Source organism: Podarcis pityusensis, assembly GCF_964106645.2.
Source record: "Podarcis pityusensis genome assembly, chromosome: 9".
Lineage (NCBI taxonomy): Eukaryota > Metazoa > Chordata > Lepidosauria > Squamata > Lacertidae > Podarcis > Podarcis pityusensis.
Genome location: NC_138034.1, coordinates 19,405,984 through 19,548,769, shown reverse-complemented (window position 1 = coordinate 19,548,769; position 142,786 = coordinate 19,405,984). Strand labels below are relative to the sequence as shown.

The following is a 142,786-nucleotide window of genomic DNA, read 5'->3' as shown; positions in this document are numbered from 1 at the left end:
GGAGTCAGACTAGGTATCTGATTCCGAGCCTGATGCTGATGACCCACTAAATCCAAGGCTGGCAGGGACCCCCTGGACTAAATCACTCAGCACCAGAGCTCTCGGTGCCAGAAGCAGAAGCCTCATAGACACCTTTCCCTGGACCTGAGGAACTCAGCTCCTTGGTGATCCAGTGGTGCAGGGAGTGTACCAAGACAGGAGGCTAGGGAGCCCAGAAGAAGCACCCATTTGAAGGCCAGGGGGCTAACCCCTTAAGGATAGCAATTCTCACAATAGGAGTTGAGCCCTGGAGAAGTGGACTTGAGTGAGCAACTCAAAAGGCTTCAGTCTACCTCCATCCTTTTTTGGAGCAAGTGGCTGACTCGGAGCTCTCCATGGTGCTGCCTCCGCCAGACCAGACTGGACTCGACCAGACAAGAGATGCTGCTGGACTATATGGGCCTTGGCTCTCATCCAACAAGGCTGTTTTTACATTCTAATTTCTGAGCAAGCATCTTCTTACTAAACCGATTAAAGCTTGTAAGCCGCGTCATCGTAATTTAAATTAAATGTTTAATCACCAGCATTTCCTGAACACTGCTGCACACATGTTCTAAAACGCACGTAGGAAAATGCAGCCGTCAGTTTACTCAACTCAAATGGTTGACCTCAAAGGAAGTTCAACCAAATCAAAAGTCATACTGCTGGAGTGGTGGGTTGTGTTACTTATCAAATTTGTTAGTTGCTTTATCTTGCACAGGGCAACCCAAAGTGACAAAATCGTAATCAGGAGAGATCTATTGTAACCAAGTTAGCCAAGTCCATTGCTTTTAATTAGTCTTCTCCAAATAAGTTGAATACAGTACAACTCAATTCTCTACTCACCAATATGGGTCAAGATTCAACACTGTTGAAGTCATACTCTGAGATGGTGGGGGGTGTGGCAAACCCACAAATATTCTGCCTTGAATCAAATCGATATCTAAGACTACATTCCTGTGCACCTGCACCTGGGAGTAAGCCCCAATGCAGTGAAATTTACTTCTGAATTAACATGTATAAAATACTCCTTGTTGATTGACAGTGTTGTACACCTTAAGTCCAGGTTTATTGCAACCAAAATGAAACTAGCTTCCAGGGCTGGATTGAAGCGAGGCAACTGAAGCAACTTCACCCCATAGTGCAAAGTGGCATAGTCCATACTTCTACTGCAGGCTTCCTCAGCCTCGGCCCTCCAGATGTTTTGAGACTACAATTCCCATCATCCCTGAAACAAAAACATCTGGAGGGTTGAGGTTGAGGAAGCCTGTTCTGCTGCCTCAGTGTGCTATCAGTGCATAAAGTCTGAAAGCCACCAGCTATTTACTTCAATTAGTCTTCATCTGAGGCTACTGTAACCTTCTATATCACCTGCCAGGTTGCAAATTTGCAGCCGGGATCCTAACTGCCCTTAAGGGGTCAAGCAGGGTATGGGCACGGCAGCGCTTGCATAGGACTGGGATGAAAAACTATTCTTGGACTGGTCTGATCTCCTCCATAATGGCTGGAAGGGAAAGAGAGATTTGGGGTGGCATGGAAATAGCCACGACTGGACCTAATGGTCAGGGGTCCCTTTACCTATGACAAAGGTGCAGAAGGAGGCTTGACCTGGAAGAGAAGGGGTTCCATTGGTCCTGGAACGCTCTCGCGTGGGAGGCGCCGCGCTGCGGCCGAGCGCCAGCGTTCCATTGGCACTTTCACTTTCTTTTCCTTTCTCTTCCCCTGCCAGTCTCGCTCGGCTCCCCGGAGCGACGGCGCTCGCCCCATGCTGGGTTCTCAGGCAGGCAGCTGCATGGGCCGAGCTCAGCCCTTGAGCGGAGCTGAGAGAGAAGCTCAGGGGACGGTGGGGGAGAGAGGCAGGCGGCGGCGACGGGCCCTGTGTTTGTGTTTGTGTGTGTGTTGGGGCTGATCTGCCTCCCCTTTCCACCCGCTCCACTTCCTCTGCCGCGCCGCGCGCCTCCGGGCGGCTGGTGGCTCAGCGCATAAACTGATTAGGTAACAACAGAGCACCTTCCCTCCCTGTTTTCCTTCAATGCGCTTGGGCCACGGCTTTTGAAGCGGCCCGGCCCTGCCACTACCCGGCCATTATGCCTGGATGTATGGAGCTTTATCCGGAAAAAGCTCCGCTTTGCCCCCGGCTTCATCAATCATTTAGACCGGTTCAAATCCCCTTCATAGCCTTCCGCCTCATTTAACCTATCGAGGGGCGAAAGTGAAGAGAGGTTTGTAAAGCTCCGGGAAAAAATGCCTGCACACACCGCTTTTATTTTATTTATTTTTTTCCTCGCTCGCTGGTGTTTCCGAGATTCGGGGGGGAACGGGCGGGGGGAGGGAGAGAAAAATAAAAGAGGGAGAAAAGGCCCCAGAGAAAAGCATAAAAGCAAAAGGGCCTTTATGAAAGAAAGGACGCTTCGCTGTCGACATCGCAGGGGCGGAGAGGGCCCTCCCCAAACATTTAGGGAGAGAGCCCCCAGGCCAACAGCTTTACACCTCAGCCAGCGAAGGGTGAAGGGTTGAAGAAAGTTAATCCCGGAGAAGCATTGAAAACCGGGCGTTACTGATTATGAGCTGGAGCTAATCTTGGAGTAAATGAACGGGAAAGGGTAAAAGGCGGATCCAGCTGATTTTAAACGGATCCTCGTGGATTCATATGATTTTTTCATTCAAATTAAATAAAACCACCATGATACTGTAGACCATGTCTTACTCTGTAGTAAAGGTAAAGGTACCCCTGCCCGTACGGGCCAGTCGTGTCCGACTCTGGGGTTGCGCACCCATCTCGCTTAAGAGGCCGGGGGCCAGCGCTGTCCGAAGACACTTCCGGGTCACGTGGCCAGCATGACGAAGCTGCATCTGGCGAGCCAGCGCAGCACACGGAAACGCCGTTTACCTTCCCGCTAGTAAGCGGTCCCTATTTATCTACTTGCACCCGGGGGTGCTTTCGAACTGCTAGGTTGGCAGGCGCTGGGACCAAGCAACGGGAGCGCACCCCACCGCGGGGATTCGAACCGCCGACCTGACGATCGGCAAGTCCTAGGCACTGAGGTTTTACCCACAGCGCCACCTGCGTCCCATCTTACTCTGTAGGCAGCATCAAAAAAATCAAGCATTCACTGTTTCGTGGCGCAAAAACATGCTTAAAAAAACACGGATCCTCATGATTTTTGCACTAGGCATGCCTTCCGGATGTGATTTGACACTGGATTTGTTGGAGTTATTTTTTAAAAGTGGAGGATCCGTGTAGATCCGCCTTTAATCTAGACCCTAAATAAACAAACTGTCCCTTTGAAGGAAGAAGGCGTCATTCCAAATGCAAGATTACAGTGATAGTCAGTAGAGCATGAGACTCTTAATCTCACTAGTTCGAAATATTCTTGCCTTGGTCCTTGTGGTCCCTTCCAACTCTAGGATTCTAATGAGAAACACACACACACACCTCTCAATGTGGAATCCAAAATGTCCAATACCACAGCATCCTGTGTGGCATGACAAAGGAAGGAGCAGACTTTTCACACAGCCCATTATAGACCCAAACATTCAGGTGGGGCCGGCCCTATCCTTAGGCAGCTGCCTCAGGCGGCAGATGCCGAGTGGCAGCCGCATGGTGTTGGAGTGTCGTGCACAGCCTTGCCCTTGTGCCCTAAACTAACCTCTCATCCTCAGATATGGTGGGAAACCGTGTTAAAGCTGGAGAATCAGCTACCCTTCTGGCTAGCTTCTGTACATGGGGTTCATGTATTTATCTCAGTTCAAGGTGGCCTGTATGGTTCTCTCCCTCCAATTGTCCTACCTGGGAGGTAGGTTAGGCTGAGAGGCAAAGACTGTCCCAAGGTCATCCAGTGAGCTTCAGTTTTAATCGGACTTTTAAAGATCTGAAGGAATCAAGCCATGACAAAGACTTGCTCATGGTGGCAAGCAGCAAGGGCAGGATTCAGGGTGCAAATGTGGATGTGTAGAAGACTACAAAGCTCTTGTAGGAGTGAAAAGAGAAGGAAGGGGCACGCAGAGAATTAATTATCCAATGGTGGAACTTTTAAGGAGGGCATTGACGTGGCAGAAAATCACAGAGATGTCCCTTGTAAAGTCACAGAGAACGCTGCAAAGCTGGAGAGGATGGAGGAAATTTTGGGTGCTGGTTTGAGGTGAGCATTCTCCAGTTTAAACTGTAAAGGCCTGCTTTGAGGATATACAGTGGTGCCTCAGGTTAAGAACTTAATTCGTTCTGGAGGTCCGTTCTTAATCTGAAACTGTTCTTAACCTGAGGTACCACTTTAGCTAATGCCGCACGATTTCTGTTCTCACCCTGAAGCAAAGTTCTTAACCCGAGGTACTATTTCTGGGTTAGCAGAGTCTGTAACCTGAGGCATCTGTAACCTGAAGTGTCTGTAACCCGAGGTACCACTGTATTTGGAAAACACCATCACACAATACTTTTTTTTAATGGCCAAACAAATGTCACCAAATAATGAGAAATTTTGACTTGAGTTCTTCAGAACTGTGGTAGATTACATTGCAAAAAACCATTCAAAACATCCAATGGATTTTAAGTTGTGGCTTTTTTGTGTGATCTCATAATGTTATCAAAGATGCCAAACAAACTCTGCACCCCCTCCTTTAAAAAAGTCTTTGTACCCTATCATAGATAGGCCCATTCAGGATACAAACCCTAAACACATTCACATGGCAGTAAACTGCTCCGTTCGATGCAATCAAATGTATTGCCGATCGTGGATTGGGAAGTTCAATTGTTTGTAACAATAATGGTTACTCCGGATAACCAGCCTGAGAAGTAATCACATCCGCCCTGCTCCACAAGCCTGGTGCTAGGTTGTGACTCCCTGGGATCCAGAGATTTGGGTCCCAACATGTTCAGTGACATTGCAAAGATTCTAGGTTACCTCTCCAGTCATGACACACAATCACAGCATTTCCTGTAGGCATTTTCTTGGTTTATTATCTTTTTAAACCTCGTCACACTAATAATAGATTGGGGGGGGGGGGGTCCTGAACTAAAGGCTTATTCTTGAACGACTGCAAAGAAACATCAATAGGGGCTGAAAACATTAATCTTTCCAGGAGTGTCATTAATCGTGAATTTGGATTGGGAGTTTTAAACTGGATTTTAATCACATCTGATCATTGCTGCAGGGCTTGCAGGCAATCTGTGTGTGTGTGTGTAATTCAGGCAGATCACTGTAGCCACCTCAACATTTACCTCAAACATATTAGCAAACTGATTAAAAGTCAAATGGTTAATTGACAAACATTTGGGTCAGTTCATATCAATGGATATTTTTTCATGGAAAGGCACCAGTACACAAGCAAGCTATTTCAGGCATGGGTATTTTAGAAAATCTGATTTCAATAAAATGCATGTCAGATTATATTGGATATTAGTGTCAAGAATGGCTTTATAGTTCTTTACATTCCCCGTAGGACCCAAAGCTGTATGGAGAGTGGGAGTGTACCATTTTGGAGGTATACTCACAGGCAAGCATACAAGAAATACCAAGAAAAATGTAGCTCTGAAACTGCTCTGCCCCATGGACTTATTTCATTTCAATAAGCCTTGTAACAATGCAGCTTTTGAAGGATTAGACAGGGGATTTACCTGGCTGATTTAAAAAATGAAAAATGTTATGCACTTGATACAGTAGACTGAATTTCTTCTAGCGAAGCTTCATTCATCAATAAATCCCCGTGTGGCACCCCTTAATCAAAGCAGATTAAATACTGTGATCTGGATTCTAAACACAATATAGTGCAGTTCCAAAGGAACATGAAAAGAATCGGGTTTACACCCATGTTCGTCAAACACAATAGCAGAAAAAACATCACCTTGCCCCCAGGCAATGCTTGCCAATGGAAGCAGGTCACACATTCTAGTTATCAAGCGTTGAGCAATCAAGTTAAACTGCTCACCTTCCCAGGGTGGCGGAGTTGCAGGCTGGTCACAAAATCAGGTAAGCCACACCCACATCCTTGGGAGTCCTGGCCGCATCACGCCCCACGGCCGACCAATCTGGTTGACCAGGGGGCATGGCTTACCTGATTTAAACATCCCCGGGGGTTCAGTCTCCTTTTCTCCTTCTGCGTCGGACCTCCCGCCCTCCCGCCCTGTTTTCATGCATTCGCCATCTTGGCCTTGCTATGAATTACGGTTGGTCGCCTGTTGAGGGGACCAGGTAGGAATTTTCCCACCTGGCAAATTGGCACCAGCCATGTGGTTTTCGCCCGCCTTGTAACAATCGTCACAACTTTGTAAGGTTAGGTGGTTAGGCACTGGTAAACCTGGTTGATGGGAGGGGAGGTTGGGGCCTTCACCTGCCTCTCCTCTTTAAGGGTATTCCATTAAAGGGATCTGGGGGTGTGGATCCTATCAGAAGCCCGGGTATGGGCTAGGGCTGTGCCATGACCCCATCGGTGACCCTGGGGGAACTCACAGTTGAAGTACATCAGGGGTGGCCAACTCCCAAGAGACTGCGATCTACTCACAGAGTTAAAAACTGGCAGTGATCTACCCCCTTTTTGGGGATTCGGGTCAAAGTTGTTGAGTTTTTTCAGGGAGGAGGTAAAATGTTGAGCTTTTTTTAGGGGAGCCACAGTTGTTCAGCTTTTTTGGGGGGAGCCAATGATCTACCAGTGATCTACCGCAGACATCCAGTGATCTACCAGTTGATCACGAGCTACCTGTTGGACATGCCTGGTGTACATCAACAGGGCTCTCCCTACTGGTAGTTGACCCTTATGAAACTACCTGCATGACGGGCAGGAGTCAGATATAGTCAGTTCAATTCCAATGTTCACATCTGTAACCAATAATAAAGTTGTGGCCTTATATACCCCATTAACCCAAAATATTGGTGTCCGTGTGTTTCATTATCTAACAAATGGGGTGGGGCTCGGGGCCTCGCCATGCAATTTACATTCATGTGTGAACATGGCATTCTTGTAAATAAACCAGTCAGCAAGGGAGGGTGCGGGTGGTGCTGTGGGTTAAACCACAGAGCCTAGAGCTTGCCGATCAGCAGGTCAGCGGTTCAAATCCCTGAGATGGGGTGAGCTCCTGTTGCTTAGCCCCTGCTCCTGCCAACCTAGCAGTTCAAAAGCACGTCAAAGTGCAAGTAGATAAATAGGTACCGCTCCAGTGGGAAGGTAAATGGCGTTTCCATGCGCTGCTCTGGTTTGCCAGAAGTGGCTTAGTCATGCTGGCCACATGACCCGGAAGCTGTACGCTGGCTCCATCGGCCAGTAAAGCTAGATGAGCGCCGCAACCCCAGAGTCGGTCACGACTGGACCTAATGGTCAGGGGTCCCTTTACCCTATACCTTTTATGGGAGGGTGAAATACTGTTCTGTTAAAATCATAAAGTGTTTTGCAGTGGGAGTAGGGCATATTAAGACAGGGCTTCAAACCTGGAAGCTGTTCCCATGCTACAACTCAGAACCAAAACCTGCACAGTAGTGATACATGAGCATGTGCAGAGTGCATCTCGCGTTTGGAATAAGAAATACAGGATCTGCGATTAATGGTTTCCGGACCGACTTAAGCCCCTGCATCTCTCTTTCCTTCAGTCTTTTTAGAAGAGTACAAGCTTTCACTCAAATATTCCTGTGCGCAGTACAATGTAAATCCTATCAAGGTTACTTACTTCCAAGTAAATGCTTTTAGGATGGAGGTGGAAAACATGGTAACATATATGAATAAAATCTGAATTCACATCTAAATGCTATATTTAGAATAAAGGGTATTTTTTTGATCCTGCATTCAGAATTATTATTGTTAATGTACAGTCCTATAGAATAGAATGCAATTGACTAAGAGCTGTCTTGACCTACAGCTGCCAGAATGAGTTCCTCAGCGGGAGAAATGGTAAGGAATAGCGTGATGAGGTTTATCATACCGAATGAAGCATCTGCGCTGATGAGGAGGGGGGGGCAGTCTTAGGAGTGATGGAAAGAATCCAGCTTGCAAGCATCTTTAGGTGATGCAATTCAGTAAAAAAAAACCACCAACAACAACACTTGACAATCCTATTTGAAAAGAAAGAGGTGGGCCAGGTATTATTGTCACTGATCTGAACCCCCACCCGAGTTTGCAATATTAATAATCATAAAGAGGGAATGACTGCAAAAAGAGAAAGTGTTAAAATGTCAAAAAGGCCTCCCCACCCCCCACCCCTACCCCCATCCCTTGAAGCATGCAAAGGTTCTGGGATTCGAGCCTGGTGCTTTAACTTTTTTAATAACGATTTTTTTCCTGGGCTGTGAGCTTGCACTGAATCCTGGAGGAATTGCTCAATCAGATTAAGGTTTATATTTTGCAACAGACTGGATGGAGCAATAAAGGAGAGAGTGCGGAAATGGGACTTCACCCATCAATTAGATCTCTATTAGCAGCCAATGCAGGCTTCACCACAGGAAATGTCATATCCCGGCAAGCAGAGCTTGGTCGCTTCCCTCCCCCATTTTCAACCTCCCACCCCCCCCACTTCAGAAATTAGCCAATTCTTCTTGCTCAGAGAGAGCCAAATTTAAACAAGCCTTTTGTTATTTGGCTGTGTGCGCGTTTTTGTTTTTTTTAAAAAAACAACAACACAGCACCTGCTTAGTTAGCCAAGAGCAGAAGAAACATCAGGAGATCTCAGTGTGAACAGGTTGCTTAGAAGGACACCTGCACAGCCAGAGCAGAAAATGGAGGCTTTGTTTATTAATATTAAAGGATTTATTATAGTCATAAAGCGGGCCTGAGTTAAGGGCGATTAACAACACAATGGGTAATATTTTGAATACTAGCCCAGCTCATCTGCCCCCATATATCATATCTGCCAAAGCCTTTTCTTTCTTTCTGGTTGGGGGGGGGGGCGGGTTTAAAATATGACAATGCACTGTAATGCCAAAACACACAGGCGTTTTGCCTGTTTTTATTCTCCTGTTTGCAGAGTCGAGACTAAGATGCTTGACGTATTTCTCTGCATCCCAGTTATAAACCCTTAGGAATGAAATATTTTGAAAACAATAGGGTCAACACTAGCTACATGTATTCATGATGTGGGAATACCAATCCCCTTGAATCGAAGAGGCGCCAGGCCCTTCAATTTCATTAGGTTTGGGCTGCTAATTTCAGCTTACGTTTTTCGAAGTTCAATGGCAATTTAAACAACAACAACAACAAATTAACGAAGGGCTCGTTCACGCATTTGGCTACCGTACTTGATTTCTGATCAGTTGACTGTTTGCCCTTTATGACTGGATGCTGCTCAGCGTTTGAACTGTTGTTATTTTGAAACTTTGGTTTTTGAGGTGCCAGCAAGTGAGAAGACCATAATGTCATTTGGTGGACTAATTCCATAGTTTAACTCTTAGTGAGTCGTTGCTGAATGGGTGGCTCATACTAGAATAAGTCCTATCATTAGGCCTGCCTCAAACGGCAGCTGAGATTCTTCACATTATGAATTGCCTCGCAAACCTTGCTTCTCCTCCTAGTGGAGACAGCTTACTAACCCTGAGATTCTAGGGCAGTGTGGTCCAACCTGCGAGAGGCCTTTTTTGGTGGCCACTGGCAATATTATTATTTTTTATTAAAAAAACCTGTGTCATGGGTTGTTAATGGAAGCACATACATGTGTAATATGGCAATTTAATTCAGTGTGTGACCCACAGGTTCTGTGTTAAAGTACTACAGCGGCCCACTTGGTGTGGAAAGTTGCACCACCCTGTAAGCTAGGACAACCTGCCAAACCGAACAGGCTTACAAATGTTACAAGGGGAGCAGGTGGCACTGTGGTCTAAACTACTGAGCCTCTTGGGCTTACTGATTGGAAGGTTGGTGGTTCGAATCCCCGCAACGGAGTGAGCTCCCATTGCTCTGTCCCAGCTTCTGCCAGTTCGAAAGCACACCAGTGCAAGTACAGTCATGCCTCTGGTTGTGAACGTGATCCGTGCGGGAGGCACATTCGCAACCTGCAGCGTTCGCAACCTGAAGCACTACACGCGTGATGCAATTCGGCGTTTCTGTGCATGCGCATGATGTCATTTTGTGTTTCTGCGCATGCGTGAGCACCGAAACGCGGAAGTAACCCATTATGGTACTTCCGGGTTTGGCATGGTCTGCAACCCGAAAAGGCACAACCTGCAGCGTTCGTAACCCGAGGTATGACTGTAGATAAATAGGTACCACTGTGGCAGGAAGGTAAACGGCATTTCCGTGCACTCTGGTTTCCATCACGGTGTTCTGTTGTGCCAGAAGCGGTTTAGTCATGCTGGCCACATGACCGGGAAAGCTGTCTGTGAAGCAAGATGAGCGTCGCAACCATAGTCGTCTTTGACTGGATTTAACCATCCAGGGGTCCTTCATCTTTTTTTAGAAAGGTGACAAAGACACCCTTCACTGGCCAGCTTTCCTTTCCTTTCCACCGCCCAAGACCCCCAAAGGCCCAGCCTGCCTTCACCTACGCCCCTTCTAACTGGGGGCAGGCGGCTTGCGCCACCGCTTCTCAGCTCATACACTGGATTTTTTTTTACACGTGAGGAGGGCTCGTTTCGCGAGAGAAAGGCCCGAGCAGCACGACGACGCCTCCTCTCCCGTCCCAGCCGTCTGAAGTGGGGCAGCCCGACCCAGGGACCCTGCTGGAGGGAGGCGTTGCTTGGGCGCGCCAGGTCTCCGGCGCTGCTCCCAGCCGGCTCTCCCTTCCCCCTCGCCAAGGTGCGAGTGAGCGAGGTGCTGCTGCTGCCAGGCGCATAAAGAGCCTCTCTGTTGCGCCTTCCCGAATTCAAGCGGCCCAGCTGAAGCTGCCGCCGCTTGCTGCTCCTTCTTCTCCTGCATAAAGCGCCTTTATGTGGCTCCAGACTCCTCCGGAGAGCAGCCCGCGGCGCGGCTGAAAGGCGCTTTGAGAGGCCGGCGAGCGGCGGCGCGGAGAGCCGAGCGCCCCCCTGCCGGCCTGAGTGGCACCGAGTGCCCCGCCAGGGCTGCGCGGGGCGGCGGGGCGGCCATTAGCATGCGCGCGGAGTAGCCGGAGGGAGGGAAGCGAGGAAGGCCGCCTCCGGGGCTCAGCCACCTGGACGGCCCCGACGGCCCCGCTGTCTCCTTCTCCCGGGCGCCATCCTTTCCGCCGTGGCGCGATCCTGCGCGCTCTGCGCTGGGAAGGAAGTCTCGCTGAGTTCCGTAGGACCTGCTGCTTAGTCGCCCGCAGCTTCTCTGTGGCTGCAGCAAACCTTGTATCACTTGATTCTCAAAGCGCCAACTTCATGCACGTCAAGTTGCTTTTGTTCATTTTTAGCCTTAAGGTGGATAAAACCTGGTCTTACATTCAGTAGTGTGATGGTTTTGGAGCCAAGCCTATCCTTTTCTGGCTAGCCCAACGCCGCTGTGCTTGTCATTACCCTTGTGCCAGAGGGGTGGGGTTGTAAGGGGGAAAGTAAATGGAATAATTGATATTTCTAATTCCAGAACTTCTCAGAGATGGAGAAACTTGTTTCAGCTCGGGTTACAAAATTCAATTAATAGTAAGAGCAGCTTTCACTAGATCCTCCAGAGGAAGCTGTATTCTGCAGGTCACGGGTTACTGTACTATCCATTAACTGATAGCGTTTAGCACTTAACATTGTTGGATTACTGATAGCAGGCTAAAGAAGAAGAACATTTCTGTCTTTCTTGTTACATGGTAGGGGACATTTTATTGAAATCGTTGGGACCAGCTTTTAAGTAAATGTATTTAGAATACGACAAGATATGTTCAGGATATGATCTCACCATAACTAACCAGAATGGGAGCCAACAGCAAAAGTCTACCCATCTACTGTCAGTCTGTAAGTAATTTTGTCCCTGCAGTCTGTACTTCTCCATCTTAGTTTTTTAAACATTATGAACATTCTGTGGATGCGTGTGCATGAAAGGAGCAAGCAAGAGTGAAACATAACACCAGCCTCGATCCAGGTTAGCTGGAAACAGAAACTGTTCTGCAGTCTAATCCTATGCGTGCATACTCAAATGTAAGCCCTTCTGCGTAAAACTTTAAGCCAAAACATGTAATAGTTGTCACAGGTAAAGCACTTGCTTGTGTAAGAGATACACATACTTTCCATTACATTATTATTATTATTATTATTATTACTACTACTACTACTACCACCACATGAATCAATCTACAGTCGTACCTTGGATCCCAAACGCCTTGCGAGTCAAACATTTTGGCTCCCGAATGCCACAACCCCGGGAGTGTTCCGGTTTGCGAACATTCTTTGGAACCTGAACGTCCAGTGTGACTTCTGCGACTTCTGATTGGCTGCAGGAGCTTCCTGCAGCCAGTTGGAAGCTGTGCCTTGGTTTTCGGATGTTTTGGAAGTTGAATGGACTTCCAGAACAGATTCCATTCGGCTGTATTTGATTATAGAGTTAGCATGTCAGGAGCTCACCTGGCCAAAGCACAGTTTGCTGATATGCTAATTCTAAACATGGACAAGCCTTCTCCTACAATGAATGTTTGTGTGTATATATAGCATGTGGAACTCTTATAATGGGGGTGCCTTTTACCTCTGGCCACCTCTGTTTTGACCTTGTGCATGTATATAAGTGGATATATAAATTTTCATACATTTATTTGGAAGTGAGATTAATCTCAAGAAAAGTAAATGCATTTTCAGAATGGATTCTCTCTGTGCCTGTGGTTTAACAGGGTTTTGTTTATGTCGAGTGGAGGAACTCCTTTAAGGCAGCAACTAATAGCAGCGGCACTGGGAAGAGAGAAGGAAACAAGGGGAGAAGACTATTAAACACTTGAAACCCCCCCATCTCCTGAAATCCTTGCAGGCCATGCTAACTGGATCATCTACATCAGAGGAATGAACAAGGGAGTTCCAGAATGCAGAGCAGATCTGGGACCCTGACTTCTAAGGAGAGTTGTCAGGGTACGGTGCCTCTATAGCAGTGATTACAGGCAGTGGAAAATAAGGATGAGTCATCTACAAAAAGGAGAATATAGATGCTTGCAGGCCATCTCCTCCTTTGCCCATCTATCTGTCCTTCAAGATTCTGATTGTTATGTCACCAAGCCCACTAGCCTAGTGGTACTGTTATTTAATGCCAGATGGGTTCATAAGATCACATTCATACACAACTAGACAATAAACAATGGCTCCAATTTGGCATGTATTAGACCTAGTTGGACATAAATGGTCTGCCTCAGCTATGGCTATCTGGGTACTTGGTGGAATTGCTGTGGTCCATAAAGTTTTCATCTCATCAAAAGTCTTCTTCACCCTGGAATGGATTTTGAGGTCCTACATTTGATGTTGGGCCAAAGAGACAAACTAGGGAGGCTGATGGTATACAGACTGGCCTGCTACCCAGTGGGCTTCCTGACTGACTGAACTGGCGAATGTTTCGAGCACGGTTTTGAAGAACTCTGAAGGCAGTTGTCCTGGGTGACATTTGCACCGAAGCTACATTAGATGGGCCAGCTCAGGACATGGCCTCCATGACAACTATGGGGTTGTCTCAGTTTGTCATCATCACAACACACTGAGCAGGACACACCCTTTGTCTCAATGTAGGAGGGATGGCTTTGAGTTGTGGCGTGAGGCGGAATAATTGAGATAACTCCATTGTCCCCACCCTTAAGATGGTCTGTCCCTGGGGGATTTTCTGGCTGACAGAGCGGGTGATTTTTTGTCAAGCCTTTCGTTTCACCATGGAATGGTGAAATGTGACAGGTATTTGACACGATCAGTCCTGAGTGCCCTCACCAGCACTACAGAATCCACAGGGCTCCTTGGTATTCCAGAGAGCTGCAGACAACAAAACAGGTCAGATCATGGCTGGAGCACAAACAGCATAGAACTCACTATAAGATAAGTTAGAGCACATTGACCCTGCCTATTGCTTGGTAGTGGTGGCAGAAAATAAAGTATGTTTTGCTGCCTCCGCTAACATTCTCAACTAGCCACCTGGCAGAGCTATTGGTGCAAGTCTTATTAGCATCTACCCTGGCGAATGGAGTGCTGGACCCCTTGGAAGCCTGCTGTGACATGTTTGCTAGGAGTGAAATTGCTCTCCTCAACACTGTTGTTGTAACAGATCCAGGGGTAGCATGCAATGCATGGTCTGCCCTAATTTTGTGGGATCAATTTCAGCTTCTGAAGCCTGAGAAGGTGGACAGCAGCTGAGATCAGGAATGCTTCAGACACAGTAAGGTATTTATAATGCCTCAAGAGAGGTCTTAGGATGTCGGATGGAAGTCCCATGCAACTTAATTCCAGCTAAGCATGCTTAAAGAACTGCATCTTTTGTGACACACACGGTGACAATGGTAAGTGAGCTCCAGCCATGAAGAATCCAAGAAGAACACTAAATGAAAATGCTATGCTAGTGTTCTGACAATCCTACATTTTATTAAGTGCATTCATATATATACATGTTACTTAGTGGAACATATTGTCATCAGTGGTCATATACATGCCAATCCATAATTCCTTGAAGTAGACATATGTGCTAACTTGATGAGTCACACAGCTGAGTCATAGGTAGGTCTAGTAACCATACTGTAAAAAATCTCGGGCATTCAACCACAGGAAGCTGAAGGACATTGATTAGAATACATCCTTATGAAAGGTGGTTTAGGTTTCAGTGTAACGGGCAAAGAGATATTGGTAGGGGCAGACATGGTTCTCTACGTGGTCTAAAGAAAGGTTGGAGAACCTGCAGCTCTTCAAATGTTGTTGGACTCCAACTCCAGTCTGGCCAATGATGATGGGAGTTGGAGTTCAATAACATATAGAGACCACAGCTTTCCCATCCGTGGTCTAAAGCTCACTGTTGGATATGTTTGAAGTTTAATTGTAAAAAATAAATTTAAAAAAGCAGCACATTTTAAGTGTATGTTCACGGTTGTTTTAATATTCAAGTCTTAAGAACATTATTAGTTCAGGTTAAATAGTCACTTTTTAAAGCAAAGGGAACTGGACCCAACAGTTTTCATACCAAATAGTTCGTCTGCATACAGAACCAGTGAGTTGGCTAGAAATTTGGGTCCTCCTGAGAATTGGGGGAAAAACCAAAACCCAGGTACCCCTCCTGAAAACTTTTTGCCCTTCCATTTTAGAAGTCCAGATGAATGATTGTGAATTTTCTCAGTGTGACGCCTTTGATATTACTAAATTAAGAGAACAGTTGCTTTTCTGGAAACAACAACAACAACATCTGTGCTTCTTTTTTTCATTCCAACTGTACAAACCTTTTAGTTAGGATTATTAATAGGAAAGCAGGGAGAGGTGAGGGATTGCCAACTGACCAGAACACACACAGCTCTTGTCTCTTTAGTAGCAGTTTGATGTGTCGATACTAGGGGGTAACATGGGAATAACTAAGCATTACTGGCTGCTGCTGCACATGTGGCAAGCTCCAGAGAAAGGCAGAATTACATGGGTCCACTTCAGAAGATAGGGACACGGGTGGCGCTGTGGGTTAAACCACAGAGCCTAGGACTTGCCGATCAGAAGGTCGGCAGTTCGAATCCCCGTGACGGGGTGAGCTCCTGTTACTCGGACCCTGCTCCTGCCAACCTAGCCGTTCGAAAGCATGTCAAAGTGCAAGTAGATAAATAGGTACCACTCCGGCAGGAAGGTAAATGGCGTTTCCGTGAGCTGCTCTGGTTTGCCAGAAGCAGCTTGGTCATGCTGGCCACATGACCCGGAAGCTGTACGCTGGCTCCCTCGGCCAAAAAAGTGAGATGAGCGCCGCAACCCCACAGTCAGTCATGACTGGACCTAATAGTCAGGGGTCCCTTTAACTTCACCTTTTACTTCAGAAGATGACAACCCTGTACTACAAGGATTCATTCTGGGATTTACAAATGGATCCATCCTGCAATATATCCAAAGTACACTGGCGTACATCCCAATCCTATATATCTTTGTTTGCGGGGTGGGGGGGCAGGGGGAGCTTCAGTCCTAAGTGCACGTGCCTAAGATCCACACTCCACTTTTCAGCATCTAAAAGCTTCAGCCCTTTTTAATTGTTGCTGCACATTGGGCTGTGGGTAGAGCTATGGCTTACCTTTCAGGTTTGCCTTATTTAAAAGGCTGTTTGTCAAGTTCAAGAGCAAGTCCAGCCGTTTCCTATTGCTTTAAAACTCAGCACAGCAAGCTCAGGCAGCAGTCATTAATGCAAACTATCATTGGTACCTAGAATAGGTTTTTGTTTTTGTTTTACATTCCAGCTACCTACAATCTCTTTATTCCTAAGATAAGGAAAAATGTTCTATTATTTGTTTTTGTTCCCGAAGGGAGGGGGGAAAGACTTTTTTGTATTCTGGAAAAAAAACTTAGTTAACTCTGTAGGGGGGGAAAGAGGTCAAGCTACTATTGACAAGTCTGTGAAGACATCTTCTAAACCATGGGAAAACATGGAGAAATTGTTTAGACTCACTGCATTCAAGCCCATTGGGGGTGAATTAGCAAAACGGGGAAAAAATGCATTCTCTTGCATTGTTGGCCTGAAAGCCTATCTATTTATCATCTCATAAGACAGCTCCAATGATCTTTATCTGCTTTGCCCACTTTCTGACCCAAATTCAGGGTTTTTTATGGAAAATTGCAGTCAGTTTGATTGATGAAATCCAAAGATGTCTAAAATGGCACCAAAGATCTCCAACTGTGCAGACTCCAACCGAGGGCTTCAATGTTGGCATTGTTCCTGCAGAGTGGAAAAAAAGTGGAGAAAATGAGCAAAAGTTAGGGAATTTCTGTTTAAGAAAACTTCAAATTTCAATGAGGATCCCGAAAACCATTATCCTTATTCACACAGGGGCGAAGTGGGTGAACGTCCCAGGGATTTCCCACACATGGGGACAACAAAACCCAGCTTTTCAACCATGCTGGCTTTGTAAAAAGCTAAATAGCCATCGCAGGAAAGAAAGGGAAGTGACTCTCATGTTAAAATCAAATATTAAACAGAGGGTTGGAAACCAAATCTAGGTCCAAAAAGAAGGGAGGGGGCCTTGGGATTGATTCAATCAAATTTAAGCTTAGATCCCATTAATTTCCATAGCAGACTTAAGCACATGCTGTACAGCCCAATCCTATGTTGGTTTACCTGAAAGTAAATCACTGGGAGAATTAAGCATGTGCTCAACTTCCTCTGACTGAAATCGAGAAGCAGGCTTACTTAGCTAGGTGATGCCTATGTGTTTGTTTTAAGTCACTAATTTCTTATTGAAGTTACTATGTGAGTCACATATCCTTTCATTTCCTGATTCTCCTTTCCGTTAGTACATGAAACTATAGCCTTAATGAAAGCACAAAGGCAATTTTCCGTATAAATAATGTTCCACTCCCCCCTGAAAGCAATAAGGTCTAGACCTTTGTTTCTTCATTGGGGCCATTTAACAACACTCCCTCCCACCAGTGGTCAGGCCCCTAGCAACTAGGAAGTAATAGATCATAAAAATGTATAACAGATCTTAAGAGAGCAGGTGGCGCTGTGGCCTAAACCACTGAGCCTCTCGGGCTTGCTGATCGGAAGGTCGGTGGTTTGAATGCGATGGGGTGAGCTCCCGTTGCTCTGTCCCATTGCTCTGTCCCAGCTCCTGCCAACCTACCAGTTCAAAAGCACACCAGTGCAAGCAGATAAATAGGTACCACTGCAGCAGGAAGGTAAACGGCATTTCTGTGCACTCTGGTTTCCGTCACGGTGCCCCTTTGCACCAGAAGCTGTTTAGTCATGCTGGCCACATGACTCGGAAGGCTGTGGACAGGCATCAGCTCCCTTGGTTGCAAGTGAGATGAGCACTGCAACCCCATAGTTGCCTTTAACTGGACGTAACTGTCCAGGGGTTCTTTACCTTTTACCTAGGTCATGAAGAAAAGTGCCTCTGAGCATGTACCATGTGCCTTTGAGCAACTGCAGCTTGTTGGAATTTGGGAGCTGGTCTTTCAGGAGAAATGGAGGCCAAAGCCTGGGCAGGGCTCATCCGAACACTTGGAGAACTGCTCATACCTCCCTGGAGGACATTATGAGAACACAGCTCAGGATTTTCTTTGTGGGAATGCTAAACCGCTGACCACTTATGCTGGTGCTGCTGCCTGCGAAATCTTACAGCTCTGCTGCATTCCCAACCATACCTGTTTGCTACCATCGTTCCCCGAAAGTAAGACATCCGCCGAAAAGAAGACCTACTTCCAGTTTTGCCTCTCGCTGTAATATAAGGCATCCCCCGAAAATAAGGCCTCCCCGATAATAAGGCCTCCCCTGAACATAAGGCCTCCCTGGAATATAAGGCCCCCAAAGCTACTGTAAGGTGTCTGACTCCTCTGGAACCATAGCAGTGGGTGCCGCCACGCAGCTCACTGATTGGCCGCAGCGCAGCCGGAGCTGTTCAGGCAGTGCAAGGTCTCTTTAAATCAGAGAGCCGCCGCCACCGCCAGAACAAGCTGCCGCCTGCTGCTCGCTCTGCCCTGAGTCTGGCTGACTCACAATTAGACAATAAATGTGTGCCATATTCTTCTTCATGGAAAAATAAGACATCCCCTGAAAATAAGACCCAGAGCATCTTTGGGAGCAAAAATTAATATAAGACACTGTCTTATTTTCGGGGAAACAGGGTATCACCACGGACTAGGGAAGTGAGGGCAGAGTTGTTCAGCAACAGATCCATGTTTGGGGAAGGAGGCTCGCTCGAGACCGCAGCAACCTTGTGGAAGATGCTTGCCTGCCTGATGGCTGGAGATTCCAGCTCCTCTTCTTTATAGTGGCCAGAATGAGGCTCCTGGATGTGTAGCCAAGACTTCGTATTTGATGAATGAAATCTCTCTCTCTCTCTCTCTTAAGGAAAAGCGGGGCAGGGAGGCATATTGGGAGCTGTCTCCTGTCATGTTCCCCAAAGGGGCCGACTATAAATCTTTCTTCATTTTAACCACGATTAACCCTCCCTTTCTCCCCTCCTCCTCCTCCAGGCGAAGCAAGGCTGCTGTGTTAAGCGGGCCCTGATGTGCCAATGCTTTGGACCAGCTGCTCCTAACTAGAGACAAGCCCTTGTCAATTAAGCCATTGAAGAGCAGGCCCTGGGAGCCCCGGGGCGATTGCAGCAGCCAAGCAGTGTGCAGCCCCTGCAATTAGTATCCATTTGGAAGGGGACCTCTAGGCCGCCAATGCACAGGGAGGCAGGCGGGCGAGCGCAGGGCGGAATCGAAAAGACCATCAAGCAGCTCTGGTGGCAGAGAGAGAGGACAAAATGGACTGCCGTGATATTAAACAGACCCCCAAGACATATGAGAGAGCCAATTTTTCCGGAGATAGGGGGCTATTGCTTCCTATTCTCCTGCATGCAGCAATTTAAAAGGGGGCAAGGGGGGAAAGAAATAAACAAGCATCACTGGTGGCAGGGAAGATCAATGGGCACATTCATTGGCCTGGGAGCAGAGGGTTTTCTCCCTTTGTGACTGGGGTGTCACCTCCAGGCAGCTGGTGGCATGCAAGGCTCCCACGGCGTTGGCCTTTGGCCCGGGGGAACTGGACAAGGCAAGGGGAGAGCGGCTGATGACTCAGGTCAGAGAGGCCAAGGCATCCGAAGGCCAAGGCAGCCCCGCAGCTGAACAAAACCGCCCAAAGAGCGCAGGGGAGCCCGGGGGATCATTAGTGGAGGGGAAGGTGTTTGTTTAAGTCATTAGGAAGTTGGTAGCTAGGGATCGGGGCGAGGCAGGCAGGCAGAGGGTAACCCGGGCCTAGACTCCGTGACCCCCACCAAGTTCAAGAACAGAGCAAACATGCAAAGGCCATTAAGAACAGCAGTCGACTCAGAGGCCACAATGGCAAAGGAGGGGAGAAGACGAGATCGGGCCTCCATGCTGGGAGAAAAGGAGGAGGCGGGAAGGGGGAGCGGAGGGCAGCGGGTCAATGAAAGTCAACAGGAGAGCAGGCTTAATGATGGCAAGGATTTAATATCAAAAATCCATAAATCTGCCGGCTCCCAATGGGCAGACAAGGAGACAGCGTCCGAGTCAACATTCCCCCAGCAATAGACACCCAAGGAGGTCAGCCGCAGAAGCCCCCCGGGCCGCACTGCTTGGAAGGCGAACGGGAAGGGCAGAAGAAAAGGCGACCCCCCTCGGAGGGAGCAAGGCACGGATGGGGCCTGGTGGCGCTGAGCCAGGGCCATTTCCGAATGGCTTTTGGATCAGTAGAGGGGAGGCTGCTGTGATAGGATGCCCAGCATGAGGGCTCCATCCAGGAACCTGGCTTTGCAGAGGGGGAGATGCACGTCTTTGGCTCCAAGGTAGATGGGAGCTCAGGTGCATGAATGCTGAGAAAGTGAATATGCAGGGCTGCTTCCAGGTCATGTTGTTGACTGGCATTTGTTGTGGAAATGTTCAGGGATGCAGGAGAGGATATATTGTTTTATTATAGCCTTTCCAACTTGTGTTAACAAGTTCACAATTTAGCAGAGTAACATTCCCCTTTTTAAACTCACAGCGGATGCGTTTGCTCAGGCTCGCTGAAGCCTCTATAATAACTGTCCTGGTATTTCCCCCTTATTCCCTCATAAAAGATAAGACATGACACAGTCTTCTATAAAAGTATAAAAAGAGTTTACTCACTCACATTCTGTTCACAATCGGATCCCAGCAAGCAGACTTCGCTTAGAAAAGTAACATACACCTGGAAACTATCCCATAAAGAGACAGCCCCTTTGTCCTCTCTTGGCTGGAGGCCAAGGGAGCATCTTTGGCTAAGCAGATGTTGCTTCTTCGATGAAAGTAGTCATAGAGAGAGAGATGGTGGGCAGTCCTATGCTTTTGTTACCTGCGCAGGTGAGGCCATGCCCACCTCTGGTCACATGTAGAGGAAGTCTGTCCCAGGCAGGAGAAATAGGAAGTTCCGACTGGCTGGTCCAGACATCCCCTTTTATGCCCACTCTAGGGATGTTGTACTTGACTGCTCTTGTGTTTCACATCCCACATTTGTCTGTCTGAAACTGCTGCATTAGCAGCACCAAAGCGATCTCCTCAGGGCACAAGCCTGGGTTCTGTATATGGAGATCCTGGGCTGCCCAGAGGACAAGACCCACCCACCCCAGCCCCCTTGGGCTCGCTGATGTGGTCCAAAGGAAAGCCACATGTATTGCTCTGGCACCAGCTGGGCTGCAGGAGTTGCCAGAAAGAGGAGTAGAAAGCGCCACTCAACCATCTTAGGGACTAAGTTATCCCTCTTGTTTTCAGATTCACCTGATTTCTAGAGCATCTTTCATAGCAGAATTTGTTTTTTATTTCTTACATTTACATATGCCACCTTTATCTTCCAAGGATCTCGAGGTGGTGTACATGTTGCCCCTTCAAGATGAGGTACAACATCCCAACATCAAACCCAATTGCTTGAAACTCACCTTCCCTGATCTAAAGAATCCATGCTTCAGTCCATGCTCCCATTAAGCTGAAGTCTTTGGTAACTGACCAGTTCAGACCCATTCAATTCACATAGGACTAACTGCAATACTAAACACACTTACTTTCTTGTAAGTCCCACTGAGCTTAAAGGTAAAGGTAAAGGGACCCCTGACCATTAAGTCCAGTCGTGGACGACTCTGGGGTTGCATGCTCATCTCACTCTATAGGCCGAGGGAGCCGGCGTTTGTCCGCAGACAGCTTCTGGGTCATGTGACCAGCATGATTAAGCTGCTTCTGGCGAACCAGAGCAGCACACGGAAACGCCGTTTACCTTCCCGCCGGAGCGGTACCTATTTATCTACTTGCACTGACGTGCTTTCCAACTGCTAGGTTGGCAGGAGCAGGGACCGAGCAACGGGAGCTCACCCTGTCGCAGGGATTCGAACCGCCAACCTTCTGATCGGCGAGGCCTAGGCTCTGTGGTTTAACCCACAGCGCCACCCACGTCCCACTCTCATAAGTCTCACTGAACTTACTTCTGAGTAAATAGGCTTCAGATACTGAAATGCACACCACTTTTAGGGTTCCTTCTTCAGTTTAACTGGGCAATGAAACGGATTGGGCTATAACCATATTAATTTTTTTTTTTTAAGTGCGTTGTTGGTTGTTATTGATGACAATGTTTCTGTTTAATTTGTTTTTAGCCACTTTTGAGGAGGTCTGTGAAGAAAACGTTCAGTGATTTGTGAGACAGATATCAGCATTGATGATGGGAGCTTGAAAACTACTTATAGCAACTGCCTTTACTCCCTAGTGCTATGGCTATTAGTACTGTGTCTTAGGGCCATTCTTTTGGTGTCCCATGTCTCAGATTGCATGTCATTGTTCCCGCAAAGCACCTCTATTTCTGACTAACTCACTGGTTTTGCACAAAGCTAGACCCTTCCATTACTGCAGCTTTTGGAGGACTGGCTGGGGCTGATCTGTTGTATTATAACATATTGGGAAAGCACCAGGGAGGTGAAGGTTGCATTAAGCAATACTGTATTGACTCCACAAGATGAATTGGGCAGGAGCATTGACTGGTGTAAATTATCAGCCATGCCATACTGCATGTAGCCCATCATTTCTGAGCATGGGCCATTCTCGCTAGGGCTGATGGACAATGGACTCCAACATCTGGAGGGCCACAGGCTCCCCATCCATGATGTAGTCCATAATGAGCCGAAAGACTACATCTGTTCATCATGGCTCAGGAGATGCTCGTGATGAAGGCTCAAAGTACCACCAGGACCCAGTGGTGGATGAGGCCCAGTGGGATGGCAGAAGGTGGGGAGACCACCAGCAGGTGGAGCCAATGGCAGGCAGAGCCTCCTCCTGACTGGTTGTAAGGAAGAAGGCAGGCAGGTGGAGGCTGATGGCCATCTGCCCAAAGGAGCCAACCTCCACTGCCAGCATCTGCAACAGGACAGGCAGTCTGAGGTGCCTTCAACAGCATCATTTGATGAAAAGGACCGCTGGTCCACAGAGACAGCAGCAGACATGTTCAGCATGCTGTAAGCTGGGCATGTCCATTTTGAAATGGTGTCATCAAAACTGGGTTGAGCACCATTTGTGTGGTCTTCTTTGGGCCACATCACCTGTGGAGGCCTGGGGCTGGCTGAGGAGTTGTTGCAGCAAGGCAGGGTTTCTAAGATGGGCTTCTCTGGCCATTTCAGTGATAGAAGCTCCCATCTGGTGGTGACAGAAGTCTGGTTCTCATCATGGCTAATCTATGGCTTCATATAGAATCTTAAGAGTTGGAAGGGACCCCAAACCCCTGCAATGCAGGAATCCCAGCTAAAGCATCCATGAAAAGATGAACATCCAACCTCTGCTTAGAAACCTCCAGGATCCTGCCACTATTGTGCAAAGTGAAGAAAGGTAGTGACAATTGGCCTTAATTCCTTATGCATTTGCTTGCAGTAAGGATCTCCTGTGACATAATAGCAGCGCTCTCTCTCTTTCTCTCTCTCTCTCTCTCTCTCTGTGTGTGTGTGTGTGTAGATCAGGGGTCAGCAAACTTTTTCAGCGGGGGGCCAGTCCACTGTGCCTCAGACCTTGTGGGGGGCCAGACTATATTTTTTGGGGGGAAATGAACGAATTCCTATGCCCCACAAATAACCCAGAGATGCATTTAAAATAAAAGTACACATTTTACTCATGTAAAAACACTGATTCCAAGACCGTCCGTGGGCTGGATTTAGAAGGTGATTGGGCTGGATCCGGCCCCTGGGCCTTAGTTTGCCTACTCATGATGACGTGGATAGGATAGGTAATAGATAGATGATAGATAGATAGATGATGATAGATAGATAGATAGATAGATAGATAGATAGATGATAGGTGAGATAGATGATAGATAGATAGATAGATAGATAGATAGATAGATAGATAGATGATAGGTGAGATAGATGATAGATAGATAGATAGATAGATAGATAGATGATGGACAGAAGCTCCAGTGAGCTCTGTGCCTGTGGACGTGAGAGGCAGAAGATTCTCTGCCCCAGTTCAGGAGGTCACACAAGCGTAGACACAGCATGAGAGTTATTTGTGTCAAATCGGCTTATTGTAAGAGCAAGCCGGCAATTTGCAGGGGAGAAACTCCTCGGGGCTGCCAGTGGGCCAGCGTACCGAGGTCAGTGGCAGTCCAGGCTGTCCAGCAGTATTCAGGAGACAGTAATTGTCCCAGGCCTGACGCCACGTTGCGGGACTGGAGTGGCTCCATCCATCTCCATCCACTTAGTGCTTGTGCTCCCAGCAGGGCTCGGCCTGGCCTGGCCTAGGCAGGAGAGGAAGGAAAAAATCCCCCTTGACAGTTTATTCATCCGTTGCACAGGAAATGAAGAAAAGTGTGCAGGAGCGAGGAGCTGGCAATAGTAGTATATTTGGCTCCTTGGTCTAGTGGCTAAACACAGTGCAGTCTCTGACTGTGTTTGGGGCCGAATACAGTGGTACTTCAGGTTAAGAACTTAATTTGTTCTGGAGGTCCGTTCTTAACCTGAAACATGAGGTACCACTTTAGCTGATGGGGCCTCCTGCTGTTGCTGCACCACTGCTGCACAATTTCTGTTCTTAACCTGAAGCAAAGTTCTTAACCTGAGGTACTATTTCTGGGTTAGCAGAGTGCATAACCTGAAGCATCTGTAACCTGAAGCATCTGTAACTCGAGGTACCACTGTACTCAGAAAAGGGAGAGAACTATTTGAGAAGTCTAGTGTAATACTTTGTGCCAGAACTGAGCCTTTGCATATGTTTTAAATACTGGCACACCTGGTAGAGCATGAGACTCTTAATCTCATGGTTATGGAGTTGAGCCCCACATTGGGCAAAAGATTCCTGCATTGCTGGGGGTTGGACTACATGACCCTGGTGGTTCCCTTCCAACTCTACAATTCTGTCATTCTATGAAAGGGCAATTATTCATTGCAAAACAATAAACCTTCACAATCTGTAAGCGCAACAAATCCTTGGGCTCCCAAGATGCTTTGCAGATCAGAGCTTAGTGTTTCTTGATAGACAGAAGCCCTGACTTCTCTCTTCCCCATATTTTTTTAGGGATCTGAGTGTCGGATTGTGTGGGACTAAGGAGATGTTAGCTCAGATCCTCGCTCACCGCAAAGCTCACTGAGTGACCTTGGGCCATTCGTTACTTCTCAACCTAGCCTACCTCTCAGGACTGTTGTAAAAATAAGAGGGAGCAGAACCATATAACCACCTTGAGCTCCTTCTAGGAAAAACAGGATATAGATGTGACAAATGTAGAAAGAGAAATTAAGGATTTTAAAATGGTATTTCACAAAGTTACATGGGGAGGGGGACAGCTTCCTGTCTGTAGGAGTTCATAGTCTAGCCTCTCCAAAGTTATCCATTCCCAGCCTTTGTAATCATCGGGGTGGAGGAAGAGTTTCAAAAAAATGTCAAATACAGTGGTACCTCGGGTTAAGAACTTAATTTGTTCTGGAGGTCCGTTCTTAACCTGAAACTGTTCTTAACCTGAGGTACCACTTTAGCTAATGGGGCCTCCCACTGCCGCCACGCCGCCAGAGCACGATTTCTGTTCTCATCCTGAAGCAAAGTTCTTAACCCAAGGTATTATTTCTGGGTTAGCAGAGTCTGTAACCTGAAGCGTCTGTAACCTGAAGCATCTGTAACCCGAGGTACCACTATACAGTGGTACCTCGGGTTAAGTACTTAATTCGTTCCGGAGGTCCGCACATAACCTGAAACTGTTCTTAACCTGAAGCACCACTTTAGCAAATGGGGCCTCCTGCTCCTGCCGCACTGCCGGAGCACGATTTCTGTTCTTATCGTGAAGCAAAGTTCTTAACCTGAAGCACTATTTCTGGCTTAGTGGAGTGTGTAACCTGAAGCATATGTAACCCGAGGTACCACTGTATTTTGAAATGCAGTCAGACATTGTAACAGAGCAAGCAGCAAAGGGTAGAGCATTGAGTTCTTTTAGTAGCTTTGGTTTCTGTTTTTATGTATAGACTTTATCCCGGAGTACACAAACTATCACACAGATACACTTTTAAGTCAATGTGTTGAGCTTCTGTTGAGGACCTGGCCAGCTACAATCCCCAAAGAGTAAGCTTGCCTTTTAAATAGCTGGACATGAACCAAATGAAGTGCAGCACATTGAGTAGTGCATGCCTATACGAACCTGCTCAGAATTGCAGCCTCCGGCCCCACTGAATTTAGTAGAGCTTCCTTCTGAGTGACATGTGTATTCAGCTCCTTCCCATTGAATTCAATGTGACTAAAAGGTGACAGTCAGTATATAGCAGGACGGACAGTCAATGGGATTCAACTGTCTATAGTGTGTGTGTGTGTGTGTGTGTGTGTGTCTCTACACATCAGTTGTATATAGCTACTGAAACCCTGCCAGTCAAGTATAGATTTGGGGCTTCTCCAGGCATCCTTCTTATTGACGATTTGTGCTTAGGATGGTATCAAGGTGGTTCTTACATTAAAAGGTAAAGGGACCCGTGACCATTAGGTCCAGTCATGACCGACTCTGGGGTTGCGGCGCTCATCTCGCTTTACTGGCCGAGGGAGCCGGTGTACAGCTTCCGGGTCATGTGGCCAGCATGACTAAGCCGCTTCTGGTGAACCAGAGCAGCGCACGGAAACGCCGTTTACCTTCCCGCCGGAGTGGTACCTATTTATCTACTTGCACTTTGATGTGCTTTCGAACTGCTAAGTGGGCAGGAGCAAGGACCAAGCAACGGGAGCTCACCCCGTCGCAGGGATTCGAACCGCCAACCTTCTGATCAGCAAGTCCTAGGCTCTGTGGTTTAACCCACAGTGCCACCCGCGTCCCAGTTCTTACATTATCACACTTTTAATACTGTCTGCACCTGTAAACGTTTTGCCACGGCCACACTGCTTTCAGTTCCAACCAGAGAGATGCCCTGTCATTTCCTGCTGATATTAAGCTAACTCTCTCATGCCGCAAATGTGCCTCCAGACAGCCAACATGTGATGGTAGCAGCATTGGGGAAGCACCACAGAACCACTAACAAAGCAGAATAAATCCGCCACATTACGTCGCAGAGCACACACTGAATAAATCCCCAGTTGGAGGGGGTCTCAATACTGAGCTGGGTGGCCGTGATCTTAGAATCGTCCAGTCAGAAGGGACCCTAAGGATCAGCCTTTCTTAACCTGTGGGTCCCCAGATGTTGTTGAACTACAACTCCCATCACCCCTAGCTAGCAAGGCCAGAACTCAGGGATGATGGGAGTTGTAGTCCAACAACATCTGGGGACCCACAGGTTAAGAACAGCTGATTCTAGTCCAATCCCCTTCAATGCAGGGATCTGCAGCTAAGGGGACTGAACCTGCAACATTGGCGTTATCAGCACCAGGCTCTAACCATCCAACAGAGCAGTGTTCACAATTTCCATAAGCTACTTCTTCGCCCAAACTTTTTCCCATTCGTCTTTCCACTAATTCTGACGCCTGTTCCTCAGCCACCAGGCCTGGAGCTCCTTCCAGCCTGCACAGCTATTCCCAGTCGCTGTCTCTCCTAGTTCAGCCTCTCTGGCTAGCTCATCCCAGTTTCCCCAGTCTCCTCCTCCCTTAAAGGTAAAGGGTAAAGGGACCCCTGACCATTAGGTCCAGTCGTGGCCTACTCTGGGGTTGCGGCGCTCATCTCACTTTACTGGGCAACGGAGCTTCCGGGTCATGTGGCCACCATGACTAAGCCGCTTCTGGCAAACCAGAGCAGCACATGGAAACGCCGTTTACCTTCCCACTGGAGTGGTACCTATTTATCTACTTGCACTCTGATTCGAACCGCTGACCTTCTGATCGGCAAGTCCTAGGCTCTGTGGTTTAACCCACAACGCCACCCGCGTCCCATACCGTGTCTCCTCCCTTAGACATCCTCATTAATCCTCTTCGACTTGCCCCTCTCTCCGCCCTCCTGTTAGTCTTCAAACTGTCCCCTTGCTCGCCCCCCCTGCCCCAGCCCCGGGAACCGATCTGTCTCCTCTGGAAGAAAACTCTATAATTCTCCATGTTATTATTATTGTGATGATTATGAGATATATTCTTCCTTTTGGACAATGTACTAGGCCAAAGTCATCATCTGGGGAGACACTGGCCATCCATCTTCCCTAAAGGGGAAACAAAGCGGCGGACAGAGGGTGGGGGGAGAAAGGAAAGAAGGTCCTTTCTTGAACCTCTCCAAATTTCTTTTCTATTTTGAGAAGAGGCGGCCACAATGGACTCCTTTATGAACCATAATGGTTATGTTTATGAAGCCGGCGATCCCAGTGTATGAAGGCAATTTTATGCCTAATTAGAAAATGATGCATCCCACAAAGGGAGACAAAGGGAACCTGGTATTTATCCCTGGCTGGCTAGGCTGCCCAGCCACCCCTTCCTGGGGGGGAATAATCCCCCCCTTTGTACACCTCCTTACGCCCACGGTGCTTCTCAGACCCTCCTTTTTCAACTTGATCATTTTCCTGGGGTCGCTTAGCAAAGCAGCTCAGTGTCACTGCAGATCCAATGCATTTTCAAGTCCTTCACATTTATTTCTTGGGGGGGGTGGCGGTAAGAGAAAGCCCCCCCCCCCGCCACTTCCTCCCAAATTCTATCCAAGGGAGACCTCACCTCTGGGAAGACTCCAATAACTGCCTAACTGCCCCCCCCCCCGTTTCCCCCGCTCGATTAAGGGATAATTTTTAATATATATGCAATAAATGTTCACTTTGTTAGATTGAATGACAGACAATAATATCGGCGGAGCATCCTCTCCATCCATTATGGGCAAATGAGGCTCGCCCAGGACATATTTGCTTTTGATTAATTTATTTGCAGGCTCGGCTTGATAAAGCAATAACTATTTGGTTAAACTTGACATTTGGTCTTTGGGGGGTTATCAGGCGAAATTCCCTCTGGTTCGTGCAGGGGGGGGGGAGAAGAGGAGGAGGGGAGGAGGAGGGAGGAGAAGATAATAAAGCTGTTTAAAAAGGGATTAATTATTAATTGCTTGCAATTAATTTCCCTCTTTCCCCCTCGCTGACAAACAGCACCCACCAGGATCCCAAGGTAGACAAGAGGACTATATCACATTTTATGTTGTTATGCCCAAACTACCATCAGCACCGCCATCATTGCAAAGAGAGGTCCCTGCCCCAAGAAGCTTGCAGCCAAGATGACCAAAGCTCTGACGCTCTTCCCCTTCCTAAATAGGACCGCCTACGCACCGCACATTTAAACCGCATGACACCCTCCCCCCAATAATCTTGGAAACTGTAGTTTACCCCTTACTTTCCCCCAGCACCCTTAACAAACTACAGTTCCCAGAATTCTCGGGAGAAGTAGTGTGCTTTGAATCTATGCCGTCTCCAGATTGTTTGGATGGCTATGGCTCTCAGGTTTCAGAGCGATCCTCCCCCAGGTTTTGATTGTATTATTATTATTATTATTATTATTATTATTATTATTATTATACCACCCTTAATCCTAAAATCTCAGGGTGGTTCATAGAATAAAATGCAGGGGGAAAACATGAAAATAAGTAAAACAAAACAGCAAAACAAGAATGCCCCCTTCCCAGAGACACATTTAAAAGGCTGTAGAATATTAAAAATTAATTTAAATTGGTGGAGAACCCCCCTGGACTATGGGGTCCCGTCATTCCTGGCCATTGGACGTACTACCTGGGGGGTGAGGTCAGGTTGGGGGTCCAGCAATAGTCTCTCCCTCCCTGGTTTGGAGTCCGGTTTCCTTTTTCACTAGTGATGTTTAAACCGTTTTTTTCGCGAGTGTAGGTGTCATTCCTCTTCTTTGCAATCATTTCGAATACATAAAGCCAGCATTGATTAGAAAGTGTATACATTCGATTTTCTTTTTGAAGCGATGCCTTGTTTTTCAGCAGCCATTAGCAACAGCATCGCAAGTGGAGCGGCCAAGCCTTAAAGGCGCAGCCGCAATGTACCCGATTTAAACCAGTTTGGCTGTATTAGGCGGGGTGCCAATGGGACTCTCGCGCACGACAGTGAAGTCACTTACAGACCATGTTTTCCGGAGGGTTTCCACTTCGAGCCAAGTGGACTAAGCCGGGTTAACGACCTGGAGGATCGCTCCCCCATCCTAAACAACAGAAAATCTATTACATATTTACCTCCACCCAGTGATTTTTTTTCTGAGGGGAGGCAGGGGGACGCGGACCCCTAAACATTTTGTGAATTTAAGTTTGGCCTCATTGAGGGGCAGTATTTCAATATGAGTAGGAAAATGAGAGCACTGTACCCCTAAATATTTGTTTAAAAAAGCACTGCCTCCACCTAACACGGTTTTAGAAACGGGGGGCGTGTCGCAACACAATTCTCGATGTACTGACTTTCAAAGGACCGCTTGCTTAGGATCGCCGCCCCAAGCTGCAAAGTTATACCCCTAAGGCGCAAATCTGTGGATACCGATGCCGAGGTATGTTCCAGCCAGGGGAAAGGTTTGCAATCTAAGTCTCAAAAAGATCAGGGGATGCTGCTCTGCCCTGTAGAGAAACCTTTCTCTAAGCACATGGTTCCCCTCCCGATCCTGAGAACTATAGTTTGCTCAGGGTGCTTGGAATTGTAGGTCCATGGGTTAAACTACGTCTTTGAGGGGACGTTTTGTGCTTTTAATTTACACAGGATGTGCTTTTTTCCATGTATGGTGTGGGTCTGCCCTCTATGTCTCTTAAAAAACCCTCGTCCGTTAACCCCACTTGGATTAACGATTTCATTGTAACAATTCTAGAGTTACCAAAACTTCACTACAGTACAGTGGTACCTCAGGTTAAGTACTTAATTCGTTCTGGAGGTCCATTGTTAACCTGAAACTGTTCTTAACCTGAAGCACCACTTTAGCTAATGGGGCCTCCTGCTGCCGCAGCGCCGCCGGAGCACGATTTCTGTTCTCATCCTGAAGCAAAATACTTAACCTGAAGCACTATTTCTGGGTTAGCGGAGTCTGTAACCTGAAGCGTATGTAACCCAAGGTACCACTGTATAGGCGTTTTTTGGAGGCTTGGTCAGCGGGGAGAGGCTGTGTGGTACGCGACGATTTCACCAAGGAACAAACGCTGCTGGAGAAGACCGTCATTACCATTTTGCCTTCCTTTACAATAGCAATAGCATCTCTGAAGGAAAATGAAGAAATGTGCCCATAGCTCTCCTTCTGCCAGCAATAAAATCCCTTCGCAGATTGATGATCCCCCACAGTTTTCCTTAATCGACCAACCTAATTTTCAGATGTATTGAAATTGGTGGTGATCTTTCCCTAAAACAAAGCGTTTCTTAAGAGCTGGGGGGAAATTTCGGGTTTATTTCTTTTCCGGTTAGGGGTCACTTTACTGCTTGTGTCTAAACCATTTTTGCTTCAAAATCCAAAAATAGTCAATGCCTCCGAGGTGCGCAGTGAGATCTCTCCGCGAAACAAAGAAGTTAAGAGAGGAATCTTGGGGGATCTCCGTAAACAAGAAATTAAGAGAGGAATCTTGGGGAGATGCGAAATGTTTGGAAGAAGAAAGCCTGCGAACGGTTACCTCTCTCTAGTCTAGAGAATCCGAAGTGACCTCGCTCGTGTTTATTATTCTCGAGCCATTCATTCGAATTCACAGCGCAATCCTGCACGGATCGAGAAGTAGGGAGCTCGACAGGGCTTAAGCCCAGGTAAAGGGGCGCAGGGGCGCATCCTATAGTTATGGATAAAAGAATCAACCCAGAAGAAACGCGTTCCTTTGTCGTGCGCTCCCATGCGCAAAGCAAAAGTCCTCTTTAGCATGCCTGCGCGCAATCCTACAACTTTGAAGTCGGCAGCACATTCAAAACACATGTCCCCTCTCAAAAAATTCGGGGAACTGCCGTTTTCTGAGCGTTGCTGAGAATTGCAAAGGGTGAAACTGCCGCAGAGCGAACAAATGCGCATGAAAGGTAGAGTACGTACCCAAGTTAATACCGTTTTAAGTACCCTGCGACCGGAGCTTCGAAAAGCCCCCCGCATAAACGTTCCTGGCCTGCGTGTTTCACACAAGCTCCCCCGAGGTTTTCACCTCCATGTTTCTTCTTGGAAGTGAACAACAACACCCCCCAGGCCGATTTCTATGGGGTTTCCAGACTAAGAATGAAGGAACAGCACCAAAAAGAAACGACAGAAGAAGCAAGGGAGATGATGGTCAGGGCTACTGAGACTTGCGATTTACAGTGTTTGTTTTTGTTTTTATTACGTATTTTGTTTTGTTTTTTATATGGCGATTTTATGTTGTAACCGCCCTGAGACCTTTGGGTATAGGGCGGTATCTATCTATCTATCTATCTATCTATCTATCTATCTTTGTTGTTGTTTAGTCGTGTCCGACTCTTCGTGACCCCATGGACCGGAGCAAGCCAGGCACTCCTGTCTTCCACTGCCTCCCGCAGTTTGGTCAAACTCATGCTGGTAGCTTCGACAACACTGTCCAATCATCTCGTCCTCTGTCATCCCCTTCTCCTTGTGCCCTCCATCAGGGTCTTTTCCAGGGAGTCTTCTCTTCTCATGAGGTGGCCAAAGTATTGGAGCCTCAGCTTCACGATCTGTCCTTCCAGTGAGCACTCAGGGCTGATTTCCTTCAGAATGGAGAGGTTTGATCTCCTTGCCGTCCATGGGACTCTCCAGAGTCTCCTCCAGCACCATAATTCAAAAGCATCCATTCTTCGGCAATCAGCCTTCTTTATGGTCCAGCTCTCACTTCCATACATCACTACTGGGAAAACCATGGCTTTAACTATACGGACCTTTGTTGGCAAGGTGATGCCTCTGCTTTTTAAGATGCTGTCTAGGTTTGTCATTGCTTTTCTCCCAAGAAGTAGGCGTCTTTTAATTTCGTGACTGCTATATATATATATGGAGGTCGCCACGTTGGCTAAGCTTGGGTTCGCTTGCAAAGATTTCGGGCCATGACTCTGGTTTCGCTATCGGGAGGTGGTGGACTCTCCTCCCTTGGGTGCTGGATGGCCATCTGTCATGGATGCTTTAGTGGAGATCCCGGTATTGCAGGAGTTGGACTAGATGACCGTGGATGTCCATTCCAATTATGTGATGCTATGATTCTACGCAGCCTGAGCTCTTTTCTACGGCGAGCTTTAGATGGCATTGAGTGTTTGCGGCATGCAGTTCAATCTTCCCTTCACTGGAGATATTAGTCGGGGAACACGTGTCCGCACACAGAGATATACGTCATGGTTATCTATATTCCCACGCGGGTGTGTCATTCCTTAGAAAGATGAAAGATGTAACCTTTCTGACCACTTCGTACAAAAGCAGCCTCCCGAGCATCCTTCACACGTGATGGTGTACACGGGTGTCCGGAAAACGTCACGTGTGAAATCAGTTACGCACACGTGATCTTTATTTCACGTTAACAGGGTGGCATTTAAATCGCCCCTCGGAGTGATGATGGCTCTTTTCTGAGCTAAGCACGCGGAGAGGTGGCTAGGAAAGCGGAATTTGGCTGAAAGCACAGGAAAAAAAGCTTTCTCAATTCAGCCTGCGGTGATGAATCGCTTTGGAGGAAAGGCGTTTCCCCGCGGCTGGCTTGGGGTTTTTTTGCTTCTGTCTTTGCTCCTCGCGATGAATGAAGGAGGCCGCAGGATGGATGGTCCAGAGTGTGTTAGATCTCCATCAAACTGTGAATCCCCTCCCTTGACTAATAATCTGTCACAACTTTACAGAACACACACTGAGAGCAAAGAGGAGCCTCTGCCCTGGAAAACGGCCTTCCCCTCCCTTGCCGAGGGGGCTTGATCCGGCCAAGGGGCGGCGGAGGGAAAACCGGGAGGAGGGAGACAAGGAGCGGACTCGTTCCCAGAAACTGCAGCGCATCCCGAAAAGGTGCCCAGAGGCCTTCTTGGATCCAAGAAGCGCCCGATCCCGCCAACCCCATTCAAAATCCAGTCATCACCTCACTAAAATAAAATAAAAATAAAATAAAATAAAATAAAATAGCGATTTTATGGTCCCTAAAAATATGCCCCAGCTTTTCGTCGGCTTAATAAAAGGTATTGCCCTGAGATCGATTTTGTTTTTGTTTTTCCCCGTTTCCCTTTTTCTTCGAGGCCAGCTACCTTTATTTTTTCTGCAGGATTTATTTGATGGGCATTTTTGCTCCTTTGACTCCGGGATCGTGACCATCCGCGCAGATTCGTTCCTCGATCTAGACTGGATGGGCTTAAAATCCAACGATTCCGGCTGCTTGGCTTGAACGGAATCAACCCAGACAATACACAAAAACGAAATGACCGAAATAAAATAAAATGCCAACCAATGCGCTGGCCAGAAATTAGTTTTTACACGACCCAATTCTTTTGCATGTAAGTTTAGGGAACTGAAGAGAAGCCGCAGTCTGTTTAAGGACCGCGATGGCTGGCAAGGGAATGCGATCCGGGAGGTTTTCCTCTGTTTGAACGGAAGAAATAAATCCAGTTTTCCGAAGAGGCTGGATTCAGAAACCTCTCTTCCGACGTCAGTACCAACAATCAGCCCGATCCTCAACTAGAAGGTTCCGCTGCAGCGCTGCGCTTGGCTATAAACCTCACTTGGGACTAGCTACTTGGAATCCTAGTTATTTCCGCGTAAACGCAGAGAGAACTCGCGCAACGGGCCGAAACGCAGATCGCCAAGCGCCTGGTGGAAACCCGCCTCCTAACAGCTGTTGACGTGGCATTTCGAGGAATTGTTTCGTTCAAGTCCCCTCTCCCGTGTTGAAATGAACGTGTGAAGCCAGAACGCGCGCAAGATCCGCGGGGACGCCTTCTGCGACTCAAAGGCGGCGGTAGGCCTGGTGGAAGGAAGATATTGCAGTCCATTCCAGTCAATGAGCAGCCTTCCTTCCTTAGGGGGGCGGGGAAGACTTAGGTTCACCCCAAAAGAAAGTTGCCAGAGTTGTTCGTCTGCCGGGAAATGCGCCGGCCCCGATCCAACAATACATTTGCACAATCCGAATGAGATTTTTAAAAACGGGACCTTTGCAACGGAGGATATTTCAATGAGACAAACGGACGGCATATAAATAATAAAATTATTATTGCAATTACTCGGAAGCAAGTTCAAGTAACGGTGCCGAAGAGGAGTGCAGCGTCGGAGTCACAACGCTTTAAAAAGCGTTTGCACGCTGCCTCGAATCTACAGGAAACTTTAATCGCTTTTTTTTTTTTTTTTACAGAGTGTGTGACCTGCACACGCTTCTCCAAAGTGGGGTTAATTTTTGGTTTATTTGTCTGCTCCTCGCAGACCCGCTATAGTGAATACCAAAAGACCAGCGCCCCGATGGATTTAATTTATTATATTTTGAATAAAAGCCGAGCCTTGCACGTTTTAATCCCGGATCCTCAATGGACTCCCCCGCCCATGAAACGGATGTAAACGTACTCAGATTCACTTTAAAATGCGGGCCAGTTAATATATTTTAAAATTTATTATTATTATGATTATTATTATTAATTAAAATCGGCAAACCACTGCGTCAAGGGGTTCTGTTCTAGCTTATCAAGAGAAACCCACGCTGCCAGAAAGGTTAGACTAGATTACTCTCTAGTCCCTTCCAACTCTCTAATTCTATGATTTTATAAAAGACCCGGGAAGCTGCGGGTCCTATCGCCTTGCAGTTCGTCTCCTTTAAAACAGCTTCTTTCTCCCTTTTCTTTTATATTCACCTTTCTCACCACCACACGCACACACAAAAAAACCCTTGTTCTTTTTTCGACTTGTTTGTTTTAGGAGTTTTCATCATTTTTTTTAAAGACGAAAATAAATCAGGTTCTGTTATGTATTTCACACGCACGCCCCACACGCCCGCCCGTTTGAACCCGGATTCCTCCTTTAGCGCCTTTGACTTCTCGTGTGAATGGCAGCCTTTTGTTTCCCTTTCACAGTCCCTTAGAGAAAGAAAAGTGGTGAAAATAAAAATTCTCCTTCAGATGCCCGGTCCCCGCTGACGGATCGGTTTCCGAAGGGGCCGGAAGCGAGAAAGCGAAAGTAGGCTCCACGGGGATCCGCGTTTCCTAAGCAGTTGCTCTAGTTTGAGTGGAAAATGCAGATCTCTTTCCTCTCATGGGGAAAGAGGTTTTTAAAAGAGCGAAGCGCCCAATTCTTCCATATGTCGGAGGTGAGGAGAGAATGCGCGGAAGAGAAGTTCAGCCAAAGGGATTTTTCAGGGAGCTTAAAATAAACGAATAAAGCCATGCGCGCGCTTCGCTATAATGCGCTTAGGATCTGGCCGCAGGAAGGCGAAAATAAAATAAAATAAAATAAAATAAAATAAAATAAAATAAAATAAAATAAAATAAAATAAAATAAAATCTAGGCCGGCATGTCTGCATTGTTAAAAAAAAAAAACCCAAAACCTTTTTCTTAAACACGGAGCCGGGTCAACTTCGGGGGGGGGGGGAGGGAGAGAAACACAGGGCGATCTGTCAGGAATTTCCCTCCCTAATGATCACGCCGCGTTTGTTTGCGGACGTAACAATCGGATGGAATGTCTTTTGTCTTTTGTCTGCGGGGGAGGCGGGAGTCTGGCCGCCGCTAACGCGCTTTGGTTATCCTTCGCTACCTCGCATTCCGCGGGGCAAAAAGTGGTGGAGGTACAATGGATCTCCGGACAATTTCCCTGGAAAACGAAACCTGCTGCCAACTCCCGCTTCAATTATCCTTGCAAACCCCTCTTTCAAAAATAACTAAGTAAGTAAGTAAGTAACTATCCAGGTCCCCTTCTATTCTCCCACACCCCCAGATTATTATTTTTTTACAAAATATCAAGCGGGCTGCCTATCCGTTACTGGGCTTTTTAGGGGAACGAATCTCTTTTCGGTTGCTCGGGATCTTGGTTATGGAATTTTAAAAGAGATCTAATTTTTTTTGGGGGGGAGACCCCTCCCTAAAGTACTGAACTCATCAGGTTGGATAGACTTGAGGCGGCTTGAAAAGATACAGGGTGTTTTTTTTGTTTTTAAAAAGCTCAGTGTCTCACATCGAATGTAACTGATCTGTAGAGAATACGACCTGAAAATACAGACCATGCACCTACTTTTGTAACCCCAGAAAATATTTAATAAATATTATGGTTGTTGTTATCTTAAAAAAAGAAAGCTCGCTGTTGCCAGTCGCTGGGAACTGGAAAGCTAAATTCCCCAAAGCACGACAGCTTACTCTTTAGCAAGCCCCGCCGACTCCCCTGAAACTAAAGGATCGCAGCCTTAAAAACTCTGGATCGCTGCAGCTTTGCGCCGATCAGAGGAGAGGGCAATGAATTCTAGTCTTGGCGCTGGGTGGGGTGCAGGGCAGAGAGATGGAGATGCGCATCATTTAGTCCCCTTTCCAGGGGGGAAAACAACCTCGAAGAGAAACCGCTCTAATTCTCCAAGGTATCGCCTTTTACTCTCTGCAGGGAAACAGCAACCACGACCCAAAGACCCGACAGCGGTTCCTGGCAGGATATCTGGAGATAACTTCTCCCGGAGCAGAGACAACATTTCTATTTTGACTGCGATAAGAGCAGAGGATGCGAGGAGGAGAAGACGACTACTTACATTTGAGGCGTGTGCCTGCCTGCCTTCCATCGCGCCCCGGCCTGCCTCCTGCGCTTATACATTTCTCCCCACAAACAAGTGGAAAATTTTGCATCCTACAGCACCATTTTATACATGATGAGCCGTCAGTAATAGGATTATTAAACAAAAACCGTCTCAGGCGCTGGCGTTAACCTTCTCTCTCTCTTTTTTTTAATGGCTAATTAGGTTTTGCACAGGAAAAAATTAGATTTAACATTTGCTTACATTGCCTGCATTTTCAGTGGATGCTACAATAATTTGGGGGGCCAGGGCTGGTAAAACAATTCGGAGAGATAATAAAAAAATTAACCGTTTTAACATATATTACAGGCTCCCTATCCTAGGATAAGGCAAAGAATATTTCCATGATCGAATATTTTATACCTAAAACTAATTATCTGGGGCTTCTGCCTTGATCAAGTCACAGCCCGGAAGAGAGGCGAGCGGTGCCCTCTAGCGGCTGAGCGGAGACATGCAGCAACCTGCAGGAGCAGGATCCGTTCTGCAAAATGTTCATAAGCAAATAACATGTAAAATGGACGTGAGTCTGATTATCGGCGCGCAGGAGTTGGAAAGCGATCGGAAACTCGGACGACCTGACTGTTATTCAAAATCGAGATGCGCTATAAATATAGAAATATACCATAAGAGTGCGAGGCTCTGGTACCAGTGGTTAGATCCTATAACAATACCACCTCCATTTTGATTTGTTGCAGGGGCGCCGCACGGAGCTAAATAGATGGGCAATTGTTGTCGAGAAGATCTTTGAGGTTCATAGGAAGGGAAAGGAAGCCCCACAAAAGCGGGTGGGTGGGTAGTTATAGGAAAATCTGAGAGAAATGGCATTTAATAAGGTGATCCTCTGAAGGTCTACTAAGAAGTAAGTCCCACTGAGCTCACCGGGATTTACTCTCAGGGAACTTTGTGCAGGAATGCAGCCTAAATGTAAATACTGGAGCAAACCAGAGCAACCGAACGTCTTTGAAACCACTAATAAAATTGCCATTTTTTCCCCTCTTCGGTGATTATTCTCTATCCCTCTCCACTTTTAAGCCCGTTGAAGCTATTGAAATCATGGAAATTTACGTTCAGGTATATATGATGTAAACCTGAGCTGAGAATAAGGTCACATTGACCGCTGTGGGATTTTCATCTGAATAAACACTACATTTGTAAGCTTGCTGCCCAATCTATTGTGTGCTTCCTCCGAAGTAAACCCAGTTGATTTTTAAGGGACTTCTTATTCCCACATCAGCGCGTATAGGATTGCAAGCACATACGATCTTTTCATTTGCTCGCGATTTTGCTCTATAGCTAGCTGTACACAAAGTGACGGTATAATTTCTCTGATCTGTAGAGAAAATGGAAAGAGATGAAAATTAGGATACAGGGTTTTATCATTTCCTTTCATCATCGGGCATGCGAGTAGATCAATACCACCTCTCAGAAAAGGCGGACGTCTGCTTTGGTATAAACACCAAATCCTACTGACATTCGTCCCAATTGCGCATTGATCCTCTTCAAGTCTTTGGCTGTTCCTTTGAGATCTGACCCGGATCTCCTTAAGAAGTCGCTATCCCCAACAACACATCTCCCTCTTTATGTGGGATGAAGGAATGGATCGATTAATCAGCGCGGGAGCCTCCCTTGATGCGATGCAGATTCAAAAGGCGCGTGTTTTAAATTCGATTTATAATCAGCGCTGAGCCCCAGATTTATTCTGTTCTGTCCATGGCGATAGTAGCAAGAAGCAAGGGTAACTAAGGAGCTATTTATTTCCCGAGCTGGGAAATGCCTCTTCAAGAAATGGAGGGCCACTAGCATTAGGTCCACATTTTTATTTTCTCTGCCCAAAAGTGATGAACTAAAAAATTGCAGTGGAAGCACAAATAAAGCATACAGTGGTACCTCGGGTTACATATGCTTCAGGTTACATACGCTTCAGGTTACAGACTCCACTAACCCAGAAATAGTACCTTGGGTTAAGAACTTTGCTTCATGATAAGAACAGAAATTGTGCTCCGGTGGCGTGGCAGCAGCAGGAGGCCCCATTAGATAAAGTGGTGCTTCAGGTTAAGAACAGTTTCTGGTTAAGTTTGGACCTCCTGAATGAATTAAGTACTTAACCTAAGGTACCACTGTATACCAATGGTGGAATCCAGCTGCCTTGTGTTTGCTTTTTTTTATTATTGTAAAATTTATAAATGGGACGTGGGTGATGCTGTGGGTTAAACCACAGAGCCTAGGACTTGCCGATCAGAAGGTTGGCGGTTCGAATCCCCGCGACAGGGTGAGCTCCCATTGCTCGGTCCCTGCTCCTGCCAACCTAGCAGTTCGAAAGCACCTCAAAGTGCAAGTAGATAAATAGGTACCACTCGGGCAGTAAGGTAAACGGCGTTTCCGTGTGCTGCTCTGGTTCGCCAGAAGTGGCTTAGTCATGCTGGCCACATGACCCGGAAGCTGTATGCCGGCTCCCTCGGCCAGTAAAGCAAGATGAGCGCCGCAACCCCAGAGTCGGCCACGACTGGACCTAATGGTCAGGGGTCCCTTTACCTTTACCTAACATTTCTAAGTCACATTTCTTCCAGGCAGCTCAAGGTGGCAAACATGGTTCTCTTCCCTCTCCATATTATCTTCCCATTGGGGTAGATTAGGCTGGGAGACAGTGACTGGTTTAAGCCCACCCAGTGAGCTGAGTTGGGGTTCAAACCATGCCCCTGGAGCAGAAACTGGGAGCCTGTGGCTCTCCAGATCCATGTGTCTCGAGGAACAATGGAGTGCGCGTCTGGGGGTGAAGTCAAACCGCTACATTAGCATCACTAAAGTGACCTCCCTCAGGGTGCAAACCTGGGCAGTGTGTATGGAGGTCCTGGGCTGCCCAGATGACAAGACCCCCCCCCCCCAGCCTCGCCAATGTGGTCCAAAGGAAAGCAGAACGATACGTTCGGCACCAACTTGGGCGCAGGAGTTGCCGGAAGGAGGCCTACAAAGTATCGTCCAACTGTCTTAGGGACTTCATTCCAGATTTGTGTAGGATGTACAGTGGTACCTCAGGTTACATATGCATCAGGTTACATACGCTTCAGGTTACAGACTCCGCTAACCCAGAAATAGCACCTCAGGTTAAGAACTTTGCTTCAGGATGAGAACAGAAATCGTGCTCCGGCGGCGCGGTGGCAGCAGGAGGCCCCATTAGCTAAAGTGGTGCTTCAGGTGAAGAACAGTTCCAGGTTAAGAACGGACCTCCGGAGCGAATTAAGTACTTAGCCCAAGTTATCACTGTACTCCTTAGCCTTTTCTTCTCCTAAATGTATCCCACAAGGTAGCAGAGGTTTAAGGTCAGAGTTTCTCTTCTCCTAGATGGGCTACCTTCCAAGGTTGATGAGCCCCATCTCCTGCCCCCTCTACAGCACGTGCAGAAACCGCCTTCCAAACAATTGGACCCACTATTGGTCTCATCTGCTCAATCCTTCGGATTTTGTCTTTGCTTGCAGGAGTCCCTAACTCATTGAAGGCTTGAGACCCTACCCTCACCAGATTGAGCCAACCAGTCAAAGCTGTTTCCTGGCGTGTGGCCGCTGTCACATGCTGACAGCTTCTAGGAGCCACAGGTGAGAGCTGAGTGCAGGGTGGGGACCAAAGGTGGACAAACTACCCCAGAAGGAGCAGGACAGGTCCCCCACTACCCCCCTCCTAACACCCCATACACCCGTTGGTGACTATGGCAGTCCAATAATATCTGGAGAGTCCAAGGTTGTCATCCATAACATCTGGAGGACCCTTGTGTATATGTCAATGGTCCATCATGCTCAATATTGTCATCAGGGACACCATCCGGACAGAGTTTGGGGCCACTCCTCATCAGCATAAGCAGGATGACCCTCAGGCACATGAGAGCTTCCCTGTCTTCTCGACCTGGCAGGGTCTCTCCAAGACCTCAAGCAGAGAGGCCTCTTGCCTTCATCTTCTACCTGCTCCTCTCAAGTGGCGATGCTCCTTAGCTGCCTTCCATCACATCTGCTCCTTAGCTGCCCTCCATCACATCTAATCTGCACACAGAACAATTATTTTTACCAGGAATATCTTCTCCTGAGTCCTGACTCTCCCACTGTCCCTTGGAGAGTCATACAGTCATACCTCGGGTTGAATGTGCTTCAGGTTGAGCGCTTTCAGGTTGCGCTCCGCGGCAACCCGGAAGTAATGGAGCATGTTACTTCTGGGTTTTGCTGCTCGCGCATGCGCAGATGCTCAAAATGACATAATGCGCGGAAGCGGCAAAACACGACCTGCACAGACGCACCATTGCGTCTTACGTTCTAGTCAGGATGTGAACGGGGCTCCGGAACAGATCCCATTCACATCCTGAGGTACCACTGTACTTCTGTGGCATTTTCTTTCATGCGCCAAACCATCGTTTCTTGAAAGTGAATCTGAATCATCTCCATGGGACTTCTTTCTGAGGAAGGGTACATAGAAATGTAGCCTCACCACTTTCAATAATAATAATAATAATAATAATAATAATAATAATGCAGTTAAAACCAAGGTGTGTGGGGGGGGTCAGGATGGGGGAAAGTGTCTTAATAGCTATGTTTTTGACTGCAATTGTAAAGTGTTTTTTAAGATGAGGACATTATTTTGCTAAACAACATGAACTGGGAACCCATTTTCAGGAGTGTCTGTTGTTAATTAATCATATCTTTAAATGGGAGGGAGGGAGAGACCAGGGTATGCTGGTGGTTGCGTCTAATGCAATTTCACCCCAAGGCTATAATTATCTTCTAGAGCTCATATCTCTGCAAAGCCATCCTGGATTCTTTATCTAATCAATCATTTCCTTCCTTCAACGAAGGGTGAAAATCTACAACTGCCAAGGGAAGCGGCATGTGCCAAGGGAACCGGGAGCTGCTCCCTTTACCTTGGAAGCTGACTTACACCAGGTTGTAGAGAGGCAGGGGAGGTGCCCGTGTAGTGTAGTGTTGGACTAGGACAGGGGTTGGCGAGGTTTACCTCGCCTGGGCCGGTTCACTCCAGCGGAGATTGCTCCCTGGGTTGGAGCACGTCTGTGCAGATGCAATTTTTGGCGTCTGTGCAGATGTGATTTCTGGTGCTGCGGAAGCAAGTCCCGGCTCCGCGCTGTGCCGGTTTAGCACAGCGCGCGGGGACTCACCAAGTGGGCGGCTCAGTTGGGGGGCAGCTTGTGGGCCGTTTAAACGACCCATGGACCGCAGGTTGCTGACCCCTGGACTAGGACCTAGGAGATAAAGGTAAAGGTAAAGGGACCCCTGACCATTAGGTCCAGTCGTGAATGACTCTGGGGTTGCGGCGCTCATCTCGCTTTATTGGCAGAGGGAGCCAGCGTACATCTTCCGGGTCATGTGGCCAGCATGACTAAGCCATTTCTGGTGAACCAGAGCAGCGCATGGAAACGCCGTTTACCTTCCTGCCAGAGTGGTACCTATTTATCTACTTGCACTTTGATGTGCTTTGGAACTGCTAGGTTGGCAGGAGCAGGGACCGAGCAACGGGAGCTCACCCCGTCGTGGGGATTTGAACCGCCGACCTTCTGATCGGCAAGTCCTAGGCTCTTGGTTTAGACCACAGTGCCACCCGCGCCCCTTCAGAACTCAGGAGACCAGGGTTCAAATCCCCACTCAGCCATGAAGCATGCTGAAGCCAGTCCCTCCCTCTCAGGCTAACCTACCTCACAGGGTTGTTGAAAGGATAAAATGGAGAGGGAGGAGAGCCATGTTCGCCACCTGGAGATACTTGGATAAAAGGTGTGATATAGCTGCATAGTCACAAGTGTGGATAGCAATGGCCGCTTTTCGTATGGGCTCTGTTTGCGATCAAGGGAGGGCCGCATGCACCCAGAGCTTTAGCTGCACAAATCAACGTCCGACCCCTTTGTGCTGCTTGTTCCTGGCCCTTTTCTTTCGGCGTTTCATCTCTTCTGGCAGAGGAGACATCAGCTTCAGCTTCACCTAGTCTAATTGACAGGCAGCTTTGTCCGTTTCTTCACACTTCCCCCCTCGCTTGTCTTCTTGGCCTTTTTCTGTCAGGGGTTTGACACTAACATCTGAACGTTTTCTTAAAGTTGCTTCCCCATCCCTTTTGTCTCCCTTGCAACCTCAAACAGCCACATCGGAATATTTGCGGAGCAGGCCGCCAATGCAGAAATGTAAGTTCCTGACCCGGCGTGGTGGAACAAGGGGAATAAATACGGAGAACAGATGCCATGGAAAACAGCGGCCTGTTAACTTGAGTGGCGATGCAGGTGCAAATTTCACCAGGTGCAGCTTTTCTTATCCTGCGGCACAACAAGTTGCACAGGCCAAAATTCATTCTTCAATACAACTATGAATGAAAACGGTCCTTTTCTTTCGTGTGCAGTTGTCCCATCAGGCAAAACTTTGGGGCTGCTGTCCAGGGTTCAGCTCAGAAGAATAAGTAGCAGAGCCCCCAAACATAGCTGGATTGGCACACTACGTTTTGAGGGAGGTGAAATAACACACATTAAATCAGAGGCCCGGATTTTTTGGGAGGGGAACAGTTAGGGCCAGAGATGCTAGCTTGAGAGGGCGATGGGGTGGGAGGGCAATATTGTGACGTCCTGACGCCGTGCATGAGCATCTCACCTCCCTCCCTAAGGAGGGCAGAAGCTTTCCAGGCTTTGGGATGGAGGCGCAAGACTTTAATACTTTAATACAGTCATGTTGTTGTTGTTTAGTCGTTTAGTCGTGTCCAACTCTTCGTGACCCCATGGACCAGAGCACGCCAGGCACACCTGTCTTTCACTGCCTCCCGCAGTTTTGTCAAACTCATGCTGGTAGCTTCGAGAACACTGTCCAACCATCTTGTCCTCTGTCGTCCCCTTCTCCTTGTGCCCTCCATCTTTCCCAACATCAGGGTCTTTTCCAGGGAGTCTTCTCTTCTCATGAGGTGGCCAAAGTATTGGAGTCTCAGCTTCAGGATCTGTCCTTCCAGGGAGCACTCAGGGCTGATTTCCTTAAGAATGGAGAGGTTTGATCTTCTTGCTGACCATGGGACTCTCAAGAGTCTCCTCCAGCACCAGAATTCAAAAGCATCCATTCTTCGGCGATCAGCCTTCTTGATGGTCCAGCTCTCACTTCCATACATCACTACTGGGAAAACCATAGCTTTAACTATACGGACCTTTGTTGGCAAGGTGATGTCTCTGCTTTTTAAGATGCTGTCTAGGATTGTCATTGCTCAGGTTAAATATGCTTCAGGCTGAGCGTTTTCAGGTTATGCTCCGCAGAGACCCGGAAGTAACGGAACGTGTTACTTCCGGGTTTCGCTGCTTGCGCAGGCGCAGGCGCTCAAAATGACGTCACGTGCATGCGCAGAAGTGGCAAAACGTGACCCGCTCATGCGCAGGTTGTATTCTACTCAGGATGCGAACACAGCTCCGGAACGGATCTCATTCGCATCCAGAGGTACCACTGCACTCTAATTTACCAGGAACATTTAGGAGACTAACCTAGTCCCCGAGTCCACTGACCGCAAGCCATTGATTAGCATCTAAAGTCTCTCGCCGTGTGTCTGAATGTTTGTGTTAAGACCATTAAGTCCTTAAAAAATAAATAAATGCATACCCTCCAACATTTCTCCGATGAAAATAGGGATGTTCCCATTCCATAATAATAACTTTACTATTTATACCCCACACATCTTATGGGGTTGCCTCAGCACTCTGGGCAGCTTCCAAAATATATAAAAACATAATAGAACATTTTAAAAAACCTTCCCTATACAGGGTTGCCTTCAGACAGCTTGGGAGTCGAATAACTCCATACAGTCCAGTATTTCTGCAATGAAAATAGGGATGTCCTAAGGAAAAGTGGGACATTTCGGGATCAAATCAGAAACCAGGACGGCTTCTCTAAATCAGAGACCTCCCTAGAAAATAGGGACACTTGGAGGATCTGAAAATGCCTGACGACACCACTGTGCACTATGATTGAACGAAGTTGAATATCATTCTCTCTCACCCACATCTTTGTGTGTGTTTATGCAAGATCAGTGTTGGTTGACTGTGATCAACTGCTCCACAGATTCTTGGATTTTAACTCACATCTGTAACCCGCCCACTACATTGTAAGGGGCATGTACGCTGGTCACTGCATTGAAAGGGGAGTGAAGAACACACACACACAAAAAGGTAACTTGTTAATTTAACGTTTATTTCTATGAGGAGGAGTAATTCTGAGGGGTCAAACAAAGAAATAATAAAAAAGTGACAAAAAAGTTATTTTTATAATGATGAGTTTTGCGGCTCCCAGTTTTTTTTTTCTTCGGAAACGGGTCCAAGTGGCTCTTTTTGTCTTAAAGGTTGCAGACCCCTGCCATAGGCGCTAGGGCTGCGGGGCACCCGGGCGCCAGGCTCTCAGGGGCACCAGACCAAGAATCTGGGGCTGAGATTTGGAGTCCAGGGATTGAAGAGCCAGGCCAGCCGACAGCCGCTGCCTAGCGGAGCAGAGCCCGTCAGAGTGTCAAAGGCTTTTCTGCTGCAGGCGCTGAGTTGTTTATTTAAATTGTATGCCCGCTGTTACCTTAAAATGGAAACTTAAACTGATGGAACATCAGAATAACCAGATGGGTGGGGTATAAATAAATAATAATTATTATTATTAGCGCAGCTTGCGGATTTAACATATAGAATAAGAGAACAAGAAGAATATACGTTTCAAGAAGACTGGAAAATGTTTATTGAATATATGGAGGAAAATTGTGTACGCTTGAAAACGTTGGCAGCATTAAGATAAATTCAACAGTGTAAACAAGTTTGATGTAAAAATGGAATACTGAATGGCTTAGTTTATGTAAAATATGCAGGGATTTATGATATGTAAAATGAACCACGGAAAGAGAAGAAGGGAAGTCACTGACATTTTAAGGTTGTTTCAATGAATATTCTAAATTGTAAAACATAAGATTTAATAAAAATTATATATATAAAATAAAAATTATATATATAAAATAAACATTATTTATATATATATATATACACACACACACACACACACACACACACATATATATATATATATATATATATATATATATATATATATATATATGTAAATGAGAGGGGAAAATAAATGCATGAAAAGCACCCTGCCCGGTTCCAAAACTAAATATCAAAGCGACCTTGTCCCGAAATAAGGCAGCTGCGCCTCGAAGACTACATTACCCAGCATGCTCCACCGGATGACGGCCCCCCTACCCGAGCGACCCGGAAGCCGCCCCTCTGCGCCTGCGCGACGCGGGCTGCTCAGCGGCGGGGTTGCCTTGAGGAGTGTCCCTCGTTCGCTCGCCTCCTTCCGCGCACCTGCTGCCGCCGCCGCCGCCGGCAACCGCCGCCTCTTCCTTCCCCGCTTCCGGCCTGCCAGATACGGCCCTCGCGCGGCACGAGCAGGCCCCGCTCTCCGCTTAACCCTCTCGTCGCCGAGCCTCTCCTTTCCTTCCTCCTCCTCCTCTTCCTCGCGCCCCGAGCGGAGCCGGTGGGCGGCGCGGCCATGGCGGACACGGCGCAGAACGGGCCCATGCAGGGAGGCGCGGGCGGCGGAGCCGTGGTGAGTTGAGTCCGGCGGGGGCGGCCTAGCGCGGCCTTCGCGGCCCTGCTGCGACCCACGGCGGGGCGGCATCCCAACGCTCCGCCTGAGAGGATTATATTTTATTTTATTCGAAACCGGCCTCACGCCTCTTCAGCCCCCGGCGTAGCTCAGTCGGTAGAGCCGGGGACTGTTAACCTCAGGGTCGTGGGTTCGAGTTCCACACGGAGGGCAAAAAGGCATAGCTGTCAACTTTTCCCTTTCCTTGCGAGGAATCCTATTTGGAATAAGGGGATTTCCCTTAAAAAAAGGGAAACGTTGACAGCTATGAAAAGGATTCCTGCATGTCGCAGGGGGTTGGACTAGATGACCCTGCGGAGGGGTCCCTTCCAACTCTGTGAACTGCCCTGAGACCCCCTGGTATAGGGCGGGATATAAATTCAATTAATAATAATAATGATAATAATTCTGTCCTTCTGTGAGTCTATAAATACGCTCCTATGTGGTTTTCTTTGTAGGGAGAGTTCTGATTTCAGGTCGTTTCAAATCTGTGGGGTGACTCCAGTATTGTACCCTCTTCTTGTATCAGGGCAAATCTGCTCAAATTCTGAGATTGGGGGTGTCGTAGCTCACACCCCCCCCAAGCCCAGTTTTCAGGGCTATGAATGAGGCAGTGTTAATTGATTAAGTTATACACCGCCTTTATCTTCCAAGTGGCTTAAGGTGGTGGTTGTCCTCCACATTTTCATCCTTCACAGCAACCCTGTGAGGCAAGTTAGGCTGAGAGATGGAGGCTGGCCCAAGGTCACCCAGTGAGCTTCACGACTGAGCAGCGATTCAAACTGTGGCCTCCCAGGTCATAGTCCCAACGCTTTAACTGTTCATGTATCAATGGGCACATGTGGGAGCAGATCGCCACAACTGCACACCTCCCCCCTACTCCATTGAGGGGTTATTCTGAATCTCTGATAGTTGTGTAGAGGAGGGAATTTTGATGTCGGCAGTGGCAGTTTTGTCACTGTGACAGTGTCCCCTGTTTCACATCTCCATTAGAAGTTGCCCTCTCTTGCCTCTTAATTGCCCTTGAGAAGTTTCAGTTCCTCTTAACTTTTTTAATCTAAAGCTTCCAGGCTTGGCCTTTTCCTCTCCACTGCTGCCTTTGGCAAAGGTTTGTGGAACAGGCTGGAGGAGCCAACTCAGTGTCAAGAGTCCTAAGTTGTTCTGGCTGTTTTCTGAAACATGGTCTATGCAACAGATGTTTAGGTTACTGCACTAGTACGTAGGTATTTAGGAAGTTGTTTGATGCTAAGACCATTGGTTTCTTTAGTTCTGTATTACCTATACAGTGGTACCTCGGGTTACATACGCTTCAGGTTACAGACTCCGCTATCCCAGAAATAGTACCTTGGGTTAAGAACTTTGCTTCAGGATGAGAACAGAAATCGTTCTCCGGCGGCGCGGTGGCAGCGGGAGGCCCCATTAGCTAAAGTGGTGCTTCAGGTTAAGAACAGTTTCAGGTTAAGAACAGACCTCCGGAACAAATTAAGTACTTAACCCGAGGTACCACTGTACCACGGATGGGGAGCCCCTGGCTTGTGAGCCAAAGTTGGCTTGCCAAGCCATTTTCCCCAAACCACAGACACCTGTCTCATGCCTAACACCATATGTGATGTTGGGTATATGGGAACGGGTGGCGATGTGGTCTAAACCACTGAGCCTCTTGGGCTTGTTGATCGGAAGGTCAGCAGTTCTAATCCGTGCAACGGGGTGAGCTCCTGTTGCTCTGTCCCAGCTTCTGCCAACCTAGCAGTTCGAAAGCATCCAAGTGCAAGTAGATAAATAGGTACCGCTGCGACGGGAAGGTAAATGGTGTTTCCATGATCTCTGGTTTCCGTCATGGTGTTCTGTTGCACCAGAAGCAGGTTAGTCATGCTGGCCACATGACCTGAAAAGCTGTTTGTGGACAAACGCCGGCTCCCTAGACCTGAAGTGAGATGAGCACCACAACCCCATAGTTGCTTTTGACTGGACTTAATCGTCCAGGAGTCCTTTACCTGTGGGGCAAGTAGAAATGTGTTTGGATCCTTTTAGAAATCATGAATAAACTCCCTGTGCATCAGTTTAATCCTGCTTGCTTTTGGTGCAGAAAACAGGCTTGAGCATCAGCTGACATATAGGGAGTTAAATCCTGCTGGGTCACTATCTCCTTCCACTCCCGTGGGCAAATTTTGACAACTGGGTGGCCCAGCACACTGTCAAAAGTGGTCTGCAGTGTATGCGGAGGTAAAAATCTGACTCACTGGGCCAAAATTATTCCCCTCCCTTTGCACACTGACTGGTAAAGAGGCTAAAAAATGTTACCTACAGCACAAGCTATTGTGGGTTAGAGCCCAGGTCATCAGCTGTTTCCTCAGTTGTCAGGTGTATATGCACGTTAGATCTAAAAGAAAAAAAGTGTAAAGGTTGGAATGAAGTGGCAGTATGATACCAAAACCATGTAGTAAATTCTTTTATGGGCTGAATCTGAATGCATTTGGAAATTTGCAAACCCATGAACTAAAAGCATATTTTGGAAAAGGGCAGGGAACTGGCAACAGTCAAGTTCTGGGCAATTTGATTCATTTCTTGTCTATGTAGGATGGGTGTGGCTGCCTCCCTGGAAACCAGATTTACCTTTCCCCATTTAGTTTATAGGCAGGCAGGGCCACTGGCAAAATGTTCAGGCTAGCTGATATTTCCACATACACATAACAACTTGCAACACCATATTAGTCATGGTGAAATGCACAAGCAGTTTCATGCTACCGGTGGTAGTTCATGCTGGGCCTGCTTAACTTGTGATCCACTAAGCCAGATGCAGACCACCAGCTGTTTATTTGGACCCACAAAATACTTGACAGCCTGTTTGTTTTTGCAATCCTGAGCAGAAACCAACAACAAAAGCTTTTTATGAGCTGCTGTTTCTGGCTGATGGGGCTGCATTTGTCTTGATAGGTTTGCACAACATGTGGCCCTTCAACAGGTGCTTTGCCTTGATAGAATGTAGTTGTAGTACACTTTGCAGTATTGCATTGGTGAAACTATTAGCAGGCTGTGTCATAGCTACTTCTATCCTCTTTCAGGAAGTGTTTGAATTGGACCTTTAGATAGGAGTCATACCTGGTGCTAGATGGACTTCTGGGGAAAACACGAAACACTGAGTTCTGATAGCTTCCTTATCTTCCATAAAAACACAGCCTAAAAGTTTTATCTGCTAGCAGTTTAACAGAAGAAACCTTCTTTGGTTTTTTTTAAATGACTGTCCCACAGTATGGTGGTGACTTCATTTTCTACAGAGTACTCCTCCCAGGGCATTTTATATGGTAAATGCCTGCACTACTAAAAATGTCCTGAGAGTTCTTAAAGGTGACTGCAGCCACTGCTGTTGCCCTGACTGCTCAGATATGGGAGGGATTGCTAGTTCAGTTAGTCACCACCTGTCCTAGCCATGGGGCAAAGTAGATATCTTCATTCTGTGAGCAATGGAGGGCTATACAAGGCTTCCTTGGAGCCTAGACCGAGTAGGGATTGGTTTTGGGATGTCCTGTTCCATTCCAGAAGGTGGTGAAGTTCACCAGAACTGCTTCCTAGCCATTATCTGCCATGGGTGCTAGCAGAGAGCAGCTGAGTTAGCCTTGTGGTTCTCAAAGAGCAGATATTCAAAGTTAACCCTCTTAATTATTTTAATTTTAATTTTAATTTATTGCCTGACCTCTTCACCCTATGATCCCTGGGTGGGTTACAGCAGTTTAAACTGTGACATTAAAAACCGTTTTTAAAATTTACAGTTACAAAAATGCAATCATGAAACATAGGTCTTTAGAAATCTCATAATTATGTCTTCCAAATTTAAGAGCGACTGTGTGGAGATTGCTTTTTCATTTATTATTTACGCTTGCTTTTATGAGAAAGCCAAAGTTTTGCGTTCTTCGTATTGTCTGTTATCTATGTTGGTTCTGGATCTGGTCAGTTTGGTGGGTAATTGTTCTTTAACAGTGGGTAAAACAGTGGGTTGCTTTGGGAGGATGGATGGGATAGAAATTTAATAAATAAAAAGAATAAATAAATATTTATTCACTAACTACTTTCCCTTTCATTACAGCAATTTCTGATTACTAATAAGTTGGATACAGCAATGTGGATTTCCCGTATATTCACAGTTTACTGTTCGGCTTTATTTGTCCTGCCTCTTCTAGGGTATGTATAATAATGTTCTTTAAAGCAGTAGTGCCCCTGATATCCTTAGAAAGGACACTGCTTTTTTTAGCGACAGAATGAAACAGAAAACATACATTATGCTTAAAAGCTCTGTATCACATTTTATATGCATATACAGTTGTTCTAATCCAGTTAAGGTTAAGCTTTTATTACTTCCCGTCCATTTTAATATGAGATATCAATCTATATTCTTAGCTGTCCATTGGAAATCAGTGTAGTGTGTAGATGCGAAATATCAGTCAGTGATATGGGGCAGAAGATTTTCCAGTGCTTTATTTTTATGTGGGAGTTTTAACTTTCGTTAAGTTCATTAGTGACAACAAAAGGATGCCCATTTCAACTACAGTATTAGGCAAGCTTAGCAATTTCAAAGTTTGTAGCTTTGCTTACTGAATACTCAACTAGATCACTCTCTAGGCCATCAGAAAGTGTTTAAATGCTGACTGAAAGATTTCCAATGCAAATTAGCCTAAATTTGCACAGGAAAAAATTCAGGAAACCTATATCACTGACTTTGGTTAGACTTTGACCAATATTTAGCAAATATCAGTGCTTGATATTTGGTTCTGTTTAAGAACCAACTTTACACCTGTCCAGTAATCTGTACATTATACACCTTCAGATCAAGTGAGTGTCATTTATTGTTTAGGTTTTGATATTGTCATTTAACTAGATTCCAGTTACTATGTTATTATTTATCTGCCATTTTTCTCTCCAAAGAAACGTCAAATAGATAACTGCATTGAAAAACTTTTAAATGGCATTCTTCCCTCCCCCCACTCCCCCAAACTTGGCACACCTGTAGAGTTCAGTGCCAAGCGCCAGGAATGCTTCTCAGACTGAGTAACAGTTACATCTTGGCAGAGCTTAGCAGGGCGGGCTTCAGAGACTGAAATGATGATGCAATTCTCTTGGGAGGAAGACTTGAAGCCGCAACTCGGTTTGTATGGTAACCTCTCCTTTGATAATTCTCAAGGTTGCATGAAGCAGCTAGCTTTTATCAACGTGCCTTGCTGGCAAATGCTCTCACCAGCGCCCTTCGACTTCACCAAAGGCTACCACATTTTCAGCTAAGCAGGGCGTTCCTGGCTCAAGCCTTGCTGGAGGACAGCTGCCACTACCTTTTGTATTCCCTCATCTTTGTCAATTCCTACCCTGTTACAAGTATCCTTTCTACGAGTCTTGTAATACTTCCAATTCTGTAATAGTTTGATTGGGCTTTTGCTGTCGTAGAGGGCTAGACTTAAATCAGGGATTACTCCAGCTTGTACCTTTGCTCAGCCACAAAGCCTAAAGGGTCATGATGGGCCAGATTCATGTTCTTGCCTAGCTGTGTTGTTTTATACTTTCAGGGTGTCCCATGATCATAATATTAAGTAGTTGTGTTATTTGCTATAAATCAAGCACCACTAGGAGTTCTTTCTTTTAATAATAATAATAATAATAATTCATTATTTATACCCCACCCATCTGGCTGGGTTTCCCCAGCCACTCTGGGCGGCTTCCACCAAAACACTAAAATACCTATTAAACATTGAAAGCTTTCCTAAACAAGGCTGCCTTCAGATGTCTTCTAAAAGTTTGGTAGTTATTTTTCTCTTTGATATCTGGTGGGAGGGCGTTCCACAGGGCGGGTGCCACTACTGAGAAGGCCCTCTGCCTCGTTCCCTGTAACTCCACTTCTTGCAGTGAGGGAACCGCCAGAAGGCCCTCGGTGCTGGACCTCAGCGTCCGGGCAGAATGATGGTGGTGGAGACGCTCCTTCAGGTATACTGGGCCGAGGCCATTTAGGGCTTTAAAGGAAAGCACCAACACTTTGAATTGCTTGGAAACGTACTGGGAGCCAGTGTAGGTCTTTCATGACAGGTGTTATGTGGTCTCAGCGGCCACCCCCAGTCACCAGTCTAGCTGCCGCATTCTGGATTAGTTGTAGTTTCCGGGACACCTTCAAAGATAGCCCCACATTGTTTTCCAATGTACTTCTTACAAATAAAAATGTTGGTGTGGGGGGAGCAAAATTTCATTCTGAAAGTGTGGCCCACAGAAAAAGGTTAGAGAACCACTGGACTGGAGTCAGGGGTGGAGGGAGGGGTACAGTGGGTGTGGGCTACCCTGGGTGTCACCACTGAGGAGGGTGACAAAATGCCAGGCGGCACTCACCATGGGGCCTGCAGCACGCCCAAGCCACATGTCTATCCTGGGAGAGACGCGGTGGCTTGGGCGCACACAGGCTCCGCGCTGCCCAAACGGTCCACCCACTACCTCCCCCCCTCCAGCTGTAGGGCGGCTGAGTGGGAGGAGGCAGGCAGACTCTGGAGGCCCCACGGTGTGCCCTGCCCTCGCCCCGCCCCAATGGGTGGCTTGCCTCTCTCCTGGGCACGCAACCCCAGGCGCCCGAGCTGCTTCCTCCGCCGCTGACTGGAGTAATCAACTACAAGGAGGTAAAGCTCAGGGGAGAGGGGAGCTGAACTCTATCTCTCCACCCCCTGCCTTATGTGTGCTTTTTGTTGTTAGTGAATTTACCACCTCAATTCCTGCTTTATATATGTATAGGGCAGTCACACAAATTAAGGCCTCATCACCTCTAGTCTCACCCTAGACAGAAGCACCACCTTTATTAACTCTTATTTATTACCTATTGATGTAAAGTACCTGAATCAAAATAAACAAGTGAGCTCATATTTCTTAGCCCCATCAATTTATTTAATAAGGTTGCAATCCTATACCTTCTTCTGAGAAGACCTGTATAGGATTTCACTCTAAAACATTGATCTACTGATTTTAACTCTGGCCCTACATAAGTTAAGTACACACAAACTGCTGGATGCCTATACTTCTACAAGTGCATACCGCTAACCACCATTTTCAAATTCCATTCCATGATTAGGACTGTGTTCTGTGTCACTAAGTGTTTAATAAAGCTACCTAACTTTAATCACCTGAACCTTAAGGTCCAAACTTTTTCTCATACGAAAGAATCTGAATTTAAAGCAAGAGATCGCAGGCTTACATGCTGACACAAGTGGACGATGTGCTTGAATATTCAGACTATAGTGTGAAATAACATGCGTGAGGTTGTAATTCTCCTTAACTTTAACTTCAGTGAGTATTTTCCCAGTTCTGTTGTTTTCTTTGCTTCACGCTGCCACCTACACAAAGAAGGTTCTTGATGTAAGTATGTTGTTAGTGTATGATCTTGTGCCCCTTACATGCCACATTGCTCTTTGTAAGGAGGGCAGGATTCAGATGAGACATGGATTTTTTAAGGGGTAAACTGAAAACTGGCATCTGGCTATTTTCTGCCACAGTTTGTGTAGCTCATCCAGTTCTGCTGCTTCTATCAAAGGGTTAGCAAGTAGGAAAGAAAAGGATACGCGTGGAGAGCCAGAATGTTTGATGAGGACTGAGGAGACTTGGGTTCAAATCCCTATGCAACTGTGATGCTCGCTGGGTGACCTTGATCATTATTCAATGTAACCTCCCTCACAGGGTTGTTTGGGTTAAATGGGGGCAGTGGGGAACTGAAACTGAATATTAGGTTTACCGTTTCCTGCATAATAAACATTGTAGCAAGGTTTGCAAAATTCTTCAGTTTTCCTGCTTATTATTTAGACTGCCTTTCAAGGTTTATAAAATAATTATAGCATAGCTGAAAGTATTCCCAAGGTTTGACTTTGTATACATAACACAAAGTTTCCTGACATTGCTTTTTTACTCCCTTCTTTCAAGGCACGAGGTTCAAATAGTCTTCTTTTCCTAAGAAATCTCTTGGACAAGTTAAACGCTAACCAGCAAAACATCCTGAAATTTATAGCTTGCAATGAGATCTTCTTGATGCCAGCTACTGTGTTTATGCTTTTCAGGTATGAGATGAAACATTAACCTTTATTTTTATTCAGATGGTGTTCTATAACTGCTTGGGAATACAGAATCAGACTGTTTCTTGTTTATCATTGCAATGTCCCTATAAGGGACCGTCTTTGCAGGGTGAAAACTAAGGTTGGGTTGTGATTTTCTCACCATCTCCTGACCCTGTGGCTGTGCTGCTCTAAGAACCCTATTTTTAAGATGCACAGGGTTTGCTTGCTGACTAATGTAAGGATGATTTCTTGATCCTTAAGGCAAAGATCTGCATAGTCTGTTTTTGTTCCTTTGGAGAAATTTTACTTTCATGTGCATGAAGAAAGCTCTGATTCAGATGCCAAAAAGATAATATTGCATTTTAAGTGCCCGTTATTTTGTAGTATTGTGTTTTAATTTAGGGTTGTATTCAAAGTAGCATTAAGGAAAATGTTCTATCAGTGAAATAATTTCTCTTTGTTCAACAGAATGTTCTGCCCCTCTCCTCCCACCGTGCACCCCCTAATTCTGTTCTGGAGTTCCCCCAACCCTCTAGAGCAGATTTGGGGGTGGAGCAGGGTGTGCACAGGAGGAGGAGAGGGGTGAAGTCCTGTTGTGCAAGCGAAACTCATTCCCCTTGCACAGTTATTTATTTAAATACCATCCTTTGTATCTAAGCCACCTTGCAGACCACTGATGGAAGAATGGCATATACTGTTAATTTATTATAATTTCTTATTTATTTATTGAATTTATATACCTCCCTATACCCAGAGGTCTCAGAGGTGTTCACAGAACAAAATCAAAATACAAAACCACAAAATATATAAAACAATAAAATAAAAACAATACCCCCCCCAAAAAAACACATTTTAAAAGGGCAAAGGATGTCAATCAACCAAAGGCACCTAAAGGTGTATAATGAAGGTGCCAGGCAAACTTCCCTGGGGAGAGCGTTCCACAGACGGGGAGCCACCCCAAACTTCCAGGTACCATTGAATTCAGTGGAATTTATTTCTAAGTAAATATGCACAGAATTCTGCCACAAGGCAGCTCCTTCCAGTGCATGCTTGTCCGAGAGAAAGGTCTACTGAACACGGTGGACTTGCTTCTGAGTAAACATACACTAAAGTTACATAATTTCATTGCAGGAGGGGCAACACTAGTTCCTTTATATGGTTTTAATGTTTCAGCCATCTTGACACATTTTATTTAATGATCTGCGGCTGTCATTCGTCACAGTGTGTGCATGTCAAATACTGTGTGAAAACATTTATTTAGTTGTAAGGGTCTTTTGCAGGTCAAAGCAGTTACTATGTGTGAAGAAAAACATAAGGTGGTGTCTTATTGCAAATCCTACACTGTATCCTTTTAAATAAATCTACCCCTCCACCACCCCACCTTTTTTCTTCTGTTCTTTTCAGTGGGCAGGGAAGCTTGCTGCAGCCATTTATTTACTACAGATTTCTTACACTCCGTTATTCCTCCCGCCGAAATCCATATTGCCGGTAAGAAACCAATTACGATTTAAAGTTGTTGTTGTTGTCATCATCTGTAAATACAGTGCTTAAACAGTTGGCTCCTTGGTGTTGCCATGTGATGGACTAAAAAGAGGAGTTAAAGGAAGTAATTAAAAACATGAAGATGGGAAAATCACCTGGCTCTGATGGATTCCCAGCATCCTTTTACAAAACATTTAAGGAACAAACGCTTCCACAAATGGCTAGGCTATACAATGATATTTTAGCCGGTAACCTACTTCCTGCAACTTGGAAGCATTCAAGAATCATAGTTATTCTCAAACCTCACAAGGACTCCACCAATATCATACCAAGCAATCTCTTTATTAAATCTAGATTATAAAATCTTTACAGCCAATCTGGTCAATAGATTAAAAACATTTGTTGGCAGCTGTATACAGACAGACCAATCTGGGTTTGTTCCAGGGTGAAGAGTTACTGATCCAATAAGGAAATTATTGAACATTTTTATTTCATTAGAAAAAATCATAACCTTTAACAAGCCTCTCACTTGATATTTTAAAACTATTTGATTGTCCAGAACCAAATTATCTAATGGAAATAGTTAAGAAATGTGATTTTGGCCAAAAAAATTGTAAAGGCTTTCGAAGATATAGATGATATAGATATAGATAGCAGGCCACAATTAGAATAAATAATTCAGATTGCTCCCCCCCAAAATGTTTAGTCATAGAACAAAACAGGGATGTCCTCTGTTGCCCATTAGTTGTCTTAATTTTAGAAACATTGGTAATCAAATTACAGAATGCCCTCTCTGGTATGGGAATGGTTTCGTCCCATAATGTTGTGTGTTTAAATGTTTTTGTACTTCTGCAAACCTCAGAATCTCTCTGGCTATGGTAATGAAGGCAGCTCTGTTTGGGGAAGTTTTTAATGACTGATGTTTTAATGTATTTTTAATCTCTTCTTGGAAGCCGCCCAGAGTGGCTGGGGAAACCCAGCCTGATGGGCAGGTTATAAGTTGTTGTTGTTGTTGTTCTCCTCTTCCTCCTCCTCGTTATTATTGATTTTGATGAAGGTTTGAGTGAGATGTAGGAGCTACTGTTGCAAAGATATTTCTGTAAAAAGTGTCTGTTATTTTCAGAACCCTCTTCACGGAACTTCGGATTGTCGTTGAGCATGTCATCATGAAACCGTCCTGCCCGGCGTTTATACGAAGGCTCTGTGTCAGCAGCATTTCTTTTATAAGCAGACTGGCACCAACTGTTGCATAGTCAACACTGGAAACATGCGTATGTTTGTCTGACGAACTTTCTAAGCAGCTGGTATTTCTGCTGGTGATTTATAAATTCTGGATCTCAGTCAAGGTTGTATGGAAACATGTTTTCTTCCAAGAGCCTGTTCTGTGAATTGTATCCTATATGTTTAAAAAGTCTTGTTTTTCAAGATGTTTCCGTGCTTTGTGGAAGATGAACGCTTGCCATCTTAGACAGAATACTTTGCAATGCAAAACAGTGGTGACAACCCTGCATTGTACAATATGGCTTTTGTGCTGTCATGTATGTCCTCTTCGATACTGAATGAAAATACTTATTCAAAAAAATAATAATGTCCAGGCAATACTAGCTGGATTGTGTCTAACAAGCTATAAGCTGTGGCTGCAACATAACTAGTAGCCTCTTAGGGGTACCTATTGAAATCTCTACCCATGCGGTACATTTGAGTCAGTATTCCTTCCATTCAGTAAATGAGACAGGCTTAGTCAATTGAGTAAATCATTGTGGTCAATACAAATCAATTGGCACCTACTTCAAATGTGAACAGTAGAACGAAGCATCAAATTTCATTGTTCTGATTTATTTAATGCTTTTGAAATGGAAAGCTCTCCACCCTTCCCTAAGCACTTTATTTCTTTGTAAAGTAAATATTTCTCTAGATCATCTCAATGCCCTATTTTTTCCCTGTCTTCCAAAAAGCAGGCTTCTTAAAATGCCACTCTTTGAAAAGTCTGAATAATAAAGATGGATGTTACATTAATTTTCAATATATATTGGAAGTGTTGCCCTTGTGAGGTAATTCTTAAAGTTCATGCAGTTAGGCTAGTTCCAAACACCATTGCATACTCATGGTGCAATGCTAAACATGGCAGTAGCTGTAAATTACATTATGACATAGGTCTGCCTTTCAAGTTTTGAGCATGAATCTTCTCTCTTCCTCCACCTTCAGTTTATATGCATGGGCATAACTGCAGATGTGTCGGACCATAATGTGGTGTAGGCATGTGTCTCCTGCTCCATCCCTTTCTCCTGTACACATGGTCAGGAAACGGAGAGGATGTGATTGTGGGAACACAGCTCTGTTGCGACCTCATAGGACTTCTGTCTCTGTGGGTGCTGCGCCTGCACAGGGAAGCATCCTGCCCATCCTGCTGAAACTAGAGGAACTATTTTGTAAAGCAGAGGTGTGGAAACTCTGGGCCCCCAGATGATGTTGCTCTCCAGCTCGCATCTTCTTCAGCCAGCATAGCCAGGGGTCAGGGATGATGGGATTGCTAGTCTAAGACCTGGAGGGTCACAAGTTTCCCACCACAGGAATAAAATAATACTGCATTACCTCTTCCCTAGAGAAGCGCTCTTCCACTAATTGTAGCTTTATTTCAGTAGAAGTGGGGCTGTTGTCTTACAAAGCAGAGGTAATGGGAAGTCTGGTCATTTGCTATTTCAGCATACCAAGAAGGAAAAAAACTGCACAAACTGGTTCACTTAACTTCAGCAACCTAATAGTTTTGATTCCCATGATAAGCCGGTTATTGAATGTCCTGAGGACTGAAGAGCATTTTAAACTGAGTTGCTTCACATGTGCATAACTTGCCTTCTTCTTTTTGAAGCAGAGCTGACCAACTTTTTAAAAGTTTTTCTGTAGTCAACCCACCTGCAACTGCACACACTTGTATGCACAGGTACATAGCCCATCCCTTTTCAGTTGATCCTTGCAGATCTGCTGAGAAAAGGGCTGTTAGCCCCTCTCTGCTTCTGAAATGGTAACTGGGGAAGGGTTATTTTCATATCCACCAAGAGTCTGGGCAGAGAAATTTAAGCCTTTCTGATCACTCCAGTGACTACTTTTTTTTGTTTGTTTTCATTTTTTATGTCACCCCCCCCCCAGAAAAAAATATGAGTGTGGGTGTGTTTTGGGGAGGCAGAAAAAGTTGGGGTTTGGGGGGCGGAGGGCAATCAATTTAGGCATCTGTTTCTAACCAAACACCTTGGTGTTTATTAAAATTCTTCTTGGACTTGAGGTTGGGGGTTGGTGTAGGCAGGTTGCTGTTTTTCATTGCTCTCCTGCCCCCCACTCTCCCAGTTCCTAACTATGCAGGAGTATTCAGTTGTGTGATATTTCCCAGCCGAACTGTTTGTGTATACTTGGTCCGAATCACGTAATTTTACTTGGACCACTCAGAATACAACCTGTTCCTGAGAAATACTCGGGAGATAGCGGATGGTTTAGCGAACACATGTCCTAAACGCGCAACCCAGTCTGGGTTTTTCCTTGTGATAAATCCCCACTAAGTGTTCCGGGCTTACTCTTGAATGTGTTCAGCCCTTCTTGAGCCAGGGATAGTAAGATCTAAAAGGCATCCTAAAAAGGGCCAGGAAGTATGTATGTTACAGGCATAGTCTTCTATGATATCTGATGGAGAACTTGCGCTGGGGAGATATGTAAACTTGTGTGTTTGTGTGTGTGCATCTTCTCCTTAAATGGAAGGCACTGCGCTGTCAGCTTGTTGCTATTTATGAAGATTAAATTGTTTTTTTCCCATTGAGTGCCTGCATATTAGAATTGAGGAATTTGCCCAGGCACTATACTTACTCATTGATTCTTCTAAGCCACTTCATGATTTAGTGTCTTAACAACTGCATGAACTGAATGATACATTTAAATAATTTGGAACGTTGCCGCTGTTTTTAAAACTATGTTTCCTTGTAACTACCTTATTTCTTTTTGATTAAATGTGAATGTCATTTAGATTGAACTCATTCATTAGCTTGTCGATAGCCCACCCTGTGCATTGCTTGCTAAACTTCCGGGTATGGACAAATGCAGCTTTAAAAATGGCTGGTACGGCTGGTTGATTGCACTCCTTTTAGCTTTTTGGCTCATAAACATCTACTTATAGGGAAGGCGCACACTAGTGTGCAGGAATGCTTCATGAGTTTTTTCATCTAGGCTCTCTTGCTTTGAGGATTTTATAAAAATTTCTACAGCAATAAAGTGACTGTTGTGGTGGTAGCCTGGAATGAAATGTCTGAACCTATTTTAACGTTATTTGTAGTTGTATGTTGAATCCCGAGGCTTGGAGTATAATTCCATTAGAGGAAAAGAAACACAACAGAGTCCTCACCCCAATCCAGCGGCAACTGCAGGCAACAAAACACACATAACTGGTCACTCAGGAATGTACATCTGCATTCTTATGAATCTCAATAAACATAGCTTTGCCGATGGGCTGCTGCATCCAGTCCTCACCCACAATGCTTAGTGATCACGCTTGCCAAGTCAGTGTTTGTATGTCATATCTATCTATCTATCTATCTATCTATCTATCTATCTATCTATCTATCATCTATCTTTGGATTTCTTGGAAGACTGTTTTTCAGAGCCTTCAGGATTACACCCCTCCCAGAACTATTACTTAATCAAGACAACTGGTTCCTGAATATGATTTTAAATGTTGGGATTTACAGCTAACTCAATTCCATTAGCGTTCTATATTTTATAGCCTTCTATATAAAAGTTGGGGTGCAAAGATCTGTTTAGGTTCCAGCCAAGGGTCTTGCAGATCTATTACAAACAGTTTCTAAAAGTCCCCTCCAATTTCAAAGCAGTGTACTGAGCAGCAGGGGGGCAGCAGTTGAGGGGCAGAGCTAATCTTCTACAGCCCCTCCCCTGGGCTCCTAGAAGTTGTTTTGTGGTAATTGAATCTTAGCCAAAGGCCTTTGGAGAATGAAAAACCTTCCTTCATACCCTGTGCCCAGAGCTGTGTATACTCTCTGCTAAAAGTAGAAATTTGCATCCCAAAAGACGCATGTGAGGTCCTCTGAAACATATGCAAATGAAGTATATTTGCATAATTTCTCAAGTAACTCGAACATGTTGGCTGTTTTTCATAACTCTGGTATTGGTTATGGGGGTCTGACCTGCCAGCACTGCAAAATGGGTGACCCTGTTTATACTACGGACCAGATCCAAGGGAACATGTGCAGATCATCATCTAGGCCTGTGCATGTGGGGCCTCAGCTGATGCAGGAAACAGATGGGTGCTAAAAAAGTCCTTTGTCAGCTATTGGGCAGGGAAAGGGGCTGCACTGGTATTGAATCCAGTTCAAGCAGCTGTTTTAGAAGGATTTTAGCTTCCCAGCCCCATATGGCAGATTGGGCCCACCTAAGAATAGACGCGCACAGCCCTTAGCTGAATCAAGTTATACTGGTCTGTTCACATAGTACATTCCGTATATTTCCATGCAGAAGACCTGCTCCTTCCTTGGTAACGGCGCCATTTTTAGGTGGCAGATTGCTGCTGTACCCTGGCTGGCAGGGGCTGAGCATACATTTCAAAAAACCAATTGAAAAATTCATCACTTTCCCTGTCTTCGAGGACTGAGGCACAAAATGCTAATGCCGGCCTCAGAGGGGAAATAGTTCTCCTGCATATTTGAGAAAATGTGAAACCCTTTCAAGGAAATCTAATAAACATAATCATCGCAGCCTGCTGACACAAAGGAAAAAGGACCTCATTCGCTCTTTCTTTTTTATGCTGCAATTTAGTGGCCCCTGCTGATTTACAAATTGGATCACAACTGTAAATTATCCATGCCAGTACCTGTGGAAGTAAGCGCTGAGATCCATATTTATTTGGAGTTCTGCTTAAATCAGCAAAAATGATAAATTCGATGGTCTGAAATTGGAAATACCAAGGGCTTTCTGGAATGATTGTGCAAAATGTCTCCGCTCGTAATTTATTGTGACCCTCTTTCATTCACGACGCTCTGTATGCCTAATATTTATTTCAACGCAAATTAAATTGCACCCTCCTATGTTGTCACATCTCTGGTTTTATTGATGTTGTCAAAATCAAATTGTGTTCCCCCATACGCTCCTCACCCCCAAATTGTAAGCAGTCATAGTCACACCAGTTTAGATTGCAAAGCAGCATCTGTTATTAGAGCTTGGTTTCCCTTTGCTGCTTGGATGATGCAAGACGCGGGAATCATTGTGATGATTTTTTGGAACAGTCTTGTAGAAGTGGGAAGTAAAAGGACAGTGAATCAGGATAAGGGCATAATACTAGATTCATAGCTGATGTAAGTGCACCGATGTACATTGATACACGTATCCTGAACTGCCTTCTTTCTTACTACATTCTGGACACAATTCAATGAGCTTTGGCACATTCTCCTCCAAACAAGCCGCCTCTGCATTTCCCATTATCTCTACAGAGGTTGTGAAAATGAGGGGATGTGGTCAGGTACAAAGTACTGGCCTAAGGTTTAGTGGCGGCAGGAGAATGCTGCTAAGCACTCTAAATATTAACAAACATTCTTGGATGGTGCTGCTAGAATGCTTTCAAGCAGCTGGGAGTTGTTCTTAATTGCCGAAAAGGTGTGATGACTTAGGCCTGCACCCGAATTACAATACAAGTGGAAGTGGTGGTGGGGAAAGGAACTCTGTGTCTGCTCAGTTTTGTTTACACCTGGGTAAATATCCTATATACCGTATTTTTCGCTCTATAAGATGCACCAGACCATAAGACGCATCTAGTTTTTGGAGGAGGAAAACAAGAAAAAAAATATTCTGAATCCCAGAAGCCAGAACAGCAAGAAGGATCGCTGCGCAGCAAAAGCAGTGATCCCTCTTGCTGTTCTGGCTTCTGGGATAGCTGCGCAGCCTGCATTCGCTCCATAAGATGCACACACATTTCCCCCTTTTAGGAGAGAAAAGGTGAGTCTTATAGAGCAAAAAATACGGTATTTGAAGAAGGGGCATAGTTAGGCCCCTTATGTGATCTGATGTTGCAGCATTGCTGCAATTAACTACCTTTGTGAACCTGATCTACCTTGGATGGAAGTCTGCCTCTGCTGAAATGCCACCTGAATTTGGTGACAATTGAGCCAAGGAACAAGCTTGTTTTAGGTTATGCCTTCTCAGAAACCTGGTGGGGGTGATATCCCCCCCCCCCGGACAGTGCTCTAATTGGAGTGCTGTAAGAGGACTTTTCTTTTGAAGGGCTGCTCAGTCCAAGTCAGACAGAGACCAAGATGGAGACCGAAACAGAGAAATGTGTGTGTCTTAAAGACCTGGACAGCTCAGTCTGCTGTCCAGGTCACAATCTTCCCTATCATAGTGAAATGTATTTCTATTTAAATCATAGCTGATTGTTTCTAATTTTGCATCCATACTCACACCTCCTCCTTCTCCTTTTTGCAAATCTGTGCCTTCTGTTTTGACGTTGCATCTCCTCCTTTTTTGGCAGTACCTAAATGGCTACCCTACCTGCAATTCTAAGCAACGCTTCATTTAGACTAGGGGCTGCATGTTTTGAGAAAACTTATTTTAATCATTCTATTCTCCTCCCAAACACTGCCCTCTGGTGGTACATTATCACATGTATCTCTGCTTTTCCTAGTCATATTGCAAAGGACCATTTTTCTCCTTTCAAATTGGTAACATTATTGAGGATTACCTGTCCGTGGACAGCACTTTGAAATAATTAAGTTACGAAACAGCCCTGAAGCATTTTCACAGAGTAGGGTGTGTGGCACACTTGGATCCAATGGTGGCAGACAATGGCATAAGAACTGGGTTGCTAGAGAATCCCTATTCAGTGAGTGGTGAATTATATGAAATATATTAGAAGTGGGAAGGACAGAGGTGCTTAACCTTTCATTTGCCTGTGCATTCCTCTGTCTCTCCTTGCCCCCCCCCCAACTGTCCCTCCTCAATTGTTTTTCTCCCTAGTGGTGCAGAAATAAAACTGCTAACACATTTGCAAAGCTAAGCAGGGTCTAGTATGGTTTCCAATTGGATGGGGAACCATCTGTTGAGATTCCTACATTGCAGTTGGTTGAACTAGATGACTCTTGGGGTCCCTTCTAACTACTATCGTCCATAATCCCAACTAAGCGAAAAACAGCTGTGTTTGGAGGGCATGGATGAGCACTTTTCTCCCATCTGTCCATTTCTGAATAGGAATTTGGTGTGCCATCAGGCTGCTCCGATGGAGGAAAACAGGAAGTGAAACTCTGTAAGGAGCAACTTAGGTGCACCCAGTCTGAATTTATTAAGGCATTTCGCAAAATGCCACAGTGACCCTATTGTATTTTGAATAGGCTAGTTAAGAAATTATCAGAATCACAATGGCTGGTTTATAGCGCTGCAGGTATTCATGTTATTTCAAGTAGGAACAGAACAATCCTGCAGCTGTTCAGGATTTCAGCTACTCTACTCCATCCCATTCCCCTAGTTTTCCTCCTGCTTTGACAGTCAGTACTGCATTCCCATTGAGCATGTTCATTGAGTTGTTTTGCCCGGTCTCCCACTTTAGGGATTTTTCTCCATTTATATTTATATTTGTGTGTGTGTGTGTGTGTGTGTGTGCTTCTGGAAACCTTGGGGCTCCCCCAAACCTGCTGATACCTCCTCTTAAAATACTTACCCTTTACAACCACAGTGTGAAAGCAGTATCATGTGTCCTACATACCCTCCAACATTTCTCCAATGAAAATGTTGTTGTTTAGTCGTGCCCAACTCTTCATGACCTCATGGACCAGAGCACGCCAGGCACTCCTGTCTTCTACTGCCTCCCGCAGTTTGGTCAGACTCATGCTGGTAGCTTCGAGAACACTGTCCAACCATCTCGTCCTCCGTCGTCCCCTTCTCCTTGTGCCCTCCATCTTTCCAACATCAGGGTCATTTCCAAGGAGTCTTCTCTTCTCATGAGGTGGCCAAAGTATTGGAGCCTCAGCTTCAGGATCTGTCCTTCCAGTGAGCACTCAGGGCTGATTTCCTTCAGAATGGATAGGTTTGATCTTCTTGCAGTCCATGGGACTCTCAAGAGTCTCCTCTAGCACCATAATTCAAAAGCATCAATTCTTCGGCGATCAGCCTTCTTTATGGTCCAGCTCTCACTTCCATACATCTCTACTGGGAAAACCATGGCTTTAACTATACGGACCTTTGTTGGCAAGGTGATGACACTGCTTTTTAAGATGCTGTCTAGGATTGTCATTGCTTTTCTCCCAAGAAGCAGGCATACCAATGAAAAAAGGGACGTCCTATTCCATAATGATAATTTTACTATTTATACCCCACGCATCTTTCTGCGTTGCCCCAGCCACTCTGGGCAGCTTCCAACATATGTAAAAACATAATAAAACATTTTTCAAAATGTTTAGGGTCAGAGGTTTCCTTCTCAGGTTGACATGCCCCAGCTGCCTCTTATTCCCTCCAATACATGTGCAGACCCTTGGTCTTGTCTGCTCTATCTGCCGGAGCCAGTCTTTGCATGCAGGGGAAGTCCCTAACTTGAGACCCATAAGCTACCCTCACCTACTTTTCCTGGCCAAGGCCATTCCTGGTGGGGTGGTGGCTGCAGTTGCATACTGACAGCTTCTAGGAGCCACAGGTGAGAGCAGAGTGCAGGGTGGGGACCAAAGGTGCAGAAATTACCCCAGAAGGAACATGATGTCTCCCTCTGCAGAGGTACTACCCCTCTGCTAACACCTCAAGGTAAAGATAAAGGGACCCCCTGACCATTAGGTCCAGTCGTGGCCGACTCTGGGGCTGCGGCGCTCATCTCGCTTTATTGGCTGAGGGAGCCAGCGTACAGCTTCCGGGTCATGTGGCCAGCATGACTAAGCTGCTTCTGGCGAACCAGAGCAGTGCACGGAAACGCCGTTTACCTTCCCGCCGGAGCGGTACCTATTTATCTACTTGCACTTTGTGCTTTCGAATTGCTAGGTTGGCAGTAGCAGGGACCGAGCAACAGGAGCTCACCCCGTTGCGGGGATTCGAACCTTCTGATCAGCAAGTCCTAGGCTCTGTGGTTTAACCCACAGCGCCACCCGCATCCCAATGCTAAAACCTCAAACACCCCAGTAATATATATATATGTGTGTGTGTGTGTGTGTGTGTGTGGAAGTGATTTGAATCTCTCTTAGTACAGTGGTACCTCAGGTTACAGACGCTTCAGGTTACAGACTCTGCTAACCCAGAAATATTACCTCGGGTTAAGAACTTTGCTTCAGGATGAGAACAGAAATCGTGTTCTGGCGGCGCGGCAGCAGCGGGTGGCCCCATTAGCTAAAGTGGTGCTTCAGGTTAAGAACAGTTTCAGGTTAAGAACGGACCTCCAGAACGAATTAAGTTCCTAACCCGAGGTACCACTGTATTTTAACTTTTCTTTTTTAAAGTAGGGTTATAATTTTTTCTTGATTTACTGCTTTATGTACGTATCGTAAGCCTCTTTTTTTATATACAATCAAGCGGTGTATAAATTTTATGAAATAAACACACACACAATCTATTCAAAACATACAGCTAATTGCAATAGAGGAGGAAGAGCGGGCAGCCCTGTTCCACACCGTCCCGAACACGTTCCCACGTTCACTGCAGCGCAAGGCGGGGACTCCCTCCGTCCTCCTGCCCGCTTGTCCCCACGTGGAGGTTGCGCGTGCGCGGTGGATCTTTTGATTTCCCCTCCTTCCGCTTCTCCTCTTTATCCCGTAGCGCATGCGTCCTGGTGCCCGTCGGCGTAGGACGGACCATAGAGGCGCGCGACGAGGCTACAGAGCGGCCCTGTTCCGCATCCGGATCCTGCCGCTCAGAGTCTGGGCCGATGGAGTCGGCTCCGGAGCCGGTGTCCGGCGAGGGCCGGGCGCGTGAATGAGGAGCTCGGCGCGGCCGCTCTTTCCCTGTCGCCTCGCGCCTCTCGCTGCTCCCGGAGGAGGAGGACCCGCGGAGGATGCTGCCGGCCCTGGCCGCCCAGCGGAGGGGCTGGGGCTGCTTCTACCAGCTCCACCTGCTGCGGCGGAGGGGCCGAGGCCAGGCGGGGGGAGCGCTCGCCCGGGCAGGCTGCCGCGGTGAGTAGGCTCGAAGGGTTGCGAGGGACCCCGAGGGTCATCTAGCCCAACCCCCTTCAACGCAGGAATTTTTGCCCGATGTGGGACTCGAACCCACGACCCTGAGATTAAGAGGCTGCTGCTCTAGGGCCGCGATAGCCGTTTTTAAAAAGTCTGTTTGAGGTGCCACATAGAGTTGGAACGGACCCCGAGGGTCATCTAGCCCAACCCCCTTCAACGCAGGAATTTTTGCCCAGCGTGGGACTCGAACCCACGACCCTGAGATTAAGATTCTACCGAATGATCTATTCCAGTTGTCGTTGGCTCACCCCTGCTCCGCTCCCCGAGCCCGGTGGACCCTGCATCTTCTTGTAGTCATGAAGACTAGAAACTTATTTAACAGGGCACAACTGTCCTCTTCATCCACCCAAAGCTGGTGTGTGTGTGTGTGTGTGTGTGGAGAGAGAAAGAACCTACATCAGCTTCTCATGTCCTGGGCACAGCTGTCAACTTTTCCCTTTTCTTGCAAGGAATCCTATTCGGAATAAGAGAATTTCCCTTAAAAAAAGGGAAACGTTGACAGCTATGGTCCTGGGGCTTGTTGGCCGCCCTCAGCATTTAACAGGCTGCGATGGTGGCATGTTGTTATCAGCACCGCCAGTCCTGAATCTGTTAACGCTGTGAGCAGTGCAGGCCTCCCATTCAGGGTCGTTGTGATGATTACTGAGGTTAAGTTATATGAAGTGGTTTAAATGTATTTTTTTGTGAGGGGGATATAGCATCATTATCACTCACTAACAAGGTGCACAAGGTGGGGTGGGCAGAGGGAGGACTTTTGGGGTCACTGTCAGCAAAGGACCAGGCCATCCAGTATTTGGGCTGGAGGCACAGAGGACTGTGACACGGTGCTTCTCCCCAGGTGCAGTGCTTTCCACTGGTGGATAGCAGCCTTTTACTTTCACATAGGATAGTGAAGTGGTGAACCCCTTGCATTGCAGGGGGTTGGTGTAGATGACCCTCAGGGGTCCCTTCTATGATTGTAGGGAGCTGAACATTCACCTTCTGCTTGGTCACTCCAGCCATAGTGGGTGGATTCTGCTCCTGCCTGCCTAGTCCTGCTTCTTCATCTGTGCAGCTGCATCCTGGATCCACTTTCTTGAACATGCAAGAGTGTGAAGGAATGTGGGGGGCTGACTTTTGTATGTAAGGCTGTTATACTATTAAAGGGGTAAAGGGGACCCCTGACCATTAGGTCCAGTCGTGGCCGACTCTGGGGTTGCGGCGCTCATTTTGCTTTATTGGCCGAGGGAGCTGGCGGCGTACAGCTTCCGGGTCATGTGGCCAGCATGACTAAGCTGCTTCTGGCGAACCAGAACAGTGCACGGAAACGCCGTTTACCTTCCCGCCGGAGTGGTACCTATTTATCTACTTGCACTTCGACGTGCTTTCAAACTGCTAGGTTGACAGGAGCAGGGACTGAGCAGTGGGAGCTCACCCCATTGCGGGGATTCGAACCGCTGACCTTCTGATCAGCAAGCCCTAGGCTCTGTGGTTTAACCCACAGCGCCACCTGCATTATACTACAGTGGTACCTTGGGTTACATACGCTTCAGGTTACATATGCTTCAGGTTACAGACTCCGCTAACCCAGAAATAGTACCTCTAGTTAAGAACTTTGCTTCAGGATGAGAACAGAAATCGTGCTCCGGCGGCGTGGCGGCAGCAGGAGGGCCCATTAGCTAAAGTGGTGCTTCAGGTTAAGAACAGTTTCAGGTTAAGTACGGACCTCCAGAACAAATTAAATACTTAACCCAAGGTACCACTGTATTAGGCTGCAATAAATCAGTGTTTCTCTTTCCCTACGTCTGTTACATCTGTTTCGCTAGTCTGATCCACTGTTGTTACCCTACCCTCAGCCGCTTGAGATTGCTCTACACCCATCTTGGCATGTCACTTTACATTTTTCCAGCGGGTTCAATTTGAGTTCAGATTCAGCAGGTCTGTCAAGCCCCAAAATTCACTAGTGCAACCTATAATTGATGTGGAAGTCCCTCTCAGTATGGACCTATTTAACCCCATTGAGTAACTGCAGCTACATATGTGCCCTTGAGAGTAAAAGGGTAGCAGACAGTGAGCATGGCTTGTTAGCAAGCTAGAACCCTGATATCTTTTTCTTTGGTCCAAATATTTTTATTGGTTTTCATGTAAATACACGAAGAATAAATAACTATAGTAACTTGCCCAGTGGTACATTAAGTTTCATATGTAGTACACAGTACACAAGCAATCTGTTTATTCTACCTGTTTGTTTTGGGGCACAATTAAAAGCATTGGCGATGATGTTTTAAAGCTCTGAGTGGCTTGGGAAACTTTAGGGACTGCTGTCTTGCATGCCAGCCTGCCTGCACCCTACGGTCTGACAGAGAGGCCCTTCTCTGTGTTCCATCTATAGTGTTTGTTTTATTGGATGCATACATTTTTGTTCAGTACTTTTGCTTTTCTTTAAAAACAAAACAAACAATAACTGTGCGTTATGGTTGCCTAAAATTATTGCAAGCTACCATGATAGGTATGTAAGCACCAGAAGGTGAAAAGAATACAAATTCTAATATAAATAAATAGGTAAATGCGTGTGTGCGTTTAGAGGTGGTAGCTACTTATCCCTGAGGTTGAGTTTTGACAGCAGTTTATAATCCCAATTTAGAAGTCTGGGCAGGTGGCAGCCCCACATAGACAGGGCTGTCCCCATTGTTGGGGTGAGTGAGGCATTCACCTCGGGCAGCTGATGCCGGGGAGCAGCCCCCTAGCTATTCCTCCTGACGCATTGGCCAGTCCTCCCTATTAGGGGCTTTTGCATGTGGATGCCTCAGGTGTCTTGCATTTTGCCCTTTGCATCTGAGTAAATGGCCTTGCTTTGTTATTTCTGAGACCTGTGGCCCAGTGCCCTCTAAATGTAGCTGAGTTTAAAAATTTAATGTTATATTTGGTGAAGGCCGTAGCCCAGTTATAGCATCTGCTTTGCATGCGGGAGGTCCTGGGTGGGCGGGGTATAAATAATAAAATTATCATCATTATTATTATCCCCAGCATCTCCAGGTTGGGCTGAGACAGACCCCTGCCTGAAATCTAGCCAATGCCAGTCAGTCTAGATGATATTGAGCTAGTTGGACCACTGCTCTGATTTGGTATAATACTGCTTTCTCTGTTGCATCTCAGTTAGCTTGCATTCCTGAACAGCCCAATACTTATACTACTGTAGTTGCTAATGTTTCCCTTTACCCTATTTTTGGGCCACATCCTATGGCTTACATTGTGTCATGTGTATAATTGCTTTCTGGTCCTTCATGAGCTTCCTTGTTGTTGTTGTTGTTGTTAGAATTTATATACCACCCTATACCTGGAGGTCTCAGGGCAGTTCACAGAAAAGATCAACATAAAAACCACAATATATATACCGGTAATCAAAATTTTGCACAGGCAGTCCAGTTGCTTTGAGTCAAATCCAGCATCCCAATTAACCTCATGTTGCTATATTCCCCTTAAGTTCATGACAATACCCCAGCCTTGCAAGGAAATCCAAAGACATTATTAGTTAGTGCACGTCAATTTATACTAGCTTGCCTGAGCAACTCATACCAATGCTAAGCATTGGGGGCTCCTCAGCGGTCTGGAAGATAAAAGGACCAACCTTATTTCAGCTAATTAAAAACATCTGATCCTGTTTGTCTATAGGTACATCTTACTTGTCAAGTGGCTATTTACAAACCTATAATTCCTTCCAGCAGGGCTTACTGTGGCAGCAGCTAATCTCAAAGCAGCCTCTTAGTAAGAGTATAATAACGTAATCTGTGTTGTATGGAATTTTATGTTGTATGGTTGGTGTTCAGCTGAGTCTTACTCAGAGTAGACCTATTGAAAATAGTGGACCTGAATGAGTCACGTCCATTAATTTCAGTGGATGTTCTAAAACTTAGTTGAATACCAGTCTTAAGGGATCTACTTGAGAAATATTTTAGTTTTTCAGCGGAATATTTGAGTTATGTGTCCTGAACAGTTTGCAAACAATTATCTGGCTGTTCTCTGTGCTTTTTCCTTGGTGCTTGTTGTTGCTGCTGTTGTTGCCATCTCAAAGTACCCAAGCTGTTTTCTTTCCCATTTCCTTCAGGGTGGCAAGTGCCCCTTAAATTTGGCAGTCTCTTGCCTGTGCTGCCAGGGAGTCGTCTGCCGGTTCATTCAAGCCAAGTAAGAGTTTATACCTCTGATGGTCAGAAGGACCACAGTGGGGCACAAGATGCAAGCTCCTCAGCTGCTGAAGGCAGTGCGCAGAAAACAGCAACAGGTAGGCACCACCGTGTCTTAACATTTCTTCTTGCAGAAATTAGCAGAGTTGCCAGCTTTCAGCCCTGAGCTTGCTTTGGTTGCAACCTTTAATTCTCCTGTGGGATAGTGTACTAGGGCTATTTTAATGGTTTGTAGATTTTAATTGGGGGTGTGGGCAGGGGGTAAATTTGCGAGGGATGAATCTTGCTTCAAAACAGCCTGTTTACTGCACCTTACTGAAGTAAATCTTGGAGAGTGGGTGTTCCCAAAGAAGTTTGGGGTGAATTGACGTCCTGTCTGAATTACCAAAGTGTTCCGAAGCATTTCCCCCCCTTCTGTGTGCACCTCTAATTAATTTGTGCACACAGTGGCAATATTTCTGGTTATATTTCCGAGTGTCTTAAAAAACCCCAGATCAAAATAACCTAATGACTATAGAGACAGTTTGTAATAACCTCACACATCTGCTGTATGTGTGCGATTAATTCAAATGATTCCACAAGGCATTTAAGCCACGGTCTGTTGCTGAACCACAGCTTGATGTGAAGATGATTGCCAAGTGAGAACAAAAGCTTCTAAAGCTGCTGCTTAAGTATTGTTATGTTGTCGATTGGCTTGAAATGGGCGTTCCAGAATCCCCCATTATTCTAAATGTTCGGATTCTAAATGTGCTTGCTTGGAATTAAAGCCTGTTGGTTTCAGTTTTTTCTGGCCCTGGTTTAAATTAGTTCTTTCAAGGCAGCTGTTTTTGAAGGTAAAAAGGCAGATTAAGGAAATGGCTTCCATAAGGAGCTCTTGCCCAATTCCCACATAAATTGGGCGCACCCTCTGGAGCAGTGTCTTCAAGCCTGGGTCCCCAGAAGTTGTTGGACTGAAACATCTTGGCTGTACTCTGTTTCCAAGGTCCAGCAACAATTGTTGGGCTACCCTTCTCCTCCGTTCTAGCCAGGACAGCTATAATCCAAAAGACCTAGAGGATATCAGCTTGGAGAAGGCTGCTTTAGAACATGTCCCAGAATTCTCTGCAGCGTGCCAAGATTCTTCAGCACGAACTGACCTGGACCTTACGATCGTCATCTGAGGCCCTTCTTTATGTACACTCGATAGACACAAACACAAATAAAAGACTAGTTGAGATGCAGTCCACGGAAACATGCAGTTCTATTTGTAGTAGTATTTATTACAGTGGTACCTCTGGTTAAAAACTTACCATATTTTTCGCTCTATAGGACGCACTTTTTCCCCTCCAAAAATTAAGGGGAAATGTGTGTGCGTCTTATGGAGCGAATGCAGGCTCCTTGGCTTCAGCGATAGCAACGTGAAGCCTCCGAAGCGCAGAGGGAGTGCTCCCTCCGTGCTCCGGAGGCTTTGCGTTGCTTTCGCTGAAGCCTGGAGAGCGAGAGGGATCGGTGCGCACCGACCCTTCTTGCTCTCCAGGCTTCAGGTATAGCCTCCTGAAGCCTCTGGAGTGCAGCGGGAGGTCCCGCTGCGCTCCGGAGGCTTTGGGTTCCTTTTGCTGAAGCCGGGAGAGCAAGACTCTCCTGGCTTCAGCAGAGAGAGCTGCGCAGCGCCCCTTCAGCCAAGCGGGAGGAGAAATGGAAGGGGCTCCGTTTCTCCTCTGGCTTCGCTGAAGGGGCGCTGAGCAGAGAGGGGGAGATTTTTTTCCCCTTGTTCTCCCCCTCTAAAACAAGGTGTGTCCTATGGTCGGGTGCGTCCTATAGAGCGAAAAATAAGGTAATTCGTTCCAGAGGTCCGTTCTTAACCTGAAACTTTTCTTAACCTGAGGTACCACTTTAGCTAATGGGGCCTCCCGCTGTTGTGTACTGCCGCCACACGATTTCTGTTCTCATCCTGAGGTAAAGTTTTTAACCCGAGGTACTACTTCCGGGTTAGTGGAGTCTGTAACCTGAAGTGTCTGTAACCCGAGGTGTCTGTAACCCGAGGTACCACTGTAGTTGCTTCTCATAAAAATGACTCAAAGTGACTTAGAAACAGAAGAGAAATAAACAAGCGTAAATAAAAGACAGGTCTGAAGCAGGAATTGACAACCTATGGCCCCTGATTCTGTTGGTAGAGCTGGGCAATATCTGGTTTTCAACATTGTGTTATATCAACAGATGTTGGTGATGATGATTATTATACCCGCCCATCTGGCTGGGTTTCCCCAACCACTCTGGGTGGCTCCCAGCAGAATAGTAAAAACACGATAAAACATCAAACATTGAAAGCTTCCCTAAACAGGGCTGCCTTCAGGTGTCTTCTAAAAGTCAGATGAATACCTCAATATGCTGATTTAGCATGATGTCTAGAATGTATCTTGGCTGTTTTTTCCTCACCCCCTTAGACAAAGAAGCAGCAGCCCAGATACATCGCTCAGTCCAAGCCACAACGCCTCTCTGGCTCACATGAGCCACAGAGGCATTGGGGCTTTGTTAAACAGCTCAGCTGGGGGGTGGGACGCCGCCTGCCCCTCAGCTGAGCAGGCCCCCATATCTCTCCGGCTTGTATGAGCTGGGAGGGCAGGGGGCTTCCTCAAAGGGGCAGGCAGGCAAGTAGACGGAGCCCAATACGGTCCTCATCCAGAACCTTCTCATGCTCTGCCTGCCTGCTTGCTTGCCTGCGCCTTTGCCATCTGCAGGCAATTCAAGCTGGCGTGATGTCTTGTCCGAAACTGGTATCGCGATCTGAACTCCGTACCAGTTTTGGGCAATTTGCCAATATATCGCCCAGCTCCAGCTGTTGGACTCCCAGTTCTCATCAGCCCCAGTTCCCACGCCAGCTGAGGGCTGATGGGAGTTGGAGTCCAGCAGCTTCTCTCTGGCACCAGTTCCCCCATCCCTGCTCTAAAGCTTTTCGGAATTCCTCAAGGAGAGGAGAAGATCAGGAGTCTTGGGCATGAATCCCAACTTCCCCATAATTCCCAGCTTTCCCCTTCAGTGTGCAACTTCAAGGAAGAGCTGAGTGTGTTTTAGATCAGAGCTCCCCAAACTCTGATCTGTCGGCCACAAGCTTCATTCAGGTGGCCCACGGCATGTCAGCGGGTTTGTCGTTGAAATTGTTTTTATATATGCATTTATTTTATATATGTCTTTATTGTATTGTGAAGTCATTTGAGAGGCTTTGTAGGAAGCGTGATTCATAAATTTAATAATAACAATAATACCACTGAACTATGGCTTGTCCTCCCAGCCCCCGCAATGGTACAGTATATCCATATTCTACAGAATAACTTGCTCAAGGCTTTAAACAGTATCATCTTGACCCACAGAACAGGGAATAGGTCAGTTTCTGCTTAATTCCAAGCACCGTGTTTTCGTCAGGCCTCCTGGCCACTGTTACCCAGTATATATATATTTTAAAGGGCACATAACGCTGCCTGAATCTCCAGTAGTAAATCTTGACATTTGAGATGTGATTATTTTCCCCTGATCAAAGTTTATGACTTCACCTTTTTATTAAATAATGCCACCGTGTGTCCATTTTACAACGGGCGACGGGAGGGGAAAGGAAAGGAGGAATCATTGCTACAGGCAGCGACTTTCGGCAAACCTTGGAAAAACTGTGACCTTGCCAAGGTATATCAGTATAAATACAGCCTTCCAGCCCAGGGCTCTGAAGATAAGGAGGAAGGGGGCAGACAGGCGTAACTTTGAAACAGCTTTTGCTGGAGTCTGTTTTTAAGTGTATCAAAAAAGAAGTTGCTGCTGTGTATTCATTTTGGCCTTCTCTGTATACATTATAAATGGAAAGCCATTATCCAGAGTTTCCTTCTCTTAAGGAAGCAATTTACTTTATCCCTGCCCCCCCGTTTTTGTAAATTAAGGCAGGAAGAACTAATTGTTTGATTCTTTTTTTTTAAAAAAAAAAGTTGCATAGACCAAGAGTGCTTTAATAATACTTAACTTTTGAATAATTCAAGCCACTTGCCAAGCCTTCTCTTAATAAAAACACAGCTCCCTTTGTAGCGTTGTCAGGTTCGGAAGGCTAATCCTAATGTCTTCAGTTTCAGTAAAATTAGCTTCTCTTTTACTGGTAGCGGATGTCTGGCGAGCACCCAAACGCCAGAGAATAAAGCTTCAGTATATTGGCTGTTGTTATTGAAGTCATAAGAACTTAATTCCATTGATATACTTAATTAAGACAGAGATGTGCACGGCACCATCTGCAGGCAAGGCAGATTCTGTTCCTAGTGGGGAACACCTATGGCAGGGGTCTGCAACCCGCGGCTCCGGAGCCGCATGTGGCTCTTTTACACCTTTGCCGCGGCTCCGGGGCGGATACTAGCGAGGGGAGGAGGCGCATTGTGCGCCCCGACACTCCCCACTGTGGCGGGCGCTGTACTGGCTGTGGTGTTGCATGGGGGCGGTGCATGCGTTAGTCACGCACCGTCCCAATGTCACCTTCCCGCCCGCTGTCAGATCGCGGCTCCGGAGATATATTTGTTTTAAATGTCGCAATGGTTTGCGGCTCCCAGTTTTTCTTCTTCAGAAATGGGTCCAAGTGGCTCTTTTTGTCTTAAAGGCTGCAGACCCCTGACCTATGGCTATCTCTCAGCCTCACCCACCTCACAGGGCTGTTGTGAGATTAAATGGAGGTGGGGGAAACCATGCGAACTGCTTTGAACGCCTTGTAGGGAAGGCAGGATGTAAATGTTTCTAAATAAAATCTTGAGCTTAAATGTGCTTGGATTTATAACACCATATAACACCGGTCTTGAAAGACCTACATTGGCTCCCAGTACGTTTCCGAGCACAATTCAAAGTGTTGGTGCTGACCTTTAAAGCCCTAAATGGCCTCGGTCCAGTATATCTGAAGGAGCGTCTCCACCCCCATCGTTCTACACTGAGGTCCAGCACCAAGGGCCTTCTAGCGGTTCCCTCACTGCGAGAAGCCAAGTTACAGGGAACCAGGCAGAGGGCCTTCTCGGTAGTGGCGCCCTCCCTGTGGAATGCTCTCCCACCAGATGTCAAAGAGAACAACAACTACCAGACTTTTAGAAGACATCTGAAGGCAGCCCTGTTTAGGGAAGCTTTTAATGTTTGATGTATTACAGTATTTTTTGGAAGCCGCCCAGAGTGGCTGGGGAAGCCCAGCCAGATGGGCGGGGTATAAATAATAAATTATTATTATAACACTTTTTGAAAACCAGAAGTTAGGTGTCTGCTTTAAATTATTTCAAATGTTGCAAAAGCAATAACAACTTTGACTTCCTGTCTAGTCCCTTTGCATATATTTTATCTTACAATCGAATGTACACAAAACAATAAACGTTTCTATATAAATTTTCCAATACATTCTGAAAACATAATAAATCCTTAATTGTTATCCACCTCCTTTTAGTTCCTTTATCACTCGAATGCTAGGATGGAGTCAAAACTATTATTGTATTTTTGATCATATCTTCTATAACCATCCCATGTTTCCGCATATTTTTGCTTTGAGTTTCCTCTGAGTTTACTAGTCAATTGAGCTGTCTCCACCATGAAGAAGAGATTTTGGAAGATAAAAGGGGGAAAATATTTACTTTCATTATTATCATTTTGTGTGCGGGTGTGGGTGTCTGCACATATGTGTGTGTTTGTATGGAATGGGAGGAAATAAGACGGTAAATAACAAATAACAAACTAAATATTGATTTATGTAATTTTTATTTCTTAATTATATTTAGTGGTAGTATGGTTGTATTGTTTTTTTGTAACATAAAATCATTCAGTAAAAATTATTTAAAAAAAAATAAAAATCAAATGTCACAAAAGGCCAAATTTAAGCAGTGGGCTAACACATGTATTATTTTTTCCCCTTTAAGCAACAATGGCAATTTCAAATATGTACTCCCCCCCCCATGGCTTTCTGTCTTTGTCTTGGAAAGCAGTAAGTAGGATTTACTCCGACTAATAATTAATTGTTGTTTTTTAACAGCTAGCAGTCAAACGCCACCTTTGCCGCAAACTCCGATTCAAGTGAAAGGTAATTATTATGACATAGCTTTGCACTGGGGTGGGTGGGTGTGTATAGAGGTTGCTGCAGCCTCCGTGGAGCAGTTGCTGAAGACAGACACCTGTTTGGATCAGCCGCTCTCATGCCAGCATCTAGAGTCATTGGGTTGTAGTCAACTAAGTATTACTCTGAGAACAGTGTGACTGGCTGAGCAGGCGATGGAGGCGGGAGAAGCCAGAGCTGCAAGGCCATTGGGCAGTGAGGAAGAGCAGTGCCCTTGAGGCATTGCTGTGGGGTCCTCCTTGTTCCAAAATACTTCCTTTCTAAACAGAGTAGGCCCATTGAAATCAGTAAACCTAAGTTAATCATGTCCATTAACCTAGCATGGAATGCCTCCCATTGTTTTACTCTGCGTGATCAGATCATGTAGTGCATTCATAGAGAGAAATATTCTCAAATAAGTCTGTTTTATAAATGATTTAATGTTCACACTATAAGCTGCTGCTTTGACTGGTAATTATCTATAATTCCCACATCTCCAGTTGCTATGTGTATGTATCCAGCTTGCCATTCACTTCTTGAGCTTACCATTTGCTTTGTCTCTGCAATGATTTTGTCATGTTCGGTGTCCGTTACCAGATTTCAATTGAGGTGAGACGAATAGGTGAACGCCTGTATATTTTCATGCATACTGGCTTCTCCGCGGTAGAGAGGTCCTTTGGTGGCGCTCGTAACTGAGTCTCGCCCTTTTCCTCCCTCTTAAAGTGAAAGCTGTACTTAAAAAGAGAGAATATGGACCAAAATACATGAAGAATAACTTCATCACTGGCGTCAGAGCAATAAATGAGTTCTGCCTTAAGTCCAGGTATGATCATTTCTTTCTTTAAAAATTGGACTGAAATTCTGTAAGAACTGTTGCGGTGTGTCAAAGCTAACCGGTGAGATATGAAGTAGCCAGTGGAATGTGAGGAGGATCATGATACCAGACGTTATGGGTAACATTTTGGGTTTGGGGGGACAGCTTTGTGCTCTTGGTTACCATATACTTTTCACTGGGGTTGAGAGTGGTCAGCTTCATAATAAAGTTGGCACCACCTAGGGACTTCAATGTTAATGGGTACTGTGAACGCAGTTCCATATTATGTTGACGTTCTAGGAGAGAGGCTCAGTTCAGCTATCATGCCAGACAATGGCTTGTGCTAACTAGAATGAAGAATTCACCATGGTTTGAGCAAACCATGGTTTAGCGCTCCGTGTCTGTATTTCTGTGGTGTGCATGGTTTCTGGGATACCTGGTGGCACAGTGACTCATTGCATTGAGCCCCTACACACGAGTAGGTGCTGACATTTGAATTTCACTTGTTGCAGAAAAAAAAGACTTAGTAGCAGGGAGGAAAAGTGTGGCCCTGCTCTGCTGCCATATTTTCAAAAATTACATTTATTCCCTCGCCTGAGCTCAACATGGCTTTTCCACCACCTCCGTTTTATTTTCACAACAACCCTGTGAGACAGGTAAGGCTGTCCTCAGATAACCCAGGGAGTGTCATGATTTAGTGCAGATTCGAACCCTGATCTCTCAGTTCTTAGTCCAACGCTAATTACTACACCGCATTGCCTCTCTTGGATAGGGCTGTGCCCTGAATATGAGCAACATGTAAACAGCACTACTCGATAGCAGGGCTGTGAAATCTGTAGCCCTCCAGATTTTGCTGCAATACAACCCACATCATCCCTGACCACTGGCCATGTGGCTACAGAGAACGCCTTTTCTCTCCTCCCTGTCAACCGAGCCTCTGCCAAAGCAGAGAAGAGCCTCTTTGCCAGATCGTAGGCAGCTGGCAGATTGGTACGGGGAATGAAAAGAATTGGTCTGTATCTCTTTCTGACTTTTAATACGAGAGCAAGCTGTACGTTGAACCAGGGGAGGTTGTAAAATTGCCGCCTGAGCCAGAAATCGCATATTGTGACGACCGCTTTACTTTTCAGTAAGTAGATGAATGCCTGGTGGTAATACTGCCTCCCTCTCCACGAAACTGTTTCTGTTTTCCCAACAGTGACCTAGATCAGCTCAGGAAAATCAGGCGGCGAAGCCCCCATGACGACACAGAGGCTTTCACTGTGTTTTTGAGGACGGACGTGGAGGCAAAGTAAGAGCGAGTCTGACAACATTTCCCGGGTTTGGCTATCCAAAATATATACAGTCGTACCTTGGATCCCAAACGCCTTGGTACTTGGACGTTTTGGCTCCCGAACGCCGCAAACCCTGAAACCCCGGTTTGTGAATGTTCTTTTGGAACCTGAACATCTGACGGGGCTTCCGGGGCTTCTGATTGGCTGCAAGAGCTTCCTGCAGCCAATCGGAAGCCGTGCTTTGGTTTCCGAACGTTTTGGAAGTTGAATGGGCCTCCAGAACGGATTCTGTTCGACTTCCACAGTACGACTGTATTTAACTTCTAACACTTTCCCATATAGATATATATTACAGTTGGTGGTAGTGCCTTTGCCATTCCCTCTGTTGCTAGGGGTACCTGGGCTTAGATGATTAAGACCTCATGCCATATTACTGTGAGAAAATTAATTTCACCAAGAACTTTCAGAATCAGCAAAGCCTCTCTCTTCAGTTCAGCTTGGGGTGGTGTCATACTTCCACACCGACCTGCGTTTAAAATTGCAAGAGGCAGAAAATGCAAATTCTTTGCTGTTTCATTTTTTTCCATAGTCAAAAGCTGGCTTCCCTGACTTGGGGCAGATGGTTTGGTCTGGTTTACTGGCTGGAGCTGATGATAGTTGCAGTTCCAAACTACAGGTTGGGGTCAAAAGCAATAGAAAACAAAGTGCATTATTTCATAAAGGATCTTTTAACTGTGCTGGAACCCACCCAGAGGGACTGGGGAAAACCCAGCCAGATGGGCGGGGTATAAATATAAGAACAACAACAAAAACGTATTACCATCCTCGTCATGCAAGTTAAATGAAGTTTTTCTCCACTTCCTATCACTTTCTCTCTTCCTTCCTCCTGGTACAGGTCTTTAGAAGTTTGGGGGAGCCCGGAAGCTCTTGCACGTGAAAGAAAAAGGCGTAAAGAAGCAGAAATAGAATACAGAGAGAGTAAGTGTGGAATACTACCAAAAATAAAATAAAATTAGTGTAACAGTTCTGACTCCTATATAGTATATTTGATCAATGCATGTTCTGTAATGTCACCTCTGGGCTTGTGTGTTGTTGTCATCACGAATAATGGGGGTGGACAAAGTCTTGAACATTTTTATTTTCAGCTCAGGTTTCAGTTTGGCTGTGAACTATTTGTGGAAAGTTTTGCAATGCACCCCCCCCCCGAGTCTACATTTGACAGAGCCCAGCAGCCAGTCTCCATGCCGTACCTCATGTACAATGGTGCCTTTGTTCTCCAACTTAATCCGTTCCGGAAGTCTGTTCCAAAACCAAAGCGTTTGAAAACCAAGGCGCACTTTCCCATAGAAAGTAATGCAAAACAGATTAATCCATTCCAGATTTTTAAAAACAGCCCCTAAAACAGCAATTTAACATGACTTTTACTATCTATTGAGACCATTGATTCACAAAATGAAAGCAATAATCAATGTACTGTACTATAAAGCAAATAAGACAGTATTGTAGTTGATAAAATTTAAATTAATCTTTTTTCTTACCTGCACTGATGATAGTCATTGTTTGGATGGGGGGCTTTTATCCATTTCCGCAGTCACACAGTCAATCCATCAGTAGCTGAACTGGGTTCCACACAGTCACAAAAACAAATTAACCAAAAAAGCCTCAAAAACAAAAACGCAACATAAATAGCAAAAACAAAAGCGCCAAGCTTAATCCATTCCGGAAATCCGTTCAACTTCCGAAATGTTCAAAAACCAAGGTGCAGCTTCTGATTGGTGCAGGCGCCCCGGAAACAACAGCTGACAGCTGCATCGGATGTTCAGCTTCCGAAAAAGTTTGAAAACTGGAACACTTGCTTCCGGATTTTCGGCATTTGAGAACCAAGGTATCACTGTACCTGTTTATCACATGTTATATTTTTACATGTACTTGTGAAATGTTTCACAGCTACACCTCGAAAGAGGCAGTGGCGATGTAGACCGAGCGCAGCAGCGGGCAGGGAGATTTTAATGTGTCTGCCCAGCCCAGCACACCCTGATGGGGATGTCAGTTGTTCCCTCCCCAGCCATCAAGTGGCTCCTTTGAGGGGCAATAGCAACTTCCTCCTCAGGTGATCTATGCAGATTGCCTTGTGTGTGCAAGCGTGGAGTGGCAGACAACCTGTTGCTGGTATAGGTAAAGGTAAAGGGACCCCTGACCATTAAGTCCAGTCGTGACCGACTCTGGGGTTGCGGCGCTCATCTCGCTTTACTGGCCGAGGGAGCCAGCGTACAGCTTCCGGGTCATGTGGCCAGCATGACTAAGCCGCTTCTGGCGAACCGGAGCAGCGCACAGAAACGCCGTTTACCTTCCCACCACAGTGGTACCTATTTATCTACTTGCTCTTTATGTGCTTTTGAACTACTAGGTTGGCAGGAGCAGGGACCGAGCAACTGGAGCTCACCCTGTTGCGGGGAATTGAACTGCCGACCTTCTGATCAGCAAACCCTAGGCTCTGTGGTTTAACCCACAGCGCCACCTGCGTCCCTGTTGCTGACATACAAGGCTCCAAAAAGATGGTCCAGGGTGTGAATGGTCAAAAGCAGGAAGGAGCCTCGGATTCATGAGCTGCATTGTTGCTGGGAAGATGACTCTTGGGATGGACTTGCCATGCCATACCAGCAACAAACTGGTTGGCTTAGCGAGCCAGCTTCAAAACCCATAATTCGAAGCTGGCGTGGCTTGAAATTTACCAGGGTTTCTTTTAAGCCATGGTGCCTATTTTGTACATAACAACAAGCCAGGGTTTATAGAACATAGTGCAAAACTCTGCAGAAATTATCCAGGCCATACAGGTTGCAGAGGAAGAAGTGGGCTGAGGAGTGTGGCTTGCCCTCATGCAGATGCCTTGGGACGCTGCATAGTTTTGTGTATTGTGTCAGAAAAAAAAGGGTCTATATTCTGCTGCTCTCTCCACTCACACTGCCCGCTTCATAATTATGTATCTTTTCAGATTTGTTTAGAAACCAGAGGTTGTTGAAGGAATACAAAGATTTCCTAGGAGAAACTAAGGTGGGTGAATAATGTTTTCCATCTTTGCTGTTCCTTTATAGGCAGAAGCTGCAGTTTTGTGCATCTTGTGATTTTGCAAGAGTACAGAAAAACACACAATAGCCTGGCGAGCAGGGATAAGTTGGTTTAGGATGAGTGTGAAGGTAAAGGTAAAGGGACCCCTGACCATTAGGCCCAGTCGTGACCGACTCTGGGGTTGCGGCGCTCATCTCGCTTTATTGGCCGAGGGAGCCGGCGTACAGCTTCCGGGTCATGGGGCCAGCACGACTAAGCCGCTTCTGGCGAACCAGAGCAGCGCAAGGAAACGCCGTTTACCTTCCCGCTGGAGCGGTACCTGTTTATCTACTTGCATTTTGATGTGCTTTCAAACTGCTAGGTTGGCAGGAGCAGGGACCGAGCAACGGGAGCTCACCCCGTTGCGGGGATTCAAACCGCCAACCTTCTGATCAGCAAGTCTTGCTCCACCCCCTCCTCGAGTGCTTTTGCCTCACTGCAATGTGGCCTTGAGCTGTGATTAGGCACCAGGTTTATTTTACAAAACACAAGTACTCCCCAAAAACTGAGGTGACAGGCACCTCCTTAGAAAGAGCATTCCTCCTTTCTCTTTCTTTGCAGGAAGGAATGTCACTTCTAAAATGCTGTGTTCCTTCATGAGCATGAGACTCTTAATCTCAGGTTGTGGGTTCGAGCCCCACGTTGGGCTAGAGATTTCTGTATTGCAGCGGGTTGGACTAGATGACCCTTGGGTCCCTTCCAGCTATATGATTCTGTGACTCATCTAAAAATAAAGTTAATCTGTAAATAAAACATGGGTGGGATATAAAATAAATTCAGTTGTAGATACATTGAGACTTAATTGAATATCCATAATTAATTGCAACTCACACATAAACTTGCTTTAAATTTATTTAACCTGGTTTATATCTTGTAGGACTAGCTATTATACAGAGGTAGAACTTAGCATTCTACATATATGGTTTTCCATAATGCAATCAATGAATTTTAAACGGTGTACTTGTGTTTAATTTAGCCACGTTCCAGCACATCAACTATGTTTCTGAGTGGACCAGGAAAAGTTGTCATGGTTGCTATTTGCATGTAAGTGTTTATTTAATTTTTAGGCATACATGTTTCTAGGTTCCGGCATGCAGATTAAGGTTAATTGGTGGTGGTGGTTTTTTTGTTTCAGTTGTGGGTTGTGCAGTCATATCCTGGAAAGCAGAATTTCACTTTTATAAGGAGAGATCAGTTAGCATATTTGCTAGTAGTATGCCCAGCTTTAGATGTACATTTTAAAATTTGTGGTCTCCAGTCAATTTCTACTTCATGACTGCAAAGTTACCTTGATCCATTCTAGCTGTAACTTTCCGCTTGGACATCAGGGATGTGTGCTGTAGATGTGCCCTTCATCCTTCCCTCTCCAACACAGATTGGATCTTTCCAGGGTTTAGCATTGGTGTCTGCCAACAAGTCCCCCCCTCTCTCTCCCCCCCCCACACCACCTCAGACCCATAACTAGCTATTCTAAGCTTGAGGATGGGGAAATCTTGTAAATACCATTTGTGGTTAATGCTGATGCAGACATAGTGCTATACCATGACGAAAGCAACACATGAAAGGGAGAGGGAGCTTGCAACATGCTCCCAGTCCCCTACATCCAGTTCTGATGTACTGTTCCCTGTATCGGCTCCCCCAACCTCAAACTAACCCCGATAGCCTGGTAATTTGGACTGTTTATTCATTCCCTTCTTTCTCATAAGATAAAGGCAGCGATTATAGCATTTTAATCTTAGTATTGTGCTTAGAAAACTGTCAACACATTATCAATAAGGATTCCCCCCCTTTCTCTATCCCCAGAAATGGCTTGAATTTCTTTTTTAAGCTCCTTGCTTGGGTTTACACGGGTTCTGCAAGCATGTTCTCCGAAGCCATCCATTCTTTAGCAGACACTTGCAATCAAGTGAGTATTCTCTATTTTGTTGGCCGTTTCTGTGTCGGACTTATATGTTGACCCTTTTGATCATCAGCTGCGCTTCCCACTATAAGTGCAGCGAAGTGTGAAGCGGAAATGTGTATTTATAAAGTGGCCGGGAGACTTGCCAGAAAGTGCAAACGGGCCACGGGTTGCTGGAGCCAGTCCATTGCATTTTTGTCTCTGTTTCGCAGTATTTTGTATTCCCTGCTACGAATGGTGGTCTATATGCAGCGACTACGCTTGCTTTGTCAAGTATTTAATATAATTTTGTGTCCAGGCCACTTTTCAAAACAGGAATATCTTCCAAGGTGTATGGCAAAACAGAGTGTTTACAATAAATCATAGTAAAACGACTATTTTATTCTAAAACCATTTCATTCTTCTCCCACAACTGCATTCAACGTGTGGTTGCTGCACACGAAAGCTTATACCAAGAACAAACTTAGTTGGTCTCTAAGGTGCTACTGAACAATTTTTTAATATATTTTGGTTGCTGAAAGAAAAAGATGAGACACTGGGGGCGGGGCCAAGAACACGACTCCTCCTGTCACTCCCTTATGCCCTAAATAGGGATAGAACGAATAGGAAAGGGTAACTGAAGATAGCAGGGAAAACACAAATCACTGCCTTGCCTTTTCATATATGTTAGTCAAGGCGGGTTGGCTTGCAAATTTAGATAAGAACATCCCTGCAGTTTTAAATAATGAAAGACAACCCCAACACCTAAAGCTTTAAGGCTGCAATGTCATTCTTTCAAACAATTGAGAATTTGAGTTTGTCTTCACAACGTTTTGGTTTAATTCTCTATATGGGTTTGGCCCTTGAAGTAGTGAGGCGTTTGGGTTGGCAGCAGCCTGGCCGAAGCTTTTTTGCGAATCTACGAACAGCTTCCTTCAGGATTTCAAGCACACTTTCTTTCGCAGCTAATCTGCTATTTACTGGAACTGAGACATTTGCACACCCGCCAGGGTGGCTTAACATTTTTTTGTTTGAAACATTGCGCTTTCTATTAAAAAAGAATAGCCTCCTTAGGCTGTAAAATTATAAGGCCAGTTCATTTGGCATCATCAGACGTATTCTAGTGAGCCGCCCAGCTTTCCAATAATGACTGGTGCTGGCACTATCTGCCAAGCTGCAGGGAGCAAAATACGCTTGGGCAAAGCCCCTTCACGTCCCAATTGCTGGTGTGATGGATTGCTGTTTTAAAGAGCATGTGTACTGGAGAGACATTTCTGTGGCGTCGCACATGCATGCTGAGTTTTTTACTTTTGCTGAGACGTTCTGCCTTGAGCACAGGTAGAAATGAGGTTTGTTGAAGCATCTGGTGGGCTGTGTGGGGCCTCTGGCAAGCGTGTGGCGCAGGCCACCTGTGCCTGCTCTTCTGAATGAGATGGATGTCTTCTTTATGTAGTGACAAAGTAGCGTGCCACCAATGTTGTTCCTCGATGCCTTGAAACCACAGTGGTTCACAATGAAGATCTGAAATACTTCCTACAAGCGTTTTCCTGGTGGGTTTTTGCCAGGTTCTGTTTCAACTAAAATTTCCTGATTTCTTCCTCAAACATTAAAATTGGTATTATTTTGTCTGCAGTAAATCTGAGTTACTAGAGTGGCATTCTCTCTCTCTCTTTTAAAAATATTTTATTTTTTGTTTTTTTAAGACAATATTCTTATACATTCACATCCTTATCAATTTCTACATTTCTGGGATTACTCAGATCCCTTGGATTCCCCCCCCCCCCCCCCCCCCGGTTTCCAATTTTTCATTATTATTAACAATAATCTCCTTTTTTACCTTAATTCATATTACATTATAAGTGTCACAACAATCCTGCTAATGTTTTTAATTATATAAAGTGGTCTTTAAGATAGTCTATAAACTTTTTCCACTCTTGACTGAATTTCTTGTCATCTTATTGCCTGATCCTCACGGTCATATTTGCCATTTCGGTGTATAGAGTGGCATTCTCTGTTTAATCTTTTTCAAAAACTTTTGATGATTGTGAAATTGTCCAATTCTGCTTTCTTTTCATATCCAGGCTTTACTAGCATTGGGAATCAGTCAGTCGGTGAGGACGCCAGATCCCAGTCATCCGTATGTTATCTTTTTTCCTTTTTATTTTTAAATATCCCTAACTTCTAAAGTAGTTTAGAATGTCTTTTGAAGCCCAAATCGGACACCTTTTCAATGTTTCCAACTTAACATTGCGACGTATCGCTGCGTACGTTCAGGTTCCAGGTCTGATGAAAACAGCTGGTAGTTTGGGCTTTTCACATGTAAGGTCAGTTTTGTCCATGTGCTCCTTTCTTTGGCACCTGCCAATACTGGAAAGCGATTTGTGGCAAATGACAAGTTCTAATGTATTGTGTTTCAATGATGGACTACAGTCTTTGAGGTTTTCCATTTAGGTTGTGTTAGCTTTTGTATAATAATAATAATAATTAATAATAATATTATTATTATAATATTAATAATAATAATTTATTATTTATACCCCGCCCATCTGGCTGAGTTTCCTCAGCCACTCTGGGCGGCTCCCAATCAAGTATTAAAAACAATACAGCATTAAATATTAAAAACTTCCTTAAACAGGGCTGTCTTCAGATGTCTTTTAAAGATAGGATAGCTGCTTATTTCCTTCACATCTGAAGGGAGGGCGTTCCACAGGGTGGGCACCACTACTGAGAAGGCCCTCTGTCTGGTTCCCTGTAACCTCACTTCTTGCAATGAGGGAACCGCCAGAAGGCCCTCGGTGCTGGACCTCAGTTTCCGGGCTGAATGATTGGGGTGGAGACACTCCTTCAGGTATACAGGACCGAGGCCGTTTAGGGCTTTAAAGGTCAGCACCAACACTTTGAATTGTGCTAGGAAACGTACTGGGAGCCAATGCAAATCTCTCAGGACCGGTGTTATGTGGTCCCGGCGGCCACTCCCAGTCACCAGTTTAGCTGGTGGATTAATTCTGGATTAATTCTAATTCTGGATTAATTGCAGTTTCTGGGTCACCTTCAAAGGTAGCCCCACATAGAGTGCATTGCAGTAGTCCAAGCAGGAGATAACTAGAGCATGCACCAATCTGGCGAGACAGTCCGCGGGCAGGTAGGGTATTAGCCTGCGTACCAGGTGGAGCTGGTAGACAGCCGCCCTGGACACAGAATTAACCTGCGCCTCCATGGACAGCTGTGAGTCCAGACTGACTCCCAGGCTGCGCACCTGGTCCTTCAGGGGCACAGTTACCCCATTCAGGACCAGGGAATACCCCACACCCCACTTAAGTAGGGTTTTGTTTTTGTTTTTTTAAACATCCTCAAAATACATGAGAGCCGATACGATTTTTAGCTACCCAGCGGGCTCCAAACCATGGGGAGACATCAGGTTTCTGCCTTTTCTTGTAAGACAGGGACAGACAGCCACGTTGCTTTCAAGGCCGATATATGACAGCAGGTGATCAGGGGGTCCCATACCGCAGGGCAAGCCAGACCCAGCAGTGGGCAAGTCCTTCGCTGGAGTCCATCGGATATCTATTTACATACACTCTTTAACACAGAAATGCACACACAGGCACATACCTTCCTCCTCTGCGCATGTACACACAAACTCGCCCTCCCCCTTTCTTGCACAGACACACTCTTTAGCCTCCCCCCACCCCCCCACAGTGACTGTGATGCAGCCAAGATTACTGAGAATGGCATCACGGAGATAGTGATTTTGGGTGCGTTGGTGTCTGGGACTGGGCAGAGGAGGAATGGTGCATTTTAAATAAAAGGGCACATTCTACTCATGTAAAAACACACTGATCCCCGGACCGTCTGCAGGCCGGATTTAGAAGGCGATTGGGCTGGATCCGGCCCCTGGGCCTTAGTTTGCCTACCCATGCCCTAGAGAGCTGGCTGCTTGTCAGTATAGAGACAGTCCAGACTTAGGTGGACCCAACAGTCTGACTCCATACAAAGGAATTTTGTACGCAAATATTGCATGCTTTCTCTCTCTCTCCTCCCTCTCCCAAATCTCCATCCAGATATGGCTTCACAAACATGCGCTACATTGCATCCCTGATCAGTGGCGTTGGCATTTTCATGATGGGCGCAGGGCTCTCATGGTATCACGGCATCATAGGTCTGATGAATCCTCAGCCCATAGAATCTCTTCTTTGGGTGAGTTGTCATTGTCTTTTGAAAATTACAATGCTTTAGTGAAGTTTAATATCGTTAGCCCGCTGTGCTAGCAGAACAGCAGCATTGGACACAGACAGTGGGTAGTTTTTGTGGAGCTCGCCTTGCTGTGTTTGATAACTTCTTTTATTTTGGGGGGGAAGGCAGGGGAATGGGTAAACTGGCAGCATTTGGGCTGCAGAAAAAGCAATCCATCTTGGTCTTGAAGTAAGTATTGCAAGAAGTAGGGCATGTTTTCAGGCTGTAAAGACAGAGACCACGCCTTACTGCTAGGTCTCCTCTTTTTTTTGATGCAATAAAATTTTGATTTTGGATGCAATATGTCAGTAGTGTTGCATATTATGGTATGCCTGAGTTACGTGTGCTTCAAAACTAGGAAGTCACTACTGCTACAGAGTATCACCATTGTCATAGTCTGACCAGTTTGGCAAAACACAGTCCTGGCCCTTAGCCTATGAGTCAGGAGACTAGAGTGCTTCTTGAGATTACTACAATTTTAATATTTTGGCTCTTCTGCTTCAGTCTTGTCTCACAATATAGGAAGTTGTTTTTTATTCCTGAAAAAAAAACCAAACTACTGTTTTCCCCCAAGGCATTCTACTGTATAACTACATTCTCCCCTATTACTTCTAGGCTTATTGTATTTTAGCAGGATCACTGGTGTCTGAAGGAGGTATGTATTCCAGTGGGAAAATGCATTATTACTTTGCCATTACTTTGCTGCTGCATTAATAGTTTTTTAAAGGGTTGAACTTGCTCCTAAGTGAGCATACAAAATTAAGCATATAACATTTCAAGCTATTATAGTTTAACTCTTTAGCATGCAAATCTAAAGTGCTCTGTGTGTGTGTGTGTGTGTGTGTGTGTGTGTCCCCTAGGGGATGAAACTCCTGCTTGCCTCACCCACCTAACTTCTGACACGGAGGGCGTTTTTTAAATCTATAAATAAAACTTGTGATTTGGCATCTAGGTGTGCTGATCAAATCACTTAAGTTAAAGAACTTGATGCAAAGAAACGCACAGCTGGTGCTGTGAGAGGGGATTTTTGTTGATGGGCTTCTCGGATTGCACAGCAAACATCTTTTGAAAGAGACCAGATGAAAAAAGCAAGTCTCTGATATTGGCATGGAAATCTGCAATTCAGAGGAATAAAGAAGGGTGGTTTCCCCCAAATTCTTAGGCTCATCTCAAGTCGGCCTTCAAGTCACAAGCAAGAATTGGATATAGAACCTTAGTTGCAGGCAGTTAAGCCAATCTGAACTGGATATCTTAACTCACTTAGTCTAGAGCAGTGGTTCCCCAACTCCCCCCTCATTTGGAAGTTTGCTGATAGTGGACCACTTAATTATTATTATTCGCCTGTTGTAGCAATTGCAGTGCACTGTATGCTGTATGATTTTTACTCATGTTTCCATTGCTTCTTTTATTTCTTATATTGTATTTTCTTTGCTGTTTTACCCGATATCATTGTCTTTTCATCAGGAGTTGAAATGTTTCCCTTGTGTTCTTTCTCTTACTGAAACAATTATTTCACTGCTTTTATTCCAGCTACTCTTCTTGTAGCTATAAATGAAATTCGAAGGAGCGCTCGAGCCAGAGATGTATCCTTCTACCAATATGGTATGTAACATGAAATGAATTTACTCATTTTGTAAAACATAGCAAGAAGCTGTTCTGGTTTTGTTTTTACTTATTTTGAATTTGTACAGCTTAATGTCTCCTGTATTGTTCATAAATGGGAAGAAAAGCCTTTTCGTTCATTAGTGCTTCCTGAAATTTGTTGCTACCAAGGAAATAATAACTACTGAACTCTGAGATGTCCGTAGAATCATATTTTAAAACATTATCAACATTTAACTCTACTTTGCAGCAAACACTTTATTAAAAGCTTTGGCAAGTTTTCATTTGTTTAACTCTTGTGTGGCTACGTCAGTGCCTCACTGTTGCACCCATGTTCAATCTTCAGTTATGCAGGCTCGTGATCCCAGCACAAATGTTGTGTTGTTAGAAGATACCGCAGCAGTTCTGGGTGTGACGTTAGCTGCTACTTGTATGGGTCTGACTTCTCTCACAGGTAAGCCTTTCTATGAGTTTGAGTCCTGGCAGAATTTTCTTCTAACTTGCAAGTAGGGCAAGTTAGAAGAAGCTAATCTTCTTCTAAGGCAATTGGCAAAAAACCCCCAGTAATAGTCAAGTGCTTAAAACAAACTGAGGATAAGTAGACAAAACTTTCTTGGACTGGAGTGCTGCAGGTTGGAGATTTGAATCCTGCTTCTGTAAAACCCTTGCACATAGAAAAATTGTACGTTGGGGGTCAAGGCTAGTCTAGAACCCCACTGATCTTGTGCAATCTTCTAACAGCATGCTAGTTTTGCTCTTCCATTCTCATGCATTTTTCCTTTTTTGTCATGACTTTTAGACTGTAAGTTTGTGGGCAGGGGCTATCTTGGCTGTGTGTGTGTTTTTAAGCATGATTATTGATCATGATTAATACAACTTTTTCTCCCTAATAATAATAATAATAATAATAATAATAATAATTTATTTATTTATACCCCGCCCATCTGGCTAGGCTTCCCCAGCCACTCTGGGCGGCTTCCAACCAAATATTAAAATACAGTAATACATCAAACATTAAATGCTTCCCTAAACAGGGCTGCCTTCAGATGTCTTCTAAATGTTTGGTAGTTGTTGTTCTCTTTGACATCTGGTGGGAGGGTGTTCTACAGGGCGGGTGCCACTACCGAGAAGGCCCTCTGCCTGGTTCCCTGTAACTTGGCTTCTTGCAGTGAGGGAACTGCCAGAAGGCCCTCGGCGCTGGACCTCAGTGTCCGGGCTGAATGATGGGGGTGGAGATGCTCCAAAGAGCGGGTTAGAGCAATTTTAATTAAATGGAGACCTTAATTGGCCATTTCTGCTTCTACCTACCTTAACTCCCTCCTCACTCTTCTGGTTAGTGATGACTTCTATATGTGTGAATTGCATAATACTGTAACTTACATTCGTCGCTCTTGTCCCATCCATTACGTGGCGTTGGGAGCAAGCTGGCAGTAAATCACACTGTGCAAGTTGGAGTTAACTTTTTTTTAGCAAGAATGCAGTCTGCACAGACTTGTTGGGGTGTCAGGTCTAATGACCACGGAAGCTCATCCCCAGTAGGTCTGGCCCCTACTGGGCAAGTAGGATCAGTTGCTGAGAGTGAAAGTCCCCACCTCCACACAGCCATCTAAGTTCCCTCCTCTCCAGGGTTTCCTCCAAGCAATTGGAGACTGTGCCTGTATGAAGCCAACCTCTCCTCCACCCGTTTCATGACTCTTCTGGTCCTGGGAGATAAGCGGGGAGGGGAGCTTGTTGCAGACACCTGTGAGTCTTCACCAGCCAGACTCCCCTCTGCCTCTTGGCCTCCCTCCTCCTCTGCTTCAGCTTCTGCCTCTGGTTCTGGGCTCCTCTCTGCCACATACTCTCCCAGCTCACTAAGCCCTGTTGCCTCTTCAGCTTCCAGTACCTCTTCCCTCCCCAGTCTTTTCCTTCTGCCCACTCATCGTTCTCCCGCCACCAGTCCCCGGGCTCTGAGCCATAGCTGTCAACGTTTCCCTTTTTTTAAGGGAAATTCCCTTATTCCGAATAGGATTCCTCACAAGAAAAGGGAAAAGTTGACAGCTATGCTCTAAGCCTTCTTGTCTTGGTGTTTCCCCAGCTAGTTCTTCCCATCATTCCTCTGCACCCAGCCAATCATAGCTGTCAACTTATAGATTTGAAAATAAGGAACCAGCAGCCTCAAAAATAAGGGGTCAGCAGCCAAAATAAGGGATTTTCCAAGCACAGGTATGTTCAACTTCTGAGCTCCTCCAAGCCAAAGGCAGAAAGCCCAGCCAGCAGCCAAACGAAGCCTCAAGTGGTGGTTCCCACAGCGCAGCAATCTGGCAAAGGGGATGCAACAAGGAAAGCCACCGTTTCCTCTCCGCTGTGAAGCGCTGAGCAAAGGCGAGTCCCCAGGCAATGCGGCCGATGTGATCAGCACAAGGCATGCAAGCTCCACCTCCCAGTTGTTCTTAGGCTCCTTATTGGGTGAGCAACGCAGCCAAGCAACACAGTTGGAGCCTCCCTCCTCCCTGGCCGACAGGGAGGGAGGGAGAGGAGCTGCTTCCTTTGAAACCCGGGAAATTTAAGGGACATCATCAATAAGGGACAGCAGCGGGACACAGCACTGGGATAAGGGACTTTCCCGCCAAATAAGGGACGGTTGACAGCTATGCAACCAATCCACGACATCAGGTTAGGTAGCGAAAAGTGTGAGCGCAGCATAGCGTGGCTAGCTTCATCCTAAGTGATCATCTCCACCAAGAGAAATGGAGAAGGCACACAACAGCAATCCCTTTTGAGAAATGAATTTGTGTCTGTGTGTATCCTTTCAGGTAACCCATACTACGACAGCCTGGGGTCCCTTGGTGTGGGGACACTGCTGGGAGCTGTATCAGCCTTCCTTATTTACACCAACACTGAAGCTCTGCTGGGAAGATCTATCCAACCTGACCAGCTACAGAAACTTACAGAGTTACTGGAAAGTGATCCTGCTGTAAGGTAAGAGAGTTGGGTGGGGAAGGACCTCTTTGATGGCAAAACCCATCGACAATAAAGAGCATGCAATGGGTGGAATGATGAGTTCTTCTTTCAAGTTAACTTTGGAATTTATTTATTTTTATGGGAAGAAAGTCAGTTTTGGGTCATGTGGCCGTTTGCTTGGGCAGCTCGAAACACCTAATTGTTTTTGCTTTGTCCCACCACATCCTACAAAATATTTATCTCAGAGCCATTCATGATGTTAAAGCCACAGATATGGGAATGAGTAAAGTGAGATTCAAAGCAGAAGTCGACTTTGATGGACGGGTTGTTACTCGGTCTTACCTGGAGAAACAAGACATTGAACAGCTGCTACAAGTATGCATAAATACGCGTGGTTGTTTTCAGTAGTTTTTCTTAAGTGCACTTAAAAAACCCCAAATCAGTGGTGTATGTACTTTGTATTTATACACAATTCCTCTATAAAGTTTATAGGCTGTATACAAATCTGCCTTATGGGCTTTCAAGTGGAAACCTGGCGTAGAACTCTTTTGACAAGTACAGTGGAACCTCGGTTTTTGAATGTAATCTGTTCCACAAGACCGTTCGACTTCCAAAACATTCGAAAACTGAAAGCGGAAGCCTCAGTACAAATAGGGAAACTCAAAACGGAAGCCACGTGGCATGTTCAGCTTCCTAAAATCGTTCAAAAACTGAAGCAGTTACTTCTGGGTTGTTGGCGTTCGAAAGCCGAAATGTTTGTCAACAGAGACGTTTGACAACCGAGGTTCCACTGTAAATACAACAGGGAATTATTTACAATGTAGCTTTACTTCACAGCTCGCAACAACATAAATGAGGAATTGTTTAATCCTACGTTAATAAGAAGGGTATTATTTTTTGGCTGAGCTGATGTGATGCCTTAGAATGTTCACAGACATTCAGCTCTAGGAAAGTTAAAACAAATGGAATGTAAAAGGCTAACTTTTGCCTGGATCGTGTCCTTTGTATTTAGTTATGCTCTGATAATTCAGTTTTTAACATGGTATGGTTTTCATTACCATAAAACTTATCCTTTTTTTGTGTGTGTGTGTTTTTAAAAGGAAGCCTTGTTAACTTCTAAGAAGTGTGTTCTTAAAAATGAAGGATATTGTAAACGGTGTATAATAATGGGGTCTGCTTGTAACATCTAGTTAAACAGAAAGCTGTGCTAAGCTAATTCATATCCTGCACAGAGGATTCTGCAGCCTGAGTGAGTAGTGCAGTTTAAGCAAGTTTGTGTTCCTCTTCTTAGTGGTTGTAAGCATGTTTCTGCATTTCTGGAGAAGGACAGCAAGCTGCCCATGCTTTATCATCTCCCTACCAAAAGTTCAAATAAAATTCTGGCTTTGGAGATTTCACCAGGCGATGCCTGTAGACTTTGAAGCTTAACCTTGCACCTGTAAGCATTAGAAACCTGCTTTTTAAAAAAAAAAAAAAATAAAAGCCTGAGATTCTCAAGGGTCCTTAGCTCTGTGGATTTTCTGCACCTGCTCACAATCTTGGAATACACATAACATGAATATAGCCAGTTAATAGATATCACTGCCTGCTGACAGTCCAGTTCTGTGCCAACACTGAGTTTAAGCAGTTAGTGAAAATAGGTTCATGCTCCCATTTTTTGAGGCATGGCATGACCCGTTACATGAAAAAGTCTTTGCGTTTACAAGATAGGAAAGCATATTTGTTATTTCCCCCTTGCCACTTTTTAAAGCTTGCTTGCTTAACTTCACGGCAGGAAATCCAGCAGGTGACAACTCCTGAAGAATTAGAGAATTTCATGCTGAAACATGGCGAAAATATAATTGACACGCTAGGGGCAGAAGTCGACCGGCTTGAGAAGGAGCTGAAGGTAAGAGTTTGGCTGGTGAAAAGGGAGAAGGAGAAGTACTTCTTTGCCAAACCAGCCTTGGTGGAAAATGCTCTCCTTCTGTAATTGAGGCTCTGTTAGGCTAATACGCCCATTTCAGGTTCACGGGTGGTTAAAACGTTGTAAACAAAGACCCAGAGCAGGGATGGGAACCCTGTTTCTGTCCAGGGGCTAACATTCCCTTATGGACAACATTCTGGGGGCCGCACATCGGTGGTGGGCCAGATGCAAAAGCAAGCTACCGTATTTTTCGCTCCACAAGGTGCACCTGACCATAAGGCGCACCTACTTTTTTGGGGGGGGGGAATTCAAGGGGGGGAAATATTCTTTAAAGGGAGCGCTGAGCAGAGCCTGTATGCATCCCAGGCTCTGCTCAGCGCTCCCTTTCATGAGCCGCGTGGAGCGTGTGTGCGGCGCTTGCGGGCTTTTCCCCGTGGAGGGAAAAGGGCAGCCCTCCTCGGGGAAAAGCCCCCAAGAGCCACACACACACTCCGCGCAGCTCTTTCAAGGGAGCGTGGCTCTTTGGGGCTTTTGCGGGAGGTGGGGGAAGTGAGAGAGCCTTGCTCTGTCCCTTCCCCCACATCCCGCAAAAGCCAGGGATAGCCACGCGAAGCCTCCCCAGGGCAGCGGGATGAAGGCTCCCCGCTGCCCTGCGGAGGCTTCGCGGGCTACCCCAGAGCTGCTCAGGAGCTTGTCGGGGCTGGCGGGGGAAGCCCGGGTTCTCCCCCGCCCCCCAGCCCCAAGGACCACACATTCGCTCCATAAGACGCACAGACATTTCCCCTTAGATTTTAAGAGGAAAAAAGTGCGTCTTATGGAGCGATAAATACAGTAGTTGCCCTACCTCCAAAAGCCAGGCAAAGAAAGATGCATGATCAAAGTTCAGGGACACCTTCCAGCCAGGCAGAGAGTACAGAGATGGTGTGTGGCCTGGGAAGAGCCCTAAGGTACAGAATGAGAGAGGCCCAGAGGCTGGAGGTTCCCCATGACTGGCCTCAAGGCTCTTGTCTTGGCTTCTCTGGCCACCTCATTTTGGGAACAGCCTCCTGAAGAAGCCCCACTGCGATGGAAGGAAACACTTCAGAAGAAGTAGCTGAGGATGCCTACATCAAGAATTTGTTGTTCACGTTCATGGGGGCTTTAGTTTAGATTCCCTTCCAATTCTTCTATGATTCTACTTGCCCAGAAACGTAATCAGCAAGTCCACAAGGACAAAAGTGGAGCAGTGAGTTGAGTGTTGAATTTGGAAGGGGAAGACCTGGATTCAGGTCCCTGCTCAGTTGTGGAACGTGTTATATGGCCTCTGGTCAGTTGTTATCTCTTCACCTCACAGGCAGTTTTTCATGGTAATGTGAGTGTCCAAGAAGACCATGGAAAGCACCCTGAGCTCCTCAGAGACAGGATGGAATAATAAAATGTTAAATCTGAATGATTTATTTTGCATGTGTTCAGTACTGATCACACGCTTCTTCCAGGGAGTTCGGGACCGTGTACATGGGATTCTCCCTTTTTATCCTCTCCTCAGCCTGGGGAGGTGAATCACTCCAGGCTGCCAAGAGAGCCTCTGAGCAGAGCTCGGGTCCTTGCCTCAACTCAAATCCAAGATTTGATCCATGGTGCGGTGTTGACATTCTTCCCACGTGCTTGTTTAAAAGCATTATGGTTTTCGTTTCAGAAATTGAATCCTGAGGTGCGCCACGTGGATCTGGAAATACTGTAGTCTTCACGGAAGCAGCTTTTAAAGTCTTCCGGATCGGCCGAACTGAGGAACGGAGCAGCATCCGAAACTGCCGGGATCTCAAAAGATGTCATCACATTTCAGCTTTCCGATTCTCTCAGTGCTGGTTTTCCTCCCAGAGTGAACGGCTTCCTTTGAACTGGTTTTCCAGGACAGCTGGTTGCCGCGTGAAAGCGTAACGGGGAGGAATATTTGGGACTAGAAACTTTTAATTTAAATAAGTTATTGAAATGTCAGTTTCTGAAAATGCACACTATATATTTGCTGCCCTAGACCAAGGTTTTGTATCTCATTTGCACATTAGCTCTGATGCAGCTGCTATTCTTAAGCGTATATTAGAGTTCCATGCCCAATTTTAAAGGCTTCGCCCCTCCTTGAGTCAAATGGCTGTGTTCCAATTCTGTAGCCTTCTCTGACTTTTCATGTTATGAACGTAATGAGAATTCTGTCCTTTCCCCCAGTATCATGAGCTGGTAACCTTCCTCCTTGTAGTGTTTTGATGGTTCTTGACAATTTGATCAGACCCACTTGAGTGATCCAATTCGTTGTTCTAGAGCAAACGTGCAAAGAGTGTATGAGTAAATAGAAACTTGTCATATGGCTCCTTCCTTACATTAGCGTTGTGGTCCAATAGTTGCTCCCAGCAAAGCCTGCAAATATTCTACCCGTGAAATCGGGGGAAATGGCATTGTTTTGTAGCCACTGCTGTGTTGCGTCTCCCTAATAGTTCAGTCTAATCCCCTGGATGAAAGTTGCAGGTTTCACTTGGAATGGTGTGGGGGGCAATTGTGGGGTGGCATCACCTCCTATTCAGAATCTTAGGGTGGTATTGTTTTATTATCCATCTGAAATGGAACATTTAGCATGCTCTAAAATGCATTGAGGCTATTTATAAAGAGGCTCCATAATCCAAACAATTTGTGCAACCAATTCCATACACCTAGGATGACTTTAGACTTGTGTTTCTTAAACAGCAAACTGTTTTCAAAACAGAGGGTAGTTTGTTTATATATATATATATATATATATATATATATATATATATATATAACAGCTCCACAATAATTTAATGCCTCTGCTTTTTGAAGAAGAAGAGACAGTCCAAAATCCCTCTAGAACAGCATGAAGCAGAATTGGAAGCAACCATTTGGATTCCAGCCAGAATATTTATTTATAACTTGCACTGCTTATGTCGCTCTGAATGGCAGGCTATGGTTTATAACATGAAACTTCTCGTCTGTGGGGAATAAAACAGTGACAGTTCACTTAAACGTAGAAAGTTCAGTACTGGGGCTTTGAATATTGTTTGCAGTGGGAGCCAGGAAGAAGCAGGAATCCAGATTGTAAACTCTTGAGGCTGGATGACAATCCTGGCACTATTTAACTTGGACGAATTTTGTAAAAGTCAGAGGAAATGTACTCTGAAGGTAAGTGGTATAAGAGGACTGTAACCTTTATCGTTAGCAGAGGCTAAAACTGAACATGAATCATGCAGGTTTGGGGCTGGTTCACACAGACATATATTCAGCACTCGGTGTGTAAGCTGGCTTTGTTGCTAGGTAATGTCATGCAATTTTATCCGTCTTTAGTCCTGGATCTGTGATGACTTTTATAGAAATGTGTCACCATTTGATGTCTGCAAATGTGATGTGCACACATGTGCCAGCCAGCGAAACTTCAGTGGTAAAGTTGCGTTGTAAGGGAGGTACTTTTAAAAAATAAGGAGTTGCTTATTGGAATGACTTTGGCCCGAAGGCTGAATCCCCAGATTCAGTGGCCTTGATAGTGCCGTGGAACAACGATACATAAACCTGCTGTGCAAAGCAAGATATATGGATAATAATAATTTTTAAAACAACTGTGCTGGAGACTAAAATGGATCAGCATTGGCTTAATTTCTAAATTTAAAATGTCGCATTTTAAAGTAAACGCAACTTATGCCAATAAAGGCCAATAACAAAAGTAAATGTAACTTTGAACTAGCAGGCCTCTTGACAACATGAAAATTAACAACAGCATGCATTTTTATGGTACTGTTTTGGATTTTAGGTTTCAGAAATGTACATATTGTAATTAGTACGTAATGATAACTTTATTACATAAATTTAGAAGTAAAGGCACTCTTTGGTTTTTTAAAATCTTGATTTCTCAAGGGCAATTTCTTAGTAAATGCTTAATTGCAGCTGAGGGTCCTCCTCACCCCCAAACTATATTATGGGCAACCTGTTTTTCAATCATTTGCACTTCAAACAGGCATCTTCCAGCATACAGGGAGCTTCTCTACACACACCTCTGGTAGAAGCAAAGGTTAAAGAGGCGTGCACATTAAAACAGAGATGTAACATTCCGTTACGTATGCACATCTATTGCATGGTTCTGTCTGCTGAGAGCATCTTATGGATCAAGAGAAGTATAGGGGCATTAATTTCAAGGGGAGCTTTGTTTCCTTGCAAAGTGTGCTTCGGGTGGGTTTGCAAATGGTCACTCACTTGGTTACACATGGCAAGTAGGAATCTCCTCTAGGCAAATGGGCAGGGAAACTTAAAAGAAGTTGTTTGTTTTGGGTTCCAAGCTTCCAAGTAAATGGAGGCAGACCAGGATGAATTCTCTGGGCTTCTACCCTTTGCAGACTTACTTGCAAGGCTGGCTTTAGACTTCATACTAGATTAATAATACAGTTACAAATGCGTTTGTTGAAAATGTAACTTAGTGCTCTGTTTAAAGGTAAGGTGTAAATATCTGTATAAACTTTAATAGGCAGCGAATTCTCATTTGTAGTGCACTTTGATCTCATCAGTAGTGGCCTTTGATCTCCTGCTGGCGAGTGGTCTTCTCCTGAGCTTGTGAACCTGGTGCCCTCTAGATATTTTGAACTGCATTGGCTCCAGCCAGCACAGCATGTTCTGATCTGTAAAGGTTGGTTCTTCAGCAGTTCTTCAAGTGTGAGGCAGGTCGTTCTTAGTGATATGCCTGAGCAAGGGTGTAAAAAGTGCCTGGGAGGGGATAGGATTGGGAAGCAGTTAGAGCAGGGTTTCCCAAATTTGGGTCTGCAACTGTTTTTGGACTACGGTTCCCATTATCCCTGACCACTGGTTGTGCTAGATAGGGTTGATGGGAGTTGTAGTCCAAAACCAGCTGAAGACCCAAGTTTGGGAAACCCCTGAGCTAGAGTGTCCTCCTTGCATAGGCCAAGACTAGAGTGGGCTGAATAGCTGTTGAAATGAGGGCCACCCTTGACAATCATTGGGATTATGGGATAAATGCTCCTCTCTTGTCTCAACATCTCAACCTGCCTTGGGAAGAAGAGAGTCTGCTTGGGTAGAAGTGTCCCTGCTCATTCTATCCCTATTCTAATCTGTTGGGTAAAGATTCCACTCCACAAATCCTTGCTTGCAGTAAAAAGTTGCACACAACTGCATTTAGGTATCTGCACATGCCTCACCGTGGAAGAGATTGTTGATGTAGTACTGACATCTGAATGAAACAAACAATAAGGGGGGGGGCGGAAAACCCTCTGATATTTGTGAACAGCAGTCTTCTGATGGTCATGCGTCTCATGTCCAAATCACTGTGAAATAGAAGTTTGCACATATATATTTTTTGCAAATGCTGAGCATGCATGATACTGGCAATCCACTTTTCATGGAATTAATTGTGTGCCGGCATAATCATTGAAAGAATGTTTAATCGGGATTCTCTGGAGTTGTCGTTCTTTATGATGCACAATGAGCACTGGCCCAAGATCTACAGAATATTTTTTTATAGACTGTATGCAGAACTAAGGTTGTATTTGGTACTCGTATGTTTGTCTTGTGCTTTGTGGTCTTAGCTCTTTGAGCAGTTAAGGTGTGGTCCTTTTTGCCTACCTTTTTATTGATGCCATGGATGGTTCTGATGTTGTAGAGCAAGCAAGGCTAACCTGTGGTCCTCTAGATGTCGCGGAATGCCAACACGCACCATCCCCTGCCGGCGTGGCCAATAGTAAGGGATGAAGGGGGCTGTAATCCAACAACATCTGGAGAACCACACATTCCGCGTCTCTGTTATAGAAGCCTGAAGAGCCTTGGGTTAGGCAGCAGAATGTCAAGTGGGGTAATGGCGGAACCTGAGAATTGGAATCCTGAAGGCCATGATCAAACGCAGCTAAACAGCACAAACACTGGCTCAATGCCATGAGTTTTTGAATGACACCTTGTGAGCAGTTCTGGAGATTTTGGATGGATGATACCTGAAATTTTTGATACTGCACGTCACAGCGTAATTTCTCTTTCCTGGGTATAATATTTTAACAAGAAATTTCCGAACCGTCTGTGAAAACCGTTAACGCCGGTTTTCGTGCGGTATTGTAGTTAGTATAGTTAACTAGATTGGCAAGTTTTTGTGCTTTTGGTTTGAAAACAACAGAGTCCTGTGGCACTTTGAAACACATTATTATAATGGCTTACCATTTCATGGACTCTAGTCCACTTCACACATTTTTGGTTTGCTTTCATGAATGCATTTGATGTGGTTTCTATGCAAAAGTATTTTATGAAGACACACCTTGATTTTTCTTTTTCTCCCATCTGTGTACCAATCATGGCAGCCAGACCAAATTTCAGGATATGTATTTATGTTTTTTAGCCAAACAAGCTTCATTTGGTGTACTGAAGACATGGAATAAAATGGTGAATCTGCAGATATATTTTTAATGTTGTAAAATCGACCGCTGATGAAGTCTGATGTGCTTGACACCTGCATTTACAGAACTCCCGTTCACTTTCCAAGGGGTTGCATTGAGTGTAGTTGTGCCGTATTTGTGCCAGTGAGTTTGGACAGCATTGCACAGTATTTCTGAGCTGAATTTGGGGGAAATCTAGATTTGCACCTATACAGATAAAAATTAGCATGTACACATTTTATGCAGACCTGGGAATAACTAAGGGGTTAACTTTCTGGATCAAATAAGTCCCCTCGGATCAGTCTCTTGACCTGTCCCTCCCTGGTATCTTTCAAATGGCATTATGTTAAGCTTGCTTTTGCTTCCAGCTGATTCTTTTCTGCACCATTTTCTTCCTGTGTCTGGATTGCCTCTGTGCTATGAGCAACTCATGGTTCCCCATTTTGACTTGTGTGACCTTGGAGGGATCCCACTTGGCCTTTGTCAAGCCCTAGATATCTCAGAAGCACCCCACTTTACCATGGGTTTAGTCAGAGTCCAATGCACATGCATAACTCATGCTTGAGTAATGAAATAGCATTTCCGACAATTGATTTGCTCATGTTGTGGCAGCCTCTGTTTGGGCTTCAGTGAATAGCCTGAGCCCACGTGAGCTCAGATACCTCCCTCTTTCTGCAAAAACTTGCTTATTGAGGAAATCCCCATAAATTATATATTGAACTGAATAGCAAAATTAGTATGTGGTACTTAGGCCATATGCAGACACACCCATAAGGAGATTTTGGGGTCTGTACCTTTAAAAAACACTTTTAGACTGTGTTATTGTGTTTACTCCCAGCAGTCTTGCCTCGGTAATTGATAGGATGAGAATCAACAAACTGAAGCTCAGTCCAGATCAGACTGAGGCACTGTTAGTGGGTGGTTCCCTAGACCAGATGGGTGGGAGATCGCCTGCTCTTGATGGGGTTACACTTCCTCTGAAGGAGCAGGTTCATAGCTTGGGGGTCCTCCTGGATCCTTTGCTGTCCCTTGAGGCTCAGTTGGCCTCAATGGCCCAGAGTGCCTTCCATCAACTTCGGCTGGTGGCCCAGCTACGCCCCTATCTGGACAGGGATAGCCTAACTTCTGTTATCTATGTTCTGGTAACTTCTAGATTAGATTTTTGCACCGCCAAACCTTGCAGGGGACCATTTGCAGGTGTTTGCCACCGCTTTCAAGTGAATTGGACAACGTTGGGCTGCCTCTGATGAAGACGGTTCGAAAACCTCAATTTGAAGACCAGGTTGGGGCAAGATGGTTTGAGCATATTGCACCAATCCTGCCCCAACTGCACTGGCTGCGAATTAGTTTCCAGGCCCAATTCAGAGTGCTGCCTTTGGCCTATAAAGCCTAAATGGTTCAGGACTGCAATACCTCAAGGACTGCCTCTCCCCATGTGAACCGACCCAAACCCTGTGATCATCATCTGAGGCTTTCCTTTGTGTGGCACCACACCGACTTGCATTTATTCGTGCAAGGTTCAATGTCCTTCCATCGAACCTGCTGAGCCACAGATTTTCCAAGGGTTTGGTGTCTCCGCTATGCGTGTGTGACGGGAAAACTGTTGATTCTCTCCCACATATAATGTTCAACTGTCCCCTACATAGCATAGCCAGGACTAAATTCCTGGGTCCTGCTTTACTGCGCTTGGTTGGCAGGCCTGCTGAGTCACATGCCGCACTACTTTTGCAGGATACAGATCCTTCTGTAACTCTGCAGGTGGCGAGATTCCTGAATGCGGTTATCTCACACACAAAAACCACCAAAAACAACAACATCAAAAACTAATCGGACAGTTTTGAAGAGAGTGCATGTCGGATCTCGTCTTCAGTTTTCCTTTTTCTGGGATCCGTCCCTTGGAGCTCTCCGGGCCCCAAGCTGTTATCTGGCTCTGCTCAATGACCCACCCCTGCATCATGGTGTTCACCTTCTGGTGCCGAATATATCGGTCTTTATGCCTCTGTGCTTTTATGTTTGTACATACTTTATGGGCTAATAGCCGTAAATAAATAAATAAATAAATAAAATTTCCTTTGTGTGGCTCCTCCAAGTGAGGTGGCAGCGCGAGAACGGGCCATTTCCGCGGTGTCTCCCCATTTGTGGAATGCTTGATAAACATTCTGCACACCAAACACAAGGCAGAGGCTGTTTTTATTTTTATTATTATTATTGTGCACTCTTATGCAACAGAACAAATGGAGGCATGTAGTAATAAAAACCCAATATTTAAATAAGAGTTAACACTTGAAATAGTAAACTCTAGTAACAAATGTCTCTTTATAATCAAAAAATATTCACTGTTTTTAAAAAGTTGTCTAAACTTTTATGCACTTACTTCCTTAAAAGAAAGGTGTAGCCTGATGTCACATAGAAAACAATTCACACATCCTATAGAAATCCTCACCAAAACATACTAGCCTATATTACACTATTCACTTTGTACAGCATCAGGAATTTGTCTATCCCTAGGTCTCATTTACTTGACACAGGACAAATTGTTAATAGAATCGACGACACGAGAACGAGAGGAATATTAGGAGTAATGAGTTCTTGGTCACAGTATGGCCACAAATATTTTGTCATAGAAAACAGAGCAAAGGCATGTCGGCACTGGGGTCCGTGCAGAAGTGATACACAAGCTTCAAAAGCTGCTACAGAAATGGGAGGAAGATTCAGAAAGAATAAGGCAAATGACATATTTCCCCAGAGGCCATTGGAATTGCTATGGAATTCAAACCCAGGAATTGCTGTTACTTGTATGTACAGTAGAGGCTGCCATGAAAGGGTAGGGCAATCAGTCAAATGTACTGGGAAGAAAGGTGGTAGTTGTGGGTGGAAGTAATTTGAGGTTTTATATATATATATATATATATATATATATATATATATATATATATATTTGAAGTGTTGATAATCGAAGAGGTCCTAGAGCAGAGGCAGCCATCTTGCTCTGTTGAGGACTACAACTCACCTCATCCCTAGCTACTGGCTGAGGCTGATGGGAGTTGTAGTCCACAATATGCCGGCTATCCCTATTCTAGTGAGGAAGCCCAAACCAGATGTGGTGCCGTAAAACAGAAGGCTAAATGTGGTTTAACTGAGGTAATATTGCTGCAGAATGGGGTGGGGGGGGGACAGCAGCTCAACACTGTAAGTTGTTCTGACTTTGTCAAGTAGTATGTAAGTGGTAAAACTGATCTTGGATGGTATCATTTCAGGTTGTAGGTGGGGGACTTCCATGGTTTCCTCCATACTGCAAATGCACATATGACTGAGGAGAGGATTTGGGCAAGGGCCAGTTGCTAGGGCATCCTCTGCAAAGGCTTTAGAAATATACCTGCTCCCAACCAATTCCCCGTCCCGCCGTGCTTAATGCTCACGGGGCTGCCACTAGGGTAGGTCGCCAAGCTTCTGCCCTTCTTTCCAGCCTATTGGCAGGTGGTGCCCTGGGCACTGGCAACTCATGCTACGTCACTGGTGACAGCAAATGATCGGCTCCATAGTTATCCTATTACAGTGGTACCTCGGGTTACATATGCTTCAGGTTACATACACTTCAGGTTACAGATTCCGCTAACCCAGAAATATTCCCTCGGGTTAAGAACTTTGCTTCAGGATGAGAACAGAAATTGTGCTCTGGCGGCATGGCGGCAGTGGGAGGCCCCATTAGCTAAAGTGGTGCTTCAGGTTAAGAACAGTTTCAGGTTAAGAACGGACCTCCGGAACGAATTAAGTACTTAACCCGAGGTACCACTGTACTATTTGCGGGCTCTGAGGCATCGGGATTGCGTTCTCAGTGCAAGGCCTTAACAGTGAATGAGAATATATTCTGTGGTTAGAATAAGGAGGCAAGAGTCGTTTTGTACAAGATGAGCTCCAAAAGAGTATTTTCTCGTGTCTGAGTGTGTCCATGTTTACACTAATGTTAAAAGAGCAGAGCCAAGACAGCTAAAGGAGTGTCAATGTTCAGACAAACTGTTTAAAGGGTGGAGCACCTTAAATGAGAGAGAAGTAGATTTCATGGCCAATTTTGACAGTAAAACTTTTGAAACTGCTCTCCTACTGAGGTCTATCACTTGCGCTGAATTTTCAAACTTTCACAACAGTGAATCCTTCAGCTGGATTAAACACTGCCCTGCTTATACCGCCAGTTTAAATATCGTAGGCATTCTACCTTCAAAAGATTTTGAACGGAGTGGCTAGCATTGCTGCAGTGAGGCTTTGGGAAGCAGGCAATAGGTTTTATCGCTACAATTTTCTGCAATATTGGAAGCGGGAGTGCATGGTTACTGTCCAAATGAACGGTGCTTTCCTGCACTGCCTCAATGGTGTGGAGGCTGGAATAGCATGGGCTCAGTCAGTGACAACCTGCCAACATCACACCATGGCCCCAGTTCCCCAGAAGGGATGGAAAGTTGCTGCATCTTTGACTCCATTTACGTGGCCTAGTTCTGCTGACATTGCTGGAGCCTTGTGGGAGGAGCACACACTGCTAAAGTAACACTTAAAGGATCCTTTAGATCTTACTGTGTAGAATGTAGCAGCTGCTCTAGCCTTGCCCACAAAAGTAATGTCTGTTGAGAGTATTCACATGGATCATATAGATCACTTGCCCTCATGGAGTGAAAACCCTGTTGTGAGACGCAACCATCTCCCTGACTTGACCCAAATGGTTCCTCTTTATAGATGTTTCTATGAGGCTAGGGATGGATGGATGATCAACCTATGTCAGTTTTGTGCCGGTTACACTAACACTAGGCCAAGGTCTGCTCCCTCCCATTTTTATGGATATTGCAAAGACGGCACAAAAAATACCTGCATGTAAATCGCATGCACTCCTTCCATCAAATGTGCATTTTTTCCCCATTGCACCACAACCCTTTAAATGTATTTCCTCCTAAAATATGTATCCTCTCTTTTCGTCGTTGTTGAAGATGCATATTTTTGTACTTTTGGGACCAAAGCTGCAACACAAAATTCAGAGAAGTGCATAATCTAACGGATAGGTTGCATTCCTAGCTGTCAGGAAGCTTGGGGATCTCAAATCTGGCAGCAAAAAGCAGCTCAAACCAATTCCTCTCCCACCCCCAGCTAGGCTACAGGGAAGCAACTTCTGTGTGGCACTTCACAATGCACGAGTGGGGCCCAAGTAGAAATCAGTAGATTACCCTTCCCATTAAAATAGCCAGGCTTACCCGTTGCCTTAGCAAACCCCAAATGGTATTGCTTCAGTGAGGTCTGTTATGTGAATCTGGTGTGCATAATTCGAACAAAACACTTTTACTTGGATTCATACACAAATATTGGATTTCACACTGCTTATTACAAAAATACACTATCATGAGATTATACTGTAGACAAACGTGGACTCATGCATTCCATCTGACTTCTTTTTTCCACCAAAAAGATCAGCAAGTGTCACCACAGGAAACATACACCAAGGCCTGCACTATGTTAGCATTGTGGCAGCGGATGTGTTACGTACAACACTATACAAATAGGACAGAAATGCCGTGATTTTTGAAGGATGGGAGTGTTTCTCTTCTCATCAGGCCACCTGGTGTCCTGCTGATTTACAACAGATTTGTCTCAGAAACGGACGGCACTGAAATGTTGATTGTATGTTAATAGGCAGAGATGGCATTGTAGCCAAATAAAATATATAAACGAAGGATGTGAGCCAGCTAAAGCTAAGCTCAGTTTTTAAAGTCTTACAGGTTCCAGTGGAAGAAAGCCGTGTGTGTACAGTGATACCTCAGGTTACATATGCTTCAGGTTACATACGCTTCAGGTTACAGACTCCACTAACCTAGAAATAGTACTTCAGGTTAAGAACTTTGTTTTAGGATGAGAACACAAATTGTGCTCCGGCGGCGCGGCAGCAGGAGGCCCCATTAGCTAAAGTGGTGCTTCAGGTTAAGAACAGTTTCAGATTAAGAATGGACCTCTGGAACGAATTAAGTACTTAACCCGAGGTACCACTGTACTTGACACCCATGAGGTTTAAAAGCGCTTAGCTTTCGCATGCCAAGACCCCGTAACCCTGCAGCAATCCAGCAAAGGCAGGCAGAAGGAATGACCTCCAAGTCAGGCTTCAATTTATTCCCTGCCATTGGGAACAGGCCCTCTGGCGCTGATTGGCCAACCAAACCTGCCAGGAGGAAGCCTGCCCAAGCCTACGAGGACCCAAACCAATGGCTTCGATTTACAAGGAAGAAGATTCTGATTCGACACCAAGAATAACTTTCTGACAGTGGAACGGACTCCCTCAGGAGGTTCTGGACTCTTCTTCCTTGAAGGTTTTAAAGCAGAGGTTGGATGGCCATCAGCTATGGATGCTTTAGTCGAGATACCTGCATTGCAGGAGATTAGACTAGAAAATTCTCAGGGTCCCTTCCAACACTATGATGCTATGAGGGTTCAGAGACCCTCTGGAATGGTGTTGGTTGTCATGTGGCAAAGGGGGCTGCAAGAAGAGGGAGAGATATTTGACACAAATTGAGGGTGGTGTCAACCTCACCTACGAAAGAGTGTTTCTTCCCCTGCTGAGTGCCTTGTGAGGCAAATACACTTCCGAGGAAGAACTTGAAACAACAAAACCCCAAAGTAATAACGAAAATAAGCTATTTCTAGAAGTGTTATACATTTACAGATTATTCTTTAAGACGCCCAAGCAGCAGCTCCCAAACTTGATATTGCAAGATCTGACGTATTTTTAGACTATGCTCTTTTATTTCACACAGAGCAGCTCTGAACTGTCTCAAGTCACCACCATGAGGGTTTTAGCTCTTTGGGGTTTTTTTTTGGGGGGGGGACAGCTGCTCTTTCGCACCTCGGACCCTTCCACTGACAAGCAAATGGCTGAGGTGAATAAGCAGGGGACTCCCAGAGTGCAGGACACTCATAGAGAGACTTGTTTGGTCTTGGCCTGTGGGACTGAGTCGGTGACACTTCTTCAGCTTAAAATATGAAATGTTAACATTATGCCACCTAGGGATGTAGGGGCCACTGCACACCTGACAGAGAGCAGGAGTGTATTCCTGAATTAGTGATTGTACACAAAACTGCGTGGCACAAGCAAAAGCAAGGCTATACAGAAAACATTTAAAGCGACAGAGAAAGCTTGAAAAGTAACAAGTTATCTCTTGGAACATTTATTAATCTATTAGCAGTATAGACTAGTTCCAGCATCTTTAGGTGATATTCCTGCCCCTGCCCCCCCCAAAAAGGTAGGAAAACTTCCAAGATAAAATGCAACAAGTCAAAGCTCTCCCTGATTTAGATGCCTTCCAGATTTAATGAAATGTCACTAACACATTCCTAATCCCTAAAATTGCACATGAACTCAGAAGTGTAAAGTTGTGTGTCATTGGAGGGTGCGACTGCATTTGACCACTGTGAAGATATATAGAGCTGTGAGACTGGTTTTCATTGCCACACGTGAGGTGGGAAGATAAAACCGCATCTGAGTTTTGTGTGTTAAGATGGCAGGTGGAGACTCGAATACAGAAAATACAAGAGAGGAAATCCTTCACATAAAAAAACTAACATGTAAGGCAGACGCTTCCTAGCCTGGCCTGTTTCCTGACGTGCCAACTTTCAAGGTGTGTGTGGCAGGGTTATTATTATTATTTTGCGTGGAGGAGAATTCTGCTCCCCACCCACTCAGAAGTAGGTTTGCGTCCTTAAATTGTGTTTGAGAAGTCTGGGCTTAGACACTATGGGATTTCACAGGAAGGCCTTGGATGAAACAAGACTCTGAACATGCTTTGGGTTCTTAAGTCACGTCAAACAGCACATCAAACACACAGTCTCTTTCACTGCCCCAATACACACGTGTGTGTGTGTGTGTGTTTCCTCCCCTTTGCCATCAGTCTCCAGATCCATCGTGGATGCCCCTATTGAAGAGGTCGTCTTGCGAACTATGTTGCTCAATCCCTTCGTAATACGAGTTGCCGTTATGGAGGAACGTCCCCACCGCACGACCTTGCCGTGCATGTCCCACGGCATCACTGAACACCTTGTTTATCTGTTCCTCAGAAGGCATCCACCAATCAGGGTTGGACGTGCAGTGCATCCTAATGAATTCTGCAGGAAAACGTGGAGTTAGCAACAGCGGCCCACTGGCACCATTAGCTCTCTCGCAAGCTGGGCAGTGGCATGCGGATGCATCGCATTCATACGCCGGGTATATATTCTTGGAGGCAATGCTAAGAGAGCCAACCCCACAGCTTTAACTCCCACAACATGTGATCCTTTCTCCAGCTCCCATCAGGGGCTTCAACACACAGTGAGAATTAACACAGTTTGTACTGGACCGCTGCAAAGTGTGGGTTTCCAAAAGCATTTCTGGGTTAGCAATTGAGGTGTTTGGGAGGGAAAGGAGTGATGGGATGCGTGGGATGTTAAGGAACACAGGAAAAAGGGGTAGAAAACATCTGCATTGGAAACAAACCGCCTACTGACCAGGACAGTGCTGATTTCATACTAAATAAATTAAAATACTGCACGGAAACGTGGACATTTCGATTCTGTAAAATTAACACAGGGAGAACACACTGGCATGACTTTTCTTATTTTGCACAACTTATTCACCAAGTCAAGCTATTCTGAACAATGTTGGGCAGAAGATTCCTGCATTGCAGAGGGTTGGGCCCTTGTGGTCCCTTTCCAACTCCACAATTCTGTGATCCTTGTTTTGCTGCTGATAGGGCATGTGGGATGGAGTTATGCAGGACTCCCAAGACAGAGTGCTTTCTTTGCCATTTTAATTTTATGCTCCTTTGGATATTTTTTTTCCAGCTGTTACTCATAGCCATTGTACATACGCAACTGCAGTTTAATGAAGTTTTCAGAATTTTGAGTGACTCTTACTGTGAAATGCTTCAAGATGTTTTTTTAAATAATATGTTGTCCAGAAATTGAGTTATAAAGAATGAAATTAACAAGAGCTGTAAAAGGGGGGGAAAGCCACACAGAGACGTAGCCTTCTACTCTGCCTGCACAAACTGGCAGGGCTTAGGAAAAGGTGGCTTTCTCCCTCTCCCTTCCCTGTAGGATTACTTCGTGTTCTAGAAATATAATCTATGGCTAACAGCTTGGGCCCCATTAAAATTAAACCTCCTCCAACATAACAAAAAGCCTCAGTGAGCCATTCAGAGCAATAGGCATAATGCTAGTAGACATCCACTTCAAATGTTGGGTGCTTCCACACAGCACACTCCTGTGGGGTTTGTGCTGAGCGAGATTTGCCCAGTGTCCATGCAATGCCCTCAGCAAAATGCTGCCCATTTAATACATCACCTTCCCATTTAATGTGGATTATTGTTTCCTGGGAAAATCTGAGATGTAAAAATAAAACTTGCAGAAAGAGTAAATCCAGATTAAATGGGACAGAGGGTGGGGTGGGGAATATGGGGTGGCATTTTGATGAAGACGATGTTGTGCAGATGCTGCGAAAAAAGGGGAAAAAATTGCATGCAGAAGCCATACCAAGTCTACTATCAGGGACTGTGTGGAAGCTCCTTTCAGCAGTGTCAAATGCTGGGTAGCCACCAAACCAACAGAGATGTGTTCGAAACTCTAAGTTATGTTTTGCCTAATTCTCCCACTTAATACTTGCATGCCTTGACTGGTGAGGTATATATGCAATTTATGTGCAAAAAGGCTTGCCACCTGCATTTTTTTTTTAGTGTGCAATTGAGCACCCCAGTGCTGACATTTAAGGACGGTCTCGATCCAGCAAGGGATGGTTACCAGCATGCAGAAGCACACTCCCGTGCCTGTGTGCAGCCAGTGCAAGTTGTGCACCTAGATGCAGATCCACATCTGCATCACAAACCGGGCCCCACTGAAGCAGATGGATGCATCTTTCAAAGTGCATCCCATTCGGAGCCCAAGCTGCCACCGCACTCACATCTGCTGCTCCTCAAGCCTCTGAGGGACGATTCTGCTGCAATAACCCATGCAGCTCAGCAGGTGCTAATCTTCCTGAGCTGTTAACAGTGCTGCTTCAGGGCAAGCCAGCTCTCAAGCAAGCAGGAGCTTGACAGCTGCAGCAAGTGTGTCTGTCAGGCAACCGAGGTGACAGCAGTCACCTGAGGGAGGGCACACAAGGTGTCAGCCCTGCAAGGGATACCTGGGTCCTGCAAATGCCAGTCAAATGCCTAGTGCTAATAGCAGGCCTGCCAAAGCCACTAGTCCTTAGCGCTCGACTGGAGCCAGTGTGTTTGGCATTTGAAAAGTTCCATTCTGGTGCCTCTACATTTAGATGTCATAAAGGGGAGGTGGAAGAGAAAGAATTTTCTCTCTTCTGAAACGATCTGCTGCTTCACATGGCTATAGTGTGACACAAAAACAACACTGAAATAATCTTGCCGTTGCTCTTTGAAGGTAATAAAACCCATTACCGTATTGACTCGAGTCTAATGCGCATCTCTTTTTTTGCCAAATTAAGCTGCGAAAAATTGGGTGTGCATTAGATTCAATGGCAGAATTAGACTCAGGTAAATACGTACCTCACTGCGAGCTCATGCTAGCCGGCAGTGAGGTGCAGGTTCTGTCCCACGTCTCCACTGAGGGGTGAGCAGCTGCAGGCCTCAATGGAGCAGTTTAAAAGCTAGCAAGAAGACATGCAAGATCCTTGCAGAGGAAGCACGTTACATCCGCCAGCAAATACTTTTTGCTGTTGTTTCAAGGTTCTGAATATTGAGGTGCGCATTAGATTCGATGGCGCATTAGACTCGAGTAAATACAGTACGTCCTGACCTGTCAAGAGAGATCTATGGGTGGAAGCACATTGACACATGAGCAGTTGCTGCAGAGAAACCTCTGCAAGGGCGTCATCTATGCCAGTCATCCATCTCTCCCTGGTATTGCTGGTTGCATCTTTTGCTAGTTGTTGTGTACAGTGAGTTGTACGCAGCCACGGCTAGACTGTGGCCATAAGACCAGGATATCGTCTGTTCCATTCCGTTACAGATGGTTCCATATCTCATTAAAAATGGACTTCGGAAACAATTCTATCTCTTATTCTGAAGACAGTGTATTGATTTCAACGAAGAACCACATTTCATTCAATCAAGGATTAATCGGGACAAGAAAAGCCTCCTGAATTTTTTTCAAACAGTGAATCCAAGTAATTAGATTTAAATGTGTAGATTAATCAACCTGAATCTATTTTATAATCAAGTTTAATTTAAAGTCTGATTAAAGTTAGTTTATTTGAATAGGCAGGGTCAATTATAAGCAACTGGATTGTATTTTGATGAGAGGGGCTTGGGTAAGAACACCCTTTTTGCTATGGAGGCTGTTTTAATTTTGGCTTCCTACTATGTTGGAGAAAGAAAAATAAAATATTAAAGATGGCCTTGTCATCTAATGAACAGCTGCTTGGGCTTATTACATAGTAAATTAGTGCAGGAAATGCTAATTATCTCCAAAAGAGGACCTCTTTTGAGGTTTTGGCGGCGGGGGAGGGGGAAGAATGCTTCTCAATGCTGCTCAAACTTTCTATATTTATGAACACTTTGCATTGTCTACTGAGGAACCCTTTAGCAGCCTACAGTAAATTCTGGGGCATATTCTTGTCTAGGGCACATGCTCTGTTCACATGAGGCCAGTTGGGACCTCATTGTCACCTAGCAACAACTGAGAGCGCTTCCTTGAAAACATCTTCACATCTGTGCACTGCAGGTGAAAATGGGTGGTGGTGAGGAGGAGCGGAGGAGGAGTAGGAAGAGGCAGTCTTCTAGAGACACTTACCAACCTGTGCTAATTGTTTTAGTGAAGAACCCTTGAGTTCCCCAGAGCACAGTCTGAAAACTGCTGGATAAACTGATTAGACAGGTAAGTGATCAGTCAACCCATCTCCCATCGATTGATGGCGGAACCTAAGCCCCATGAACCCCATGTTTACAGGAAGCTCCCTGTTCCTTCTAGACCAGACATCTCCAACCTGGTGCTCCCCAGGGGTTTTGGACTACAACTACAACCATTCCAACCAAAACAGGTATCCTGGCTGGGGCTGATGCAGTTGTTGTCAAAGCACTTGGAAGGCACCGGGCCACATGAGAACAGGAAGCTAAGCCTTCTTGCCTAAAAGCCCAAAGCCAATGCGGTGAAATGGAGATTGCGTATGGTGGACACCGAGTGAGAAGATGTAGTACCTCTGAGACATGTTACTTTTACTGGATCCAGAGGGCGTCTTTCAGGACCAGTGTCTCCTGACTGCACTGACCTTTTCCTTTTCCCAAGGCCGCACGAGTACTTAAGCTCATCGGTGGTGAAGACAAATCGGATGAGGTATCGAAGAAGCCTCCGCCCATCTTTCTTTGAGGAGTTCACTGCCTCGTCCCACTGTTTGCTAGTGATGTAGACGGGATAGTTGTTAAGCAACTGTTTGCTCCCCTAAAAAAATAAGAGAGAGAGAGAGCAGAACAGTTTCCTGGTTTTTCAGCAGGCTAACAGGCAGAGAAGATGAAGTCAGTTGCCAAATAAAATAAAACAGAAATTAGGCAGCTGTGAAATGCTGACAGTGAAAACATAGGCTGACGGGAACAAGGACTTGCTCATACTGAGAATGAGCATTAAAAAAAATAAGAAATCATTTGCATTTTCTATAACAAGAACCAGTGAGGTATAATGAACACCTTGAGAGGAAAGAAGCTATTTATAATGTACTTTCGCAGGTAGGTTAAAAAGTGTCAAGATCCAGTGATTGGGAAAGCTATTTAAATATAATTTCCTTTCTTCATCTATTAGAATGTGCAAAAATGTCTTTTGAAGAGTGTGATCAAACAGGCCTTTCAATGGCAGCTGATGGATAGCTACTTCAGACGCTACTTTTTATAATAATTCCATTTACATAATTAACGTATTACCTTTTGTTTAACACCCTTAGAACCTGACAGCAGTTAAGTTGCAGGGGAAACTCTAAAGCAAATAAACAAAAGTTACAAACCCTCAATTCCCAGAGCTGCATGACTATTAATGAATTCTACGTAAAGGCAGATGACAGCTCTGTGGGGTGGACAATTCGCCCCACAAAATCTCTTGGTTGCCATTTGCTTAGCATGCCCAGCTAAGGAGGCCCATGAGCAGGCATTCACCCTAATAGAAACATCTGGGGTTCTGTGGAAACTTCAGGTGGGGTTCCTCCATGAGACGATCGGTGCAATGGCTTGCACTCAACCGCCAAATATTTTCCTGCAACCCACAGTTACAAGGATGTGCTATGAATATGTTATTGGACACACTCTTAGGGAACAGTTGAAGAGAAGCAGCAGTGAGGTCCACCAAGCCTGGCTCAAACAGCCCGTGTGACTCAGAACACAGCTCAGAATCCTCAGCAGCAGGTTAAGGGTCCATGCTGGACGCGAACTAGTTCCTCAGCAGACAAGTCAAAGCAGAGAAGGTTCCATGTAGAAAGCAAATATACAAAGCCAAGGGGTTGCTGGGCCCCCATGAACTACCCTGGACCTTGGCCTCCCTTTCTTAAACACAACAAGGTAAATCCTGACACACACTAATGATTAACGCTTAACTGCAAGTGGACCATGCGGCTGTGGAGAAATAGTTATCTCTTGAAGCTCTGATGTGGGTCTAACTGTAGGTGAGGGACACTGGAGGGAGAACAGGATATTCCAAGCACCTGGAACAAAGTTTCACTCATCTCAAGGGAGCTGCATTGGGTGCCATTTCAAGTATTATCAGGTGTTTTGTTTCCTGTACAAAGCAAGTGATGAATAGTTGGGCTTTGGGCACTGGAGTTGGAGGCACTAAGATTATGTTACATTTCTTCCTACACTTCCATACAAATCTGCTCAACCTATATATTTGTAAAGTGTAAACCAATACCATCTCACGTGGCAAACATGTAGTCTGATCCTAAGGATGCTTGATTGGTAGCAAGACCCACAGAGTTGAATGGGACTTGCTCCTAGGTAAGCAAGATGTCTAGAATTGTCGCTTTGTATTTCACGATTTGGGAAGGGGAAAGTGTGTGAAACATTGATGTTTGCTTAACTTTTTCATGTAATGAGTATGCAGCAAATTGCCCTCCTGGTCAGCACAAAATTTAGGTCACTTCGCCTGTGGACATTTAAGCCTCAACGTGTAATGTAAAACCCTATGTCCATATGGCTTTTGGGGGAGGGGTGTTCAGATCTCACCGCATTTTTTTCTCGGAGAGGATATTAAAGTTGACCTAATTACAAATGGCGCTACTCAAATATCTCCCTCTTTTAACATTCCCACCCCTCAATTATTGTTGAGTGTGTGCACAGTGATCTAATTACAACTTGCTGCACAGCACTCTAGACTTAATGGCACTGATTTCTATAAGTGGTGTGTTTCTGGACACAATAACCCTTTGTGAAAAGTATGCTGTGTTTTGGCAGAAATTCATGTGATATAGTTAACCAACTGAACAAAGCACGTTTTAACCTCTGTACCAGCATATGATGCTATCTATCCATAGAGCCAGACAGAGACTTACAAAACAGAATGAAAAACCTTCTATCACAACGTTACGTGGAAATATGTAAAAAAAGGCAATGTTCAGTTATGTGCCTCAGAGAGGCCTCACCTACACTGTCAATTTACAGTGCTTACGTATATATTTTGGCAACTGTCACAGCTTCCTCTAAAAAAATCATGTGAACTGAAGTTCGGTTAATGTTGAGTGTTTGCTGCTGCAGATCCCCAAGAAATGCCTCACCTAATTACAATTCCCTACAAAGAGGGAATCACTGTTAAATTAGCCTACAGAGAGGGCATGGACCAAAGGCTGCAATTGTTCACCACAACACAGCAATGGAAGATGTTTAGCTAGTGCTACCATGCTAGATGTCTCCCATAGCTGCAGTGAAAAGGGCTCATTTCTGTAGGACCATCTCAAATGATGAATTCAGCCAATGGCAAAAGCACATCATCAGCTAATCCTATGTGGAGAGAAGTCCGGATGACAGCTGAAATGGTCACATCAAACTTGTAGTTCACACATGGACTGGGCATGTAAGTTTTACAGGTACAGTCAAACTTCGGTTTCCAAACATCTCAGCTGCCGAAAGTTTTGGAAGCCGAATGCCGAAAACCCAGGAGTGAACGGTTTCCGAGGCGCGTTTCTCATCCCCCCCCCCCATTGACTTTGCAGCCAGCCCTTTGATCCTCAGTTTCAGAAGTCAAACGGACTTCCGGAACGGATTGCGTTTGAAAACCGAGGTTCCACTGTAACAGGGAGTAAGTCTCAAGTTTCTAACGCTTGTCCACTGTATATATAACCTTTAACATCAGTTGGGGCCTATTACACAATAATGTCCACAATGAGATGTTATCATTCGTGTTAAAGTTTATAATGTTTGATGTTTTATTGTGCTTTTAATTCTGTTGGGAAACGCAGCCAGATGGGCGGGGTATAAATAAATAAATTTATTATTATTATTATTATTATTATAGGCCTGGTGGGGGAAGGACATGTAAACGGCGTGTGTATTATCAATGTACCTAGGCTGAGAGTGAATGGTTCTCAGTGTCTTGTAAATGTAGTAATGCACTGCAGAAGATAAACGAGAGTTTTGCTGTTACACATTTTTTTAAAAAAAGTAAAAGGCATATTCATTCAGCATTGAATTATTTCCCTGTGCACACTTGCCCACTGAAGTAGCCAGGCTCCAGGCACTTCTTATCACCCCTGTACAGTACCTCTGCTGGCTGCTCTGCTGGCTGAGGAATCATAAGCTGATTGTGATGCTGAAGAACAGCCTTCAAGTAATCTAAAACAGTCTGGCAGGGCACTGTAGGAAAAACAGGAGAAGTGAGTGTACATCAGCTGCTTATTATTAAAAAGGCAAACATATCAGCGAGTCAAACACCATTTCAGAAAATCCCCAGAACAGTTTTGTTTACTCTTCCTTCCTGAGGTTTGCTCCTTTGTGATGTGCGAAGAAACCCTCAGCAGGACAGCCCTCACCAACACCTCCCGGGATTGTTGCAAGACTAAAGAAATGCCTCCTTTGGAAGAAAGGTGGGGTAAATATTGGACAGAAATGTAAAATACAGGAAGGGCGAGAAGTGAGAAGAGAATACAGAGACCCTTAAAAAGAGTCAGAGATGTCATGGGAGGAAATGTGGATCAAGCATGGGGACGTTGCTTGCAGCCAGCCATACTGTGCATGATTTTGATGGGCTCACCCATGTGTCAATCACAAGGCCACCTCCCCCACCTCTCATAGCAGCCCCTAGATCTCCAGCATGAAGCATGCCTCTTAATTTCCATCATTTGGGGTGGATATGGGCAGAGCAGTTACACCTAGCAAGACCCTTCAAGCTACATGCAATTTAGTAGATGGGCATGTCATTAAGTACAGGTGGGTGAGGAAAGCCCATGCCAAATAGCACTGAGTGAGCAGTTCAGGGCAGGCTATTCATGCCAGCTGCCAGCAGGAGTACCCAAACACGGCAAGCAAGAAAGGGAATGGATAATGAATGCACCAGTAGGAACTCTAATAACGTAAGACGACGTTTGAAGCAGGAGTAGGGAGAAGCAAAGGGGAAATGTGAATGGCAAGCGGGGTGGATAGAGTAACATCACTGCATGTCCAATTTAGCAGGGTCAGTCCATTGCTCAGTCTAGCTCAATAGACTGGTTGGCAGTGGCTCTCCAGGGCTTCAGGCAAGGGTCTTCTAGAACAATGGTGGGAGAGTGAGAGAGGGCAGAAGGCTACAAAATGCTACCTGGCCACTGACACCTTTTCTCATTAAATAGGGGTCTTGAGATGCTGATTCTAAAGGATGAGAGTTATCAGAGCATTGTCTATATTGGGATGGCCAATGCAACCAGGGGTGATGGGAATTGGGAGTCTGACACCACCACCCTTGGTCTATGTTAAGTCATCTGAGGACACAGGTTATGCTAACTAAATGTGCTGGAGTATACTTACGCCTGTCTCACTGGAATTTGTAGGAGGCTAAAGGAAACTAGCTAAGTAAAGGTTTCCAAAGGGTGGGTGCTACTCAGAGAGGCGCTGCCATCCAATTTGAGAAGGAGGGAACAGCCCTCTGGACTTGAAAAAAAATAGATATTCCTAGCCAACCTTTCTGTTGAACTATAGTACTGATAGTATATTAACCCATTTATTTAATCATGAAGGATGACGTTTTTCAGGACGGAACACTTTATGTTGGTTGCACTACTGCAAAGTGACAAGTAACAATATCCTGACACGAAACATGTTTATTTGGAACTATGCCTCTGCATTCTGGTACATCAAACATCCATGGTGGCCTTGACCCTTAAACCAAACAGCACAAACTGATGTTAACAGGATTTATAGATGGTAGCCATTGGGCCTTGCACCTTATATATCTACAGCACTAGATGTCTCAAATGGTTCGGTTAGGATTACCTGGAATGCTCTCCAGCTTCCGTCGGAGTTCCTCGTTTTCTTGTTGCAATGAAATTACCTCCTGCTCCAGCTCTTGGCAACGAGGACAGTAGCCTTCCTCTTCCTCCTCCTCTGGAAGCGTGGAAGAGGATGGGTGGCCATGGGACTCGGAGGTTGCTGGGGATGTCCATCCACCCAACGTGTGCACTGGAGAGGTTGAAAGTGGATCCACGTCGGCCAAATGGCCAAAATCACTCAACGAGGAAGCATTCTGAGATGGAAAGCTTCCAGAAAGCAAATAGTTTTGAAGGGAATCAGTAAAGACTCTCAGAAAAGCAGAGGTTTGCTGCTTCTTGTGCATGTACTGCAGCTCTAGGTCCAAGTTGTCTGACGCTTGGCTATGGACCATTTTCCCAATCTGGCACTGCTCTGGTCTTTCACTAAAGCTCAGGCTCTCCTGCTTAACACAGGAAACCAAAGACTGAGTGCGGCTGTTGTCCAGAAGTTTCCCACCACAGTTTAAAAGACTAAGAACCCGGCTGCACTGCTGGGCAAAGGCATCCAGAATCATACGGCTCTCTGAAACAGAAGAGGAGACAAATCACAGAAACCCAAAGTAGAGACAGTCTAGTTGGCTAGCTGGATAGAATGAGGAAGTAAAGGTAAAGGTAAAGGGACCCCTGACCATTATGTCCAGTCGTGGCCGACTCTGGGGTTGTGGCGCTCATCTCGCTTTATTGGCTGAGGGAGCCAGCATACAGCTTCTGGGTCATGTGGCCAGCATGACTAAGCCGCTTCTGGCAAACCAGAGCAGCGCACGGAAACGCCGTTTACCTCCCCGCCGGAGCAGTACCTATTTATCTACTTGCACTTTGACGTGCTTTCAAACTGCTAGGTTGGCAGGAGCTGGGACAGAGCAATGGGAGCTCACCCCATTCGCAGGGATTTGAACTGCTGACCTTCTGATCGGCAAGTCCTAGGCACTGTGCCCACAGTGCCATCTGCGTCCCGAATGAGGAATTAGATTACAGCAAAAATCCAGAATATATTATGGATGAAAACAGCAAGACAACATCACACAAACACATTAAATTCACCAAGGTCCTGCATCATCATCATCATCATCATCATCATCATCATCACTGCCTCTCTGCACATGAACCAACCCAGGCCCTGTGTTTGGCACCCAAGGCCCTCCTATTTGTGCCCCTTCTGAAGGAGGTGCAGATGACGGCAACTGAGAACAGGCCTTTTTAGTGGTGCCTCCCCATTTATGGAGTGCTCTCCCCAGGGAGCTATGCTTGGAGCCATCACTATCTACTTTCAGGTGCTAAACAAACACATTTTTCTCTAACCAGGAAACTGGCCCTTAATTTGAAGCATTTTAGATATTTGTGGCCCCTTTCAGTTATACCTGCCTTTTATATGCATGGATGTGTTCTTGGCATCCCTCACTCCCCAAATACTTGATGAGGAGAGGTCTGAAGCCTGCTTTCTAAAGGTAGGGAAAAAGCCAAGCAGGTCTCTTATGGGGTGGGAGAGGGGGGAAACATGCCATCTGCAATGCTTTGGTGCAGGAGGACAATCTTAACTTTCAGTAGGGGACATGTGTGTGCAGAACATCCATATGACTGGTGTATAGCATCATCAGCATGTTGGAGAGGAATAATGGAACTTTAAAGACATTATCTCAGCCCATGCGGAAGCTGCTTCTCCATGACAAGATCCTGTGTGGCAGAGAAGATTCTTAAATAAGTCAGCCACACAAGTAGGGCTGATCACATAGTTCTTTTGGATAAGTAGTTCTCACTTGGCTGGGGAAAGTATCTAAAGAACATTCCAAAGAGCCAGAGTGATGTGTTGTACAACATGATGGCTTTGGGCTGGGAAGACTTGGGTTCAAATCCCTGCTTTGGCCATGAAGCTCAACAGGTGGCCTTGGGCAAGCCCCTATGACTCAACCTCATTAACTTGTTTGCCGCAACAATCACAAGCAAAATAAGGTTATGCACACCCTATATGAAGAAAAAGGAGAGGACACAGATGCGGTAGACAGAAGCATATGAAAGAGGGAACTGTCCCCCAAGTGGCAGCCCTGCATGAACATTCAACACATTTCATGCATGCCCTGATCCCCTTGCTGACAATCAGTGTGGTGATGGTAAATTTTGGCTCGCACCAGCACTTGTTCAGAGGGACCACGGACCAAAGGTGGAGGATACCCAACTGCAAAAATGCCATTTTCAATTCCATTTTACTGAACAAATGGAGGTAAGTGTTGTTAGTCTTCCACTCGGATGCAGAAATCTGTAGATCTCACACATCTGCAGCAGTCTAGTCTACAGACATCTGATGAAAACTTCCATAGGGAGACATACACCTGCAGGGTAAACAATATGACTAATGGCTAGTTTGTCCCCCTTTCAACCAGTCATTCCTCCAGGCTGCCTTTCCTTCATAACCAACCCCACCCCATGTGAATGTAATGTCTACTTTGGCCCAGGTACCCATCCAGATGTAAGACACTGCAGGACCATGGAGAGCTCCCAGGAACTGCAGAAACTCTATTCCTTATTCTAGCCCTGATGGATTCTGAAGCTCTAAGGCCACCACCCAGCATGCTGTCATTTTAGACTCTGGAATATGTCCAGGGGTGCCAACAGATTTTAAGAGTCCAGTACATTGTATGTAGCTTAGACCCTCCAACCCACTCACCAAAGAGGACACAGATTTGCATAACATTCACATTTGCTCTGCGTCATATGCAAATGTGTGTCCTTTTTTTGCAGGTGGTTTGGAGGACCCAAAAATAAAATAAGTTGTTTCATACATAATAAAATGTCTGACAGACAGAATGTGAACAAATGAAACTTTCCAAGCTCAGCCTATTGAATTTCTGCCTGCCACACCGTTGTGAAAGGCAGATGAACCCTGTTTTCCCTCAATGCCAACTCTAAACCAAAGCCCACCTGACAACAGACAACTCTAAACCCATCCTGGACACATTTGGTGGAAGGAAGTTTCCACAGGAGTCACACAGCTCTAGAGAATGAGAAAACAGGAAACAAAAAACTAACGAGAGACTCCTGCTAACATCATGATCAGATGATAAAAGAATAATGAAAATGTAAATATCAGTATCAGCCTCAATATAAGGTTGCCTTCCCTCATTATTCACTCACTCCATTTCTCTTTTGAAAAATATCAAAGGAAGATATTGATTGGAACTTTGTAATTCAAATACACAGCAGTTTTTCATCCGTTTTAATCCTATAATCAGATTCTAGACCTGAAGCTGTATTTACTGTGCGCATTTTAATCAGGATGATCCCAAGTTCTCAGAAGTTCTCTGCCTTTTGTATCTCCCCTGCACCTCCTCCATCCACAGAAGAAGAAACATATGAATGGAGACTTCAAATTACATTATATATGCTGCGTTAAATATTACGATTTCCCCTAGATTGTAGGCATGATCTACTTTTGATGCCGCAAATTTAAATGTAAATGACTTATCACATTTTAAAATCAGGAAAAGATAAATTTATAGATATGGTAAAAGGTAAAGGTAAATGACCCCTGGAAGGTTAAGTCCAGTCAAAGGCAACTATGAAGTGCGGAGCTCATCTCGCTTCAGGGCGAGGGAGCCGGCGTTTGTCCACAGACAGCTTTCCGGGTAGATATAACACCAAATGAGTAAGGAAGCTGTAGCTGTCCTGAGTCTCTTTTATTTTTTACATATTGAAAAAACGATACCACTTATGGTATCAGACTATGCTGGGTATGTTCCAACCAATAGCTTCAACCAGGGATGATCAACATGGCACTCTCTAGACACTGTTGGGCTCCAAGGGTGTTTCCAGTCTCTTCCTATTTTCAGCTGGGATTCAGTCACATTTTGGCAAATTCAAGCTGTGCCATTATAGTTGACTGGAGGTTCTGCACAAACAACATGTTTCCCCGTAAGATCAGGCTTTCTTTGATAAGGAAATGATGGGAAAACACACTGAACAGTGTTGGTGGCACTTGTTTTGACACAAGACCATCTAACCTCCAGACAAACGAATCAGAATAAATGCTCATGAAATAAGCGATGCTGTCAAACCTTTCTGCAGAGTCACCAGGGTGGATGTGCAATAAACAGGGCATCTGGAAGAACCCAACTCTCACCAGCTCCACTCATCATGGTAAATGATTGGGGATGATGGGAGGTGAGATCCAGCAACATCTGGAAGTAACCATGTTGGCTGACCCAGCTCCAATTGTTGCAAATCTTAAAACCCATGTGCATCTCTAGCTATACATTTTACAGTGGTAGGTGGACCTAATGGGCATAAGTCACTGTAAAAGAGCAAGCATGAGCACGCACACACACACATATATTTATATGCAGCTTGATATATTTACATTCATTAGCCAGACAATGCATGTTTATTTCTTATGAAGCAACCGAGTGGAATATCTGCATGTTTTCTTTTGTAAGAGGGCTAGTAAGAGATTTTATTTGAAGAAAATTGACCAAAGGAACCCAGAACATTTCCCTAAGTGTCATATCCTCACAGGTCCTGGGGTGATATTCTTAGGAACAATTGTTTATAGCAAGACTCTTAAATCATGTACCAGTGCATCTTCTCTGAAAACTGCAGGTGCCCAAACAAAATTACAGCTTGTGGTGGGGAACCTTTTTGTCCTACTGTAGGAACGGCACCAGCTGGTACAATGAAGGAAACAAGGCGGAACTTAAAACAGTCTTGGGTAGTTTCAGCAACATTTTACATACCAAAATCCCTTAGATCTTAGCCTCAACTGGATGCTGGATAACAGTTCCAAATCCAGTGCTATTAACAACTGTGTGGGTGTAAAGGTTCACAAAAAGAACATAAAGAGGCATGGTGTTTATTTACGTGCTTGGGTGCACTGTTCTGATTCAAAAGGATTATCTTGCCAAAACTAAAACTGTAAACTGAAGACTGAATGTTCACGTAGGAGAAACCTACAGAGCAGAAGGTTTGAGAGTTAGCCTTTCACTTACTGAAGAGGCATTTTGCAACCCTGCTCAAAACGTGCAGAAAAAAGGCACATTCCTTCTTGAACTGAAAATTTTAACAAATCAAAGAAAAACTACTTGCACATGGAAAGTTAATACATCAAGCAAGGCTAAAACCCTTTCACCCAACTCACTAGCCTTCCACATGCAGGGAAGTGGCATTTTGTTTTTAAACCCCGGGGGACTTTCAAAGAGGCAATCCTTGCCTTGATCGTGGTCGGAAGTCCTACAGGTCAACTCAACACCTCATGAAAATAGTCTCTTCCTGATGTCATGAAACAAAGAAGCTCAAGGTGGCTTTGCATGTGAAGGCAAAGCAAGCTGGAGATTCACACTTCCTCCTTTTGAGCCTCGGGGGTCATGTGCAAATGGTGAACTTGTGAGTTTCTCATGTAGTACAGTGCTCAAGATATGGAGACAACTCACAGAGCTTACAGCAGAGAATGTGTACGTATTCCCCTCCATATGTTGCTTCAGAAGAACAAAAGGCAGTCTTGTGCTGAGCAAGAGGGAACCCCAGCTGATGAAGTATCTCAGCCCCAATGAGAAAGCATGAAGGTATGTGTGAGTTCAGCAGAAGGGAAGGAGGAAAAGGGGAAATCATTCTCCCTCCCTCTTATTTGACCTAAGAGTTCTGAAGTACTGGAAGCAGTATGCCTCTGTGCACCAGCTGCTAGGAATAACAAGGGGGAAGAGTGTGGTTGCGCTGAGGTAGGTCCTGCTTGAGGGCTTTCTATAGGCATCTGGTTGCCACTGTGAGAACAAGATGCTGGACTAGATGGGGCTTTGGTCTGATCTTTTTATGCTCTTAACATGCAGAGCTGATCTCGGACTTTAAAGGTAAAAGTAAAGGTAAAGGGACCCCTGACCATTAGGTCCAGTCGTGGCCGACTCTGGGGTTGTGGCGCTCATCTCGCTTTATTGGCCGAGGGAGCCGGCGTACAGCTTCTGGGTCATGTGGCCAGCATGACTAAGCCGCTTCTGGTGAACCAGAGCAGCACACGGAAACGCCGTTTACCTTCCCGCCGGAGTGGTTCCTATTTATCTACTTGCACTTTGACGTGCTTTCGAACTGCTAGGTTGGCAGAAGGGACCGAGCAACGGGAGCTCACCCCGTCGTGGGGATTCAAACCGCCGACCTTCTGATCGGCAAGACCTAGGCTCTGTGGTTTAACCCACAGTGCCACCTGCGTCCCAACATCTCAGACTTGACACCTGGCTAACTAGCAATAGGGAGAAGTGCAGCTACTCTTAGCTTTTTCAACATACATGCTTATTTTACATGGCGTTAGTTGGTGGCAAAGGTGTGGATCTGACCTCAGATGCCACTACAGCCCTGTTAACTAGGCAACTGCAGAAGCTGTCATAAAAGACAGATGGTGTGATACAACCATGTGTCCAATGAACATTCTGGTATGGTAACAGTACTAACTTAGGGTTGAGGCAGAGGCGATATTTTTCATGTGGTTTGCCATTTCTGTGGTTTAACAAATAGCCAGAAAGAGGTTGGGTAGGAGAGATCAAGCCAGATCAGGACCACGGAGAGAGAAAGGCTTTAACCCAGTGTCTCAACTGGAATTACCTTGCATGCTTGCAGTTTGCAATGAGAGCAAAGTTCCCATTGGTACCATATTGCAAACATGCAGGGGGATTCGAACTAGAACCCCAATCTCCTGGTCCCAATCCAACCTGGCACCCCACAAAAGGAAACATGAGATGACTACAGTCACAGGGATTGTCTTTCAAGAGGCTGCATTGGGTTTATATAGCTCATGAGTTGTACACTTCTAGCAATACCCCTCTAGAATTTCATGTGGCAGTCTCTTGTTGGGAGATTCCAGGGATTGAATCTGAGATCTTTGGCATATGAAACAAGTACCTTTGCCACTGCCCTCCCTGCCCTGCCCACTTCTAGGTAAGCAGCAGCAAGGCCCTTATTAGGAGGGCGGATCTATGCCTATATGGGCCACTTTTGAAACTGACTCAGCATCTCATACGAGCTTTTGGCCACCAGCCACTGGAAAGACAGGAAACAAATAGTACAGCAAACAGCATATAAAGTAAAACATGCAACCCAGCTATAATGCAAGATGAACATACTGGGAATAAAAATCACTGGGTGATGGGGTTGCTTAGTGTCATTCGTTAAGACAGGCCTGTAACGTTAAACCATATTTTGTGCAACAGCTCTGTGGAATGTTTGAACAGGGTGCACACACCCTAAAAACTAACGTTGTTGTTGTTTAGTCGTTTAGTCGTGTCTGACTCTTCGTGACCCCATGGACCAGAGCGCACCAGGCACTTCTGTCTTCATGCACAAGTCCAAATCGTGCCATCAGTTCTCTTCCCTCCTCCCTTCAAAAATATTTTTGAATCTACCTTGTGATTTGGCCTTGCGTGCATTGGATTTTGTGCAGGCAGACCCTGTGCAAACATTACAGTGACATGGGCTGTTCTGGAGGTGCTGGAGATAGGACAAAAGTGGGAATGACAGAAGGGGCAATCTCTGCCTCTCACCATGCATACAAGGAAGGTAGGGGAGAGCAACTTCTGAAACGCACACTAATCCATCACCTGAAAAAATCACAAGGTATCCCTGCTTCAGCTCCAAAACCAAGCTCTCCCTATTCTTCAGGTCTGTGTAACTACTCTCCCTGTGGGTTGATTTTCTGGTGCCCGCAATGGTTTTATATAATTAGGTAACTCTCTGCCTGAAGTGACTAAAATGTTTGCATTGTTAACAAGCCTCGTTTTGTATACAAGTCATTCTTCTTTGAAAAACAATCCTGCAATGCTGAAACATCTGTGTCCCTTCAGACACACACACACACACACACACAGAAAATTTTTAACAGCAGTTGTACAAAAGTGAAAAATCATAACAGCAGCTTCAATATTCAGCTGGTGTGCTGCTGTTTTGCTGCTACTTTCCACAGCAGCTCTGCATATCTCTTACCTAAGCGTACCTTCCATTCTCTTAGACTAATAATGCAATGACATTCTGTATCCAATCATATTTACCAGACAGTTAAATGCCTTCTGAAGGGCATTCCAATTCTGCAAAGACAGCACTGGTGTTTTGATAATGAAACAATATTCTGATCCCTCCTTTCGACCCAGTCAATCTGAACTCCCTCGAGGACATGAAAAGCAGAATAGAAATAATTTACAAGTTTAGAAGACCTGTTTATTTAATGTACATGGGGGGATCTACACAGAAGATGTGACAGCGAATGCGGATATTCAGAAAGCTTTATTGGCAGGGCAGAAAGAATAATCACATTTTTAATCATTTACTTTTTCCATTCTGCAAATCAAAGAGATATTCATGGGATCTGCAGGAACTGAAGAAAGCAATGAGCTATATGAACTTCATAACTGTTGAAAATGTTTGCAGCTTTTTGCAAAAATTATTTGGAACTGTAGTATTATGAAAGTGCAAAGAATGCTTGCCAATCACCCTTGAACTGTGATTCTGTTGGGAAAGAACGACTATTACACCAGTTTATATCTGTGGTGTAGATACTCCCTGCGAGAACAAGAGAGGAAATTGATAGGACTGTAAGCAACAGAATGGGTTACGCACAGATCTCTGGAATGTGATGATGTGATGTGACACAGCTCTTTGAATTGCATGTCTTGGTCCTACCATGTGTAGAACACCCTGAGCAATCTAGGACATTCTTCACAACACACACATACTGCACTCACATGAAGCACATCACTTCCGACGGTAAGAGCTGTTTGGCAGCGGAACAGACTCTCATGAGTGCTGGTAGCTTCTCCTTCCTTGGAAGCTTTCAAGCGGGGGTTGGATGGGAAAGGGTTTGGGGTACACCTGTGTAGCAGAGTGAGAGGTGGTCCCCCTCGCAGAGCAGTCTCACACCACAGGGCAATTTGTGCATGCACATGGGCAGGCAAATCACAGGAGTGCTTATTGTCAACCTCCCTTCCAGTCAGGCAGTGAAAAACTCCTCCATATTATTAGCCCCACCAAAATGGTTAGTTCCTTCACACAAATTCCCCAGGGGCATGCAAAGGAGGCCGCTCACAGCACATACAGCTTGCACACTAAGGGAGGGGCATCTGATGGGTGCAATGAATTTGAAGGAAGCAGCCCTTTAAAAAAAAACCACAAATGAAAAACCATTGCATTTGCTGGAAAAAGGCAAGCAGCCATCAAAGCGACCAAACCAGGCTTTCATCCCCCCCACTGCATTCTCCTATATAAATAAATAAGCAAAGGCTGTGTCAAAATGAACAGATGAGTTGAGATGCCCATTGCTATCAAAACCAGATGGTTGCCTCCCAGTATTCAGCCTGCTCAGTCAAACCCTGACTATTTTCTTGGACCCTCAGTATATAAAATGGGGATGCTGTTATTTGTGATGGCAAACAAAAGCAATCATGCCTGCCAAGCACATACTATAACAGTCAGCCTTTCAGCTCTGCTAGACAGAAAGTAATTAGAATGCTTTTAATGTCCAAAAGAATGATGCTGATAGGCTGCCACAGATGTGTAGATTTATGAATATTTATACGGTGGTTTATAGCTGACACTTTTATCAGTTGAAGAAGATAAAATATCTGCCTGACTCAAAAGCTTGACAGTCAGGTTAATAAAATCTCATTAAAGAGAATGACCTATGCAATTATATAGGATTTATTGTAATTCATTTTTGATTGTAGTCTGCTTAAAGATGCAATTTCCCATTTCCTGGTGCCAAATTTAGGCTGCATATCAAGAACTACGTGAGCTCTAACACCAAGCCATCAGTAGGAAAAGGAGAACAGAGAGAGGGATAGAGAGAGGGAGAGATGCATTTAACATCTTAGTAGGTTATACCTTGAGAGAGAGAAAATATTTTGATCTACATCTCAGTTAACACTCCCACGCCAAGGCTGAATAAATTTATTTCTATATATGTATATATTTTTTTAAAAATCAAAATCTACATGCACATTTATTGGGGGGATTTTTTTTAAACAGTCTGTTTTCTGCTAATGGGCTGTATCTAGAGTCTGTACCTTTTACAGAAAGCAAGTCACAGAAGAGTGAGCTGTCACTCCAATGGTCATTTGTGTCCTGTGTTTTTTCTCACCTCATTGGAGAAGCAGTGTGCCGCTCTCATCCAAAAGATCAGGTCACAAAAAAGCAATAATCTTGATCACAAAGCAGCGGCAATAAGAAATTTCTATCAAATGCTAACCCATTTTCAACAGAAAGGTTGAGGCAGGGCATGGAAAACTTTGTTCAGAGGGTGTCTTAGGTTGTTTTTTTTTTAATGTTTATCTAGCAAGAGTATCTACAACAGTTATTACAAAATGAAGAAAAAGTCCCCTTTGGGGGCAGAAGTCATATGTGCACGATGGAGACAAAAAGTAATATAAGAAGCCTATCGTATGAGCCTGTACTGTACACTTAGGCCATGTTGAGATTTTTGAAATGCAAGGGGTTGGATTAGAGGACACTTGGGAATCGCTTCCAACTCTACAATTTTCTGATTCTATGACTATTCCTGTTGGTAGCATCTCTCTAAGGATTCAGGCTAAGCTCATCCCTATTTCCCAAGAACCGTTTAAGATCTATTACTATAATCGTTTACAAGAACACAGCTTAGTTTCTCCTTTTGCCAGCTCCTCCCACACCTTGAACCCTTTGACCTTTTTTTTTACATCCATATTTTAAGTTCTATCCTATTACTCACCTGAAGGTCAAATGCGCACCAGGGGAGTTAATTTGTTAAATAAGATCCAAAACAAGATATGCAAGCAAGCTTGTGTTTGTACTTTTGGTAACGGATGAGCATGTTTAGCCTGGAAAAGAGAAGATTAAGGCGGACACAGGATAGATGCTTTTAAATATCTTGAAGGGCTGCCATGTAGAAGGAGCAGACATAATCTGTCACTCCTGAGGTGGGTTCAGACTGCAGGGAAGCAGAATCTGGCTGAACATGAGCAGAAACTTCCTAACGGCAAGAGCTATTTAACAGTGGAAGAGGCAACTTCAAGAGTAGGTTGTCCTTCTTGGGAAAAACTGAAGGAGATCCTGGACACCTGGATGCTGTAATTGCAAGATTCCACAAGACCAGACCTGATATGTATCAGAATGAGTGGGGAGGCGACTCCCAGGCATCAGAGTAGATCCTGGTAGAGGAAGTGAGATAAACTTGAATGGGGAAAAAAGCCCAGTCCTTCAGCTTTCCCCTGGTTGGCTCTCTATGGCAGTGCTTCTGAAAATGTGGGTGGGTCCTCTTGGGGATGTGGAGAAGGTCCAAGACTCCTAGAAGGCAGGTGCAAATGGTTTTTGGGGGGGGCACACAGGGGGACATTGAAGGAGGAAGTCACACAGCCAACAGAAAGACTTTTCTTGCTACCGCTTTGCTAACCATGGGAAGTAGCAGAGATGAGCAGGCATCAGATGAGGACTTCTGGCTTCCTTCTTCCTCTCCTGCCTCCTTTCCAGGCTGGTTTTTAGAGGGAATCGGAGGCCCAGCCTGAATACTATATGTTTAAGGCAGTATTATACCACTTTAAACAGCCATGGCTTCCTCCAAAGAATCCTGGGAACTGTAGTTTGACAAGGGTGCTGTTAGGAGTTGTTAGGAGACCCCCTACAACTGCCACAGTGGTTTAACTATCAATCCCTTTCCCCAGGAAACTCTGAGAATGGTGGCTCTGTGAGGGCAATAGGGGGTCTCCTAAGAACTCTCAGCACCTGTAACAAACTACAGTTCCCAGGAGCCATGACTGTTTAAAGTGTTCTGGTGCTGCTTTATGTGTATAGTGCAGATGGGGGCATGTAGCGGCCACCTAGCCCACTTCTAACACAGAGTGCCCCCAAGCCACAAATTCTTACAACCACTTGTTTTGCAAAGATTTGGTACACTTATCTGGGCACACAGTCAAGAAAGCCTTTTCCAAACTCAGTGAAAACGGTCCAGAATCCTGCTCAGCAATTAGTATCATGGAAGGGAGTATTGTGGACGGCAGCAAGGACTGGTCAGAGGAGATCAGGGGTAGAGAACTGAGGGGGAACACTCCCTTTTGGGGAATATGGGCACCCACTGTCCCTACCTTCCACTGGTAAACCATAATCCCCCAGGTCCCAGCTTCCATTTAAAAAAGAGAAAAAGTTTCTAGCATTTGTAATATTTTAGGTAGGAGACAAAATGTGCACACAGCATTCTCAAATTTTTTTGTGAGAAACTAATCTGCTGCAGATCAAACCTATCCATTCTTAAGGAAATCAGCCCTGAGGAAGGAGACATCCTGAAGCTGAGGCTCCAATACTTTGGCCACCTCATGAGAAGAGAAGACTCCCTGGATGTTGGGAAAGATGGAGGGCACTAGGAGAAGGGGACGACAGAGGACGAGATGGTTGGACAGTGTTCTCGAAGCTACCAGCATGAGTTTGACCAAACTGTGGGAGGCAGTGGAAGACAGGAGTGCCTGGCATGCTCTGGTCCATGGGGTCACGAAGAGTCGGACACGACTAAATGACTAAACGACAACAACAAATCTGCTGCCCACCTTGAGTGTTTTTACTCTCTCACGCCTGAAAAATGCCTGCTGATGCCCATCCTGGGCAGCAACCTTCCTAAGGCCACATGCCCAGGGGGGGAAACCGGTGGAGCAACAAGTGGGCTAGTTTCAACGCACATTCACACACCCCTTTCTATCCTTCATCACACAGGTGAACAGAAGGCACTGTCAGAGTTCAGGAGGCATTTCGGCCAGAGAAGAGGGCAAAGCAGGGTCTGTGAGGGGCATGGCTTTGGAAGAGAAGGTGTGGCATGGAGAGAGTCCTGTGGGATGGACAGAGAGGCATGGAGGACTGCATTTTGACCTTTTGGCCTGAGTTTTCTCACCTCTAGATTAAGTCCTGCTGCTACAGTCGCCCTACATGCCCTTCTTCCCTCTGGGCTAGCAGTTGTGCGACGAGAGGAAAAATGGTGATACTGAAGACAGCAGATTGAATCCAGATGCAGATCCCAACACCAGGAAATGTTCCCCACAATTAGGATCTAAAGCACCCCACAATCTGTAGGGTGTTTTGCACACTCCCTCGCAACAGAAGGCTGGCCGACAGGTAACTTGCAGTCCCCAGAGGCTACTCCCTAGCTTTTCCCAATTTATTCATTTCTAAAGGGAGAGAGTCTAGACTCTCTAGCTTGTAAAACCCTTTATGCAAATTCTTGGAGAGGGTGGGTGAGATGCAGGCTGTGGTTATTCATCAGCAGGCTTAAGGTGCTTTGTGCATGGGCAGAGACTCTTTTTCCATTCTGCTATATATTATCGATGTTTGCCTTCCGGCACTGGAAATTTTAAACCAGTTCAGAGGGTGAGCAAATGTGAAAAGCTTCTGAAGGGTTGTGGGCTTGAGCTGAAGTTGGGGAGGGAGAGGAGGACCTTCCCTCTAATATTTTAAGAACCCACCTATGTGGGATACTCAGACTTACCTCCAGCCACAGTTTTGAACCTTCAGCTTCACTGATCTCTCTTTCGCGCACCTTCTGTCAAATTATAAACACTTCTCCCCTCTCCAGCTGTGGGGATGCAGCTATATCCAAAGAACCCTACAGCTTTTAATAGCAGGACAAGCAACTCAAAGCCCAATAGCCAAGATGGATCATAGTCAGCTTGCCTAACGCTTTGTCAGCTGCAAGGCCATTTCCAAGGGATGTCCATCAACATGCAACTCAGCAGCGACATGACGCCTAAACGCAGAGGTGACCTCCTTGGTGTGTGAACCAATGGCACCAGTTCCTCATAAGGACTGGTGTAGGGCAGTTGCCAAGAGCATTAGCTAGGGGACTTCCAGTTCCCATCTCACCTGAACAATGAATTATTCATCTCATTCTCAGTTCCCTCTTTGATCTGCAGTACTGTACAGGGACCCTTGGACCAGCCTATACTGTTGCAAGGCAGGAGTCAATGCCTAGGGGCCAAGGTCCCTTCAACACCCCTCAATAAAATATCTGAGGTGGCCAGACCCCCTTCCGAGTTGATGGGCATTGATATTCAAATGGTGTGCCTACACCACATCATGTGATTGATTATGCGCATCATGTGATTGATTATTTCCTTCAAGTTGGCACCCCTGGTCGTTAAAATGATGGCTAGCGATCACTCTGAGCACTGCAAACGCGCTCCTCCCGGGTTATCGTGTGCTCTGCACATGCCCAGAGGCACCCTTGCTACTTTGCACGGCGCCCTTCAGAATAAGCTTGGGCGTGTGTGTGTGCGTGTGTGTGTGTTAGAGAGAGGAAGCTGAACTTCTCTCCCCGCGAAGGCGTGCCAGAAGAGGCACCACACGCCCACGACCCTGGCCAGCCCCCTCGGCCAAAGTTGGTACCTGCGCTGAGCTCCAGGCTGCCGCTTCCCTCGTTGCTGCTGCTGCCGCTGTTGCTGCTGCTGCTGCTGCTTGCTGCCCCCTGGTGGCCGTGGCCGTACCTGGCCGACGAGGACGACGACGAAGCGGCGGCGGCAGGAGCCGCTGCCTGGTGTCCCAGCTGCGGAGCCGGCGTCCGGGGCGGGTGGCCCTGCGAGGCTCTGGCGCCGGGGTAGGAGCCGTGCGCCTGGTAAGGCAGCGGGTGCTCGCTGAGGGACGACGACGACGAGCCGACGGCGGGCAGCGGCTGGAAGTGCTGCTGCTGCTGCTGCTGCCCGACGCCCGCCCTGACCTGAGGGATCTCCACCATGGTGGGTCTCTCGTAGCGCTTGCTCAGCGCCGGTCTCCGGCTGCTGGGGAAGGTCTTGAGGGCGCTGTAAGGGCTGCGCTGCTGCTTGTAGATCTTGGCCACGCTGGGGCCCTCCTCCGCCACCGCCTGCATCGCCTCCTCCATCGGCAGCGCCCGCTCGCTCGCGCTCTCCAGAGCCCCGTCTGCCGCCGCCGCCGCCGCCGCCTTCGCGCTCCGGAGCCCCGTCGTGCGGCGCTGGGGGAGACGCGGGCGGGCGGGGGGGAGTTGGCGGCTGATTGACAGGCGGCCTCGCCAATGCCTGGAGGGAGAAGGGCGGCGAGGAGCAAGCGAGGGAGCCCCCACCCCGCCCCGCCCGCTAATGGGAACGGCCCGGGGTGGGGAGGCGGGAGCGCCTCAGGGAGCGCGGCGCTGCTGGCCGCGCCTCAGGCGGCGGCGGTGGCAGCCGTCGCTTTGCCCGAGAAGCCCGCGGGGGCGCTCGTCGGGCGGGCCACGACGAACCCGCTCCGTTCCCTCTGGAGTCAGGACGCCGCCGCCGGCGCCTCCTGGGGCAACTCCGCGGGACTCCCGCGTAAAAGCGCGCCTAGGCTGGCGCAGCGCGGGAACTTTCCCGCGCTCCAGGCAGGCACGTTTCCTCAGAGACAGCGGCGGGGGGGAGGGGCGGGCTGAGTTTAAGGGCGCAGAGGAATCCTGAAGAGGGTCCACTCGCGCGCAACTTCATCGCGTTCTAGCGGGAAAGGAAGTTTGACTCCTCGAGCTGCCGCCCCTTATGAACGCGTGTTTCGGTGGTGAGGAGGGTATACACGGGTCTCGTTTCCCCCTCACGGGACCGGGATCACGCAGGGATCTTTCCGACGACCTACTTTCCATTCACCCCGGAGCCTCTCGCGTCTCTCTCATCTTTCCTCCCTCCCCCCCCCGCCTCGATTTCGCGCCCCTCGGCCCCCGTGTTAGCGATGGGATGGAGGCCGCCGAGAGATAAAAGTATTCGGGGGGTCCAAGGGAACCGCCAGGGCCGCCGAGAGCGCGGCGCAGAGGACATTTTGTTTCTCATTATGCCCGAGCCGTTTCCTGGCGAAATCGGAGAGGCGGCGGGGCTGTAACTCAAGCATGTCAGATTTCCAGGAATCCGAGAGATTAATCACGTCGCTCGACGTGATTTGCACAAAAGGAGCAGGAGGAGGGAGGGAAGAAAGCGCGCTCGTCTTCCTTGGCCTGGCCAGGCGAGGCGGGTTTGGATTTGGTCTTTTCTTTCTTCCGAAACTCTTTCGACTGGGCGGGACACGTGGCTGCCTGGACCCCCCGCCCGGATCAGGCCGAACTCCCAAGACCCGAGAAGAAGAAGCGTCGGCTCTCCGGATTTGTTTGCTGAAGAATAACGGAGATCTCTTTATATGCCTGTTGTCTTTGTCCAGGGAGTTTTCTTGGCAGAGATACTGGAGTGGCTTGCCGGTTCCTGCTCCAGGTGGATCACGTTTGGTCAAAACTCTCCACTATGACCTGTCCATCTTGGATGGCCCTGCCCGGCATAGCTCATAGCTTCTCTAAGTTATTCAAGCCCCTTCGCCACAGCAAGGCAGTGACAGTGACAAACCTAGACAGCATCTTAAAAAGCAGAGACATCACCTTGCCAACAAAGGTCTGTATAGTTAAAGCTATGGTTTTCCCAGTAGTGATGTATGGAAGTGAGAGCTGGACCATCAAGAAGGCTGATCGCCGAAGAATTTATGCTTTTGAATAATGGTGTTTGAGGAGACTCTTGAGAGTCCCATGGACTGCAAGAAGATCAAACCTCTCCATTCTTAAGGAAATCAGCCCTGAGTGCTCACTGGAAGGACAGAGCCTGAAGCTGAGGCTCCAATACTTTGGCCACCTCATGAGAAGAGAAGACTCCCTGGAAAAGACCCTGATGTTGGGAAAGATTGAAGGCACAAGGAGAAGGGGACGACAGAGGACGAGATGGTTGGACAGTGTTCTCGAAGCTACCAGCATGAGTTTGACCAAACTGTGGGAGGCAGTGGAAGACAGGAGTGCCTGGCGTGCTCTGGTCCATGGGGTCACGAAGAGTCGGACACAACTAAACAACAACAACATAGCAGCTCCAGCCTGGGGATAGACGGCCCAGGGAAGAAAAGGAGCCAGACCCAAACGCTGGCTCTCCCGATTTTCAGCCACGCAGTCTCATGTGCATGGTCTGCATTATCATTTCCTGTCTCTGCACGGGGGGTTAGAACTTGAATAAAACATTGGGGGGCCCAGGGAAGCCCCGCCATGCATAATCAATCACATGTCACAGTGCACACACACCATTTGAATGGCAATGGCCATCAACTGGGGGGGGGTGATGGCCCCCTCAAATATTTTATTAGGGGGCCCAAAGAGACCCATCGGCCCCTAGGAGTTGGCTCCTATGCTCTACACTTACACACTCCAACATCCCCCCACCTTTATTTCACTGCTTTCATTTATCAGGTTCACAATTAGCCCCTTGGCTTTTGAAAGTCAAACCACAGGCTGCGCAACTCCTTGTGTTGTTCCAGGTGTTGCCCCGTGGTGTTTGCTAACCTACTTCTGTGGTGGAATCTCATAGGAATGTAGAAAGTGGCCTCACACGGAGTCAGACTGCTGGTCTGTCTGGCTCACTATTGTATGGTGGAGACTCTAAGCTGTCAGAGGGGAGGGATCTCTTCCAGCCCCACCTGGAGATGACTGGGGCATTCTGCATTCATTCTAACAGTGAGCTGTGGTCCTTCTCTTAGTTCAGCTAATTCTAGTGGTGCAGCAATGCTAGCACATTTGCAAAACTAAGCAGGGACTGGTGTGGTTTCAAATTGGATGGGGGAACCACATGCTGAGATTCTTGCTTTTGTAGGAGGTTGGTCCCATCCAATTCTATGATTGGATCGAATGGAACAATTGATTCTATCCTGAGCTGTGCCCATTCTCTTGGGTTCATCTAATTCCGATTCCTCTAGCTCTTATGGAAGAATTGATTCTGCTCATTTAGGTAAAGGTAAAGGGGACCCCTGACCATTAGATCCAGTCGTGGCCGACTCTGGAATTACGGCGCTCATCTCGCTTTATTGGCCAAGGGAGCCGGCGTACAGCTTCCGGGTCATGTGGCCAGCATGACTAAGCCGCGTCTGGCAAACCAGAGCAACGCACGGAAACGCCGTTTACCTTCCCACCGGAGTGGGAAGCAGTGCTTTCAAACTGCTAGGTTGGCTCATTTAGGTAGGACCCAGCTAATTTTAGTTCCGCTGACTTCTAGGGAAAGCAAAGGAGGTGCTTAAGGCTGCAACCCTAACCCCATTTATTCAACTATCCTTGTTACACACAAAGAGAAACAAAATATGTGTTTTTGGGGGGTGGGCACTGTGGGGGGGGGAGGGGTAATGTATTCCTGGCCATTCAAAACTGCATAGCCAGGCAATAAGGGCTCAGTGACAATACTCAACAGTAAAGTAAAGGCACTTACATTTCAACCACAGTTTCCCAGCAAGTTCAGTCTCTACAGCAGTGTAAACCAGGGCCTTGCCAGCGAAGGAGCTGCTTGCAGGGATGGTGCCACATGGGCACAAAAATCCCAGCGGGCACTCACAGGGAACCAGTATCCAAATGACCAGCAAACCTGTTGATGTGGAAAACACTGAAGAATGTGCATGCCTTAAGTACTATATTGTTACAGCTGACAAGTGTGATGACAATCTTTCCATCTAGGCTTTTTTTGCTTGTTTTTCTTTTAGCCCAAAGCTAATGATGCTTCAGTGAACCTTGACAGCTGGATGATACTTGCTTATATGACCATTCAGGGGTTTTGGTGGCCAGTAGCTACCATTTTCTAGGCACACTACACTTGCTTGGATAGACGCTGGAGTGAAATAGTTTGGCAGTAGGACTAGAGAAAGAAGGGGGCAGGGTGGGAAGGGACTTAGAAGCTCAGCAATGGATTGCAAGAATTGCCTTGGTGTACCAAAGACATGCTGTTTACTTTGAGGGGAACTGATGTGGCTTTTTGCAAAGCAAGTGAACACCTAGACTGTCACGGTTTTAAAGGTGGAAGTCAATCACATACTAGAAAATTCAAGTTGCACAATTATAAAGTTGCACCACAACCCTGATATCCCTTTAAATAATAACTTTTTGCAATAGGGAAAGCGATGTGGAACGCTCTGGAAAGCGTGGGATAACAACTTCCTTGAATCAACATCCCTGCCAACAAATCAGTTGAGTGTTCTAACATGCCTGCAAACTTTGTGCAAACAAATAAGTATGAATCATTAATAAAAAGGTAACCTGGAAGTGACTTAGAAATGACTGACTGAGTCTTTTTCTGTCCCCCCCCCCCCAATGCTCAGCTTACAAAACCACCCTACCCTAATACTCTACTCACAGGGAAACTGTGTAATAAACTTCTCCTGGAACTTCCTTTGATTGGGAAGCCAGGAGAGCTAAACGATTTAAGAAGAATTGGGGGCAGGATTTACATCTTATGATGTAAGAATCAGCCATAAATAGACTGGGGGAAATTATGGAAAGTTGATTTAAAATTCACCGCATGTACAACTCTGAACGAGAATTATATGGAAATGATGTACCGATGGTATTTAACTCCTGTCAAACTGGCAAAAATGTATAGAACATGTGCTAATAAGTGCTGGAAGTGTAAAGAGAAAGAAGGCACGTTTTACCACATGCGGTGGAATTGTAAAGTAATTAAAAGTTATTGGGAAATGATATATAATGAACTGAAGAAGGTGTTTAAAATAACCTTTGTTAAAAAACCAGAAGCTTTTCTGTTGGGTATAATAGGACAGGAACTACCAAAAGAGCGGAAGAAGTTGTTTATGTATGCTCCAACGGTGGCTTGGATTTTACTAGCCCCAAAATGGAAGGACGGCAAGATACCAAAGGAAGAAGAATAGCAAGTAAAGCTTATAGAATATGCAGAAATGGCAAAACTTACGGAAAGAATCAGAGACAATGATAATGAAGAATTTAAAAAAGACTGGGAACCTTTTATGTTGTATTTACAGAAATATTGCAAAGATATGGACTCACTAGCAGGGTTTGATTAAACACAAGAAAATAAGATCAACGGTTAAGTAAGGACAACATGGAATGAAATGGACTGTAAGATGTAATCATGAAGGAAAATTTGGTATAATACTGATAAGAAAATAAGAGTATTAAAGTGTAAGATTATAAAAATAAGATAATAATTAAGCAGAAGTAGTAAATATTTAAAGAACCAGAAGGGGAAGTTGAGGGAAGTCACGGGGGGTGGGTGTCTTTTTCTTTTATATGACAAATGTTATATTGTGTTATTTGATTGAATATAAAACTGTAACAATCCAATAAAATCTTAAATAAATAAATAGGAGAAACAAATGACCTCACACCTACCCTTACATCCTATGGATTCAAGGTTTTTATAAACAAGTGGAATTTTAACTGTTTTCTGTTATTAAATGAAATAAAACAACAGAATAATAGATTTTTTTTTTTTTAAAAAGGGACCCAGAAATTCAGCCACGTTGCTTTATATGCTTTCATCTTTCTAGGAAATATTATGAAGTAGTACATGTTTGTAGTAGATCGAAAAAGACCCAGTCTAGACATGGGCTATCAATCATGAAATGTGTCAGTGTCTGGAGGTGCAGTATTCAAAGAACAAAGCAAGTACTCAAAGAACAAAAGCCATTTATCTCTACCTTCGTAGCAGTGGGTAAACCTCTCTCCTTTTATGCCATCCTCAACTGCTGATGGAGTACAGAGGGCAAATATGATTTGCCCCCCACCCCCAACACGTCACTGTTACAGGCTGCATTTAGCAAGTGTGATGGACGCTGCAATCAGCAACTGCTTCCAACCCCCCATCCTAGTTTGTAATCTAGATGGATTTTGAGCAGACTAGCCGGCTTTCCCTTCCTGAAGCATTTAACTTTCGCTAGCTAATTGAAGCCTAGCCCAGTTGCTCCTGTTTATTAATCACAAAACAAAAATAGTCAGGAGGATCAAAAAGAAAATGAACTGCAGAATCCACTATTTCAGCAGCTCTTGATAGACATAAAATGTTATCAAAGAGCGGCATTCCAAACCATAGGCCTTCAATTATGATAATGAGCCTAACAAGGAAATGAGATTGATGCAGCAATTCTATTCCTCCCCCCCCCCCAAATCCCCTGTGGTTACAGATTATTCAGTGTTTGTTTCTGTTTTTAACCTCATTGGCGATTCTAAGCTATGAGGCAACACTGGAGATTGGATCAATCAGGTAACTGTGAAGCCCAGAGGGTTATGCACCTGAACTAAGCATTATCCCCCTTTCCATATTTTATACAGGTTTCCATTTGGGATCGCTACCCTCTGCCCAGTTGCGTTGTTTGTCAGCACGTTCTGGGAGAAAAGAGATGGGGAATGGAGTTAAGCGTTAGTCATACTAGTTGCATCCTCTGCAAGAATTGGGGTCTTGCCATTGTTATATATGTCCAAGTTGTTCCTGGCTTGATTGCTGCAATCTGCTCTTGGTGGGGCTGCCCTGGAAGACAGTCTGGAAACTGTAGCTTCAAGGAGAAATGGCCATAGCTTAGTGGTAGAGCATCTCCTCTGAATGTAGGTTCAATCCCCAGCATCAATCCCACTCGATGTAGAGAATTGTCGTAGACCGGTTGGATGCAGAGGAATGGTGGGAGGAACAGGAGTGGATCAGTTCCGTTCTTGCCATCTTCCAACAAGGGTTAACCTCCTGCACTCTCAGTCCATCCCTCCAAGCAAGAAGAAAAAAGGGCCTATCTGTCCTCTCCTGGACCAGAAGCCCACAGGACATGGCAAGGCAACCAGGAAGGGCAGCTGCAGAACCTTGGAGAGCTCCAAGTGAGCGGCTTCGCCAGACAAGGTCTGGAAAGGAAGATAAACTTTATATTCTGCCAGGGCCAAATCACCCTCTCAAAGCCTCCTGACCTTTTCTGAAGAGTGGAATGACTTAAAAAAGCACTCCTCTGACCAGCAGCCCAGTAACACTTCCCTCGTTTGTTGATTACCTCTAGGCTACATTGACGGTGTGGAGAAGGGAGTTTTCCTCCCCCTATCTAAGTCAAGGTGCAAACAAACGAAAAACCAAGGTTAGTCAAGTTATTCTGGTAACTGAGAGAGAAAATTCCACAAGTGCCTCTCCTTTGGAGTAAAAATACAACAGCAACAGCAGCAGCAGCAGCAGCAGCAGCAGCGTCAAATTAATTGATTGAAATTGAAACACTTTATTGTCACTTGTACAACTTGTATACAGTGAGATTACATGAGCACCCCCCACTCAGCTCTCTTAGTCTTAATTCCCCTCATTTACTGACGCATACCCACCAAACCCAAAAGTCAGTTGCCCTGTTGTTATCTTTTCATTCAGCAGCCTAACAGCCCACGGATAGAAGCTGTTCTTTACCCTGTTGGTGCAACTAATCATACTTCTGTATCTTCTGCCCGAGGGCAGGAGATCAAAAAAGTGCCGGCCAGGATGTGAACCATCCCTGAGAATTTTCCTCACTCTCCTGAAGCAACGTTCTTCTGCAATCATTCAGTGGATTGACATTGATTAATTATTTGACAGATTAAACAATTAACCATTTGATATCCTTTTGTTATATGGTCATACTTTGGAAGTCGAACAGAATCCATTCTGGAAGTCCGTTTGACTTCCAAAATGTTTGGAAATCAAAGCGCAGCTTCTGATTGGCTGCAGGAAGCTCCTGCAGCCAATCAGAAGCCGCAGAAGCCCTGTCAGAGTTTGGCTTCCAAAAACAGCTTGCAAAACGGAACAGTCACTTCCGGGTTTGCGGCGTTTGGGAGCCAAAACGTTCAAGAACTAAGCTGTTCGAAAACCAAGGTACGACTGTACTCCAAATCTGTTGCCTGAGGAAGCTGCTTCACACTACCTAATTGTAGAGCTGGCCCTAAGAGGCTGTTGACTTTGGAAATCAGTTAATGTATATAGGAGAACTACCTAACAGAGATCTCTGTAGGTTGTTTAACCTCTGAATAAGCACAACCTTGAGATACATTCTCTTTTGTTTCTGACTCTGCAGACCCCAGTACTGGCATTCATGGCAGAAAGCATGGATAGGCTCGTGTTCAGACTGTCATGATGTTGGGGTCTGGCATTTTAATCCAGCACCTCTGCCTCTGGTGCTCTGTCCGGTCTTGCATATCTCTGGTCCTCCCTTGTCATCTTGGTCGGAGCCAGAATCCTGGCTCCTGCTCAGGGTGTTAAGGCCAGCATTTGGGGGTAGTTCTATTAGTTCTTTGCCACATAAACCTCTTTGGCTTTGATTAATGTAACCTTTATTTGGGGGGATATTTTTAATTCCCGTGGGGTTCTCA

At 45.6% G+C, this 142,786-nt stretch overlaps 3 protein-coding genes and 3 long non-coding RNA genes across 10 annotated transcripts; 5 read left to right on the top strand and 1 right to left on the bottom strand.

Moving 5' to 3' along the window:
• Positions 1 to 10,417: 10,417 nt before the first annotated feature.
• Positions 10,418 to 12,943, top strand: LOC308484990. Its single transcript, XR_013990273.1, has 3 exons — positions 10,418 to 10,722; positions 11,685 to 11,825; positions 12,692 to 12,943. It is a non-coding gene; the product is annotated as an uncharacterized lncRNA (long non-coding RNA).
• A 23,521-nt stretch (positions 12,944 to 36,464) lies between these two features.
• On the top strand, positions 36,465 to 37,671 carry LOC308485182. The gene is made up of 2 exons (XR_013990456.1): positions 36,465 to 36,650; positions 37,357 to 37,671. It is a non-coding gene; the product is annotated as an uncharacterized lncRNA (long non-coding RNA).
• Positions 37,672 to 46,817: 9,146 nt separating this feature from the next.
• TMEM33 (transmembrane protein 33) lies at positions 46,818 to 62,778 on the top strand. Of its 2 annotated transcripts, none has more exons than XM_081020188.1 (7): positions 46,818 to 47,118; positions 51,239 to 51,333; positions 52,331 to 52,518; positions 54,458 to 54,525; positions 55,084 to 55,217; positions 56,619 to 56,702; positions 57,820 to 62,778. In XM_081020188.1, the coding sequence occupies exons 1-7, from the start codon at positions 47,062 to 47,064 to the stop codon at positions 57,947 to 57,949; spliced, it is 756 nt and encodes a 251-aa protein (XP_080876314.1). In that variant the 5' UTR covers positions 46,818 to 47,061; the 3' UTR covers positions 57,950 to 62,778. The 2 variants fall into 2 exon arrangements, with proteins under 2 accessions (XP_080876314.1, XP_080876315.1); XM_081020189.1 differs by lacking the exon at positions 46,818 to 47,118 and adding an exon at positions 50,712 to 50,800.
• Positions 62,779 to 67,525: 4,747 nt separating this feature from the next.
• SLC30A9 (solute carrier family 30 member 9) lies at positions 67,526 to 98,588 on the top strand. Its single transcript, XM_081020023.1, has 18 exons — positions 67,526 to 67,813; positions 71,958 to 72,131; positions 78,032 to 78,079; positions 78,815 to 78,914; positions 80,104 to 80,196; positions 81,075 to 81,157; positions 83,172 to 83,230; positions 84,261 to 84,328; positions 85,088 to 85,190; positions 87,245 to 87,300; positions 89,225 to 89,360; positions 90,012 to 90,051; positions 90,927 to 90,998; positions 91,345 to 91,452; positions 93,794 to 93,959; positions 94,187 to 94,316; positions 95,716 to 95,829; positions 97,523 to 98,588. Exons 1-18 carry the CDS (start codon positions 67,696 to 67,698, stop codon positions 97,565 to 97,567), a joined length of 1,713 nt encoding a protein of 570 aa, XP_080876149.1. The 5' UTR covers positions 67,526 to 67,695; the 3' UTR covers positions 97,568 to 98,588.
• Positions 98,589 to 109,422: 10,834 nt separating this feature from the next.
• On the bottom strand, positions 109,423 to 134,611 carry BEND4 (BEN domain containing 4). 2 transcript variants are annotated; one of them, XM_081020040.1, is made up of 5 exons: positions 134,071 to 134,611; positions 119,690 to 120,247; positions 117,987 to 118,078; positions 114,452 to 114,692; positions 109,423 to 110,372 (listed from the first exon to the last, which is right to left on the bottom strand). In XM_081020040.1, the coding sequence occupies exons 1-5, from the start codon at positions 134,558 to 134,560 to the stop codon at positions 110,155 to 110,157; spliced, it is 1,599 nt and encodes a 532-aa protein (XP_080876166.1). In that variant the 5' UTR covers positions 134,561 to 134,611; the 3' UTR covers positions 109,423 to 110,154. The 2 variants fall into 2 exon arrangements, with proteins under 2 accessions (XP_080876166.1, XP_080876167.1); XM_081020041.1 differs by having other exon boundaries at positions 110,236 to 110,372; positions 114,523 to 114,692.
• LOC308484981 lies at positions 110,368 to 118,343 on the top strand. Of its 3 annotated transcripts, none has more exons than XR_013990260.1 (3): positions 110,368 to 112,676; positions 113,979 to 114,131; positions 118,205 to 118,343. It is a non-coding gene; the product is annotated as an uncharacterized lncRNA (long non-coding RNA). The 3 variants fall into 3 exon arrangements; XR_013990261.1 differs by lacking the exon at positions 118,205 to 118,343 and adding an exon at positions 115,047 to 117,668; XR_013990262.1 differs by lacking the exon at positions 118,205 to 118,343 and adding an exon at positions 114,540 to 114,665.
• Positions 134,612 to 142,786: the final 8,175 nt, after the last annotated feature.

Excerpts from the sequence above, each read along its gene's own strand:
- BEND4 (XM_081020040.1), bottom strand. The coding sequence starts at position 134,560 with ATGGAGGAGGCGATGCAGGCGGTGGCGGAGGAGGGCCCCAGCGTGGCC. Across the intron at positions 114,693-117,986 it reads CAGCAGAGCAGCCAGCAGAG|GGGAGCAAACAGTTGCTTAA; the intron begins GTACTGTACAGG and ends TTATTTTTTTAG. Across the intron at positions 110,373-114,451 it reads AAAAGTAACATGTCTCAGAG|AATTCATTAGGATGCACTGC; the intron begins GTACTACATCTT and ends GTTTTCCTGCAG.
- TMEM33 (XM_081020188.1), top strand. The coding sequence starts at position 47,062 with ATGGCGGACACGGCGCAGAACGGGCCCATGCAGGGAGGCGCGGGCGGC. Across the intron at positions 47,119-51,238 it reads GCGCGGGCGGCGGAGCCGTG|CAATTTCTGATTACTAATAA; the intron begins GTGAGTTGAGTC and ends CTTTCATTACAG. Across the intron at positions 56,703-57,819 it reads CGCCGAAATCCATATTGCCG|AACCCTCTTCACGGAACTTC; the intron begins GTAAGAAACCAA and ends TGTTATTTTCAG.
- SLC30A9 (XM_081020023.1), top strand. The coding sequence starts at position 67,696 with ATGCTGCCGGCCCTGGCCGCCCAGCGGAGGGGCTGGGGCTGCTTCTAC. Across the intron at positions 90,052-90,926 it reads ATCACTGGTGTCTGAAGGAG|CTACTCTTCTTGTAGCTATA; the intron begins GTATGTATTCCA and ends CTTTTATTCCAG. Across the intron at positions 91,453-93,793 it reads GGGTCTGACTTCTCTCACAG|GTAACCCATACTACGACAGC; the intron begins GTAAGCCTTTCT and ends GTATCCTTTCAG.